At 44.5% G+C, this 144,179-nt stretch overlaps 1 protein-coding gene across 1 annotated transcript; it reads left to right on the forward strand.

Annotated features, from left to right (window-relative positions):
- The first annotated feature begins 12,109 nt into the window (after window positions 1-12,109).
- LOC147668894 (tektin-4-like) lies at window positions 12,110-83,671 on the forward strand. Its single transcript, XM_086948373.1, has 6 exons — window positions 12,110-12,757; window positions 26,701-26,771; window positions 43,895-44,038; window positions 69,737-69,959; window positions 76,659-76,813; window positions 83,202-83,671. The coding sequence occupies exons 1-6, from the start codon at window positions 12,188-12,190 to the stop codon at window positions 83,416-83,418; spliced, it is 1,380 nt and encodes a 459-aa protein (XP_086804499.1). The 5' UTR covers window positions 12,110-12,187; the 3' UTR covers window positions 83,419-83,671.
- The last annotated feature ends 60,508 nt before the right edge of the window (window positions 83,672-144,179 follow it).

The raw sequence follows: 144,179 nt of genomic DNA on the forward strand, positions 1-144,179 counted from the left end.
CAAAAACATTTAAATGCGTCCGGTTTTTCATTTTGTGAAAGTGTAGTCCATCCTCATCTGATGCTTCTAAATTAGGTCGGGTGTGTGTCAGACTCACTGGTTTGTCACGTCTCTCTAAGCTTCGTGGTGTCTCTGCAGTCTGTACAGCCCCTACGTCTATTGCTTCCGGTTCAGTGGGGGACAAGTTAGGATTTTTACTTATCATAAAAGGTAAGAAAAGTGTTAGTCCTATCCACATCACTATTAGCATAGCTATACTACATAAGGATATTTTACAGCAGGTTTTGCAACACCCAAATCTGGACCTTCCAGTGACATTCGAATCAGACATTTTAGCTTACAGGTGGCTTTTGCTACCCCTCTCCGCTTCTTTGTACCAAAGGCTCACTTCTGGGCTTTCTCAAGGAGGGTCTTCGTCAGAACTCCGATCAGTGACGGACTCTTCGTCACTTTTGCCACTGTGGTCCAACACCAAGTAAGTCCATTCAGGGCTCCGATACAGTCGGTTCTGCTTCTTTACTCTGTCGCTCTTTCTCAGAGACTTGCCTCGGGCTGCTTTTCTTTCACTTTCAGCCCTTTTTCGGTCTTTCAGTTTTTCTTCGACTGTCTTTAATCTGAGCCTCAGCCTTTTGACGTATCGGGGTGCACTTCCGTCTCTGTGCCTTCCAGTAGTTGAGGAAACTTGGCCTTCCTCGTGCACTCTTTTTATTTCACTTCGTTGTGGCACCTCTGTTTCCCTACCTGTCTGACTAGTTCCAGGTCTTTCATCTATTTCTTCTGCCTGGTCCCTAATCTGATTCTGTTCAGGTTCGAATCGCACTTGCCTTTTGTTTTCGGGTGACTTTATTTCTGTTGCCTGAACACGTTGGTCTATTTCTATCTGTTCCTGTTCATGCTCTTCGATCTCTTTGTTCTCTTCCGCATGAACGTCAGCTTTAATCACTATCTGTCCCTTTCCAGACTCCGGAGTTTCAGGAGGAGTCTCGATGCCTTGATCTGACCCTACTTGGCCTATTTCCTGATCAGGTGTGATGTGAGTCTCGCCGCCCTGACCTTCTTCTTCTATTTCTAGCTCTCCTGGACTATCCCACTCACTGTCTAGGTAGGAATATTTTCTGGTTCGTATTGGATCATGAACCTGATCGTCGGCGGGGAACCAATCAACGTCTCGACTTGTGCTCGGCAGTTCGATGTCAGCTAGCTCCGGGCTCTCCTCCTCGGGGGCCTCTTCAGCTGCGCTGCCTTCAGCTCCAGTCGCGTTTTCTCCAGTTACCCGCTTCGTGTGACTGGCGTGGATCCACTTCGGTACACCAGCACACTTTACAGCAGTTGTAGTGACGAGGATCACTTGTCTCGGCTTTCCCCACTTCGGTTTCAGGCAACTCTTCCGGGTGTGTTTCTTTAGCACCACCCAATCTCCTGGTTGTAGTTTATGTGCTGGAGTCTTTGGCCATTCGTCAGTTGTCTCTCCAATCTGGTGAGAGAGAGAACGCACTTGGTCACCCAGCTGCTTGCAGTATTCTAATACCATATCATCAGAAATGCTTAGCAGTTTGTGTCCGGGTACCCATGCCTGCCGCATCACTCTTCCCATTAACACTTCATGGGGGCTCAGGCCAGTTTTTCGGTTCGGGATACTTCTCAAACTCATCAGCACAAGGGGTAAAGCTTCTATCCAGTTTATCCTTGTGGAATCACACATTTTTGCCAATCTGGACTTCAGGGTGCCATTTATTTGCTCCACTACCCCAGAAGCCTCTGGACGGTAGGCACAATGCAGTCTTTGCTTCATTTTAAATGCTGCACAGAGTTCCTCTAGGACATCGTTGGCAAAATGCCCACCTTGGTCTGTTTCGATTGTCTCAGGAATTCCGTATCTAGGTATCAACTCCCTGAGCAATAATTTGGCTGTAGTTAGGGCATCATTTTTCTTTGCTGGATAGGCCTCCACCCACCGGGAGAATAGGCAGACTATGACTAAGATGTACCTATACCCTTTGCACATGGGCATTTTTATAAAGTCTGCCTGCATTCTGACAAAGGGACCTACTGCCTTTCCAATAGTACTCTGTTCTACTACAGTCCTTTTTCCTGCATTGAATTGCTGACACACTAGGCACCTCTGGCAAAGCCTTTCCGCTTGGTTCCTGAATTTTGAATTACAGAACACCTTGTCAAACACTCGACACATTGCGTCCCTTCCCATATGTGTTGGTTCATGTATCATCCTGATCATGGGGTCTATCAAGCTGTCAGGCAGCACAGGCACCCCAGCCGAGTTTACCACTACACCATCATCTCTCAATTTGCATCCATCTACTGACCACCTGCCTTTTTCTTGCCTGTCTGTTGCCTGTTGCAAATCTTTTAATTCTTCCCAAGTTGACACATTCTCAAACAACATAAGTTGGCAGCTGGTTCCACCCCACAACCCAATTTGGAGGGACATTTGGTATCGGGCACAAAATTGGGCAATTTGGTCAGCGTATCTATTAACGGCTGTCACATCATCATTTCCTGATCTGTGAGCCGCACACTTGACCACAGCCAATTCTTTGGGCAATTGGATAGCTTCCAGTAAGTTATGTACCACCTTTCCATTTCTGATAGGGGTACCTGAGGAAGTCATGAATTCTCTTTGCAACCACAATTGGCCGAAGTCATGAACAACCCCGTAACAATACTGGCTGTCGGTGTAAACAGTTATTCTTTTGTTCTTACCCCTATTACATGCTCTGGTTAGCGCAATGAGTTCTGCCACTTGTGCAGACTTCACTTCACATAGGTAAGATGCTTCTATGGTGTGCGTCAATGTGACCACAGCATATGCAGCACACAGTCCTCCACTTTCATGTCTTAAACACGAGCCATCTACAAAGATGGTAAGATCTCCATCAAGTAAAGCTATCTCGTGGATGTCAGGACGGGGCTTAGTACTGAATTCGGTTAAATCGATGCAATTATGTTCCCCTTCCTCTTCAATTTCTATATCCAGAGGAACAGGTAACAGTGTCGCAGGGTTTAGGACGTTGCACCGGGAAATGGTTACATTTTCAGCACCAATCAAAATTCTCTCATACTTAGTCAGCCGACTAGGTGTGAGGTACTGGGTCTTAGTTCTAGTCAGTAGGATTACAACAGAATGAGGAACATATACAGTGACATGATGTCCCATGACAATGTTCTCACTCTGTTCCAGACGGACGCAAGTAGCAGCCACTGCTTTCAGGCATCCGGGTAATCCAGCAGCCACCGGATCTAGGGTGGCCGAAAAATAGGCCACCGGACGTCTGACCAGTCCATGCTCCTGGGTCAGGACTGAAAGAGCACAATTTTCCCTAGTGTCACAGAATAGTTCAAAGGACTTGGAATAATCAGGCATACCCAATGCAGGAGCGGTACATAGACAGTTTCGCAATGTTACCCAAGCGTTCATGCTCTCACTGTCCCAACTGACGGGGTCTTCCACTCCTTTCTTGGTCATTTTTATTAAAGGTTTTGCTAGAGCTGCAAATCCTACAATCCATTGCCTGCAGTAACCCACAACTCCTAGGAACATTCTCACCTCTTTCTGAGTTCTGGGTAATTCCATTGCTTTAATTATTTTGATCCTCTCTGTAGTGACTTTCCTGATTCCTTTTTCTATCTGGTGCCCCAGATACTTCACTGAGTTCTTACAAAACTGTAATTTGTCAGGCGACACTTTATGTCCTCCCTTTCCTAGGTGATTCAGCAAGGCAATTGTGTCGGTGACACAGTCCGTCTGGGTTTTAGATGCCACTAATAGGTCATCTATGTATTGCACCAAAACAGACTCTCTCGGCAGCACTAGAGTTTCAAGGCATTTCTTTAGTATCTGGTTGAAAATCGAGGGACTTTCGGTGTACCCCTGAGGGACACGATTCCAGACATAGATATGGCTGTCAAATTCAAAACTAAAAAGGAACTTGCTTTCTGGATGCAATGGGATGGAAAAGAATGCATGGCACAGGTCGATGACAGTGAACCATTCTGCATTCCATGGAATCTGATATAGTATCACTGCAGGGTTGGGCACAACAGGACAGCAAGGCACAACAATTTGGTTTACCTTGCGCAAATCTTGCACTACCCGGTACTTTCCACTAGGCTTTTTGATCCCAATGATAGGTGAATTACAGGGACTGCTCATCACTTCCTCTATTATTTCCGCTTCGAGCAGCCTGGTGATCTCAATTGCGACGCCTGCTTTCACTTCTGCACTCATTCTGTACTGTCTAGTTCTGGGGTATACAGCATTCGTTTTTATGGTTATTTTAATTGGGTCCACATTTGCCATTAAGCCTACATCCTTTCCTGTGAAATCCCACACTTCTGGTACTACTCTTAACTGGAGCTCTTCAGGTAAATCCTCAACTGACAAGGTTTAATATCAGAATCTTGTCTGACCAACATCAGTTTGTACAAACCATCTTCATCAGGGGTCTGAATTTCGACGCCTTTTGGTGTGCAATAGATGGTACAGTTCATCTTACACAACAAATCACGCCCTAACAAGTTCACAGGACTGGAATCACAGACCACAAATCTGTGCATTTCTTTGAAATTTCCTATAGAGATTTCCATTGGTTCAGTTACTGGAGTACTTATTATTTGATTGGAGACACCCACTACTTGGATCGCTTCTCCCGAGAGGGGTAGGTTAGGAACATCCACGGTTCTTACAGTGGATCTGGTTGCACCAGTGTCCAACAGAAAGGTGACGTCTTTTCCTTCAACCTTTCCTTCAATGTATGGTCCAGTCTGGTCTACCGGTAAGGAGGCGCCAAGCACGCACTCCTGGTCCTCCCCTCTCAGGCCCCGTCAATCTTGATCTTCACAGAGGAAGGAATCATTTAACAAATACTGTGGAATGGCTGCATTTCTCTCATTCTCGACTTCCCATACTTCCGCCCTCTCATTCTGCTGACCCTGATTCTTAAAATTTTGTCTAGGAGCGCGAGGTACTGGAGGTAATTTTACCTGTTGTTGGTTCTTCCTTGTCCCCTCTTTCTGCACCTGTGGATTTAAACCATTTACAGGGGCATTACCGGCCTGCAGGTGTGGACACTCGTCTCTCCAATGCCCTATCTGGCCGCACCCGTGGCAAGGAAACTTCTTCATAGCCTCTTCCCGACTCAATTTTGCTCGGGGCTTCCCTCCTCCCCCAGCATTGGTACTTTGGGTATTATTATTAGAATTCAATTTACTTAACTGTTTTTCTTGCTGTTCGGCCAACTTCACTTGTGCCCACATTACTTTCTCCTTGAGAGCTTTCTTTTTATTTTCAATTTCGTCTTCGCAATACTTGGCATATTTTAAGACATCGTCTATAGGTTTTCCCTGCCAACTAATTTTATTGTCTCGAATCCATTGGGATATTTCAGGCCTTAATCCTAGCACAAATCTGTAACTGAAATGGGTCATGTCCTTCATGTCCACATTATCGATTCCACTGTAAGTCTTAAACACTTGCAGCAACCTCTCATAAAAGGAGTGGACAGATTCATCACGCTCTTGGGTAGTTCTATCTATCCGGGTCCAATCTGTTTCCTTTGCGGGTACCTTTTTCTTGAGGTATTGTATGACTTGCTCATACTTCCTCATTACTTCAGGTGCGGGAGCTCCTGTTTTCTCATCTCTCGCAAATTCCTCACTAGGCCAATCAATCTCAATTTTGCAATCGGTCCATAAATCTACAGGAACTACAATGTCGAAAAACCCATCCAGGTCTTTCAGGAGACATTTCTGAACCTTGATGAAGCGCTCAACCTGTCGGTACCAATCGACTGGTTTCTCTCGGAGTTTAGGGAAATCATTGGTAAAGGACACAATATCCTGTCGGGACCAGGGGACATGGACATATTTCCCCCCGGGGACCTCTCTCATGGGACACAATTTTTCTGTGGGTGTTACTTCTTTTAGCACATATTCTGAAACCTGAGACTTAGCTCTACTGTCTTCCTTTTTCTTTGCCCACCGGGTCTTCCATTTTCCTACATCCCCCCATTTCTGTAAGAGTTTCAGTAATTCCTTTATCTGGATCTGTTTTCCCATCACATTCAAGCTTTCTAAGTCTTTGTCTGAAAAGTCTAGGGTTTCTGAAGAATTTTGGAGCGACTGATATCTATCCCCATTTCTGTGGCAGTGTCCATTAATCTCTCATGGAGCAATCTAGCGTTTCGGGTAAGATTTTTACTGATGAACAGTAACTCTTCTTCACTGAAGGAGTTCAGGCGTTCCACTCCCACATTTCCAGCCATCATCTCTTCTATTTCTATTCTCAATTTATATATTTCTAATGCTTTGGGTTGAGGAGTGGTCTCTTTCTCCAGCTCTTTGGTCCATCTGTCTAATTCTTCTGGGGATACTACTGTGGCACTTCTAACCCCAGACATGCTTTCAATCAGAACCTCCTTTGTCTTATTCTGACTTCTGGATCCTGACATGCTAGTTCTGGTTTCCCTGATGGGCATATCCATCAGGACCACTGATTCGCATTCACTTTCTTGATCATCATCTATGAGCATTTCTTTTCTCAGGAGTGGAATGCTAGGAGTTGGCATAATTGGGGTGATAACAGGAGGACGAGGACTAGCCAGGCCATCCCTATACAGGGGAATAGCAGGACCAATAGTTACTGGAATAGTCAGGGAATCTGGATGGGGATGAATCTGGGCTATGGTTCGAACTAAATCATCTCGCTGTCTAGCCAGGGCTTCTTTCTCTTTTTCTCGTAAAGCCTTTTCTGCGGAATTGTCATGCAATACTTGAGGAACTAAAGGAGGGTAAATACTTGGGGCAGTCGGAGTAAACAATCGAGGAGGGCCTTCCCCAAACGGCTGATAGTTCGGGACCGTGGTCTTAGGTCTGCAAAACCCATCCCCTTCACTGGTTTTACTATCTGTACCCGTTCCATCTGTATCACTATCCCTCCGACATCTGGGATACTTTGAAAAGGGGTTTGGTGATTGCACAGGTTCTGATTCTGCAACATAGGGAGGTGGGTTTTTCATTAACAAATCTTCTAGGTGCTCATCTTCTGAGTCCCCTACAGGCATTAGGTGATGGGTCTTTTCTTTACTTTTTCCTTTCTTTTCTTCTAATACCCCCATCATTGGAAACAATCCCTCTGTCATCATGTTTTGTCTCCACTGTTTCATCTTCTGCTCTTTGGTTTGCGCTTGCACCCTCGGATACCATTTACTTAATCCCTTGTCCATCCGGGGTCTATCTCTTTCTAGAGCCTCAATCTCCCATTCTTCCAGGGCTTCGTACTGGGTCAATCTAGGTCTGGGGTGTAATTCATTCATGCGGGTCCTCAAGTTAAACAGGATCCGACCATTAAATGTACCTTCAATAGGGAATGCTAGGACTCCGTCATCTGCAGTATACTTTGCCCAGTTTTCTAACCATACACAGGTATGATACCCTTTGTCAAACATCATGAAAGAGGCAGGAGTATTTGGTGGGGGAATGAGCACGCCTTCCCTCGTTCTAATGGGCTTGTCTGTTTTAAAAAAATTCTTTACTTTGTCAGTAAATGACATTTTCCTTTTTATTCCATACATCATGTGCGGTCTACCTCGTAAAATCTGATCCTTATGAAATCCTAGGTACTTTGGATTCGGTATAAAATCGGGATACCACATACAACTTTCCAGACTCGCTTCTAACTCGGCCTGATTAATTTTGTTTACCTTTGTGCTTCCAATGCTAGCGCGACTTCTATTTCGTAGTAACCAATCAACTCAGTGAATACAAAAAATCCTTAACCAATGGGTGCGCGGCCTTTTCGCAAGACAGAGTCTCACGCTTCGGCACTCACCCCTCCTTCACAAATTCGGCTTCACTATACACCCGCGGTCTTGACCAATGCCAGCGCGGTGCGGAGTGACGTCAGAGCAGTCTTCCGACCGACTCCCTCCTTCACAAGGTAACGGAAACTTTTTACTTTCCCTAAAGTGCGAATGCAAATCTTAGTCAACAACACGCAACGTCTGCCACTGTGCCTGAGTGTTCTAAACAGATAGAAAAATTGTCTTTCGCTACTAGTAAACCACTTCTGTCTACTTTTCATTCACTCGGGGTAGACTTCTTTGCCTAACCTCTCATACGCGTAAAATAGAACCTGTTATTCCCCTGACTCATCCACTTCTTCCTGGGATATATACTAAGTCAGGCTTTCACCAGCGAACTAATTTACTTACCATTCAAGCCTCGGAGACCCTACTACTCCTTCCGTATGCGACCCTTACTAGGTGATATCGCAATGAAAGTTTTATAAAGGGACTCGTAGCTATCATTTACTCAGATACAAAAAGATCCTAATTAGTGCTTCCAGTTATTCCTAACCCTGCACTAATGACTCAAGCAAGTGACTTCAGCAGCTAACCGGATTCTGCTCACCGTTAGCTATAATACCTCCCCGGGGATTCGGACTACACTGAACACTTACAAACAATTCTTTTGTTAATATTGCATACAACACTTATAGCAGCAATGCAAATTCATATACATAGACACATATATATCCTTAAAACATTTCAAAATCTTTGAATCAACGTAATAAAAAAATCAGCAGCATAGAAATTTTAGCAGCACATTTTATTTTCACGGTTCATTTATCAGCTATCCTGTCTACCTAATTTAAATAGTCCTAACCATCCTCTGGTTACCAGAAAATTACTGATAGAGCGCGCAGTTCACCCGGGTCACCGAGGTTACCAATTTCTTACACGCACTGGGCCCTGGCGTGCATCCGTACAAACAATGACTTGCGTGAACCGGGTGAAATCCTACACGCTGCTATGAGCAATTAAAGTTTAACTTCACGCCTCTGCTGACCATGTACCTGACTTACCACAGGCACATTACTCTTGACAGACCAGGAGCTAGCAGGGAATAGGTGACAAGGGATCTAGAAAAATGCACTTTATAATCAGAACATACTTATCCACGACTTTTTGTAAAATGACCACAGACACCTGATGAGTTTAAACTTTTATATAAAGATTTCAAAGAAAATATGCCAAAGCAAAAAGCGATATGCAAAGAAATACATCAATCATTAAGATCAGAACCACAATATAGCTGTGAATTAGAGCAAGTACCATTTGAGTATATGGGAACACTAAAGGTAAAATATTAAAAACAGAACTAGTTCACCGCAACTTTATACTAGAACATGGGATATGGATGGGACCTAAAACATGTACTTAACCTAGACTATTTAGGCTATTCTTGCTAAGTTCACTGCAATCATACTAAAGGAAAGGGAAAAATAGGAACATACTAATAAATTCGATAGTTCAACAATGTTCTAAAGGAAGGGAGAGATGTGGAACAAGTCTAATAAGCAATTGCAGATATGATCGGCATTTCAGGAAACAATATCACAGGCAAGACTGCTATATTTAAGAAAGGAGAGTAAGGAATGAGAATGAGAGAGAAGAGCTAGAACTTTTGGGAAAACGCAAACCCACAGCTTATATTTACCTAGATAGGAGTGAGGACTAACCCTGGCCACGGGTCAGTTAGGAAAGACGGGGACAAGGACCCTCAAGGATTGGAATACCAGAATGCGAGCAGGCACAGCTCAAGGACAGTTCAGGACAGGATACCCCTCAGGTTTGGGTCAAGACTGGGCCTCCCAGGGTACGACCAACACCTACAGCTTCGGATGCAACGCCTGCGTTACCCCTCTCCTGCAAGTAATCCGCCAGCAACCCCGATTGGGTTTTCAAATTTCCCCAGCAAAGTGCTTCGCCAGCACTTAGGATTATTTCCACCCCTTAGGAGTTTGTGGAAAGTATGGACAGAGTGCTCCGCAGCACTCTCAGATTGAGCACCTATAGAGTTCGTAGGGTCAGTGACAGGTCTGCTACTCGGACAAGTCGGACAATTTCTCTATGGAATACCCGGTCAATTATACTATTTGGGGTCCCTCAGACCACCCACTAATGTTGCAAGTGATAGTTTCCCACATTGTGATTGGTCAGGAGAGGTGACCTGGTCTTTGTCACCTCCTAGAATTCAGTGTTCCCATCATGAATATGAAAATTTGCACATCCGCCCCTTGAGTTCACGTTCCCATCATAGGAATACAGAAAAACAATACAAGTGCATGGCAAATAGCAACAGTGTCTCTTCGCTCAAGGTAGGATTCGATCTCCTGGAGAGAGTTCCCAGGCGCATTAGGCTTCATGAGCCAGCTGGCTTGCTTCAGCTTCTGCGCAGTAGAGTTTCTCCCCGGTCACATGTTGGTGCCCAGCAGAGCCTCAAGTATGGCTCCGCTCCCGATTTTCCCAGCCCCAGAGACGCGGTACATGAAAAGTAAGCGAGAACAAATTAGAATCATACATAAAACTGATCACACTGTATACCAGGGTAGAGTTTACTACATCCCTTACTTTATAATATCTATAGCATTACAGTTTAGTGCGAAAAGGCGGATAGGCTGAAGCAGCTGTAGCAAGCACAGTGCGTGGTGAAAGACAAGCGGCCATGTTTGCAACAGTGCGCATGAGCAACTTATTCCCTCCAGAATGCGAGTGCGTCATATCACATGGGTATGACCGACGCATGCGCAGACTGAATTTCAGCGAAGCGGCCATTTCTTTAGTGCAAGCTTTGTTAGTATGAAAAGACACACAAGCAAGCATCCTGGGGACATCCGCGTATTGGGGAAAACGCTGAACAACTGACGAACAACTGGATTAATATGATTATACATTAGACAAGGCTCTTGAATGAGAGCAAGTCGCTTTACGTGCGAATCCTTGCTCCATCAGTACTACTTAGCGGCCCACCTAGAATAATAAATCTATTAAAAGTGATCGTTTTTAAAGATGAATTTAGAAACGTTCAAGCCCCCCCCCCCCCACTCCACGAGGACAATACTGTAGTAAATTAAGGAGCAAGTCAATTGTCATATGCACCCAATATAGGCCTATATGTGGCCTATATTGCTATTATACGTGGAGCTGCATTATATTTTATTTAATGAATCAGGAGGGGTGTTTGTACAGAAAACATCCTGAAAGTCACATCCCTGAAGATACAGTCATATGTGATAATGACGAAACAGTAAGCTCGGCGAAATAACATAATTGACTAGAATCACACAATTTAGTCAGCAAGGCAGCCCGGGTTTGATCCCGGATTTTCTGGTTTCACATTGTGCAATTCAGACACTAGGGGGCAGCTCTTTCTCTCTCCCACATCATATAAATGTGTATTGCTTGCTTTGCCTATACATTTTGGTGAATGGGGTTAGAGCGTGAGAGGCAGCCAGAAGCCACATGAAAGCTTGGCTCGTTTTGGGCTCGAGAGCACAAGAGGACTTCGAGCTGAGGCAAAGCCAAGCATCTGGCTCGATTTTTCAGTGGCTCATCCACTATTACCTGAATGAAGTACAGACCACAGAGCATACTTTCAATGGCACAGCTGACTCCCTTTCGGCGACCTAATTAGGTGCACAATACTCCTTCAAGAGTGCATTGTGCCCAGTGTGCCCATAACATTAATTTAAACATAATGACACATGTTCACTGCTTGTTAATTATTATCCAAAACAGATGAGTTTAAAGTTGAGTTTATTCCTCAATAGAACACACGCAACTAAGCCCTGGGAGGCAAAGTTTGCTCCTCTCCCTTCACGCAGCCCACTGACTTCTCAGAGCTCCTCAAAGCTAAACAATCCAGACACTGAGAAAAGTCTTAAAGAAAAACAACTAAACAGAACAAGTGTGCCTGCAACCATATGAAAAGCATAACACTGTTTTGTTTAAACAGTGAAGACACATACATCGTTTTCATTTTGGCAGCAAAGTCCGTTTTCATTTGAGATGCAAAATGTATGCTCAGAAAACTAACATTTTTTTCATACAATTTCCAGACTATTTTTTTCTGTTTTCAGTGATACTCATATTTTACAAATTACTTTGACGGTGTAGATTCTTCTATTGAAGTTTCACCAATCCGCTTCCTCGCTGGAGAGTCCTCTGCGGCTCAGCCATTGGCTGCTGCCTAGCAACGCGCCCGGACGCTCACTCCGGTGTCTTAGACAGCCGTCTCCTTGACGCCCAGAGACGCTTTCTCCCGGCTCCGAGCTGTGGGCGCGCTCGTTTCTCGCCGCCGCGTCCAGAGCCGGTCTTTCCCCGAAGCCATGTCGGTGTGCTGTGTGCCGCCCCCTAGCGCTCCGTGCCCCGTGCCTCCGCGGCCGGTGCTCATCTCCCGCCCTCCGATCCCCCAGAGTGTCCCGCCATGCTCCATCCCGCCCCCGGGACCCACCGAGCCCGCCCTGCCCCTGCCCTCCTCCGGCCTGGCCACCGCCGGCTTCCGCACTGCTAAGTACCTTCCGAGCGAGTGGGCGGTGCGGTGCCAGGCCGGCTTCGCCCAGGCCTACTCTGACCGGGACACCTCGGAGCGCGGGCGGCATGACTCCAAGCGGATGGCGGCGGAGACCGAGGCGCGGTCCCAGCGCAGCCAGGCCGGGGTGACCAAGGCCCTGGGCGAGCGGCTGCAGGACCTGCACTTCTGGCGCTCCGAGCTGTGCAGAGAGATCGGGGATCTGAGGTCCGAGACCGACCTGCTGTTGGCCCAGAAGAGGCGGCTGGAGAGGGCCCTGGACGCCACCGAGACCCCGGCCAGCATCGCCAGCGACAACCTGCAGTGCCGGGAGCGCCGGCTGGGGCCCGACCTGGTGCGGGACGAGGTGGAGGTGGAGCTGATTAAGGTAGGTGGATTGAGGCGATAGAACGAGGCAGAAGCAGGATCTACGCTGCTAATCGAACATATCCAGTTCAAGCACGACACTGCTCTGATGTATGCCCGTTCAAGAAATGTTTTTAACTTTTTAAGATAAACTCGGTCACTGACCAAGGAAACTGGAAGTTCCCCCACAAACTAAACCAAGATTGGAGAAGTCCACCAGCCACTCGCCACATAGTGGTTTAAAGATTTTCAAACAGCTGGCATAAGGAAAGCTGGGGTGGTATCACTGACAAATAAGGAAGAGAAGAGGCCTTCTGTCACAGTTCCCCCTTTATATTAAAAAGGAAGACCGGTAACCCATCTCCTGCAGCCAGGACCAGAATCAATACACCACACCATTATTGGTGCCCTGCCTTAAACCCTCACGAAAGGGTGTCAAGCAATATTCTTTGAAGCCGGTGACCCCAAAGAAACTGCAGTCCTGAGGAAGGTGCTACAGTATTTTGTGTTCCTTGCACCGAAACGCGTCAACGCATTTTTTTGATATAGAATCCAAGAAAGGTCTAGTGAGCAACTGATATGCACATATAAGTTGTACTCTTGCCGTCACTCCTTGATCAATTTATGACCTCTGGATCCAGTAATTAATGGTGGTAAAGACATCAGCTAACCACATTCTGTTGGGGGTTGTGTATGTTCCTTATTGTGACTAACTGTAATTTTTATCTGTAAATTTCCTTTTACCTTGGATGACTAGGATGTGTAATACTTCATTTCAATTTTAGAATGTATGTGATGAACTGTAATGAACTGTTATGATTACTTGCTTTTTGTTTTACAAACATTTCTTTCAAAGATTTTTCTTTGAAATTTTAATTTGTCAATTGGTGTAAATTCTTCTATGTTTTAATTAAAAAGACTGTGAACGTTCGAATTTTAGTGCGGAAATTTAAATCCCTTTTTTATTCTTTACTAGTTGAGTTCTCTAAATTAGAAGATTGTATGCTTAGACAGATAGGTACGGAAGTATAGTAGTCCATACTTGAGTGTGCACCCAGGGATTTCCCTTTGACGGATTGACTACCGTAGACAGGGTAGACACGTCATTGATGGATACCTAGGTGTGGGTAACTCTTTGCAAGGACTCGAGACATCTGTACCGGGCATACCGTGCAGAAAGGAGGCCCACTAAAAAAAGCACATCGATTTTCAATGGTGTCAAAGCAATTTTACTGACATATAGCTCACTAAAGCCGTTTGAACGATGCTATTCTATGTTGGTTGCATGCTAGTTATATTATGGTGGGTATAGGACGGCAAGTATACAGTTGACTACTTCATCAGTGATGCCTGAAAGAAGGAGGCTGCCTGTCATATTTACTTGGTTAGATGCAAATTCGTCTCTAAGCTTTCTCGGTTTTCAGTCCTATTATCAGTCGGTACTGATTTCTCGAAAAAGCTTTAATTATTAAAATGCGAGGCTTCCATAATCATTTGGCACAATAATTCCAATTAATATTGAATTCACAATTTCTGTGGTGACATCATCAACCTCACGCTCGCGATTTTTGTCAAATTCCCATCACTCTCTAATTACTGTTCAAATCTTGTCCTTCTTCAATCTTTTCTGACACTAAAATCGGTCTCTGGCAGTGCAGCTCCTATTGAACACTTAAACACATATTTACATCCAAGCGCTCCACTAACCGCAGTAGCACAATCAATCACGTCATCCCTCCTAGGTTAGACATCGACCTTTCCTTCTGTACGAAAATAACAACATCACAATCAGCACCTTAGAGCAAAATATGGATAAAACGTATGAAGAAACCATGACATGATACTTTATCACACCTGCATGGAGGACGATGCCTCTTCTGTGTGTGAAGGCTGACTACTGGCGCAGTTGATTGACACCTTGAAAGTTAGTATGACGTAATAACCATCTCTTATCAACGTCATAAAACACCTGCACAGAAACCGTCCTTGCAGTGGAAAACCTGCCCACTCTTTTTCCACAGTGACGTCATAACCGTCAATTCCACCATATAAGCAGGATTTGTTATCCCGTTTTTAAAGTCTGCGTTATTAGTAACCTTTTGATTTTACAAAAATTATACATAGGATATCATTGCTTATAGGGCTTTCAGCCAGCCTGCTTCATCTATTCTTCCGTTGTTGCGTTAATCACATTTTTCTACTGCCCACTATAGCATACAGTATGTGTCAAGAGTCAGTCCACTTCTGCCACTGGCTAGCTTCATTGTGAGTCACTGGCATTCTGTTTTTAGGTCGAGCATTCAAGACCTCTTGTCTTGTATATACTTTTGTATATACTTATTATATACGTATATGTGTATATACTTTGTGGGCTCTGGGGATTAGCCCTATCCCATGTCTGCCTCTGCTTAGGGACTTTTTTCTGTTCAACTGCCTCTATTTAACTGTCTTGATAGAAAACGACCAGCAGAGGTCAGTAAAATACCAGAATCACTTTAGCATTCACTAGATTCCATTCCATCGAAATTGTCTTCCACGAGCATCCGTAGACAATAATGTTTTTTTCAAATCTTATATTTTCAGTGATATGACCACGAAGGCCCTGATTTTATATTAAAAAGAGAGCTTTGGACTATACCATTTCCCGCTGAAAGGCAATATTTCCCTCCATGTGTTCCCATACCTGGTGTATCACGCAGTTTGGTGCTAACTTTCCCTCCATGTTAACCGCTTCGCTGCGGCGCAAATTCCGCCAAGGTGTGGCGGAATTTGACGCATGCGCAGATTGGAATGCCTCTGGCCATCCGACGCACACGCCCACCGCGACGTCGGACGGCCGGGGGGCGTCCGACGCATCGTAGAGGTTAAAGGACAGTAGATGTTTCAGCACCCAGGCTAATGTGCTGCACAGCTAAATATATATAAAGTCCCAAAGGCGAGATCGATTGCATGCAAATGCTTGTTTCACAAGCGGCACATCCACACGCAACGTAGTTCTCGTCTATCTAGGGACTTCTATAGCAAAGCATGCTTTTTGTGCCCCAAAAATGTTTTTGCTCTCTCCCATTGTTAATCTTTGTATATATATATATCCTGTCTGACATCTCGCACCAACTTTAATAAAAGTCACTGCAGCCAGCAGTGAGCAAGTTAATTTTGGAGTCCGTGTTTTTCTCCGTTTGGTGGTTTCAATCGCCGGAGCGGCAATTGAATATATATATATATATATATATATATATATATATATATATATATATATATATATATACTGGCAGCCCGCCCCAGCGTTGCCCAGGACAGAAGGGGGCTGGGGGCAGCATTTCAGGCTTGCGTGCACTCCCGCCCCAGCCCCCGCCCGCCACAACATTGTCCATGTCCCGGAGCCTGAGCCTTACCTTAGCCGCCGGTCCCGCTCCAGGCGCTTTTCCTCCTGTAATTCACAGTTTGCTACCTCCCGCTTCCCGCGCATGAAGCTGCGCCAGTCACTCCAGGACTCACCCCCGTCCGCGCACTAAGGGATTGTCCGGTCCCGCTCCAGGCACCCTGCCCGCACAGGCCGCCACTTCGCCCAGCAGCAAGCAGGGCCGCGGCAGTCCTCCCAGCAGGTCGGATCTTCCGTCAATGGGCACGATCCGCAGAGCTGCACAGCCTCGGACACCCCGGGCAGCACGATTCGCCGCCATTTTAGGAAGTGTTGCCAGGGAGTGCAAATGATATCAGCACGCACGTGGGCACGATCCGCAGAGCTGCACAGCCTCGGACACCCGGGGCAGCACGATTCGCCGCCATTTCAGGAAGTGTTGCCAGGGAGCGCAAATTATGTCATCACGCAGACGTCACGGCCGGCGCTACTTGCAAGGGACTGCTTTATTTTTTATTTCTAAATTTTTTAAACAACGTATATTTTTTTATTTTAATAGCCTATGTCCTTCTGCCTGCCCTGAGGTTTTCAAATATGTCTTGGGTGTTTGGATTGGTGGTGTACTTTTCGAGTTTACCTGGCTCAAAGTACACAGTTCTCTCTTTATAATAGTAGTATAGATATAGATGAAAATCAATGAAATTATTATTGTCTCTTATTTTAATTACATTTTTTAGAGATTTTAGTATTTATCGTTTTAATTGTATAATATCAAAGTGTCAATATATATTCAACTGATGGACAGCCAAACTTAATACCAGTAATTGTATTATCATCCAAACTTAATCCTCAAACTTGAACCATCTACTTGATGTATTATGAAGAAAATAATATAGCTGGTTAGAACCACCCTATTGTTGTTATCATTACCAAGCACAGGAAATCAAGAATGATCAGCATGAATAAATGTATGAGACTGTATTCAAAATAAGGAAGTAACTAGTGAACAAGAATGATCTATATATGGTCTTCCATTTTCTACCTCTGGTTAATAATCAATTTCAACATTCATAACTGTATTGAGGCCCAACAGGGAACCTTAAGGGCATAATATGAACACAATGCAGAGGGAGAGGCAACTATAAGCAGCAACTAAGTAAAATGATTGAAAGGTCTGGGCTCAGTCCTATTCAGTCATATTAAGTCACACATATTTTTACCAGCACAAAATGCACTTTTTTTGCACATTTACACATTTTGTCTTAGCTTAGTTGGATGGGTAAGGGTCATCATGTCACAGAATGGAATTGTAATAGGATTTAACCCATCATTTGAACATACTCAATGATAAAAGCCATATCGGGATTTAACCTGTTATATCTTTTTAAATCATGAAAAGGTGTTTTAAGCATGATTTTAATGCAAATATAAATATATATGCATGTAATTGTATTTTGCATTGATTCCGGTTACTGAAATGCTCAGAATTATTGTGAGTCTTTCTTCAATATTCATGTAAATGATGAACCAATCAGGAAGTAGCACTGTGCACTTTAAATATTCACTGTATATGTTGATGCACTGTCATGTGATCAAGGCTTTGTGCCGAAACGTTATGGCGACAGCTGAATAAAAAAGAACAGCATCCAAATTACCTGGTCCGTGTCTGAAAGGCGTTGTCGTGGGAGGACGATCGCGCAAAGGAGGCGGAGGTCGTTTATATATATATATATATTCGTGCCCGACGTGAGGAGCGCGGGGAGGAGCGCGTCCAGGAGCGCGAGCTGGACCGGCAGACATGGCGCGGGGAGGAGCGGCGGACAGGCGGTGAGGAGCGACGGACAGGCGGGGAAGAGCGGCGGACAGGCGGGGAGGATCGGTGAGCGGCGGATGAGGTAGGTTATTTATTTGTTTATTTCGGAGCGGTGAGCGGCGGAAAAATGAAGCAAAAATGAAAATCGGGAGCAAGAGGAAGCAAACGGAGCATTACAAAAGTGAGCCAAATGGTGCATTACAGGAGGAAAAAGTTACGTGTGTAGGTTACAAAAGCGTACATCGTGAGCAAGAGGAAGCAAACGGAGCATTACAAAAGTGAGCCAAACGGTGCATTACAGGAGGAAAAAGTTACCTGTGCAGGTTACAAAAGCGTAGAAAGTAAATATAGAGTTATAGGAGGAATAAGTGACGTGTGCAGGTAGCAAGAGGAAGCAAACGGAGCATTAAAAAAGTGAGCCAAACGGTGCATTACAGGAGGAAAAAGTTACATGTGCAGGTTACAAAAGTGTACAAAGTAAACATAGAGGTATAATACTGCAATATATGGAGGAAGGCTCCGGTGGACCCACGGACAACCTCGGGGCGGGCGGGGGCCCTGAAGCCTAATTGCTCCCGGACAACGTCGGGACGGGCTGCTAGTATATATATATATATATATCTTCAAATCCTGCACAGCCGCCACGTCTTGATTCACGCGATGCAGGCAAAGTAGGACACGGACCCAGATTTCGTGCTTGTTAGATTTTTATTTACCCAAGTGTCAGAGACGCGTTTCGCAGCGCGAACGCCGCTTGTTCACTCGACAGTTTGTTAATACTCAGGAAGCATTTTTAAAGTGACAGTGCATGAATTGGTGAATCACGTGTGTTCATTTCACTATAGAAATAGACAAAACACTCTCTCTGTATTTCACAACTACGCTTTGTGCAAATTAGGCTTTCAGTTGATATACAAATATAAGTAAAATACATTTTTGTATATAAATCAACCATTTTTGTAATCACTAAATATTCATTATTCGATTAAAAATATATGTATGTATATATCTCCAAACCGGTTCCAAACACCGCTACGGCAGCGATCAGACTGGGTGCGGTCCCCTGCAGCTGAACCACGGTGCTGTTAATTTCTCCACAATCCCTCAAAACAGAAGGACAAACGGGTCGCACTCCTGTGGTCGCTTTTAGCAGTTATTTCATAACGCAGCAAAGGGCAAATCAGGATCCTGATTTGCCCTTTGCTGCATTATGAAATGTAAAGAAAAATAAAAACTGCTAAAAGCAACCCCTGACACTATGTCAGGGGTTGCTTTTTTCATTTCAGGTTGGCTTGAGTTGGTATTTGACCAAATCAAAGCTGTATTACTGTGACTGGAGTGGTTAATGGCTTTTGTCATTTTACAGCTCGGCAAGGACAGCACTGTGCTAGTCCTATGCTTAAAGACTTTTCTGTAGAAATGGCAAAAGACTTTGTCCTTTTCTATCTCAGCGTGGATAGCACTTTGCTAATCCTATGCTTAAAGACTTTAATAGAAAAACAGACATTTGAGGTGAGCAGATCTAGAGTGTCGCTGGTGTTGAGAGTGCTTTCCACCTAAACTTGAGAACTACCCAGAGTCTCTCCTTCTTTTTTACACACACACACACACACACATATAGGAAGGGTATGGATAATAACAAACACCAGGCGCTGGTACTCCTCGATCTCTCCGCCGCCTTTGACACGGTGGACCATACCATCTTACTGTCCCGTGTCAAGGCGGCTGGAATTGAGGGTTCAGCCCTGATTTGGCTTTCCTCCTTCCTGAGGGACCGCACCCAGGCGGTCCGGCTAGGAGACTTCACAACCACCCCACTCCCTGTCACCTGCGGTGTCCCCCAGGGCTCCTCTCTTTCCCCCTTGCTATTCAATCTGTATATCTTTCCTCTTATTTTCGCTCTTCAGCAGCTGGAGGTCACCGTGTACAATTATGCGGATGACCTCCAGCTCATCTTTGATCTATCCTCTTCCCCCCTTTCCGTCTCTAATTTTCAATTCACCATGACATTCATCAGGGACTGGATGAACCACAACCATCTTAAATTGAACGCGGATAAAACCGAGTTGGTTCTCTCCGGTGGTTCCTTCAGTCCCTGGAACTCTCTCTTCTGGCCCCCACTCTTGGTCCCTCCCCCACTCCTTCAACCACGGTTAAAACACTGGGTGTTAAAATGAACAACCAGCTCACCCTCCATTCACAAATTAGCTCGGTAGTCTCCTCCTGCTTCCTCACCCTCCGAACCATCCGCACTGTCTCCCGTTTCTTTTCTCCCCAGGCACTTAAGGTGATCATGGCCGCACTGGTGATATCACGGCTGGACTATGCCAATGCCCTCTACAACGTTTTAACAAAATGGGGTGACCCTGTGTCCCTCAGAACCTGGGTATACGTAATTCACAAACAAGTGGTTCTGTTGGGTATAGACAATTTCTTTGGGGTGGGCTGTGAGCAGCTCCAAAGCACACAAACAAGCAAGAAGAAGTTGAATGATGTGCATTGAGTCCCGCACATAGGATTTAGTTTCAGGTATAAGTGGTTGTAGAAAGTGATCAATAAATTGATTTACTGGTTCTAACACTGAACCACAGCCAGATATTATGGGGACTCAATGCACATCATTCAACTTCTGGAAGGACAACCATATGACGAAGCCACGCAGTTCATGGTTACACTTGACGTCTCTTCGCTGTATACATCGATACCACAAGACCAAGCGATCAAAGGCATCCATGACATATTGGAGAAACGTCCTGCTCCCCACTGGATACCTACATCCTTCCTGATTGACCTCCTTGAAATTACCATGAAGCGTAACTACTTCGTGTTCCAGCAACAATTCTATCTACAATGCAAAGGGGTAGCGATGGGAGCGACTTATGCCCCGAGCCTGGCAAACTTATACATGGATCAATACGAGGAACGTCACTTATATACAGAAGCAAATCCATTCATTGATTCCATTGCGATATGGAAACGTTACATCGATGATGTAATAATGATTTGGACTGGATCAGAAACTTACCTACAAGATTTTTACCTCTGGCTCAATGCGAGAAGTACAGACATACAATTCACTATGAACTATGACAAAAAAAGCATTGCTTTTCTGGATCTTGTCTTCAAGTCAGAAGAAGGTGTAATAATCTGTGATCTTTACAGGAAACCCCAGGAGAAAAACACTCTGCTGAAATATGACTCCCATCACCCACGCAATCTACGAGATAATTTGCCGTTTGGTCAGTACCTGCGGATTAGACGCAATTGTACTAAGAAAACAGACTTCTTCAATGAATGCGAGACTCTCACGGCACGCCTACGTGAACGTGGCTATCCGGTGGGACTCCTAAAACGGGCGAAGAAAAGAGCTTGGTACTGCCCGAGAGAAGAACTTTTGACCCCAAAAAACAAAAGTCCAGATTCTGTTGGCTTGGTTTGTGTCACAACTTTCCATTCAAAGAGCAATGTGGTAAAAAAGACAATAAAGAAATATTGGAATTTGGTGGCATCTGAACTAAACACTGAAACGACTCCACTTTTTGCATTCAAAAGAGGGAGAAATATAAAGGACAATGTAGTCAAAGCCTTCTTGGAACCACCGAGACCATTGACTCTCAGAGACCATTTAGGCTTACCACCTATAAAAGGACACGTCAGATGTGGAAACTGTAAGGCGTGTTCAATGTCTATGGATGGACCGTCGTTTGTCTACAATAACAAAACCTATAATTTGCCCATCCTGACAAACTGCAACACCTCTAACGTCGTGTATATCATCCTCTGTCCCTGCAACAAACCCTATGTAGGGCAAACGACACAAAAAGTAAAAACACGCATATTGCAACATATGAGCAGGATTCGTTGCAAAGTACAGGGCGCACCAATGGTAGATCACTTCCTTACCAGTAATCATGACCCCACAAGCTTGCGCTGGCGCATCTTAGAAAAAATCATTGAGAATCCGAGGGGTGGTTCTCTGACCACCACACTGAGCAGAAAAGAATGTAAATGGATCCACATTTTGAATTCTGTAAGCCAGGGACTGAATGAACATGAGGAAATCTCGAAACAGATGGCGCTACTTTAACCTGTAAATGTCTAAACTAGCCCCGTTTTGCTGTAACATACATGTTTCCATGCGATAACTCACAAATGTTGATACCTTACTCCAAATATGTAATCAATATGTAAAACCATGAACCGTGTGTTGGTTTGTATGTAATAGCCTAACTAATCAGCTTTCCCGCAATTTACCCTGACATAAAGACTACGCCCCCTTCACACCAAGCGTAGGCCTTTTTGTTGCATAGCAACCAGACGCACCCTGCGTCCTCGAGGAGATAGACTTCACGTTGTCTCAGGCTACGCCTCCGCTCTGATTGGCCACGCTGACTCCAGTCTAACTTCCGGTTTTTGGGTTGCCTGATACGAGTATACTTAATGTTCCAGTTTTAGCTCCTCAGTACGAGCCTTTCCCACGAACAGCTCGGTTGGCGTTCAGATCCAGACCGCCTTTGGCTGCATCGCGGAGTTTGATCGCTGATGTTGCTAAATCAAGGGTAAGCCCACGTTACTGGATACCGAGCCACATCCCATGTTACAGGACTCCGTCTGCAATCCATTTGTTCGGAATTGCGGCGTTTTTTTAAGAATCACTTAGGCACGTCCATAGGTTAACGCTTGTCACCTAGGCACTATAATGACCTAATTTTGTTTGTTTGGATCGGATAACACTTGATCCTAAACAAGCCTTTTAAAATAATTCTTTTAGGTTGACCAACGGGCTACCCTTTGGAAGAAATCACCTCCTGACCGATCCCTTTGTAAGTAACCTTGAGCGACTCTCGTCAATAATTGACGTTTTGTACAAACATCTCTCTGATACCTATTCCTTTCCTTTCAGCCCCCCCCCCTGTCTTGATAAAGACCCGCCGCGACTACCAACTGGGGCGCAACCTGGGTCGAAACGTCGACGCTCTCACTTTTGGCCAAGTTAACTCCAGGAATATGGACACTAACCACTTATTTTCCTTGGAACATTTACTTATATAAGACTGGCCGCATAAACGATAGAAATCACATCGTTTCAAACCTCCCCCGGTCCTCTTTTTCTTTGTGATTTTATTGTACATAAATGTTTTTGTAAATAAGTGTCACCAATATATGTTTCACTTGTCACTTGAATCACCACAGTCACTACTCACGTAATTGCCTAAGTAATTGTCAGTAATGTAGTGGAATGAAGTAATTCCAATTATATACTTTCCTTTTTCTGGTTTTAAAAAAATATAAAAACTTTGACTATCAGAGAGTTTTGCTTGTTTGTGTGCTTTGGAGCTGCTCACAGCCCACCCCAAAGAAATTGTCTATACCCAACAGAACCACTTGTTTGTGAATGCCCTCTACAACGGCATCCCAGCATACAGCCTGCGAAGGCTTCAGATGGTCCAGAACCAGGCGGCCCGGTTGGTCTATGGTCTTCCACGTTATCATCACTCCACACCGCTCCTCAGGGAGCTTCACTGGCTTCCTGTTAAGGAACGCTCCCTGTTTAAGATCGGCTGCATGGTCTTCCAGGCTCGTCAAGGCACTGCCCCCGCCTTCATTTCTTCGCTAATAAAAAATTACGCCCCCACGAGAGAGCTTCGTTCTTCCTCCAAGTCTCTCCTTCAAATCCCGCGATTCAAACGGAAAAAGTGGGGTGGCACCACCTTTTCCACCTTGGCGCCCACCTTCTGGAATTCCCTCCCCGATCACCTTCGCTCTGCCACTCATTATCTTTCTTTTCGGAAAGACCTTAAAACGTTTCTTTTCAGTCAGGCCTTCCCCGTGTAACTTCCCTTCTCCTCTACGACAGTTTTTTTTTCTTTGACTCAGTTGCCTAACTCTCTACAAGCGCCAAGAAACCGTACGGTGCACGCTGCGCTCTATAAATGTTTTAAATTGGAAATTGGAATATATATATATATATATATATATATATATATATATATATATATATATATATATATATATACGTGTGTGAGTGCCCATCAGCTCCCCCATCAATAGAGTCAGTAAATAACATGAAAAATAAGAAACAATGACAAAGCCAAAAGGCTGGCATCCAACACCTGCAGTTATTTTACTATCTCTCTCATCATAATCCTGCTCTTCCTGAGCCTTATGCCCTTTTCCCCAGACCCTGTTTGCCGAACAGAGATGCACGCGGGCAGTCTCCTGAGTTACCCGCAACACCCCGGCCCACTGCTGCCCAGGACAGTGTTAGCCCCCACGTAGCAGGGGCGTAGCTTCCATTTGTGCAGCAGGTGCAGTGACACACAGGTCGGGGTGCTTGAGGGGTCTACGAAGCTTGGAATATTGGTGTAATTCACAGCTCAATCAGCAGGCAGGAGGGATGTTTCCTTCCTTGTGCTAGGGCCTATGACCTACTGTCGCTGACCGGCAGATATAGGGCCAGCAAAAGTAATTCTCTACCATAACAGAAAAAGTCCGGCAGGCATCGTCTTTCTAAGTACCCCTCTGCACTAGTTGAACACCTGCACAGTGTAGTATGAGTGCAGTATCTGCTTGACCTGCAAGTGTGGAAGTGGTTATATGGCATGAGTTCAACCGTGTTTCAGTGCCTTAAATTCAGGACACAAGTCCTAAATGAAGAAGTGGCAGGACTAACCAAGGTATGAAATTGACATCATGGTATGTAATAGCGCAGCGCATAATGTCAGGACACGTGACAACACACATGGCATCACAGGAAGTGACCTCACAAGAAGTGACATCAGATAATAAGACTTCATAGATAGTTTTAGCAGGTTTTTCATGAGTATTTTTAGGTGCATTTCGAGATTTAACAAATGAGATTTTGTGTTAGGATTATGCTAAAAAAGTGGCACAACCCTGATGAAAAATCTGGGCCTCAACTAATATATAAAAAAAAAAATTCTGCCACAAAGTAATTAGCAGCAATGAGAGACGACGCAGTAGATTTGTTCTACTTAATTGGTTGCAATGTCTTCATTTTAAAATATTGTATTGGGTTAAGGCACCTGCTGCAGAGATCCTTGTGTGCCCATTAAGTTTCAGGGAATAATACTAATGGTAAGATAACTCTGAAGGTTAATGCATTTGTTGGAGGGATCTGTGTTTTGTTTAATCCCCGTTTTGAGGCAAGTAGCATAGAGAGTTAATGTGCCACCTACTAAGCACAGAATGTAACATGCAGCTGACAGCTTTTTATTTTATGTTGTAGGTCAGTGTGTTACTGGTTTTAACACAGAGATCTTGTTGTTACTTGCAGTTCATAAATTGTAGTCCCTCTAATACAGCACAGTGAGCTTTGAAGAACGTGTGACTCCTACACCTTGTAACCCTCACTGTTGTATATAACACATCTTGCACATTGATTTACACACTTACATGATTTATTGTTAATGTATAATGTTTGCGTGTGGTGTAAAGCGCTCAGACACCCTGCGCTGGGGTGAGTAGCGCTATAAAAGAAATAAAATAGGGGTATTTTAATTCTTATTTGTGTAAATACTGGGAGAGGTCCAGACATCTGACATTCTTACAGTGCATGCTTATCTCATGGATGTATGACGGAACCACACATGGAATTACAATGCATGCAAGTACAACACGTCCATTACAGAGCAAATGCCTTTATCAGGCATGCCTTTACCACGCAAATCTTTACCACGTATGTGCCTTTACAATGTGTTATATATATTATAACTTGTTGTAAACGCATGCATTATAAAGGCATGTGTGGTAAAGGCATTTGCATGGTAATGGATGCGCGGTAAAGGTATTGCAGGGTTCTGACCGTTTGATAAATGATGTTTCCCATATCTCTTATATACAGGGATTGAAGAAAGTCAAAACCATGCCTCCCTTAAGTACTTGTGAAGTGATGAGCTGTGTGCCTTTGTTTCCTCTCCATTGCATTTGAATCACAGTGTGGGCACCAGGCCGCGCCCAGCCCGGCTACAGGAACAAAGAAGGCCTGATGGCCCACTTACCTTTGGCCTTTAACTATGGCCCAGCTGGAGGTGAAAATAACAAGCCCCCTCGCCTGCAGTTTGCTGCTCGGAACAAAGCAGACAACTTGCAGGCATTGCTGAACGTGTCCCAGTGTTTGAAAATTACATTGGGACAAGTATAGCATATTTCAGTGGGGCCCAACTTCTTGGCTGGGTGGACGGGGTCTACCCTGTGAAAATATTGGGTAGACGCTGTGTACCGCATGTACCCCGTGTACCCCGACTTGTGCCCTGCTTAAATGTATTGCTATAAAACTCAATGAGGCTTTCAACAGCCCTTTTTATAGATGTAATGTAATGTAATGATGTTTTGCAAAGCGCATGAATCACCCTACATGGGGTATCCCCGCGCTGTAGACCGCTGGGGAACCCGTCCTGGCTTTCCCTGTGAGATGGACCCTACTGGGTATCTCCAGGGTGAAACCAGGCATCCCCGGCGGATGTGGGGGGCCGTTGTGGAGATGAGGCAAGCTAATGCCCATAGTTGCCGAGTGTGATCCCTTGTTTAGAGTTGGCACCGAGGCGAGAATTATCAAGTCCGCTGACCCTGGTCCACGACCCTGCCGCGTCAGGAATTGAACCCTGGTCCCGGGCTGTCCTCTGCTTCCGGGTCTGCCGCCTCTAACCAGTGAGCCACACCACTCCACCACAGTTAAACTTGTTTCCTACTTTAATCCTACAACTAAAAACATGAAATTACTCAAACAGTTTGCTTTTAGCTTAATAGGAAATTGTGCTTTTGTCTGCAGGAAATGGAACTGATTCGAAACGTGCAGGAACTTCTGAAGCGAACTTTAGAGCAGACCGTCATGCAGATACGGTAAGGCACTCTGGGAGGGATCTTTTGTCCTCCACATGCATTGTTTAACATGTTTATCTGTTCCATGGTTACAAGAGCTCAGTTACCAAGGACTGCTCACTGTCAACCTTGGAGACCGGTTTGTACATTACAGTTTCAGGAGAGTGATGGGGTTAATTAAATGACTGCATGCACACAGTGGATTCCTTGCATATTTGTGGCACCTGTCATCTAACAACAAGCTAGTTTGCATTCATTCTAATATGGGAAAATAGGTGAAAAACAACCCTTGGGTATAAAGTTGAATCCTAGCCTCTGTACTTCACTGGCCCAGCCATTGGAGGAGCAGAATTTGGTCCATGCGCTTTAAGACCACCCAAATCTTCATCTTCATCAACCTCTACATCACCTCCTCCCCCCCTTCCCACGGTATGTGGTGGGAGCCCATGGTCCTCCTTTACAGAGGCTTCAATCTCCAGAGAGCGGAGCTGAAGTTAAGAGCACTGTGGCTGGCCTGCATTTTCACCCAACACACAAACCATAAATTCAGTCAATGTCTGTGGCCGCTTTATCTCAGCTGGGGCTACAGCATTTTACTCAGTCAGCCAGAAGGCAACTCTGACCTGATCCATCAACCCAAGGAGGATTCTGTGAACCTAACCAAATATGTATCATTAATATTACATAACTACATTATTTGGTAAGCTATAGCTCAGAAGCATTTGAGAAATCGTGAAAAAATGACCAGTAGAATGTTACATTGAAAAGGACATTTACAGACCCGCCTTCGACTCACCTACTTTTCACACAAACAGCCCTTTCCTAATGTTTTTCTAAGAAACAGTTAGCCACATTTTTTAAATTGAAGGTCCAGAGTTGTTTCTCTCTTAGCACATTATTCATCAGGTGTAGCACCTGTTTTGTTACTGTCCATAGGATGTCACAGTTGCTGATTCCCTAATCTATGTGACTGTCTAAGGTACTGTGCATAGCAACCATGTTCCAAGATGGCCGCCTTGGTATAGTAGTCCATTGGCATCATGCATATATCTGAGCCTCCCCCTCACTCAGTCATTTAACCCCTTCACTGCGGCGGCAATTCCGCCGCAGTGCTAGGGGGTGGGGGGGGGGGGGGCGCGGCTCACCTGCGCTTGTGACAGAACCGCTCTGTCACGCGCCTCGGGTGAGCTGTGCTAGTGACGGAACGTTTCCGTCATGAACACGCCCGCTCAATAGAACGCGCCGCGCAGGCGCGAAATCAGGCGCGGCGAGCGGGCCATGACGGAACTGTTCCGTCACTAGCACAGCTCACCCGAGGCGCGTGACGGAACGGTTCCGTCATAAGCGCCGAACGTGTCAAAAACTAATTTGAGGTGCCACCTCATGTGATTAGAAACAAAATAGTGATTCCACTCATCAGACCAAACAGTAAATATGTTCATTGTTCAACTCCATTACGTATCAACCGTCTGTATTTTCTGTTCCCATGACACACAGCACCACCTTAGTTTAATGCCGCAGCCATTCATTTGGCGTAGGTTGTCCAGTAATTTTTCCCATCATAATGTGTAATAACACTGCCATAATGTGCAACATTTCTGTCAGAAATGATATTGCTGTTACTCAAGAATTAAGTAAATAAACAAATAGGTATGTGGAAGTCTCATTCCATATTGTGTGCCAAATAGCCACTTAATGTTGGTTGTTTAGGGGTCAGACAAACGTTATTGTTACCCTGTGCAGAGTATGGGGCGCCACTTAAACCTGTACTTTCTATTATGTATAAAGCCCATCTCCAGTTTTTACATCACTTGTTAGATAAGATGATCAGCGGACAGGGAAACAGTGTAATAGTGGCAGTGTGAGTAGGAAGAATGCAGAATTCATGCTTGGCAGATGTGTGGTAGAGTCAGGCACATGCATCAATGTTGGCTTTTGCAATTCCTTAATTGCGATTTTTAAGGAATCGCAATTAAGGAATCGCAAAAGCCTATACATGTAGAAACCGCTTAAAAAATAGTGATTTCTAAACCTTCCTTAATTGCGAGTCGCAAATTGCGAGTCGCAATTAAGGAATACCTCCCCATTCATTCCTATGGGCCAAGAGGCCCGTAGGAATGAATGGGAAGACATTCTCAAATTGCGATTCTCAATTCGAGAATCACAAATTGAGAATGCAATTTCAAGGGTGCCAGGGTGTCAAAACGACACCCTGTTACACCCCTGAAATTGATCTGTGCACATATGTTGTGCACACACATGAAGTGCATTTTACAAAGTTTTTGCAAATTACCATGAAGTTCAACTTTATGGTAATTTGCTCCCCCTATAGCAAAATCATTGATTTTTTAACTTGAATGCATTGCATGTAAGGAATCACAAAATGCGATTCCTTAAATACAATCGCAATTTGAGAACTCGCAATTCATTGCGAATTCTCAAATTGCGAGGGCCTTGTCCCTTGATGCATCGCAAAAGATAATTTTGCGATCACAAATGGCTGATTTTTGCGAATCGCACTGTTTGCGATCTCAAAAGGCTATGATGCATGTGCCTGTGTATGTGTGTGTGTGTGTGTGTATAGGCATTTATATAGCGCACTACTTACCCGGAGGGTCCCAAGGCGCTTCGACCGCTGCGAAACCCTTCCTGGCTTCCCTGAGAGATGGTCCCTTAATGGGTATCTCCAGGGTGAGACCAGGCATCCCCGGCGGTCTGGTGGGGCCGTTAGTGAAGATGAGGCAAGCTAATGCCCAGAGTTGCCGAGTGTGATCGCTGATCAGAGTGGGCACCGAGGCGAGAGAATTATCGAGTCCGCTGACCCTGGTCCAGAAACCTGCAGCGCCGGGAATCGAACCCTGGTCCCGGGCCGTCCTCTGCTCTCGGGTCTGCCGCCTCTAACCAGTGAGCAACACTACTTAGCACACATTCTCTCGTGAAAATGACACAGAAATGTCCTACTGGTGGAAGGCTATATTTTATGAATTTAGAAATAGGAATTCATTTATAAAGAAATATTAAGGAAGAATTGAATGTATTTTATAATGAGTAGATACAAAATAGCTAATATTCATACAATATCCCCAAACATTAATGGATTAAACGCAGGGACATGACAACTGTTTACAGTAAGTTGACTAGAGAGAAGGGTTTTGAGCCTACGAGAAACTGACATACCCTACTGCAACCTGGAAGGTCTGATGACACTGCACTTGATGTGGAATTTTTATGCACCCACTCAAGAAGGTGACACAGACATTTTTGTAGTTTCAAATGATTTCTTGTTAGTCAGTTAATACCAACTATAATTCCAATACACAAATCTGAACAGAATTGGGACAGAATTTTAAAAAAAATCTTGTGAATAAAAATTGGCTAGTATTCTACAAATCAGTCAGTCAGAATTACTTTATTTCGCCGGCATGATGAGGGCATAAAAGTATACTACATGTATAAAAGGATAAAAGATAAAAACATTCCACATCCTTACAGTACGATAATTATCCTACAATTCTTAATACAATTTATATGTATATTTGTATGTGACTTAATAAGTCACCCTGTGCTCACCAACTAACTCTCGACCACAGACTTAGTGGAAAAATAGTTACAGTGGTCTGCGTATCCGTAGCCCCACATTCATTTATATTTAATTGAGATAAACATTTTTGACAAAATCCACGATGGCCTTATCAAAGCCAAATGTTAAGCATATGAGCTCTAATCCATTTTGCACTTCTAAAACACTACAGCGCCGGAGCTACATAAGAACAATTTGAGCACTGGACGGCTCTGTTCTTGAAAGTAATATGATATATGTAATTTTAGATCAAACCATTACATTTGAGATTTCGTGATACAGTGGGAGGTTACATATTTTAAATTCCAAATATTGATGGCAAAGGTATATCACTTGGCTTGTCTGTCGCTATATGTCATTCTCATAATTTCCATCATTTCAAGACTGGAGGCCCAACCAGTTTTCGATGGGAGTCTGTTTCTCAGATTAGGGCAACTGTTGCCGCCCTGTCTTTGTATATTCACTCACAATACAGGCAACAGTGTCCAATACCTTGTAGCCTACCTATTTGACTTCTGCGGTTCAAAGTGTCTTCCATGACTTTTTTAGGCGAAGTATGTCCTTGCTTGAAAATATGATGAAGTTAAATGACTTTTCCTGCTTTACTGTAATTTCACGTAATAGTTGTGTAGCTTGAAAAAAATGTGATTTTGTCCTTCTAGAGGTCTTCTGGCACCCACACAACCTTGGGTAGCTGCACGCTCTAGAAATCCCTAAATCAATCAATCAACCAATCAATAAATCAATCAATCAATCAATCAGTCCTAGAGGTTTTAACTTCAGTACACAACACTACACAATTCCAACTTAATAGGTGCACTCACAATAGGTACATTTACAAAACGTCAAAGTGTAGCTAACTTTAAAAACAGGATGTTTTCTCTGTTGATCTGGGATTGGTGCCTTTTTTTAGGTCTTGCCTACAGACAGCTTTTCGCTGTCTGTTGTCAACGACCTCCTATGAACAATACCCATACTTAAAGTGTGCTTTGAGACAGTTTATACGACAGCCCATAGCTTACCATTGGTTCACTTTCATATCAAACTCTCGTTTGCTTCATATTTGATATCTTGCCTTACTCTTTTTGTGTTTGTCCCTTCCCCGGAGCATACATTCTTTATCATCTTTTGGATGGGATGTCTTGTATTCTTCAATAGCTTCACATTGGGCATCAACATATTTTTTATTTCCGTGCTGTATGATTGAACATGTGTTTTCTTGTTCTCTCACCTGTGTGTTGTTTCTTTCTTGACATACCCAACACCTCACGTTCCTTATCTTGCTTCCTCTTCACAAGTGTGCCTATTTCTCTCCCCAAAACCCCATCATGCTTTGCTCTTTTTATACCTTTTTTTCTGCAGCATGGGTTAAAAGCATTGACAAAACCAAAAAGCCAAACCCCTACGTTTGTAAATGCTTGTTCTCACTTTAGGACTCATGAAGGTCATTTCTTTGAGGTGAAATTGGGCACATACTGATCTGGAAGTGCAACAAAGAGGAGTCCATTGATTACATGAAATATGTTAGGAACACATCTACGATAAATGTGGAATCATACCCCTACAAAATCAATTCTGCATTTTCATGTTTCTTTATTACAGTTTTATTCTGGCAGTCCATCCCGGAAATAGAACAGCTCTTCTTCCGGGCAGAATGTCCTCAGTCCAGAAGCGTTGGTATCAGAGTTCTGGTACTTATACCCATTTTAGTTTTTGGAGTAGGGAGACTTCAAAGAAAGATCTTTACAATGCACAAGACCCTGCCCTTCCTGGCCCTGGCTCCAGACACACTCCAGGGGATATGCAGCTCTTTGTGTGGGGACAGGCACAACCCTATTCAGGTGCAAGTGCCAACTCCTCCCAACGCTCTAGCTCAGGAAGACCCCTCAGCCTGGTGATGTGCCATCAGGATATGCAGGACACACCTCAGCTTCCTTTGTGTGTGACTGTCTAGATTGAATTCACAAAGCCCTACTGTCTCTCTGACCCAGATGTGCATTTTAGGCACAGACAGAGACACAGACTGGCTAAAGTATGAAAACACCAACTTTCTGAAAGTGTCATTTTCAGACCTGCAATTTAAAAACCACCTTCACTAAATGATGTGGTTATAAATTGTTAGTCCACAGACACCAAACTCTAATTTTCTATCTGCTTCCAATTGGAAGGCTTTGCTGTAGTGAAAAACGAATTTAGTAGTTTTTCACAACCAGGACATGTAAAACTCAAAAGCACACCTCAAACCTTTTAAATACACTGCACTCTGCCCATGGGGCTACCTAGAGTCTACCTTAGGGGTGCCTTACATGTAACATAATGGAGAGTTTTGGCTTGGCAAGTAGGTAAACTTGCCAGGTCAGCATGGCAGTTTAAAACTGTGCACACAGGCTCTGCAGTGGTAGGCCTGAGACATGTTTGAAAAGCTACTCATGTGGGTGTCAGAATCAGTGCTGCAGGCCTACTAGTAGCATTTGCCCCCTCCACACGTAGTATACTGTACCAGGGACTTACCAGTAAATCAAATATGCTAATCATGGAGAAACTAAATGCAAATATATTTGAGACACAGAGCACATGCACTTTAGCACTGGCCAGCAGTGCTAAAGTTCCCATAGTCCTAAAACAAGCAAAAACAAATTCAAAAACAGAAAACAGAGGCTGAAGAAGGCAAAACGTTTGGGGTAACCCTTCAAAAAGAGCCATTTCTAACCCAAATAATTATTTTGAATTAAAACTGAAAGGGCTGTGACACTTCCCTGTGCATCAAAGGTAAGGTTAATATCCTCTAGAAAAAAAACTGGACATTTATATATGTTTGAAATCCTAGAGCAGCTAGGAGCTAGGACTTTTGTATGGTTTTACGTAAAATCCTCTATACTTATTCTTACCTTTAGTTCTGCTTTTGTTTACATTACTGATCATTCGCAATTACTGCAAACATAGCTAGAATACTTTTAAAGCGGTTCTGTCTCACATTGTATATGTTTATATTTCAAAGCAAAAAATACCACTTTTTGAGGATTTTTCCCATTTTTGTTTAAAGGGCCTTAACATAGAAATGATGGCCAACAAGTTAAAATACCAGCCCGGTGGAACCTAACAAGAGATAGCTGCTCTGGATGAACAGTGGACGAGCTTGTGCTGCCTCTCATGACCTTCTAGTACACAATAACTTTATTTCTCCATTCTTATGCAGTGAAGAGATTGGGTGAAATATACACAGGGTGCAGTGAGGCTTCGTGCGGAAGGATGCAGACTCAGCACAGCACAAAATGTGTCTAATGGGCACATACATACTTTCGAAGATTTTATTAAGTATTACTTTTAGTTCTTGAAAATCCATCTAGCCCCCCTGGAAAGTCTTAGGTACTCTGCTTTGCTCACTTACTCAGCGACACCGGTTTACTAACTCCTATGGCATTTATGTGGTGTCACCAAAGGCCAGCATTCCCATGTGGAAAATTGTTCCTTTTCCACTGTTCCAAGGTGTAGTTTACCTTGGAAGTTTCTCCAGCTCTGATCCAACCTTTTCCACCCTAGAAATTGTCGTAAAGTTACTCCCATCAAGAGAACCCCTTCAGAAGATGGAATGGGATTTTGTACAGGGGGCTCCATTCCCTTGTGCGGAATTGTATCCTGTGTATAATTCCAAACAGAGGGGACAGAACCCCCACACTTCCATGTTTAGCCTGTAAACCTGAATCTGGCTCAGCTTTCCAGATGCACGTCTGTGATTCTACGTGAATACCTGAGTTGGGGACCATCAGAGGGAACTCAAGGAGAGATTCTGTTCTCTGGCCATAGTTGTAAATTTCATGATTATGACCCCATATTTGCTGCTTTCCGTAGTCTCTCTTCATGTCTGCCCCATCTACATGTCTGACCCACACTTCCTGGCATTGGAAGTTTAGCGTCTGCACTGACGGGCCATTGGCATGCCACCATGACTGTACTACTACTGCACCACTCATAATCAATTCTCCAAATTATTGTTCCTATTATTTTCACATCCTCCCCAGCCTGTTAACATGCACATGACCACGCCACACACGTAGCACTGTAGTGCCCGTCTTCGCTCTTCAGAGTGCAACTGTTAATTGCATGCACTGCACCACACCTAGACACACCCAACCGATTACGCCATTCAGTGGAGAAGTGTGGCTCAGGGGTTAGAGGCGGCAGACCCGGAAGCTGAGATCGGCCCTGGACCAGGGTTCAATTCCCCGCCTCGGCGGGTCTTAGGCTCAAAAATTCCACGGACTCGATAATTCTCGCTCCGGTGCCTTCTCGATTCACGGGTTCACACTCTGCGACTCTGGGCAATAGCTTGCTTAATCTCCACAACGGCCCCTCGCGGCGGGATGCCTGACTTTCACCTTGTGGATACCCTGCCGGGGTTATCTCACAGGGGAATACCAGGACGGGTTCCCTAAGCAAGCGCCGGGAAACCCTTTGTGGGTAGCTGTACGCTATATAAGCTCAAATACATTTACATTTACATTTACATTCTCCTACAGGGTCCATTAAGGACCAGTAGGGTCCCTCGTTTCATATTCACAAGACACTACATCTCCCCCTTTGTTAAATAAAAAGTACAAATATTACATATAAACATTATAGTTCCTCAATGAGTCGTCAAGGTGTTCGATCCACTCTTCCTGATCTTGGGTACAGGTGATGCAGAGGCAGGTGTATAAGTGTGGCTGTCCGGACTCTCAGATGGAAATTTCCCACTTCTAACATCTGGAGCCAATGAACATCGAAGAAGGTGCTTGAAATGTGAAGTGTCTATTGTGATAGACTTTCCGGGATGTTGAGCTGTCACCATATTTCCTTTGCTTGTCAGAACCCTCAGTAGCCAAGATCAAAAGGAGCCTCAGACTTACATTTCCATTTATGTTTGACCAGGACCCGGTCTCCTTCCTTAACCCCTTCCATGCTGATGACGAACCCCAGCCGTCATGCACTACGGTGCTCGTGTGCTGATGACGGCTGGGGTTCGTAACGGCCCGCCCCTGTTCGTGTTGTTTACAGCACACCAGGGGAATCGCGGCCACATGGAAAGGGTTAAAAAACGTGCACCAAGCACAATGGTGTTGTCCACATTGGTCTTCATTCTGGACTTGTGAAAGGAATACGTTGTCCAGATCTCGCCAGCATCTGTCGCACTATTAGTGGTCCATTGTGGCAATTTTGTTCACATGGCTCTCCCAAACATTAAGGTGGTGGAATGTGAAATTGACCTGTAAACATGAAGAGTTGAACATAAAGCTGACTTGAGGTCACTTCCTTCTAGCGCAGCATGCTGTACTGCTCTCCAGGGTGCCCATGAATCATTCAACAATGCCTTTCGGCTGTGGCCAGAGAGGTGTACGTTTCGGATGTTTAACATTTATATCAGTGAGAAAGTACCTTCAACTCCAGGCTATTGAAAGGTGGGCCATTGTCAGACGTAAGAAGGAAGGGAACGCCCAATGTTGCAAAAATTTAATTTACTGTCCCAATGACTTTGTCATGTGTGGTTGATGATAATTCTTCCACGAGGGGAATCGAGAGTACTCATCAATGACTACCATGAGATGATGTCCATTGTTGAGAGGTCCAAAGAAATCCACTGCAATCATCTCCCACACTTTCTTTGGAAGATCAGACATAACTTGTGTGTGACGTGTTGTTTTGGGAGATAAGCAGCAACACAAATGACAGGCCTTTAATTCTCTTTCAACTCTTTCATCAAGGCAAGAAAACCACACTCGGTCTCGGCGAGCTCTCTTAGTGTCGACAATCCCATGATGACCCTTGTGTCTAGTTCAATTACTAGTTGTGCCAAACTCTCGGAAATGATAATTCTCATAACATAATTCATAATATAATGCCTTATTGAGTATCAGAAAGTTCCTCTCTCACATTTTTGACCTTTTGATATTCAAAGTAATCCATAAGAGGTTGATTATGTTTCCCCCAGGATTCCTGTGCAATAATGTCCTTGAGAGCAAGCATATCTCATCGGTGTTTGTAGCAGCAAGAATTTGTTCAGCAGATATGGCTGCAGGTGTGCTTCACTTCAATATGGAGTTAAGATATGCATCAGCTGTTTTAGACGTTGTACTGTGACACTGCAGAGGTACACGTGAACAATAGTCAGCTAGATTCTGATCTCTCCCTGGCCTATGCACAATAGTGTAATCATACTCTTGCAGTTGCAATTACCACCTCTCGATGCAAGGAGGCCTCTTGGCTTTCGGATTTTCAAAGATTGTGAGCAACTCCTGGTGATCAGTGACGCAGGGGAAGTGCTTTCCACAAAGAAGTGTTCACAAGCCCACACTACAGCTGGGCCTTCTTTCTCAGGTTCTGAACAAGCATGTTCGATCTGCAACAGACTCATGCTCACATAAGCCAAAAATGTGTCTGTTGCATTGTGTCCATTTTCCATTGTGCAGGGCAAGGATCGCACCCAACCACACTGGACTTGCATCTACAACAATCTCAGCATCTCATTTTGAATCAAAATAGCCTATTTCAGTTGTGTTTTCAATTTCATGTCTAATTTTCGTAAAGCTCTGATCACATTCATGTGACTACTTCAACAGAGTGTTCAGTTTTGTTAAATCTCTCAATGGGACACTGATTGTGGCAAAGTCACAAATGTACCTGGTATAGTAACTGGCCATGCCAAGGAAAGATCGGAGCATGGCCACATCCTGTAGAGGACAAGTGGATGATAAGGCTTGCACTATAACTGTATCTTGTGTCATCCTTTTTTCAGAGAAAATATGCCCAAAGAATTTGAGTTTTATTTTGTGAAACTCACACTTTCTGCATTCGAAGTGAGACCTGCGTCTGCAAGTAAATGGCATACTTGTGCAAGGAGTTGTCATGTCCCTTTCGAGTCACCCCAAATAGCGGTATATCATCACTGTAATTAAAATAGTATGTGGCAGGCTGTAATATGCTGCAAATTACATCCTGAAAAAGCTCAGCAGCTGACGATACCCCAAAACATAGGGCATGATTTAGATCTTGGCAGACGGGCTACTCCGTCACAACAGAGATGGATATCCTGTTTGCCGAAATATAAATACCATAATATCCTATGGGATTTACATTTCGGCGGATGGGATACCATCACTATTGTGACGGAGTAACCTATCCGTGAAGATGTAAATGAGGCCATTAGTCTTTTATATCTGAACAAAGCAACATGGGTCGAAAAGGTAGTAATGTACCTGCAGTTTTTTTCTAGTTAGAGTTGATAATACCTCTTGTGAAGATCAAAGCGGGAAAAAACCTTGGTGCCATTGAGTTCTGTAATTATGTATGAAGTGTTGGGACCTGGATGCTGTTCTCTCTCAATTTCTTTGTTATCTTGATGCATATCAGCACAAATGCACACATCCCCTCCACTGTCCTTCTGTGGCACTACCACTATTTGCGAAACCCATGGCATGGGACCAGTAGAGTGTTCAATGACATCATGCTTCAACATCGTTTCGAGTTCTTTCTCAACCACTCCCTGTAGATATAAAGCAATTCAACGATGTCTTTGAGTAACAGGATGAATGTTCTCATTAATGTGAAGGTGCTCTTTCATTGCCTTAAGCTTTCCTACTCCATGAAACAATGACTGGAACTGAATCACTCTTTCAGCATGTGCTTTCAGGTTACAATTGATAGAGATCAGCACAATGTCAGCATCAGTACTGAAAGTGAGTAAACATGCACTTGATGAAGTACCTTGAAGAACATGAATTGGTGCTTGTTCTTCAGTCTACTTTGGTCGGATGGTTGCTGCAAATGATCCTTAACTTTGCAATGGCTATTCCAGCTTCCATATCAGCAGCTTGTCGATCTGCACTTTCCTCTGCTCTCATAGCCATCAGCATCTTCTCTAGACTGAGCGTCTCTCTCAGCATAAATCGTCTGAATGATTCAGAGAGGCAACCATCAATGACTCTGAGATGTATGGATTCTTCATAAATGACTTAGTTGACCCTGCAATGCTTGATGAGGGCATCAAGTCTTTTGAAAATGTCATCCATTGTTTCACCAGCTGGCTGTCTTGCCTGTTTGAAAATATACTTTTCATAGTCGACATTCGGCATTGTATTAAAATGTGTTTCTAATGCCTCCTTAATTTGACGGTAAGATATTCCATAAGCTTGTGGTATTTTCTTTACCACTTCTTTCACTCCGTCACCTGCAAGGTTCTTTAAGTATTTGATTAACTTTTTGTCACCTGACTTTTCTACCACATCGATGAAATCATCATATGTTTCGATCCCGGCAGTCCGTCTGTCACCAGTATTCTGCTTTTGGCGGTATTGAATGGAAGCAGTAGTTCCAGAAAGGCGGTGGTGCCATATTTGGCATTCGTCTCTGCAGACATTGGGACCCTTCAAAATCTTGAAGACTTTTTGAGTTGTGCTGAGCGCAACCAGCGACCTCGATTGTTGCCGCTTCAAGTACCACTGGCTCTGTATGCACAACCCTGTGCGTTCACTTGGATCATTGTGGATGCTACTTTCCACTTTGCACGCACTGTCCTCCGACCAGGGCTCGTCTCAATGTTGGACAACTCTTTCTTCTTTCTTGCCGGTAAGTGCAGTTGTGTTCTTCACACTTGGTAGCGTTTCTTTGTGCCTGGATGCTTCTGCTTTTTCCACTCATCTGCACCTGGCTGTTGCTGCCTTCAGTGCTGCTCTGTACCCGGTTGTCGCTGCCTTTAGCGCTATCGTTCTGTACATATGATGGCTCAGTGGTATAGTGTGGTGCCGTACCTCTTTATTTGCCTTACCCGCAGGTTCCTGGCTGACTGTTAATACGCTTCTCTGTAGGGCCTTAGCCAACTTTGAAAATCTTGCAATGCCTGGAGTGATCTTTGATTTCGCATACACCAACTGTAGGCTGCTTCACCTCAACTGAGGCGCATGTTTGCTTAACCATGCCAAACTCTCCGGGAGAGCAGTCTTGCTTCTTTGGGGCACGCATCCCATACTCGTCGCCAGGTGTCCCTTCCTCCCCAGCCTGGTAGCATGCAAATGACCACGCCACACACACACCCAGGGCTCGAGTCGGGGTACCACGCGGTTGGACAGCATCCCCCCACTTATTTTAACAGGAGCTCGATTACAGGAGCAAATGGAGCCACACATTCACTCTTTGGCCTCTCTGGGGCGAGTTCGGAGCTCATTCAAAACGCTGGTCACGCGCTGGCTTCTCCGATGCAATCGCATCTAAGGGGTGAGTGAGGGGAGGCAATGAGTCTGATGGTGCAAGCCACCTTTCGTGACATCAGCGTCCCCCCCACTTATTTTTTTAGGACTTGTGCCCTGGACACACCAACCCGATTGTCATTCTCTTATGTGGTGCATCAAGGACCAGAAGGTTCCTGCTGTTCATATTTGCAAGACACTACAGTTATTATGCGATTGCAAATTTCATTCTCATAGGCGTGACAATTTGTAACATTCCTTATGTTATGCTGCCTCCCAGTGGCAAAATACGATCGCAGCAATCTCACTTTAGACTGCGCTTATTCTGAACTGTACTTACTGGCTCTTTGTAGTCAGTCGTTCTGCGTTCTGTCCTTATTAACTGGTTGCATTTGTTTCTCCTTCAGTCTGTTTTCGTTTCCATTATGTTCTCAGAAGTAACACAGGCCTTAAATGGCACATCGGTGTGAACAATGACATATTCTATAACTGCAGATAATGGGCCAGGCGCACATAAGTTTGTAAATGTATAAAAGCTCATGAAGTCAGAACAATTTGTATGAGAAGATACAGCTTTCGCATCAAGACGATGTGGTTAAAGCAGCACACCTCAGACGAAAAATTAAAGCAATTTTAACCAAGCGGTGAGGAAAGCCCTCTTTCAAGCCCTGAAACCTCCGTTAGTTAATTCGGGCATTATTATAGTCACGTATTACATATGGTATGAGACGGGCTGCCGCAAAATGTGTAAAGAGTTTTCAAGATAAAATAGGTGCTTTCAAAATATATATTTTAGTAATACCCAGTCAGACTGTACACAGTGCGAACATTTATACAGCTGTCTGTAAAAAGGACACACGCCAGCGCTCATCTAGTAGCAACTTACATGAATGTATGACTTTCCAATGCATGCAGTCCCTTTAATTGTTTATTTTCTGAGGGACCCCCCCAAACATCTGTTTTTAAATGACTCTTTACCGCCCTTTACCACTAGTCACCTCTAAATCCTAAAGTTACACTTACCTCCCTTTCCTGCTACTCACCCCAATCCCTAAAACTATCCTTACCTCCTTTTAGCACTGCCCACCCCTAAACTCTAAAATTACCCTTTCCGGCTTTACCTCTACCCACCCCTTAATCCTAAAATTACCCATACCTCCCGTTAAACCCTAATATTACCCTTACCTCCATCTACCACAACCCTACCTCAAAACATAAAATGACCCTTATTTTCCTTTACCACTCTCCACACTTAAATCTTTTATTTTTAAACAGCGTAATAATTGTTAATACAATCAATATTTGCCTGGTTGTTAAAGGTATGCACGAAAAAGGGTACAAATACTTACCTGTGTGCTATTTAGTAAAGACTACTTTGTAAAGGCTGTTTCTTCCCACATATTTCCTATAAAAGAGTGAATCTTTGTATCCATGAGGCTCCAAGTGACTCCATCACTTATTTAGAGCCTCTGCTAGTTCCCCAAGAACCTTTGCATTGCTGATTAACCAGCTGAACACATTTACATATCTGTGAGGTAGCAGGCACCCTGACAAGAAGGATTATTGTTTCTTCCTCAGCTCACTGTCCCTCCCTTGATGTCACAGCACAGACGAGTCCCCCTACTGTCACTGTCATCCAGAGACACCTCTGGTTCAGCATTAACCATCCACCAAAGGTTGCTTCTTTACAAAAAAGTATGGGGACCATTTTCATAAAATTAACAAAAGCTTGGGACACCATTCCGTATAGATCCCACTCACTTCGACCTCTCTGAAACAAAAGAAAAAAGTTTTTAGCTATTCCTAGGCAGGAAATTGCTTTAATCCTGTAGAGATTCCTCTCTGTAGAGAAACATTGCTTCAAAAAGTGACTAATAGTAATAGTGCTGAAGGTGTAACTTGATAGATTTCTTTATGGAAAGTTAATAAAAATCATTACATTTTATAAACAGCATCTGTACCTATGAAATAACACCTACGGCTCTTGTTAAGTTGCGCCTATTTACTTCTCTTATTGACAGGCGTAGTTTGTGTCTGACTCCAGGGATGTTCCAACAAGTTTACAATTCAATAGTCCTTTTTTTAACTCAACACAGCCCCCTCCCCTTTGAGTACCGGGGTAATTTGTTCCCTTTCAACACTTTCTGCAGCAGTTCGTCTGAATCGTTCACAATTAACTTCAGTGTGCAGTTAAGTGTGAACAATGTAATAAAACAATGTAAATTAAAAAATGTTTCACATGGGGGGGAGGGCGCCTCCTTTGGGATTTCCCTAACACCGGTCCCGACTCACGCCTAGATATTTTTAAAAGTGACTCTTAAGACAAAACTTCAAATTACATCAGCTTCTCAGGCTTAATTTATTAACTTACATTGGTTTATGAATATTTGCACAAAATACAATCACTGGTACAATAAGCTACTCTACAAAATGTACTAAGCAACATGAATTCAAATTATGAAAATTATTATTCTAAGGTGAAAATAAAGATTTCACATAAATGCCCAAAGTGCTTATTGTTGAACATAGGAATGACATGTATATCTTTTTACATAAACAAGGGGAATCCTACTTACAGTAAGTAGGATTCCCCTTGTTTATGTATCTATGCCTGTGGAGTAAGAATCCTACCTCTTTACTCTACCTCCCTCCTTTGTTAATTTCATGTATATCTTTTTAGCCACAAACATGACTGTATTTATTCGATGGAGAGAATAAGCTGTCTGTCATTGGCCGATCATATGGAACCATGCTTGACCTTAATATCTTTGCATACAATAAAACACAGCCTCCCACCCATTTCATGAAGACAAGCACATGTTTCTAGCTAGTGATAAAAATGTTTATCGTTTTTTTTTAACGGAGTTTTATATAGTGCGAACTTGACCCGAAGGTATTCGAGTCCTTTACATAGCACCAGTTGTATTACATGAGAGAGCAAAAGAACCAACTTGTACTTCAAACAACTTTGCACATCACGTCAGCATAAATAATGAACAACTACCACCTTCCAATTGGAAAATTCTGCTCCTTTCAGTTACATTTTGTGCATGTTGCATACAGAGTCTGGGATTCCATTCCTGGTCCAGTATATTTGACCAAACTGGAGATTTTCCAAACTGGAGATTCTCCAGCCTACGGTAACTGGCCCATCCCTAGCCCAGTATATGTTATTAAACTAGAGATTCTCCAGCTTTTGGAAACTGGACTAGTGTTTTCTAATTTGGATTTTCGTGGAAAGTGGAAAAATGTAATGCCCTTTTGTCAAACAATGACAAAAAATAACTAAGGAAATTAATATTGTAGTGATATGTTCAAGAAATAAATGTAATTGTTCTTTCATTCAAAAAGTGTAAATATGTTTTTCTTTTTTGGACTCTCCACCAAATTGTAACATTTATTGTTAGAGTGCCTCCGTAAGATTTGATACTAGGGTTGTTTTCCTAGGGTTTTGACACTCTCTGGGTTGAGTTCAGCGGGGCCATTATTACCATAACACCCTTGGTTTTTGTATTTTAAAAAATTATTTATGAAGACCGAGGCAAAATGGGGGCTGATTCTCATATTGATTTTTCGAATTATTAAGTGTTTGAAAGTAGTTTCTTTCGAATATTTTCATAACCAAATATTAATGAACGAATAGTAATGAACAGTTCATTGAACATAATGTCTCTTCCTTTTGGAAAAAGAGGACAACACTCATTTAATTTGAATTATTCTAACAATATGTAAGTTAGGTGTGTTTTTTGTTACAACTCCAGAATTCCAGTTTTTTAAAATAACGCAGGTACTTTTATTTAAAAAAAAATTGTCAGCTGAAGATGCTTGAATATACAAGTTCTAAATAAATAGGTGAACAATAATAGGGTAAACACTTCTAAAACAAATATTACAAATGCATTGTTCTCGAATGCTGTATTTTGCACTGAATAGCAACCTGAAGAGATAATAAAAAAAAGTTTCACAATGAATTATGAAGAATGTGAATTTGCATTATTGAGTTCATTTTTCCTTTTGTAGTCTAGTAAGGAATTTAAAGAGAATGAAACCAGATGACCTTGATTTAAATTCCAGCCTCCCAACTTTATTAGTTTGTGTGATCCTTATGCTCTTTAGGGCACACCTGATGCTTCAGTGATCATACTCATTAATTTAATGTGATATTTTAGGTTTTCCCCATTTTTACTCTAATTAAATCACTGTCAATATCATTTAGTTCTTTGTATTTTTACCTCTCTATTCTGACCATCTCGAAGCTACCAATGGTGGCATTAGATGCTTTTTAACTTCATAAAACATGTCTCAAAACAAATTATTACCATTGAATCTACAATTATTTTGTTTTTCAGGTTGAACCGGGATGCCAAGGAAACTCTTGAAATGGACTGGTCGGATAAGGTTGAAGCCTATGACATCGATGACAAGTGTGGAAGATACAACAACCAAAGCACTAACATCCAGTTTCATCCAAACTCTTCAAAGTTTGAGGACTAGTAAGATATATATGTTGTCTTTTGCATGTTCACAGTGAGTGACAGAGTGTGCTTGAATAATCTTAGGGTTTACAACCTTTCCTTCTTAAACTCTAGAATGACCGGATGCAAGCTTTCTATCGTGTATCTAATGGTTTCTCAGAAATGGGTTGAATGGGATTCATCAAGTTTTCTTTACAGTTGTCCCTTTCAGGCTGTGCCTGAGGTTATAACTTTTGTAGCAGGCAATGAATATTGTGGTCTTTATTTCTCTAGGGGAATTTGTTTTTCCCAAGAAGCCCATTCTTTCGAAATTCCTACCTTAACCCCTTGCATGCTGCCGCGATTCTGCGCCTGAGCGGCAAAATCGCGAGTGGGCGGGTTTATGACGGCCCCCAGCCGTCATCAGCACACGAGCGCCGTAGTGCATGACGGATGGGGGCCGTCATCAGCATGCAAGGGGTTAAAACTGTGTCAATGTCTAAAATTTAAAAAGTATTCATATTGATTCTTAATCAATTTAGAATGTACACATTGGAGCGTGCTTTTTAAAAATCATTGTTATTTTTTTTAAAGTTTAAATTTTTCTAGTTTTCTAAATTGAAGAGTTACTTTTCCAAAATTTAAAGCATTTTATTCCCCATCATTATACAACAAAAGATCCCAGAGCGCTTTTGGAGCGATGCTTTGATGTTTACAAGGATGTTAGAGTTGAATCACTGCAAGTAGTTCACTCGTGCCAGCCTTTCCATGAATATTCATCGTATTATCAATAAACTCCAACTATGAATACGTTTTCATTTTTTATTTTGTTTCCCTATATGGCATGAAGTTTCCAAATCCTCCTAATGCTTGGCAGGCAGTGGGGGTATGCCTTCCCAGAGTGGGTCAAACCTTTTTGTCGCCCTGTGCCAAGAGGGTTGTTCCATTAATTTATTATGCTTGGCTCCACTGGAAATCACTTCTGCTAGGACATTGCAATAGGACTGCCAGTTCTGAGTAGAAATCCTTTTCGAATAGAAATTGGGGAGGTTGATTTCCCAGCCTTTTTCCAATATCTGGATCTTGGTATTTTATGGTCCAATATTTGACATAGATTTTTCGAATCTCACCTCTTTCCTAGATGGAAGGATTAATCTTATACTTTAATATAATTTTTTCCTAAAATTTGTTCTCTCATTGTTATCAATCCCTCTGTACGTTTTTTCTCTTTAGCTCTTTGATCATATAAGCAGTCAAAAAAAAAGAAAGCTAAACCATCACTAAACATTATATAAAGTACCACGTGGGTGACTGGAGAACTATGAGAATTCTATGGGATTGATTTGGTCAGGAAAAGGGAATGAGGCAGAGACAGTACACAAAAATGTCAACAACTTGAAACCAAATACATTATCAGACTAAGGACAAGGACTTCATATAGACTTACCAATGTTGAGGAGCTTTACGAGCATTTATAATTCAACATAGATCAAATTGTATTCTTCATTATAATTAGGGTGACACTTGAAACTCTATGAATAATCTACATTATTTAATTTAACTATTATGTTTTGAAAAATTAGTAAAATGGGCAGCCACTGAGGCCAATCTCTTAGGGACTATCAGGCACATGCATCAATATTGCTTTTTGCGATTCCTTAATTGCGAAAAATAAGGAATCGCAATTAAGGAATCGCAAAATGCAATGCATCAAGAAAACGCTAAAACAAATCGCGATTTCTTAATGTTCCTTAATTGCGACTCGCAAATTGCAACTCGCAATTAAGGAATACCTCCCCATTCATTCCTATGGGCCCATAGGAATGAATAGGAAAGACATTCTCAATTTGCGATTCGCAAATTGAGAATGCGATTTCCAGGGTGCAGGGGTGTCCAAAGGACACCCTGTTGCACCCCTGAAATCCATTTGTGCACATATGTTGTGCACACACATGCCCTAAGGGCATGTGTGTGCACAACATGAAACTTTGAAAAATGCACAAAAGTGCATTTTTCAAAGTTTTCGCAAATTACCATGCGGTTCAACCTCATGGTAATTTGCTCCCCCTAATTGCGAAATCGCATTTTTTAAAAGTTCCATGCATTGAATTTAAGAAATCGCAAAATGCGATTCCTTAATTGCAATCGCAATTTGAGAATTCGCAAATATTTCGAATTCTCAAATCGCGAGGGCCTTCACCCTTCATGCATTCCAAACGCAGATTTTGCGATCCCAAACGGCCGATTTTTGCGATTTGCACTGTTTGCGATCGCAAAATCCTTTGATGCATGTGCCTGTATGATCTTTCCAAAAACGTTATAAAATACAACACTGACGCCGTTTATGATTTGAGGGATGGGTAAAATCATGATGTTAGAACTAATAATGAGTGGACTTATTATTAGAACAAAATGTAATTCCTTATTAAATGGGCATATGACTTTGGAGAACATAGAACTAAACCACAGAGGTTGAATGACTGGTCGTAAAAACAAATGGTTTTATGGTAAGTTTTGTTGAATTTTGTTAATACATATGTTAAAAACTATAAATCCCAGAACGCACCAGAACATGCTGGATGGACATGGGTATACAATTGACAGTGAGAAAGGAGTTACAGATCGTAAAAAAAACTGGGACGGCCAAGACGCTTTGGTTTTTTATTGGTAGTTCCATTAAAGATTTCTAATTTGTCTAAGTCTTGAAGTGCAACATTTACTTTGTATACTGAATGTGTGTATGTATATGTATATACACACACACACACACACACACACACACACACACACACACACACACACACACACACACACACACACACACACACACACACACACACACACACACACACACACACACACACACACACACACACACACACACACACACACACACACACACACACACACACACACACACACACACACACACACACACACATATATATATATAGCGAGAGAGAGAGACAGAGAGAGAGAGAGAGACAGAGGGAGTTAGAGAGAGAGTTAGATATAGATATATAGGCTTTAAGGCAATTTTGGCCTAATCCAGTATTCGGCCTCTTAGGAATCAGGCAATGTCAGAATGCAATAGAAATATGTTTGAGTGGGACTAACGTTTAGTCAACATCGAGAGTTTTGAAATTCCTGAAAGAGGCTTATAAAGTCATGCATAGTAATGCTCTGCCTGTACTGAATTCATTTCAAATCCAGTCCTTCGTATGTTTAAATACAGTATTATATCCCTACTCTATTTTTCTGCGGTATAATTACTGGTGTGTCATTAAAGGGGTTTAATTCAGTCAATGTTTGACCCTCACTTTATGTAAACATACCACTAAATCCTCCTGGTTTTCCATGTGGCACATTGCACTTTACACATCGACCTCCAGTAGTACCCGGTAAGCGACCAGGGCCACAGGATGGGTTATATTACGGCATATGTAGAATGAGAAAGCCCAGTTAAGCACTATGTACCTTATGCACTAACAAAAGAGCAGCTATTTGACTACCTTGCACACTGTTTCATGACTACAGTGTTGGAATGAACAGCTTTTAAGCGGGAAAAGTTTTAATTATGCCTCCCTTTAAGAATGAAGTTTGTGCCATGTTGAATAGTTTATATTGTTTTTAATATGTTAAATTATTACGGTTTTAAATAACTAAAAACAATAACATTCATTACATATATATATATATATATATATATATATATATAGTCCCCTGCTATTCGCGAAGGATGACGAAGTGAAGTGAGCCAACCACCACAGGTGCAGTGAGTTATTCACCATGAGGCAAGGCGGAGCTAAAATTTAAATAGAGTGTGAGAAAGGATGCTGGACTGAAAGCATTTAAAAAAGGCGTTCAGCCGAAACCGGTCATGCAAACCAGTTTTAATAAAGTTCAGAGAAACGAAGCCCCTCTGTGTCCTGCTTATTCAAATCCGCATGGAGGAGATGTTTTGAGTGGATGTTATTTGCGTTCCCTATGACGCAAATGCAGGACCCTTTCAGAGAAGCGGCCAGTAAATCATGGGAATGAACTGAAATTAACCGTCAAACCGGTATTATTTCCTGGCTCTCCACCGTATCCTCCCAGAGTCGGAACCTGACCTGAAACAGCTAACTTGCACCAAGAACGGAAGCGCTGTGATCGAAAAGCGGCGCTTTTACAGACTGTGTAAAACGGAGGTTGGTGGATGAAAGCATGGGGCATTTAAATTTCTTGAACGGATTACATCTAATCTCCCACCCCACGGCACAGAAACATCACTCTGCGGCATTATGGGACTGGTCCCCTGCTATTCGCGAAGGATGACTAAGTGAAGTGAGCCAACCACCACAGGTGCAGTGAGTTATTCACCACGAGGCAAGGCGGAGCTAAAATTTAAATAGAGTGTGAGAAAGGATGCTGGACTGAAAGCATTTGAAAAAGGCGTTCAGCCGAAACCGGTCATGCAAACCAGTTTAATAAAGTTCAGAGAAACGAAGCCCGCTGTGTCCTGCTTATTCAAATCCGCATGGAGGAGATGTTTTGAGTGGATATATATATATATATATATATATATATATATATATATATATATATATATATATATATATATATATATATTCTTCCGAACCTTCTCACACCGAGAAGAATGGAGACGCACTCACGGACATGTTCAATTCAGTATTCTTTTATTCAGTAATCCACATGGGTCATCGTTATTCAAACCAACGCGTTTCAGTGTCCTCCGACACCTTGATCACGGTCCGTGGAATGCTGCTGAGCTGGGGGATGATTTCGTTGATGGGGACGTGCTCAACGAAATTCGTTTTGCTTTGTTTATTTCAAAGCACACGCAGGTCTCCATCAACGAAATCAGCCCCCACCGCAGTGAAATCAGCCCCCAGCTCGGCAGCATTCCAAAATGCCCGGTAGTCAGTCCGGCCCTGGCTCCCAGTGCGGAAAAGGGTGATTTTTAAGGCCTTGGTACTCGTTTTCCAAGTCTTACATAATGTTGGAGCCCCCTACATTAGGAGGAGAAGCCAGCCATATTCTCCTATTAGAACCTTGCGATACTCAACTCAGAAGCTGACGGTCATGCCAAAATTTGCCCCTCTCGGCTGGGCAGTCGCTTGTTTCAGGTGACCACTACTAAGCTGTGGAATAGTTTACCACCGCTTCTGAGAAAGGAACATGTTCTTCTCAGTTTCAGAAGAAAGTTAAAAACCTGGCTGTTTCAATGAGAGTGGAGTCAACTGTAGTCTCTCCTTTTGTTCTGTCAGCTTGGTTAGTTAGCGCCGGGACACTCCTAGGAGTAGCTGTGCGCTTTACAAATACCCCTATAACATAACTATAACATATATCTCTCTATATATCTATCTCGATAAGTATATCTATCTCGATATCTCTATCTATCTATCTCTATATATATATATATATCTATATCTATCTCTTGCTCAATCTTTTTCTATATCTATATCTATCTATATATCTATCTCTATATCTATCTATCTCTCTGTCTTATCACTCTATATATCTATCTATTTATCTATCTATCTCTCTTTCTCTATCTCTATCTCTCTATATCTCTATCTCCATCTATTTTTCTATCTATATCTATCTCTGTCTCTCTCTCTATCTCTATATATATCTATCTCTATCTCTATATCTATCTTTATCTCTATCTCTCTATATATCTATCTCTAAACTAAAAACAGCACTGAAATTCGCCAGATATAGTTATTTCTGTCTCTAGTAGCGATAGCTTGTTCCCTAAGGTACCTATACTTCTCTCCCCTGTCATGCACGTTCTCATCAATGATTCCATTCCAAATGTTGCAGTGATGTTATCAATGTTGTTATAGAGCATGTCATGAGTGATTTAATATGTGGGATGATTAGATGTGCATGGCAACAAGTTATAGTTACCTCAGGGTACAAGTTACAGTTTCTAGAAATAACTATAACTGGTGAATCTCTGTTTTTTTTTAGTTTAAAACATTGCGTTGTTGCAGAAATTTTAACCTAGCTATAGTATCACTTTAATCGTTGTTTGTTTTTTTCAGTAAATTTCTAGGGTTTTTATGTCAAGAAATATTTTATCACCATACATAAAGTAAACCCAGTCCTCACATGGTCCAGGCCCTGCGCTCAATGCCCTTCATGGGCAGCCAACCCCACCGCACGGCCAACTGCCAGGAGCCAACCCTCTGTGCACAGCGTGGGCTTAGCCTGGCCTCTGAGCAGTAAACCCTTCACCATGCACAACCTTCTCCTAAACCATAATATGAAAAGTGAGCGTATTCTCAAGGGGTGAGCATATCAATATATATAAAGCAGATCTATCATCTTCCTTCAAAATTTACCAATAATTCTAATCAAATATATGTTTCAATAATTTACACAATGAAATATTTATTAATGTTATTATTAACACTCAATATGTTTATTAATATTGATTATATTTTTTTATTAAGGTTGTAATAAAAAATGTCTGTGACTTTGTTTTTGCATAGTTTTTATTATTACATTTCGTGGGTGAAATTTTTTAAAACTAGATTATCAGAGACATATATATATATTTTTCTTAACAAAAAACAGTTGTCACTAATTCTTTCTTCTTTTAACATTTATCTAACCAGAAAATTCAATCGTAAAAGCAACCACAAGAGGGCCTTGCACTCCAGCTGAAGAATATAAAGCGCCAGCTACAAGTGCATTAAATAAATATGGTACGTTCTCTTGGGGTCAGGGATTTAATGACCCAGGAGACTTACTGTTTTTTGTTGGTGCTGGGGGGCTACTAGACACCCGTCAGTCTCTAACAACATTACAAAAGGGCTAGGTGGTGCCACTACCTATTCTAGGGGCACCACCAAGCTAAATAAAATGTAAAAATTAAAGCCCTTGCAGGGCATTATGGTGCCTTCCTTCATAGGACCAGTGAATCATATATGAGCGGCTCCTCATTATTATTTTTTAAATAATTCACTGTGGATCTGTGGATGTCCCGGTGCCCATCCGGGACACTCATATATTATTTTTATAAGGGGAGCGGCATGCAACCCCGCACCCTGAGACTTTCCAGGCCCTGGGGGCTCATCCCCTGGAATGTACTTTTTCAATAAGGAAAGAAGGTAAGCGACCCCCTCCAGAAACTACTAGTGGCCTGAGGACCCCATCCCCCGGGGCCATTGGTGCCAATGGTGGGAGCCCCAGTGCCCACTTGGGGCACCCACAAAACATTACATTGGGTGTCTCAAAAAAAGGACAAGGATATGGAGGAAGTGGAACGCCTACTGGGGACACATATGAGAACCCCCACAGGATAGGTCTGAGTCAGACATTAGTGACTAAATACATTTCAACATATAAAGATTGCAGGATGTGTTGTGGTTCATCTTTGGTCCCCACTGCTCTAGATGGACTAATGTCTGAAGTTGTCAAACAGTACAAAAGTTTATGTACACTATGTCACCTTTGTGTAAGCACTGTGAAAGATTATTGTATTATGAGAAATTGCTATGATAAACAAAATGCCAATAAAAATTGTATTAATTAAAATAAAAAATAAATAAAAAAAGGGGTGTTCAAGTTCAAGTTTAACATTTGTATAGCGCACTACTCACCCAGAGGGTCTCAAGGCGCTTGAGGGAGGGGGGTACTTATTTATCGAATATCCAAGTTTTTAGTTGCTTTCTGAAGGAGAGGTGGTTCTGTGTGAGGCGGAGGTGGGTGGGGAGAGAATTCCAGGTTTTGGCCGCTAAGTAGGAGAAGGATCTTCCCCCCCATGGTGGATCTATGGATGCGTGGAATTGCGGCGAGGGCTTGATTGGACGATCGTATTTGGCGTCGGAAGCTGTGGCTATAACTTTTGTTGTGAGGGGATTCTCTCTCTCCCTTCACTTCATCCACATGCAATCCCTCGTGCACAATCCCCCAGCCCCCGAATGCTTTCTATCGCCCGGTGCCCCACCAGCTCTACCAGAAGCCCTGGGAGTTCTTTGTTACTTGCCTTGAACCACCACTTGTTTCCTGGGCAGTGGCGTGGGCAGCAGTGTTGTTTGTCTTGTCCCTCACTATGGGGTCGATTAGGATGGCGGACGCCGTCCGCCATCCGCCATCCTGTCTGGGGCAGGGACCGTCAGCCACAAGGCGGAGGTACCGTGCCCCGAATTAGGATGCACCCGCCACAGTGGTGGGTGCATCCCGCATTTTTAACATTGCGTCCGCCGCAATGTCAAAAATGCATGTTGTGCGTTTCACAGCACAGCATGACAGGCACTGCATAGGTACCCCCCATGTGCACCCCCCACCTCCCTTTCACGGGCCCCCAAAGCAAGGACTGTATGCCTTTTCGTGGCGCCATTGCCGCCACGGAAAGGCATTTCCCTCAGACCATCCTAATATGGCTGGCGGTGTCTGATTGACACCGCCACCATATTAGACCTTTTCCGCTGAGGTCGCAAGGTAACCGCGGCTGAAAAGCGGCAGACGGTCTTCCCGTCCGCCACGGTCCCCCCGCCATTGTAATATGGCGGGGGGGAAATAGGTGGCGGACGGGCAAGGATGGCGGACAGATCGCCACCGCCTGCATGGCAGTGGCGATACGTCTGCCATCCTAATCAGCCCTAGAATCGGGGCTGTATCCAGTGTAACACAGTCGTCCATCTTTGGCCTCCTCCGTCCTTTCGTCTTCGGTACTCATGTACTCTCCCGTAGCACCATGGACTGTGGCAGGTGAGCCTTCAGAAACCTCAGTCTTCTCTTGTGGTCTTCCATTGTACGCCTCCTCTCCGTCTTCCGCACTCTTCTTGTTGCTCCTCATTTCCTGATCCTCGCACTCTTTGTTTTGTCCCTCCCAGGGGAGTGGCTGCCCTCCCAAGCCCGACTTCGAGAAGGCTGGAATGTTCTCAGTGGGTGAGACCCGGTATAGGTTGTCAGCCAACGCTGGAATTCCGCATCTACTCACCGAAATATTGTGAAGTTTTTTTCTGAAGGTTTTTTTTTAGTTTTTAACAATCTTGGAGACGACGTCGTGATCATCGCAAATACATCCCGAAAATGGAAAACAAAAGCAGACACTCAATGTCAAAAAACACTTCCAAAAATAATATGTAAACAAATCCATTCTGAACATTGCACTACACATATTTCTATATGGATGTATGACGTTACAATGCATACTTTTACCACGCATACCTTTACAACGCGGTATTTACAACGAATACCGTTACAACGCATAGCGCTTAGAGGTGCTGGATAGTGGTAAGTATAATTTTCTATTCCAACTCCAGTCCCCGTGGACACTAGGGAAGGTGTTGGATAGAAAATTAAAGTTATTCCCTATCCTAGAGCGCCCCCCAGCGCAATGCGTTGTAATGGTATGCGTTGTAATGCCTGCGTTGTAATGGTAGTGCGTTGTAAAAAAATGCGTGCTAAAGGTTGTATACCTTTCTTTATACATACTTCTTTCAAAGCATGTTTAAACTCATATTTTGTACTCTTTCTTTAAAAACCATCTTTCAGACCTATTTTCAGTTTTTGCAGTTATTCGGGACATCGCGATGACATTGTTAAACGCAATGATCACGTCTTTTCCATGAAGTCTAAAACACCTATAACCACACATATTAAAGTATTTTACACACTAGTGGTTTCTTACAGTATTCTCTAAAGTCATGTTTTTCTAGTTAGTTTCTATAAAAACCATCTCTAAAACTTAATTTCTGTTTTCGCGGAGACTCCAGAGATCGCTATGACATTGGTAATCGCGATCCCTGCAGATACGTAGCGGTAATGCAAAGCAAAAGCAGGGATTCAATAGCTGCCACTACATTCAGCAATTATAACTATCTTACTAATTATAACCATCACACTAGATAAATCACTATCTAATTTACTCTATAAACAATTATCAATATCTCAATATCTCTATAACAGTCTGTAATAATGATTCACTTGGTTATGTGAATTCATGCATAAGTCTGTGAGTGGGTCTGTCACTGCATATATAAGTCTATGAGTGGCTATCAGAGTAGACTCAAGAATCATTCAATTAGTGTGTCACTGGCTGCATAAGTCTCTGAGGGCATCTCTATCAGTGAATGTATGCATGTAAGTATAAGTTTCTCAGTGGCTCTGTGAGTAAGTACGTTATTGTCAGACTGGATCTGTGACTGAGTCAATCAATGCGTGTTTCTGTGAAATTATAAGTCTCACAGTGGGTCTGTTAGTCGATGCACGAAGGTCTGAGTGAGGCTCTCCCTGGGTGTGTGAGTATTTTAGTGGGTCTCTCAGTGGATGCATGAGTGTGTGACTAGGTCTGTGAGTGGGTGTATGAGTTTCAGACTATGTATGTGAATGTGTACATGAGCCGGTGACTGGATCTATGAGTTGGTGCATGAGTGTCTGAGTGGGTCTCATTATCAGTGGGTGTGTCTGTGGTAGCAAACGTCTCACACTGGGTCTGTAAGTGGGTTTATGAGCGTCTGAATGGGTCTGTACATGGGTGGGTCACTCTCAGGTGTGTCTGTAAGTCCGTGCATGAGTACCTGAATGAGTATGACAGTGGGTACATCAGTATCTGAATGGGTATGTGACTAGATACATGTGTGTGAGTGTATATGTGAGTGTATAGGTGTAGAAGTGTCTTAGTTTGTGAGTGTGTACATGAGTGTGTGACAGTGACCGGCGAGGGTTGTATGATGTTACAACGCATTCCGTTGCAACGCATGCCTTTACCACGCTTAACCTTTAACATGAATATTCCTTTACCACGCATACATTTACAATTTTTGTTGTAAATTCATGCATGATAAGGGCATATTTTTGCTAAAGGTTATCTCAGTCCCCTTGTCCTTTTTATTTTTGAACATGGAGTGCCCACACAAGCTCTGCGTTGTGACCGGTTACCAACTGTCCATGTTGAAGCTTTATTTGTAACACGCTTGAAGTGATTTGCATTTTTTCAGCACACTACCGTAAAACGCCTCCAGTCGCAAGACTGCGGCACGTAGTGACGGCCGCACCAGTTGGTTTGCAGGCAAGACGCGCTTTATAACGTTGCAGAGCAGCATGTGAGATGTGAAAACGTCACAGAAGAACACAGTGCTAATGCAGACATGTTCAACACGTGGGGAATCCGATATGGACGTAAGAAACTGCACGCGGCTATCATAGAGAACAAAGGTAGGCGCGTGCGTTCCATTGCTCGAGAATCTTCTAATTTTAAATTCCGATAAAATGCAGACACTTTCTACGTTGTGCCCACATCTGTAAATTAAAACCCTTGTGCATTTAAAACATGGCGAGTTTTTTTGGGGGTGGAGACCCACCAGGCCCCCTTTTATTTTCGCATGCATTTTTTTGTTATTGTTGGGGGAGAGACCCCCCAAATCCCCTTTTTAATTTTAGCCTTTACCACACATGCCTTTACTACGTATCTCTTAGTAAAGGTATGCGTGGTAAAGGCTATTCCTGTTAATCGCGTATGTTTTGTAATGCATGCATGGTTAAGGTTATGCGTGGAAATGGCTGCATTTTAGTGTCCGTTTCCCACCGGCGAGTGGGTTCAAATATATATATATATTTTTATATTTTCACCAATGTTTGCGCTGTCTATGCAATATTCACAATGTCTCCATAACGGTACACGGGGTGCTACGCTGGTGGTCGCGGCATCGTCACGAATATCGTGCTGGATGAAAAAAATCTATTTGGACAAATAACTTGTGCCACTAACACCTGCATTCCTCAAGCATGGGGTCAGAGTACTTCCACTCTGACCCCTTATGTTAGCTTTTTCAGACATTTTCAGCCCTGGGATATGTTCCTGATCAATAAAATGACAGGCACAACTTTCTGTTCAGGTTCCGTCCAGCCAATCCGAGCATTCCCGTTGGCGCGAGTATGCGTGATTAATCACAGAATCTTTGCAAAATATCTGTGGCCAGAGATATCACTATAAATTTTGGCTTGAATTTCTCAAAAACGACTGAACAGATTTACACCAAATAGGCAAAAGGCACTTCCTTGAACCAACATCTACCTCACTGCCAAATTTGGTGTAAGTCCATTCAGCCGTTCGGGCTGTAGGTATGGATAAAGGTTCCTATGGGAATTACAATTACTAACGCACCCTTATTTCGTGCACCAAATTCTTGGACCCCACTGCACGGATCACCCCCAAACTTTCCAGGAGAACCAGACTATTTCATGACGATTGGTCAAACAACGCCAAAGTTATAGGCTAGTCAAAAAATGCTTTTCCTATGGAAACTAGTTCCTAACTATAACTACCTACTGGCAATCGCCAGTAGGTAATAAATATATATATTCATTCTGTTAGGCCAGTAAGTGCTGCAAATAAAGCCTACATGCAGTTCCTTGGATATTCAGTAGGTGGCAGAATAATACTGCATACACCCGTTGCTTTCACATTCAAGACTATGCGGAGACTCAGCTGTACGGAGAAGAAGCACGGACAGAACACTTACCACAAAATGCATGTGATTATCTCCCCTCTCATCCTGAAAAGGAAACGTATCCAATTTGAAACACTTTATGTATTAAAATGTGCACGTACAAAGCAGCGCCTGAAAGCTACGAGTAATTTATAGTTATTCTGAGGAATGAAAACATATGCAGCATTACTGTGGTTCAAACTCTGCTAGCTTCAGCACGTAAACTGCTCATTAAAAAGAAAAAGAAAAAAAAATAAGCAAGTAATGATCAATTTTCCCTCAGATTACTGACAAATCTAGTTAGTGTTTCCAATAATCTAAATATCCCTCTGTGTATGCAAAGAAGTATTGTTTTGCGCTAGTGAGATGGCGGAAGTCACGCAATGCCCATTGGGTCAAAAGAGTTTCAGTGCAAAAAACACAGTTGATGGACAGAATGTAGAACAATGTCATACATTCACCCCAGTACAAGGATCTGGGCCTAAATCCATCGTTTTTTTGCACTCCACACCACCCTGGGTTAGACACTGGCTATATGCAAATCAGCTCTGACCCTGTGCCTCATGGGAACAGTCCAGTCCGAACTACAAAAGCCATGTCCTTCCCAGAACGGAATCAAGCATCCAAGGACCGGTTTCAAAAGAGTTTCAGCCCCCCGCCTTTGCCCCATTGTGTGTTGTAGCCTAGGCTGCAGCTTCATGGGCACTTGTCTCAGGGAGTGCCTAGGCAGAGTACTGTTTGGGAAACATTTTCTTTTCTTTAGAAAGACATATTCAGCTTGTGTGCTGCTGGAAAACACCTTCAAAGAATAGGTGGAGGTTACTGGGGGTCTTGCTATGCTGGGCTAAGTGTTTTGGCATTCCTCATTGTTTGAAAGGCGAGGCAACGATTGCATAACTGATGCAGAACCTACAATTGAAAAGCGATCTCTGCCCTGTTCTCAACCCACTGTTAGCCTGAGTCCATCCTAGAAAAAAAGGTACAAATCACAAATTATATTGTATGTAATTGCATTAATAAAACGCTGACTACCCATGACAAGGGGTAGCAAGCGCTATATGAATGCCAAAAATGGGGAAACTTTTTTTCTTTTTAAAATGGTGTTGCATTGAAAGGATTCAGTTTCCATCAGGCAGTCCAGAATTACTTACCAACAGCATTTTACATTCTGGGGGGTGCAGAAATGGGCCATATTTACAAAGATATGGTGTATTTCTGCTGTCTCCTAGCGCTGGAGCAGTTGTGGCTGCCTAGCACCAACACAGTCACTCCTGTGCTAGGGTGTAGAGTACCTGCATTACAGACCAGATTGTTTTTGTGCAAGAAAGATTACCTCACTGCACAAAAACAATCCTTGGTTTAAAGGCATTTCCCCTTTGTAGGTGTGCTGCAACACACCTACAAAGAGGAAGTACCGAGGAAAAATGAAGATATTTCTCCTCGTTAGGCCTAGGTCAGGAAGGCGCACCACTTTTGCGCAATCCCGGTTTACAGACCTTTGTAAATCTGGCGTTGTGTCGAAATCCATGGGCGATGCGTGGGAATGCCCACATGCCACCCATGGAATGTGTTACTTTGGATTTACTAAACCACACAGAGCCGCGCAAGGTGGCTTTGTGTGGCTTAGTGAATCCCACTAAAGGACATGCGTCACGCATGGCAACGCAAGTCCTTAGTAAATCTGGTGTTTGGAGTGTGAAAGTGTGTAGTAACGAAGTCCAGGTAGACGTGATGAGTTTCAGGAGGATTTATTCAGGAAAGTTACAGGATACAAAGATGCGTAGTACAAACCCCGCCTGGAGCAGCCAGCATGCTGCTGAGCCCACTCAACTGTGACTTCTCTGACAGATTCCCAACATTCTGACCAGCATCATCACAGCAGCATTCTACTGGTGGTAAAATAGCTTTGCATTTACAAGAGCAGGATATAACAAAGTGATATTGGCAAATAGGGGTCTGGGCAGCAGTTGCTGTGTCTCGTTGATTGATGGTAGGTGGCACCAGATGGGAAACAGCCACTACAACGCGGCCGTTTCCATGAATGCAGTAACCATGCATGCTTTACAACGCATGCGTGGTTACCACTATTACCTTTACCATGCATTCCTTTACTACGAAATACGTAATAATGGAATGTGAGTTAAAGGTCCAATAAAAAAGAGGGGGCTTGGGGGGGGGGCTGAGGGGGTCTCCCCCCCCCCCCAAAAAACGAGCAGAAATAAAAAAAGAAGAAAACTTACAAAAAAAGGTCTTCTGTGCTCCTGTCATCAATGAAAGAGCCTCCACAACGTCGTAGCGTAGCGTGTCCGTCATTATAGAAGTCCTTTTTTAATTTTCTTAGACGTGTGTTGACACTTGTTTCTGTGGTTGGTGGAAGTAAGGGCTGCTGATGAAAGGCGTGCAGGTGTCAGGTAAGAAAACAAAATGTTGTTCTTAAAAATTACCCTGACTTAAAAGTATGAAGTGTTTCTCTCCTTTCCTTCTGTAGACTGACCCCTCTCCATGCCTCATTTCCCTGGATATAGCCTACTAACGCTAATAATAATATACACATATATTTTAGCCTATCACTATCATTATGTACAATGAAATGACATATGTGCCTAAGGGACGTAAAATGTTTCGTAGATGTTTTTTTCCGTAGAATAATCCTGCGTTCAAAAATGCTGCGTGCTAAAGCCACTTGCGAAGTAAAATTCACGTGGTAATGCCATGCGTGGTACTGGTTAGCGTTGTATAATCATATAACCGCACCAGATCTGTGCAGGCATGGGCTTTTAGAAGATGGCCCCTCAGGCAGTGTATAATGTTCCTAGTGCCTGTTCTATCCAAGAAGGAAGGCCTGCCATAGCCTATCAGGCAGTATTTGCGTCGGAGTGATGGCTTAACAATAACGTCATGTCACACAGTTACTTTCACAGTCATGCATTTTACTCTAATAGTCGGTACAAAGGCAGCGGAGGAGAGCCGCCCGTCATTGTGCTCCTCTACCTCATTTTAGGTAGAGTAGGACATGTGCACCACATTAAGGACACACATGGGGTGTAATATTCCACTGTGCAATGCCTCAGATTGATAGGTGCTGATGTCTCACAAGCCACCTCGCGTGTGCGCCCTGCCCTTCTTATTTGGTAGCAGAACATGTAATAGACTGACAGAGAGGATCAGCATGTCCCTGTGCATCAACAGCAGTGGGCACAGCACCCACCAAAGCTTTCTGTTGCAGCAGCATGGTGGGCCCCAGACAACACTGCCCGTGTGCGGTTTACTTATTCAGCCTACAGTCTACAAGTGGAAGTTGGTGGCTGGAAAACATGGTGATAGGGCGGCCAACTCTAGATCCAACACACAGACACATTTCAAAGGCTCAATTGAAACATTTCCTAGGTGTGCAATCTCTGGACCTTGCTGTCTCTCAAGTTCACCCACTTGTGCAGTCAGCAGGTGCTGCCCCGGCATTCTACTATCCTATGCCAATTACAAACCGGCAAATGTATTAGTGTCTTTTAATGCACCTTCTTCTTCTGAGTCACAGTCCAATTGCCTCCCCTCTTTTGAATGTCTGCCTGAAGAGGGGAATTTAAAGCTCAAGATTAGTACCAGAGACAAGAGTTTACATTTGACATTGGTGAGGGATCATAGAGATTGAGTGGGGATGACATATGTGTGAACATACTAAAACAACCACATTCCCCACCCCAGCATCAAAGCAATGATGTAGCCTGACCACCAAACTCAGTTTTGAGAATTAAACATTCTTGTGCCTAATTTATTTTCCAAAAGACACATAAATAATATTGTCTGTCTGAAATCTCTCAAAATCATGCTTACCAACTTCCTGGCCCTTAAAGTACCAACCCCTTGAAAATGTGATTTTACCCCCCCCCCCCCCCCCCCTGAATTTAACTAGGGTCCCTACTTAGTACTTGACTAGGAGAGCTCACCTAAGGCATGGTGTATCTAGAGTGTTGCTGCGTAACATAGCGATCAAAGGTTCGGGCTGCCTGGAATCGAGAACCACATTTCGGTGCTTGCTTGATTAAGTGGAGAAACTCAAAGCTGAATTTGTTTGCTCTTCTAGATATACCCTGAATACCTAGAAGACATACATGAGTTCCCTCACAGATAACATTTGTTCCTCTGCATGCAGAGAGAGTGGGACTCTGTCATGAACGGATCCCTCTTGTAGAACAGAGCTCATTTACAGATTAAGCTGATTTTCTTTTCACAGTTAGATGGTATCCTTTTCTCAAACTCTCCTCTATTGTCCCTCTAACCTGGTCTGATCATTTTGCTGTGGTGGAACTAGGAGCAGAGGCGGGATCTCCCTCTCCATTCGCAGTTGTCAAACGTTCTTGGCATACAAATTACTCCTGAATGCCTTACGCAACATTTGAACCTCTCTAGACCAGGTCTGCCCTCAGACTTGGATGAGGCCACAAAAACGTATCATAATTGGATCACAAAAAATCTTGACTCCATAGTGCCCTTTAAATCTGTAACCATTAAAAGGAAATCCCCCTCCGGTTTGACAAAAGCCTGAGACAACAGAAGCAAGTATGTCGAAGGCTGGAAAGGAAGTGGCGCTCACACTACGAAATAAACGACAAGCTCATATATAAAAAAGCCCTTGTAGGTTATAAAATCTTGGAGTTAGATGGGACTCCAACCTCACTTTTCATCATCAAGTTCATACAGTCTCCGCTGCATGTCTAGCCAAGATCAGAATGATAAAAAAGTTCATTCATTTTCTGCCCAGTAACACCAGGAAGATCATAGTGCAGGCGTTAATTACTTCGCACCTGGACTACGCCAATGGCCTTTATTCTGGTCTGTCTGTAGGGCTCTGTCATCGCCTCCAGACGGTACAGAATGCGGCGGTGCGACTCGTTGCCGGTATCCCCTTACGTGAGCACATTGCTCCCCACGGTCGTGAACTTCACTGGTTACCACTGCACAAAAGGGCAGAATTCAAAGCTCTGGTATTAGCTCATCGGGCCATGCAAGGCAAAGGCTCTGCCTATCTGTCCACTTGCTTGATTCCTTATAATAACATCAGGACTCCTCATCAAAAAACCTCCTTACTGTTCCCAGATTTAGGAAAACCCGCCCAGGTGGGAAAACTTTCCTAGTGTTGACTGCGGCCCTCTGGAATAAACTTCCTAACGCCATCCGGTTGATCAAGGATGAACAACCTTTCCGGAGAGCCCTTAAAACTTACCTGTTCTGCTGATCGACCTCTGCCTCAAATAACCATCTTAGGCCGCATGTAGTCACACAGGAGCGCTGGGACACCCCGTTGGGGTAGCTGCGCGTGATACCAAAATACACTAAATAAATAAATAAATAAAGTAAAAAATGTTAACTAATAAGAAACAATATTTATTTTCCAAAATAAGAGCTTCTCTCAACTCCTCCAAAGAACTCTTTTCAACGGTACAGAAATTAAGTAAACTTCCTGCCCAGAAAAATACTGGAGTAAATCAAGATTACTGTAATCAGTTAGCATCTTTCTTTCAGGCAAAAATTAAAGCAGTTGCAGACTCTGTTGCCTCAGCTCAGGGAGCAGGAGGAGTGCTATCTTACAGTCCCTTAATTTTCAAGACTGAGATCTTTTGTGAGGTTGGCCTCTCAGGTGACACAATCATAACTTCAGTAGCATCTCGGTAATGCAGGATATAAATATGCTTGGTCAGATGAGATCAGGATCACCCTGGAACCCTTGCACCCCAAAATCCTCCACCTGGCCACAGAGCCTATGGCCCTTTTCCTTACTGGGATCTTCATTCAAATATTTTCTGCTGGGTACTTCCCTACTGCTTAAAAGAAGGCATCCATTCTTCCGTTGATGGAAAAAATATAAACTTGGATTTTTAAGATGCGAACAGCTAGAAGCCTATTTCTCGTCTTCCCCTGCCTACTAAGATTGTTGAGCAGGCCATGAATACAGAACTCACCAAGTTTCTGGAGGACAACAAGCTATTAGACTGTGCGCAATACGGCTTTAGAAGTCAACCCAGCACCGAGTTGGCCCTAATCAATGTGTCTGAAGGAATCAGAGAGATTCTGGATAAACACTGGAAGTCAGCGCTGATCCTATTGGACCTCTCGGCGGCCTTCGACACAGTTGACCATAACCGGCTTGTCCATCGCCTTTTCTCCATGGGGGTCAGGGACAAGACTCTGGCCCTTCTAAAGTCTTTTCTCACTGACAGAGAACAACAGGTGGAGCTTGAAGGCCACAGCTCATCCTGGTTCACCCTGTCTTGTAGGGTGCCACAGGGCTCCACATTGAGCCCAACACTCTTCAACTTATATGTTATGGGGGGTAACATATAAGTTGAAGAGTGTTGGGCTCAATGTGGAGCCCTGTGGCACCCTACAAGACAAGGTGAACCAGGATGAGCTGTGCCCGTCAAGCTCCACCCGATGTTCTCTGTCAGTGAGAAAAGACTTTAGAAGGGCCAGAGTCTGTCCCTGACCCCCATGGAGAAAAGGCGATTGACAAGCCGGTTATGGTCAACCGTGTCGAAGGCCGCCGAGAGGTCTAATAGGATCAGCGCTGACTTCCCGCCTTTATCCAGAATCTCTCTGATTCCTTCAGACACATTGATTAGGGCCAACTCGGTTCTGTGTTGACTTCTAAAGCCGTATTGCGCACAGTCTAATAGCCTGCTCATAAAATCCTTTGGCTTCAAAACAGTGTCGTATACCCATATGACACAAAAATCGTGGCATCCTTTTCTGGAGACCACACGGACACTACATTAAGATTTCACGAGTGTCTGCGCAAAGTCGGACAGTGCATGGCCCAAAACTGACTCAAACTGAACGCAGGGAAAACCGAGGTGCTTCTTTCTGGAAAGGATACCTCTTTCTGGCAACCAAACTGATGGCCACAGGAAATGGGCGAAGCTCCCACTCCTGTCAATAAAGTGAAAAACCTTGGAGTTCTTTTTGAGTCTAAACTATCCTTTGAGGGGCAAATTAATGCAATTGCCTCCTTTTTATGATTCAACCACCTGAAAGAGCCTTCCTCTTATTCCACGAGAGCTCCAGAAAGCGGTGGTGACTGCGCTCATATTGTCCAGACTGGACTATTGCAACGGGCTGTTCCTCAAAATACGCTCACACTTTCTCAATAAAATGCAGGTCCTACAAAATGCAGAAGCCCGTCTGCTACTTGATATCCCGAAACATCAGTAGGTAGCATATTCCTTACCCTCCTTGCACTGGATACTGGTAAAAAAAAGGATAGAATTCAAGACCCTCGGTATTGCCTTTAAGGGACTCCATGGACTGGGCCCGGATTTCCTGGCAAACAAATTTAAATGGTATCTTCCTGGTAGTTTTAAAACAAAAGCCCAGGTGGACCACAATTTAGTACATAGGGAAATGATACATTCAATCTATTGTAATTTACCGAATCTGTAGTTTAAGGAATCGGTAAATTACCGAATTCTTAAATACCGATTCGGTAAATTACCGAATTCCTAATGTAGGGAGCACTTAAATTAGTGCTTATCCCATGTTATGATTCGTTATTTACCACCAACTACAAGTTGGTGGTAAATAACGAAAACCCTCAAAAAAGCAATTTTATGCAAATTGCTTCAGTGCCAAGTTGCCGACATACATGCCCTTAGGGCATGTATGTGTGCCACATGTGCACCCATACACAATTGAGGGGTGCAACAGGGTGTCAAAGTGACTCCCTGCCACCCTTCAATGTTTTCCCCCTTTTACCAAATCGGTATTTACCGATTCGGTAATTGCCATTCATTCCTATGGGCCTCCAGGCCCAAAGGAATGACTGGCAATTACCGAATCGGTAAATACCGATTCGGTAAATACCGAATCTTAATGATTCAGTAATTTTTACCGAATAATTAGCTACATAGCATTTACCGATTCGAAAATACAGAATCGGTAAAATTTGGTATTTTCGAATCGGTAAATGCTATTTACCTACATCTGGCACTGAACGAGAGCAGAATCCCTGTATACATCGAGCTCCGCCCACGCACTGCATGAGTCGTCTTGATTCATAGATTGTTTTGAGCCAGTTCAAAAAGCATAGTTTAGCTCTTTCAATGTTCATAACTACAATGTAAAATCTGAAATTGTGTGGGGACTGAGATACCAATTACCCGCTTCTTAGCTGTGGGAGTTCACCAGGCCTCTCACCCAGGTTTGTCTCTGACATAACCTGTCTCTGACAGGGAGTATGGAGGAAAAGGTGGGGGAGAGGATGAGAGTGAGAAAGGACTAAGGAAATACATTGGGGAGAAAGAGAGACAGAGAGAGGAGACAGAGAGAGGAGATAGAGAATAGTGACAGAAGAGAGAGAACTTGTGAGGGAACATGAAAGGAAGAAAGAGGAAACCTAAATGAGAGGTGAATGTGACTAAGATGGGAAACAGGTAACTTAGTGTGCGAAACGAGAGATGGCAGAGTGAGCGATGTGTGAACAAGCAGCTAGCAGTGATACTACGACTAACTTTTCTGCACATTTTGCCTATTACTTTTGCTCTGTTCTTCACCAGATGTCTCACTGTCACCTTGTGGATAGTCGAATCCACTGCTGGTTGTGGATTGTGCGATTACAAAGAAATATTTTTGAAAACATTACTTACGTTTATTTTTTTTTAACAAACCAAGCAATGGGTGGTGGTGAAGTGTTGCACACATAACATAGCCACTTGGCAGCCATGGTTTGGAACTGTAGAAGGTGGTATAATCACTTTTAAATCTCTGTTTTACATGGGACATCAAGCATTTCGTATCTTTTGTTTAGTTCAGTCTTTTATTAAGATCATGTCTAAAAATAAACACTGACAAATCAATTTTCTTTAGCTTCTGTAAAGGTAAATTATTTCTCAAAGGGATCACTGAAGCATACCACAGGCCCATCATGACATTGGCAGCATCCCTAGCACAAATATAAGGTAGTGTGCACGTGGCAGCAGAAGGTGCTGTCAAACAGGGGAGAAATAAAAATAACAACAATTGTGAAAGGTTCCAGGCAGAACAGGTGGAAGACGAGCAACAGTGGACACGTGTCCCTCTCTCACAGGCCAGCAACAACCGATGAGACATCAGCAGTGCACGCTTTGCTTTCTTATAAAACATGTATGTGCTGGGCAGCCGCAATGTAAGCTTTACTACATATCGGCCCCTACAGGGCAAGCTTTCTTTCCTCACAGAACAGGTACTCCTCGACAGCACCAAACATTCATCTTTTGCTCGCAGGAGGTAGTAGCAGTGCAATCTCAACATACATTTAGAACAGATACAACATGCCAGCTGTAGTGCAAACCTTTATCGCAGACAGAAGCTGTAGGGCAGAGGATGTAGTTTACACACAGTTCTTTGGAGCAGGTGCTAAATCCAATAAAACTGGTATATTTTTGAGAATATGTGATGTTACAACGCAAACAAAATGATCGCGGTATGTAACATTGCAGTTTTTATATAACAAGTCGTTACAACGACTTGCGCAGGAGGCCACCAGACTTAGGAGTAGTAAGATTTACTATTCCAACACCAGTCTACGTACAGTATGGAAGGTTGTAATGCCAGCGTTCTAAATGCATCGCGGTGTAATCCCCGCAATATAAACACAGTGATGCAAAGGATGTTTCCCTATTGTTGAAGGTGTGAGTGCTACTGCCACTCTCCCTGCAGTGGTAGTCTGACAGTAGTTGTGTAGTCACACTCATGTACTTAAGATGCTGTTGGAGATGTGTCTGACTTCTGAAGCTGTCACATTGACCCTGCTGTTTCGAAAAAAAAATTGTAATAACCTGGAGCCTTGCTGCTGTTACCGGGTCTTCCTTTTAGTGTCTGCAGGTCTTATTGGTGCAACGCCCTGCAACTCACACTCTTGCCATTGCAAGCAAGTGCTGCTACTATCATATACTGTCAGCTCCTGCTGCTGTCACTCTGAATACTGCAGTTAGTGGATATAACTCATACCAATGCCCTGCGTCCTCAGGACATCATGCACAATGCTGTCATTCACTGCTGATCCAGCTGCCAGTCCTTCTGCTATAACCTCTCCCGGCATGATGGCTGCAGGCACACCCTAAATTGAGTGGATGGATCTGTGTTGAGTTTAAATTTATTTATTTATTTCATGCGTTTTTATATAGCATGGACATTACCCGAAGGTGTCAGAGCGCTTCACAATAAGAACAGTAACGTTACATAAGGAGAAAATTACAAGTGGGCATGTTACAAAAGCAGGCGTTACGTTACATGAGGAAAAAGTGACAATTGTGCATGAAACAAAAGCAAACAAGATACAGTAAAAGGTACCAAACAATACGTTACAAGAGGAAAAAGTGACAAGTGTGCATGTTACATAAGCATACAAGATACAAGTAGAGATGCAAAACTGCAATAAGTGGCAGTCACTCAAGAACACACTAGGAAGGCACTTCTATAGGCATGGAGTACAGAATTTCCTATAGGTAAAGTTATAGTTAAAGGTATAGTTATAGTTTCCTATAATTTCCAGTGGGAGCAGGTTAATCTCAAGGGTCCAGGCGGGGGGGATTTCCTTCAGCAGCCTCTGGCTCCAATCATGGTTCCCTCAGCAGACAAAAGGCCTAGCACTACCCAAGACTGCTAGCTATACCTTCGATCTTCCAGTGAGAGATCAGTGGGCATCTGCTCAGGTGTAGAAACAGGAGTTCCTCGCTGGCTGGTGGTGCTGGTGTCTTCCACCAGCTGGAGCTACCGGATCTCAGTGCACGGGGGCAACCGGCTCCTGGGCTTTCTCGCACATTCCCACATACATGGTCTATGCCCAGGCCTCCCTCTGGTTATCCCAACATCTCTCAATAAAATCCTGCAGCAGTGTCTTGTGCTGTTGACGCTCACCATAAAAAGATATAATCAATTTTTTTCCACAGCTTCAGCCCCTTAATAAGCATAACTGGCAATATTATTAACCATAATGAACTTCTGGTGCAGCATGCACACATTTAAAAGTTGGCACCTTTGCCAACCCTCTTTCATTAGGACAAAAAGATAATGTGTGATAAGTTCAAGTTTAGCCTAGGCATGTGTCTCAATTTTGTTTAAAGATATTTAACCTGCAGATCACAAACAGAAACTGGCTTTGCTAGTTGTAATTTGCAATATTGGCACTTTTCTATCACAGCAGGGCATAGCCATTTCAAGACAGCAGGATTAAAGGGCCAATGACTGAAAAGAAGATTCAGCAACCCTTTGTATACTCTTTTATAGCAATACCACAGTACAAAAGAGATGCACACATCATCTGGACCATGACATGCATGTTTTATAAGTAGGGCTCTCTGTTCCACCCTGATGGGGACACTGGAGATAGGTCACTATTAATAAATCATTACATTGTGGAGAAAAACTATATTTATGTTATATACCATGTTACACTTTAGTCCATAGTTCATATGCAAATAGACAACCCTGAACCTTAAGAGACAGCCAATGTAATTAAGGTTCGACCCCTGTATAATACCTACATACCACAATAATTTGCACTCAGTCTACTCACCAGACAGCACGGGAAACAGAGCATAATGCCTATGACAAAATTGCAAAAGAATATGTGTTCACAAGGATTTGTGAAGGTGAACGTTTGGAGCATTTTCAATGCTTAACCTTATTTTGAATGTTTGATTAGACCAACTAAGGAAGAAGATTTGGTGTGGTGACTGAGTCAACCTGGGGTTCTGGCTTTGATTCCAGCTTGGAATCTGACTGAAAATTGTGAAGTTCTGAGCAAACACTCCATCTGTGATGACGGTGTAATTGTGTGTAACTGTGGGCCAGATGTACGACCGTTTATCGAGTTGGCCATGTACTATTATCATTTTGCGAGTCGCTAATTATTTGCAACTCGTAAAATAGGAATAGCGAGTCGCTATTAGGAAGGGGCGTCCATTCCTAATAGTGGGTCCTCCAGGTATGTATGACTCTTTTGTGACCGCAATTGCGGTCGCAACACAGTCACAGTTTACTCCTTCCCCTTTGGGAATGCAGGGGAAAATATTTCTTAATACTACCTGCCCTTAAAACATTAAACGAAAACGTTAAATTTTTTCTTTTTTAAATGCATCCCGTTTTCCTTTTAGGAAAACGGGCTGCATTTAAAAAAAGAAACAGCTCTATTGAAAAGCAGTCACAGACATGGTGGTCTGCTGACCCCAGCAGACCACCATCCTTGTGAGGATGGCCATTCCCAATGGGGTCGCAAATTACGAGTGGCACATGAATATTGATGAGCCTCGCTTTTTGCGACCCCATTGGGAATTGCTAACAGTGTCTCTGACACTGTTGTACATTACATTTAGCGCCTTGCCATTTGCGACTCTCAATTTGTCGCAAATTGCAAGGCGCTAAATCCAATGGTCGTACATCTGGCCCTACGTGTGATTCAAAGATTTAGGCCCCTACTTGATGTATGCATTCTTGCTTCGTCTCCATCAATACCCATAATCAAGGCTCTCGGTTTTATGGTATATATTTTTTACCATTTCTATCTGTATTAATCCATATTTATTTTTTAACCCTTCTATTTGTTTATATCCACATATATATATAATAATGTGTTATAATAACCTTTTTTTTTTGCTTCTCGTCTAATTTGCATCATTTTGGTCGGTCAAGATAAAAGATGAATGATTGCTGAGACCGTACTTGTGTTGTTTAAAAAAAAACTTCAAACTGTTTGTTTCTTGACTGATCTACAAGCAGAAATATACTCCCTGGTTGGAACAGTCTGGTGGCACACTCTTGCCACGCACAATCTTTGCCCCCTTTTAGGAATGTCTTTGGGAGGCACAGACCAATATTTTCAGTGAACCTTTTCTAAGAGGTCAGAATTTCTACACACTTTAAAAACACATGCATGAAAAATCCATTTGATACAGTTCCATACAGATGTTTTCAAAATGTATGGGGGATCCTAGCCCCTAGAGCAGGCTATTACATTTAAATACAGGGAAAGGCTGGAGGGGAGACATCGTGTATCCAAACAAAGAGGGTGGAGGAAACGAACTCTACAAGGAAGAATCCAGGCTGATTTGTTTTAACTAAGATCTCTACTTTTCAACCAGATAATGGTATTAGAGTTTTTCTTAAACAAATGGAGCCTAGGTTCACCCCTCTTGGCAGCCTACAACTCATACAAGGGAGGAGATATGTTCTCATGGTGAAACCGGATATAGATGGTAAACACCAGTCCACAGCCACACAAGGTTGTAAATTGCTCTGCCTTCTTCCTTTCATCCAGTGCCTCTACTCCAGAATCCTGGGCTGATTTTACTCACAACAACATCTGCAGGGCAGAGCATGAGAGGATGGCCTCCATTAATCTCCGGACCCTAATCGACAACATTCTCCAAGACATAGCGGAAGACCTGCGACAGCAGTGCGCCGCCGTGGACAGGGCCTTTGCCAAGCGTGTTGAGGAGCTGGAAGATGCCAGGCACAAATTTGTAAACCAGTTGACAAAGGCAAGTGTTATCTTAAATTTCAGTGGCTGGAGGACCGGGGAGTTATTAGCATTAGAACAATAGATCGATGACTCAGACTAAACTACCATTAGAAACTAGTTGATGCACAAGTTCCCAAATTCAGGTGATCAGGTTTAGGGTGCTGCACATTTGTGACTTTTAGGGCCTGGAAGTGGCCTAGAGCCAGAAACTCTGATCTCCATCTTCAAACTTCAGGTAAGCAAACACTCATCAACACAGTCAATATCTACTGCCACCTCTAAATGCTATCGATCACTGGTGCTGACCCTAAAATACACTCACTTGGTTAATATATCCAATATAGAGCTGCAGGTGACTATCACACCTAACCACTATGCCCAACTTGGCTATCATTACACAAACAACAACTAATCGGAAAATTAGCACGCGAGCAGCCCACATCCAATTCCAGATGGAGAAAATAACTCCCAGGCCACTATCTCACCATTCTGTTACCAGCAGCAACTGCATGTACCAACTGGCAGCTCCACAAGACCCCAGATCTTATAACCAACACTCGCGCAAGGACTTAAAGAACTCAATCCAGTACCCATGCCTCGCATAGTTTCATCTTCAATGAAGCCAACCACCCACATTTAAACTACTCAACCTATTAATCCATTTATCGTGGCAACAATTCCGCCGCGGTGCGGGTGTTCGATGGAGTGGGCGGGGCTGCGTCGGCCAACGGCAGTGCGCAGCACCCAGCAGGTAGTGCTTGCACCGGCCGACGCGAGCACAGACGGGGTTAAAAACAGTACACTAACTGAAAGACAACAACCCAAACGACTGACACACACAAGGTCACATGGCAGGCGTAAATTAAAAATAAAGGGAAGTTGCAACCAAATGATCTCTAGCATACCCGATCGTGCTTACTCTCAGATCCCTCCGCACCACATTTAAACCACCGTATAAGGCTGCAGCTACAGCACCTCCACAAAAAATCCTAACAACACCCACCTCTCAAACCTCAGAATTCTCTAACCCAAACCTACCCCCTTTTTCTCCTCTGGCTAAAAAACAAATTCTTTCCATAACCGACCTCACCGTTTTTCCTGTGCCTTTGCTGCTCCTTCTTTACTGGATTACACCTCCGCAAAGCACCATCACATCAAGAGGAAAGAGATGCAACAACTAAAATGCCTAATCTTCACTGAAAGATTCATTTGCAAAAACTGCTTAAACATATTTGATTGACTCTCAGTAACCATCCTGTGCCTCACCCTCATTGCAGAAAAATGGCCTAGTGAAAGTTCCACATTCAAATACCACAAAGCCATACCACCTGACTTTGGCATTATCAACAAAAATCATATTGTCGAATTTGAAGGAGAGCTGGCAGGCACCATTATACAATCACTAAAAATAACATACGTCAAAACCTCACCATGAACACATGTGAATACTTGCTGATAAGACGTTACCCCACTCCAACTCTCACCTGTTCCTTTTTCTTAATATATAGACCACCACCCAGCAATGCAAAATGTAAAGAAGTCTTACTAGATACAGTGTCCAAAATTTATCTAAACCTCCCCAAGCCATACATTCTAGGGACCCTCTCTATATGGTTTGAAAGGAAGACTTTAACTTCACAACCAAACTTGAGGCCGTAAACCTCTAACAAATTGTTTTGGGCCTAGCCCGCTCCACTGGGCACACTCCGGGCATCTTATTTGCCCCCATGGGACTGGCTACAGTGACAAACAACTACCTGGTAATATGGACCAATCACTGCATCATTAACTTTAGGATTAACATGCCTATCAAGAATAACACTTCAAAGAGAGCAACAACCACTACCAACAGATGCACACACAGGAAATACAATAATATAGACCTCAAAATACTCAACTCCCACCTATGAAGAATGGCAATAAATGTGGGACCTAAAGACGTATATTTCTTCTACAACGAGGCACCTGATTTACTAAGAGTTTGCATTGCCCTTGCTTGACACATTTAATCGCAAGGCAACTCAAGTCCTTAAGTGGGATTTACTAACGTGTGGTTTATTAAATGTAAACTAAAGCAAGGCAGTGCACATTGCTACCTTGCTTGACCTTGTGGCAGGGAGGCGTTAAATGGATGGAGGATGGGAATTCTGAGCCATCCATTCACAATTTTTGACACAATCCCATATCTTCAAAGGTCTGTAAACCTAGGATTGTGCCAAAATGCTGTATTCTGCAGCATGCATTCTATGAGGAAAATTGCTCTAAATATTATTTTTGTGCAGGAAAGTGTCCCTTCCTGTGCCAATAATATACTGCTCGTAACGTAGGCCTGCTTGCACCATGGCACATGCGTGCCTACATTTGTGCTAGGCAGCCACAAGTGAGCCAGCGCTAAGAGACAGCAGTTTATATTTGTAAATAAGGCACAGTTCTGCTCTCTCCCTTTGACGAAATGCAATACAGCAATTTGTCTTGCTGCGCATTGTTGCGTGAAAGAAAAGTAAATCTGCTCCTGGGTCTCCACTCCATTGGACAATGAGATACTGATAAAGACCCTATCAAGGGTAAATCACAAAGGAAAACCACATGAACCAAGGACAACATCAGAACAATGAAAACACACCTCTCAATACAAGTGGAGAAAATCAAGACATAAAAAAGAGAAAATTATACTAGGACTATAACAGAGCCTATAGAAGAGCCATCAGAACCCAAAAACGACAGCACATATGCATAATTGAAGTCAACTGACCATCTAATGAACTATACACAATTCTAGTAGAATTCCACAACACAGAGTGCCAAAACATCGAAACACCACAATCATAAACCTTCTGTGACAAAATACGTGTGGTACTGATCTAAAAAACATAGAAAATTATCTTAAACTAAAACCCCTGGTGCATGGCTCGTCCCCATAGAAAGAAACAAAAGCAATCTCCCACCACTTAATACTTTCAATGCCCTCTCAGAAAAAAGATCTCCTCAACATTGTCATTGGAATTGCAAGCAGACTCTCTGGATCAGCTTCAGACAAGAACTCCTAAAAGTCTTTAAAGATATTCTTCATACAATCTGCCCTGGGGTGGTAGCCAGAAAATTACTGACGTCCTAGGTGGATTATTTCCCCAAGTTGAACACCACCTACATTAGACCATTTAAAGAGAAAAACCTAGATCCATCTGACCCAGCAAATTACAGACCAATATCTAATGACCTATTCCTAGGAAAAGTGTTTAAAGATTTTTTTTAACTTTTCAAGTTTATGGAGAAAAATGGCGATGGAATCCCACCAATCATGACTCAGACCAGTTATGGGAACAGAGTCAACTATCATATTAATTTAGGATGACTTAAAATGTATAGTGGACAAGACTGGAGTGACTGGTCAATTGCTTCAGGACCGATCAGCAGTATTTGACATTGTCCACCATCCAACACCTGCAAAGGAACTTGAGGCCCATCTTACGACACCTGGAAAAGTCAGAAACCTAGTTATAGCCATTGACTCAGAACTATCCCTGATACTATGTCAACAAGGTCACAAAAAGCATCTTCTACACAATGAAAACACAATGATGCATCCTCGCTTACTGTGTATGCCAACAAAAGCTGCAAGCTATCCCAACACTTATAATTTGCAAGATTTCCTCCACTGACATCTTTTACATTGGCATCCTCAGTTTCAGCATTCACAAAATACAGCTAATTAAAGACACATCTGAAATACTCCTGCAAGAATCCTTCTCCGCTTCCAGCCAAGGCAGCACATAACTCCAGTCCTGCAGTCACAACGTTGCCTACTGGTAGCTGGAAGAGCAATGTTCAAGGCACTCTGCATCATGGCGAAAAGACTGAACTGCTGGTGGTAGGGAAAGCAGTATCAGCATGGTCTCATATGTGGTGGCCCACTGAATTAGGCAGTCCTCCCATTCCTGTGGATTCGGTAAGAAACCTTGGCGTAATGCTGGACTCAGACCTCTCTTACAAGGCCCATGTCAGCAAGGTTACTGGTAGATGCTTCAGCATATTGAGGGTTCTTCGGAAAGTACTAGATCTCCTCCCTATGGGCGCCAGAAAAACTATTGTTCATGCCCTAGTGACTCTGCACCTTGATTATGGGAACGTTCTGCTGATAGGGCTGAGTAAGAAAGGCCTCCATCAACTTCAGTGTGTTCAGAATGCCACCGCACGCCTTGTACTCGGACTTTCGCGAAGAGCTTCTGGGAAGACCGCTCTGGCCAAGCTCCACTGGCTCCCTGTAAGGGAGCGGATCAAATTTAAAGCTCTTTGTTTTGCACACCGCATTGCCCAGGGCAAGGGCCCAGATTACTTAAAGAATCTCCTCACTGTACATCGCCCCATTCGGAATTTATGATCGTCCGGTGCGATGTTGCTTAAACTCCCCCGTGTCATCAGGGCCAGAATGGGTGGCCGTTCTTTTAGGTACCTAGCATCTAAACAGTGGAACGAACTCCCGCTCCATCTCCGAATGGAACCCTCCGAATCTAGATTCCGGGGGAAACTCAAAACATTTCTGTTTCCTATCACGTAATCCTTTTCTTCCCCTCGGCTTGTTTAACATCTGCCTACTGAAATCTAGCAGCAGTTAGCGCGGGGACACACAGTTTTGTGTAGCCAGGCGCTCTACAAATGGCTTATTATTATTATTATTATTATTATTATTATTATTATCCACAGAGCCATCAAGGAAAGAGACTACTCCACCTACTAGGTACATTTAAGCAATGCAAACAGAGTAAGACACTGAGCTCATACCACCTTACTATTAGAAATACATAGGGGGCATGACGTTCTCAGTACATACCTCAAAGCTCTGCAACTGCCTACAAACCAAGGTTCAAAGAATTCTCAAGCATTTACACTTCAGAAGAGAGGTGAAACCATGTGGTTATTTCCATAATAACTAATTCAGACTATCACACTGTAATAACAATTGCTCCTCCAAGTACCATCTCCAGTCTACAGTTCACAATTACGAAATAGCCCAACCTGTATACAACTTTCTATGTTTACGTGGGTTAGGAAGGGCTGACATACGTCTATCCGGGGTATTACATAGTAATGTGAATTCATATATAATACTCCTTGCTCACACTAATACGGATGCCATAACATTCAGCAGTCGGGAGGCCAATTGTAGATCAAACAGGCTGCAAATAATTCCCTTATGCTGCTTAATCTTCATCACACAAGGCAGACCCCTTACATGTCATGTTCATCACCCAGCGCTGTGCGAATGCACAGCCATAAACCACCCATCACCAACCCAAAAGGTATGGAATAAATGAAGAAATCTGCCACATACTGTAGGCTAACGGAGGACTCAAATGTTGTCCATCACTACAGTGCCAAAAAGCTGCACACTAAGACCGCTTCATGACATCTCACAATGACAATCATATATGGGATTAAAGTAACAAAATCCATCTCAGCATATCTTCCCACCATCTCCTCCTCCAACTTTCCCTGCTCGGCCCATAAACCTTAAGAGACTCATAGTATGTTACCCAGTGCACTAACTAGCTAAGTGGAGTATGATCAAAAGAAACATTATAAAGGGATCTACAGACCTGTTCAAAGCTGCCCACTTAAAAAACAAAACCTAAACTGCATGCCTAGATCTCATCTATATCGATATCTATATGTCATCCATTGAGTTGCTAAGCACTGCCCCTCATAACATGTTATCGTCATGCACAACATTGATACGCTTCCCAAACAAGACCAAAATAAAAACATCCTCCCAAACATACACCCTACATGGTGTAGCATACTACTCATTTGGGAAAGTGATTCAGTGCCCCATATGATGGCAGAAAGGTCTATATCAAGTATATAATACAGTCTATGATGGACTAGCTCTGTAGTGACTGCACATCAAGATCTGAGGGATAGGAGAACATCGACTCACCTGTGATGTCCATGATGTGCTGGCTCTAGACATGGTGGTGACGGGGCACAAAGGAGTGGAACTTGAGGTAGAGGGAAAGGCTTGGGAGGGCTCACACCATTCATTTGCCTTCTTATACATATTGAAAGAATCCTTCTTACTGCCCCTTTGCAATTTTTTTCCCCTTCACATTTCGTCAGGAAAAACTGGGGCGCCGATTCACAGAACTAATCTGAGATAAAATCCTAAACTTACTACTTTTGGTATTCACAGAAGGCATTTAGTAGTAGCAAAGTTAGGAGTCCTAACTTTACTACTAATAAATGCCTTCTGTGAATACCAAAAGCAGTAAGTTTAGGATTTTATCTCAGATTCGTTCTCTGAATCTGCCCCCTGGTGAATTGTGAATGGGGAGAAATGACTCAAATGAGGTTAAATCTGTGGTGATTGTGAGTGCATACTCATTCTGATCATTGAAAGCCATAATGGGTAAGTAGCACAGCCCCCATGAATGCTGCACTCTGTAGTATTGGTATTACCAGTTGCATTATTACCTCCCCAGACACTGGAACTCTCTTAATGAGGCCCAAGTCTTGCCTAATGGACATGATGAGGATTTCCCGGGGTTATAGCTCATCTGTTATCGCTAGAAATGTGTTTCAGAAAAAGAAACAGATTACATGGGCATCTGATGTCCTTTATCCTGGCCATGCCTGGGTGTACCCTGGAATGCAAATACATTTCTATAACCTGTGCTCACTGCTCGTTGCCAGCCATGGTATTTAACGTGTATTCTTTCTGCAGACCCTTGAAGAGATTGGCAAGCAGGAGATGAACATTGCCTCTCTGAAGCAGGCCATCAAGGACAAGGAGACCCCACTGAAAGTGGCCCAGACCCGGCTGTATGAGAGATCCTTCAGGCCAAACGTGGAGCTCTGCAAGGATGCAGCACAGATCAGGTAAATGCAGTGCAGATCTTCACTCAATATGTGATTCTTGTGTGCTTGGACACTGCTTCACCCTTGATAATCACAGTTGGTAGAGACTTGATGCTATCATAGCTTTGGGCGGTCCGTGAGTTTGCCACCCAGTGATGGACGGTGCAGGTAAGAGCAAATGGGGGGGGAGTCAACAGATGACGACAAGGGAAAATAAAATGAAAAAAAAGAAAACCACTTACAACAGGCCCGGACTGGCTGTTGTGGGCACCGGGCAATCCCAAGGGTGGGGGCCGGTTTTGTTACAAGGCCGTTTTTGCAGCATAGCTGCAAAAGCAGCCATGTAACATAATCGGCCGAAAACCGACCCAACAAAGAGCTCGGTCGCACCCCCAGGGGGCCGGCCGAGCACTTTGCCAGGGCCGGTTTTGGTTCTCAGTCCGGCCCTGCTTGCGCTTGGTGAAATTGCTGATCTGTGCTGCTGTCGCCCAAAAAGGTGCCACCCGGGGTGGACCGCCCGAATCACCCTCCCCTCCCTTTCCCCTCGGCTACTCCACTGCTGCTAATTTATCTGCAGAACTCAGTTTCAGCACAGAACGGACAAGATAAAGAGTTTGTTCACCTTATGTTTGGTACTTTGGAAAAATGCTTCAGTCTCTTCCTTTATCGGGTTGTGGTTGTTCATACATGATAAAAACGCCTCAGAGGTATACAAATTAATGCCAGGTTTATTATTAACACACTCCGTGGCAAGCATTAGCCAGTGTTGATTGACACCGAGCCATATGCAGAGGTTATGCCACACCATTTAATTCCCACTGTCAGCTCCCCTGTAACGATACATTCAACACAACAGACAAGCAGATGGATGGTAGCCAACTCAAAACATACTCTAATATTATGCTTAAAGCTATTGTCCAGGCGAAAAACAAATGTGAGACAAAAAATATCTCATTACAAAAGTCATAACCCACATAAACATATCGCCAATCCACATATAGTCTAAATATGTGAACTATGCCCAGTGCTTAATTTCTGCCAGGGCCCTCATCAGGAGGCCATTGCAGGTTACACCACCTATTGCCCCTGCTATCGCTGCCAATGACAGGGCCAACCCACCTATTAACTATCACATTCCTACAAGTATGCCGATACAGAATATTCTAGAACCCAAATCTATAAGAGTGGGTTGGCCGGCAGGTATTAGTAATTTTCAGTGTATCTTGAGTTAATGAATAACTTTTGTTGCTCTCATCTCCAAATTAGACAAACACTACCACCATATGGCAGACTTAAATAAGTGCTGGTGTTGAAAATGAAGTGCTGTGCCGAGCACTGGAAACCACAGGTTCAAATTAAACCATAACTATGTCCTAAGCAGAGTAAAAAAAGGAGATCACATCAATAAGGCAACCAACTGTACTCATATGGATCCTACCTTTCATCATGTTACAAAATCAACCAATTCTCACAGAATTACAGGTTTTGAAAATACTGCCCTACCCATACAGCATCGTAGCACATTTTAGCATATTTGCCTGGTCTCCTTTGACAACACTTCTCTTTTGCCCCTTTTCCTGTTGCCGTAATAGGACTTAGAGGTTCATTCATGCGCTGACAGTTTGATTAACCAAACCCGTGGAGCCTGGCCACCACATCTGAAGATCCCTGCTGGGTCCGTAAGAATTCAATTGCCAAAAGTACTCCAGCCAGCATGGTGGATGGGTTTTGTAAAAAAGTTCAATGCTGACCACTCCATCGGTATGTCCAGTCGTGGGTCCTGTGCTTTCTTTGCCACCGGAGTCAAGCTAGCCTGGCTGATGAGGGGTGATGTCTCGAAACCGGTCCGAGGATACTTGTTTCCAGTCCAGGGAGGATCTGACCTGGCACCTCGGGTTAGACTGTTCCCATGAGGCACAGGGTCAAGACTGCTTTGCATATGGCTGGGTCTGAACTGTATTGGTACGGGGAGCAAAAAAAACGATGGATTTAGGTCCAGATCCATGTACTGGGGGTGGGTGTTGGACATTGTGCAGCATTCTATCCATTAACTGTTCTTTTTGCATTGACCACTCCACCGTGTCATGGTGGCATGACGGGCTGTTCAGGTTTTTTTTTATTCTCAAGCATCTCCCCTCAAAGCAGCGGTTTGTTTTTGAAAAAAAAATTGTATTTCCTAGATGCATTAGGAGTTTTCTCCTAGTGTCCTTGTCATGCCATATGTGGCAGACCGCGGCAGGAAAAACTGTGTTCGAGACCCTGAAATAAATAGAACCTTTGGTGGTATTCATCTGGGACCTGCAGCAGCTAGCCTGCCCCAAGGGAGTTTCGGCACCAGAGCCATCTGCAAATCTAAGCTGTTCCCACACCAATAAAGTAGATCTGGGAACCAAGAGGTGGGTGCACAAGGCATCCACTAGTTCCTGGGACTTACCCCTTTCTCACCCACATTTACAAGAGGGCCTTCAAGCGTTTCTCCTTGGTCGAGACAAGCAAATCATGACCATCCACATGGCCCCTCCTTCAGTCTGGTATTATGTGAAAATGTATACCCAATAACAAGAAACCCATCATCTCAAACCAATTTTCATTAAAATGATGACCACTGTTTTTTATGAGTGGCTTGTCCAAGATGTGGTCAGCACTGGTATTTGAATGTGCCGCGAGAGGGTGGATTGGGGGCTTTCTTGTGAAATAAAGTGCACAGTGTTAACAAACACAATTAATTCAATGTTGTGATATTATCTTGGTACTGAATATAAGGTAACAGGGTTCTTGGCTCTTGGTCCATCCTCAGAAAATGCCCCTGAGAACCACTCCTCTCCTATGCGTGACTCTAATTAAATGTTCCCACTGGTTGAATGCTTTGTGGTGTTGACACCCAAACAGTATTTAGTTGAATACTACCTGCCAATCCAAACTACAAGCCATCGTTACCTATCACTTTACTTCACCAATCATCTGGCTTAGCCCTGGGGTTATACAGCACAGCGCGGGGTGGCAAGAGGCGCAATGGTCCCTAATGAAGCAAGAACAAAATGGGCCCAGTTAGCATTCCAGGGCAGTATTAAAACTCAGCAATAGTTGTATTTCTTAGGTTGCTGAAATCCTGCCAAAGCACTTCTGCACTAATGGCAGCTATACCTCTGCTTATGTGTTTCTGAGTTTCTTATTCTGCCTGTCTTTTACTCTTTTCTCCTTATCTCGATCAGTCTCGTATCATACCTCATTCTTTGCTTTTACTGTCTCCTCTCTAACCCTGCCACTTTTTCTACATCCTATTCTCTCACGCACCCTAATTTACTTGTATCCTTCCTCACATTTTTGTCCCATCTCTTTGCTCTCCTTTACCTTCCTTTTCCCCTTTCCCTTTCCCTTTCTCCCCACTTCTTCCTCATCCTCTTCTTTCTCTCCTTCCACTACCTCTTACTATTTCCTCAGACTTCCATTTAAACCTCTTTGACCTTTTACTTTTTTTCTCTTTCATTTCATATCCCTATCTATCCAAATATTCTTGACCAATTTCTCCCAACGTCTCGCTCATCTCCTTCCTTCTGTCCTCCATAACACCCTTAATTCCCCCAATCCGTTCTTCTCTCTATCTCTTTTTGCTAGTTCTTAACTACTTTCTCTCTCTCTAGCAGTTACCTCTTTTCTTCTCTCATGTTTCTAACATTCACCCTCTCCTTTATCTCCCCTTCCATGCTGTTCCTCATGTGAGTGCTTTTGCCTGAAAAGTTAAGGACATGACTACCGGGCCCAAAAGGGACCCGTTTCAATGTCCATTGCTTATATCCTTACAAAACGCAAGCAGTCTGGTGAAAAGACCGCATCCGTGAACACAGAGCCGTGGTACATATTTTGTTTTCCAATCTACCCATCAATCAGGCATTGCAGTACCTCCAGGATTGTTGCACTGCCCCACCCGTAAAAAACAATGCTTTTCAAAGAAAAACAAGAAAACAAAAGTAGCTCTTCACTGGCACACTCTGTAAAGTGGTGCTGATGTGTTTAGGTGTGAATAAAATCAATCTGGCCACTTTAATACCACTCTTGCTTTATTTAGTTATGTATTTCTTTTTCATATTTTGAACCTTTTATTTCTTAGGCTGCACTTTGGAATAGAAAAATGTCAGGAAAAAAAGAAATTTCTAGCAAAAGTGTTTTTCTTTTTTGGATCCATTTCACAGGGGAACAAATAAACGAAAGGAGGAAAGAGAGGGTGAGAACCCTTTCTTGAAGTCACGGTAAGTGAGGAGGAGCTGCTAGACAGAAGAGGAAGAAAGAGAGAGGGGGCAGCTGAAGTGGTAGAGCAGGAAGAGTGAACAGTGACTGTCCTTGACTTCTCTAAACAAGAAGGAAAAGAAAGAGACATTTTCTTTCTCTGCCCACCCGCCCATTCCCGAACGGCCGCGAAATGCTGATCCCGCCCACTTCAACCACTGTTCATACATATCACTATGAACTGGAATTTTGGAAGGTACATCCCAAACATGCCCCTTCCAAATACCAAATCAGCATTTGGTCGCAAACCCAAATTGTAATTCGGTAATGAGTTCCCAAATCACAATTTGGTGTTTGTACATTTAAAAGTTCATTTTTTAAGTCACAAATGGTCCTATTCTGTGAATTGTGCTGTTAGGGACTTGAAAAATGCTTTATACATCTGGCACAGAGTTCTGAATTTCCATATCCATTCGCTGCCACCAATACCAATAATAATAAACCAGACACTCATGAACAAGTGCAGTGGCCTCAGTTCTCATATCTGTCAGTGTTATCACTTGCTCTCGCCTTAGAAAGCCCAAGGGATGTTCTTCCTTCACATTCACAATGCCCCTCATGGTCTGGTGCATGAGTTTGGATCTCATTCTGTGCACTAATGGAGAGGTGAGTAGGAAGTGTGTAGAAGAACACTGCAGTAATCAAAAACTCCACCCGGTAAGCCAACCAGCAGGAAACTGAAAGTAAAAGACAGTACCCAAGTATGTTCCACCTCAACATCCAATTCCTAAACATCTCCTACATCATGCTACTGTAGAGTAGTCACCACAGCAAATAACTTGTACTGTCAGGCTGGGGTAAATCTATGCACTTCTACAACAGTGATTCGAAAAGCCGCGAACTGCTAGTCCTCGAGTGCTGGGACCACCAGCGCCGGGACCCTCCCTGGAGTAGCCGCGCGCTCTACAAATACCTCACAACATAACCACATGGACAAATCTTTGGAATTCTTGAAAGATTAACTTGATTATGGATTTCTGAGTTGGATCAGAAAACAAAAAGAAAACAAAGGTACAACAAGTGGATTTGTGAAATCAAAAGGGTGCAGCAAAGCAATACAGAAGTGGGTGGTTCGAATCAAGTAGGGCAGGGGTGGGGACGATACAGGACGGGGAAGCACTACAAGGGCGGGGAGAAGCAATACGGTAGTGTAGGAGGGATCACAACATGAAGGTGGGAAGCAAACAGAGAGCAATGTGGAGCGGGAAAAGCAAACAGAAGAGAGAGGACAGTGTGGTGCTGGAGGGAGAAGCACACGGGTGAGAAAGCAATGTGGGGAAAAGCACACCAGGGCATCATAGAGGGCGGGTGGGAAGAAGTCATGGTCAGAGTAAGAGCAACATGAGTGCGGCGGAGGGGAAGAGTACACAAGGGAGACAGCCGAAGAACACAAATACTCTTGTGGAGTGCTTAAACAAAAAGAAAAAAGTAGTGGCTGAAAGGGAGCAGGGGAAGGAAACAAGCAATGCTCCATGCTCAAGGAGAGAGGCAAATGCACATACAGGAAGTAAACCCCCACACAAGATAACGAATAAGAAATAAATCAGAGTGACAACAAAGCCAACCAATGATAATCAATAAACGGGATTTAAGCCCTTTGTGTGCTGACAATATATCTTGCAACAGACAGCGCTGTCTAATACACAAAGCTCTAATAGACAAAACAGGAATAGCCAAGTGGGCCGAACAGGCAAAATAGGCAGCTATGGGGCAGGAGTGAGGATACTTACACCCTCTATTAGGAGAGGGCTTTAGGAAAGGTGGTTATAAACAAATGAGGGCTGCCTTTTACTTGACTCACTTTAATGGATGAGAACTGGAACAATGAAGATGGACATATGTTAATACCAAAAAACTCAGCCCTTGTCCCTCTGGCCCTATGCAACCCCACCTAAAATGGCCATAAAGGAAGCCCTATAGGTCTCTGTATTGGGCACTAGCTCACTAGAGGCCACTGGAGGGACATTTCTCGTAGGAGAACTGAAATCTGAGTTGTACATGAGGACTTGGGGTGATGAGGGAGCCTATCCCATCACACTTCACATCCACAAATGAATGCATTGTTCTGCTGTCATGGATTGTTTTGAATCTTTTGCAAATGTGTTTTGTTTGCTTCAAACTTCAGATTGGTCAACGAGGTGGAGGAGCTGACGCAGTCCATCCGCTGCCTGCAGCAGAAGCTGGAGGAGGCGGAGCAGTCGCTGATGAACATGGAGGACACCAGGGTGTCCTTCGTGAAGGAGATAGCCATCAAGGAGAACAGTCTGTTCATTGACCGGGAGAAGTGCATGACCCATCGCACCAGGTATCCAACCCTAGTGAAGATGACGGGCTACCAGTGACATCACTTCCGGGAGAAGAAAGGAAGGGGAAAACTCTACAAAGGTTTTGTGCAATATCTGTATGAAACTACAAACAATTGAATATTAGGATATATTCACAATAAGGCACTGTTTCTCTCTATTTTATTAATGGTATCTTGCACAACAGAAAGTGTGTCACAAAATCCTACGGGTCTTATAAATATAATTTAAAGTCATGCAGCACAGATACCGGAACAAAATAATAAATGTAACGCTAAAATGAGTTGCACAAGTGTGTGGTTTCCTTGTCGTTCCTTTTACACCCCACAGCAGAGGCGTCGCCTATACTTCGACATTAATTCACATTGTTAAACATCTGAACATCTCCACACTAATGTTGGACCCCCTCCAACCACAAACACACGATGCTACTGTCAAGACAACAGCAGATGCACATCTGTGTCTTCACAAATGGCTTCCCTTCCAACCTGGACTAATGGTTCTTCCCAGACGAAAAGGGTTCATTATGTTTTCTGTGTTCTGCAAACTCGTGTGTCCTGGTCAGTATCGAGAATAAAGGCCCTGTGAAGTGGTTCATGTCATCACTAAATCTGGTTAGGGTTGTTTCTTTTTTGGGTTGCCTTAAAAAAACTTTTTTTCCCTGGCTGTTTTTGGTTCAGATTTCAGAAACTGTTGTTGACTATCCACAGGAGGATGCTTGCTAGGAGTACTATGGCCAAAATCGGAACCAGGAATATCATATAAATGCATTCCAGCTGATTTGGAAGCCAGAGTGTATCCAGTATTCATTCATAATGTATTGTAGCTTGGCGACTGTGAACAATTGGTTTATTATGAACTATTCGTATATATATATATTTATATATATATGTCAAACCTCTGTTTCCCTGGCGCTGCCGTCTCTCGCTCAGCCACGAACAGGAACCAGACATGGACCAAAGTCTTAGGATGAAGAAATTACTTTATTGCTGTCGCCATAACTTTTCGGCTCGCATGAGCCTTGATCACATATATATATATATATATATATATATGTGATCAAGGCTCTACGGAGTTGAAACGCGGTATGGCGGATGTACCTTGAGGTCTAATTGAATGCACCTAATTGTTGTCTGTGCTCCTTTCTTCAAGAATTTGAAGCGCCAAGCAGCAGGGGAGTGTTTTAGCTATATATGTATATATATATATATATATATATATATATATATATATATATATATATATAGCAGAGACTATTTCATATATATATATATATATATATGAAATAGTCTCTGCTATATATATGTATATATATATATATATATATATACCTACAGCATTCCACTCCACATGGAAGAGGTAGAGGCCACTCGGGGGAAACGTCGGGAAATCTTTATTTAAAGAGCTCATGCATAATGCATTTCGTCCATTTGAGCCTTCCTCAGATGCCGCTGTATGCAAGGTATTACTCCACCCCCTCAGCAGCAACCCATGGCTTGGCTTGCACTTCATGGCGGGCCGGAGTCATATCAATAACTTGAAGATGAAAAGACTGCAGCAGCAGCAGGTGCCAGTGATATATATTGGATAAATTACCCCCTGCTGTGCATTGTAAGGATATTGCAAGTCACTGAGGAGTTCCATGAATATAGAGAGGAACGAGACCGAAGGCCTGTTAATCTCATCTGCTTAGCAAGTTTTATTCCATACTTCATATCATTTTCTTTGAACACTTATATAATGGGACGTGGCTGTCCATCTGATTACATTTCGATCATGCTCTTTTGTGCGCTCTTCATGCCTAAGTTGCGTGTTGGTATTTATTCCTGCTTTTGTCTTGGGAGTTCCTCTTCTAGAGCTCTCAATTCTCTAGGTGACCATTGTCTTTTCTGTTTTACCATTCCTTAAGCCCTCCCGCATAAGACCACTTTGTAATCGTCCCACAGTACTAGCGTTGAGTCAACGGATCCCATTTTCTCAATAAAATAATGTTCAGTTGCCTCTCTTGATTGTATGACTATAGCTGAGTCTTTAGTGCCATGGACAACAAGTGATCCTTATTAGAGAATGTGGCATGCACCTCTGAGAAGTACAAGTACTGTGTGTGTGACTATAGTGTCGGAGCCTCAAAGTGTCTCTGGGATCCGATACATTTGCAAATTTCACCTGCTGCTTCCCTCTCCCCCGTCTCTGGACTTATTTCTTGTGTTGTACATAACTGGGTTAAAGTCCCCTCTTAAAACATGCATGAAGTCTAAAGTTTCCTCCAGTAAGACCCTCAATGTTGGAGCAAGTGGCACTAGCCTTTAATATGGAACAGAACTCCACTTGAGGGATGTGTATCTGAGGGCCACAGGGACACAATCTGAATGAATGTTTGTACCGAGAAATGGTACCAAGGGTGCTCTTTGTTCTGTGGGATCGTGGGGGGCCACTGTTGGATGGCTCACTATTGCTGCTAGTGAGATCCCACGTGAAAGTGGGGCAATATTGTCTGGTGGGGGGCCCATGTGGTATCCTGAGTCCTACACAGTTTTGTGGGTTACTGCTATTGTGGAGGCAACCACACAGGAACGTGGAGTATATTCAGCAGGGCGGCCCCTGTGAAATATACTGACCTTGTCCTGGTGTAACATGCAGGCACCAAGGCACATACAGCAGTGACCACACTCCAGAGAAGAAACCTACAGGGCTTAGGGAGGCTTTTATTTCATGTAGAGTTGAGCCCAATGCAAATACAAGGACCATCACCATTCCCTTTGTTCCTCGAGGCTGGAAGCTACCAATAACCTAACATATTGAGGCAAATTCTATGGAGGGAAACACAGACACTCAACTTGTTGGAATTTCAAAACTGCCTAAGAGTCAAACAGTGATTGCAATGCAGGGTTTTGACTTCTCCAACTCTAGTATGTTAGAAATACACATGACTGTAAGAATGTCAGATATGTAGATCTGTATCTATTCACAGCATGTCATAGCACTTCACATGTTATGTTATGCTATGCTATGTTATGTTATTTAAAATTTATAAAGCGCGCATACGCCCAGGGGCTTCTTGGCGCTGGAAAGAGATAAAAAAACATAACAAAGGGTGGATCAACAAAAGTCTCTATTTCAAATATGCCTGTGTGAATAGGTGAGTCTTAAATGCCTTTCTAAAGGCAAGAAGATCCTTGCTCTGTCTAAGGGCTAGCGGCAAAGAGTTCCACAGGGTAGCTGCTAAAAAATGAAAACTGCTGCCTCCCTGTCGTTTCTTCTTAAAGCGAGGTACCTCAAGTAGGTCTTTGTGGGCTGATCTCAAGCTGCGTGAGGGGACGTATCTGCCAATCAACTATTTGATGAATAAAGGGCCCTTACCTTGCAATGCCTTAAAAATGATGCACCCGGCTTTGAATTCGGCTCTTTGGGCCAAAGGTAGCCAGTGCAAGGTCTCTAAGCCAGGTTTGATCGAGACCCATTTGGGAACATTGCAGATCAGTCTGGCAGCTTGGTTCTGTAGGTACTGCAATCTTCTGAGTTGGCCTAGGGGTAAGCCAAGATAGAGACTGTTTGAAAAATCAATGTGGGAGAGGATTAGGGCCATGACCACCTGGATTAGGGCAGTGTGGGTGACTATATTAAGGTCCATGAATCATACAAGTAAGTCAATGTGCAGGAAGTGTTACATAAGACAGAGTTACAAGGTGTATGAGTCGCATACCCTCAATACTGGTCTTCTTTTTTTGCAGTTTTATATAGAGTTTGACCTGAATGTATCAGAGCTCTTTACATGAGCACTGGTTGCATTACAGATGGACGCATTCATTTTTAGGCATGGGGAGATTAGGTGATTCACTCAGATTCCCATGATGTTTGAGCCTCCTGCCAGACTGACTCGCACCTGGCTGTGCCAGCTTCAAGGTCGGACGCTCTAGCCATTAAGCCACATACTCTGGTTGGTTGGCATTGTCTGTTAAGAATGCTTGTTGACGAGAAACACAAAGTCAGGATTAAAAATGTGTGTGGGGTTCACTAGACACAGTGGGTGGAGTTATTTATACTGATGAGTCTTTCTTACTATTCATATAAACCCATTTTCAGCAACTTTTAGGGTAACGAAAGATTGAAAAGACACAGTAACGTTCTAGCAGTTTGCATTCCTTGATGCCGCTTCATAAATGACTTTGCAACAAAACAAGGACTGTAAATTATGACCTGCAGGTAAAACAAGGATCGCTGCAACAAAAGGAATAACGCCTGAATTATCGCCATGAAATACAAATCAGCGACATGCCCGTTAAATATTCTGCTGTGCTGCAGACGCATTAACCCTCCATGTTATTTTATAGTGAGTCAAACCTACGACATAACCACACCAGATCTCTCCAGCAATTGCATTATCCACCAGAGTTTTCTTACTGTTATTATATTCTTGAAAATTCGGGGTACAACAAGATCTCGCCAGTAGTTGCCTTGACCCCATAAGTTATTTTAAAGTGCAACCTGTCTGTTAGCAAAGAAGCCTGGACAGATTTACTGTTACATTTGTCCTTGTTAAAAATTTCTTTGTGGCACAATTTTGAAAAATTAAGGGGCATATTATCAAGACAGGTGATAGAATTATCGCTGTTTTAGCGGCAGAAAGCTGCAGCTAAAACGGAGATAATGGGCTTGATAATATGCTCAATGGAATTCCAATTGAAGCCCATGTTAAATGTGAAGGACATCTAACATGGGCTTCAATTGGAATTGCATAGAGCATATTATCAAGCCCATTATCGCCGTTTTAGCAGCAGTTTTCTGCTGCTAAAACGGCGATAATTATATCGCCTGTCTTGATAATCTGCCCCTAAGTGTTTTTGTTGACTTTCAAAAACTGATACACATGATTCCGCCCTGCGTGACTCCACCCTCTTTCTATTTCCACACCTTGATGTTTTTCCAGCACTGTTCAGGAGCTATGTCTATTGTCCCATTTCTCCCAAGCCCATGTCCATTTATGTGTTCCATGATGTGCGCTCATCCCATATCTGAACAAAACAAACATTTGATGTCTTTCAATTCTTACAACTTATGAAGGGGGTGTTAGACCTGTCAGCCTTAGGGTGGTCTTCTCCTAAATGATTTGCCTTCCTCCTCCATTTTTGCTGTTCTTGATTTTGCTTTTAGGTCTCTGTGCACTTTACTACTGCTAACCGGTGCTAAAGTGCATATACACATTCCTTAAAACATGTTAACATTGGCTTATTCCCAGGGGCCTGCAGCACCTATTCTGCCACCCATGTTGACCTGGCAAAACAAACCTTATGTCAGGCCCAAACCTTCCTTTTTAATGCATATAAGTTACCCTCAGTGGTGGTCCATGCAGGTAAGCGCAGTGGGTGGAGAGATGACACACAAATAGGAAAAAATAAATAAATAATTGCTATTCTTTTGTCTTTCAACACTCCCCTGCTCCGCTGCACTTACCTGCAAGGACCGCTGCTGTCACCCCTAGGTTAGACCCTGGACAACCCTGAGGGCAGGGTACATTTTATTTAACATGTAGGACCTGTACTTTTAAGTTTTACATGTTCTGGTTGTGAAAAACTCTTGAACTCATTTCTTCACTATTGCAAGGCCTGCCTCTCCCATAGGATAACATTTGAGTTACCTTATTGCACTTAATAAACTGTAACTTCTAAATGGTAACAGGTAACCAGTTCATTTTTGGTGTCTTTGGAATTGTGAGGAAACATTCTGTCTTATGGTAATATCAGATTTTAAATTACTCTTTTCAAAATGCCACTTTTAGAAAGTTACATACTCATAAGTATCCAGTAGCTACTGTTAGAACTTATACAAAAACAGAGCCAGTGGAATCAATTCATAGGCTCTTGTGATGTATTTCACAATTTCTTGGATTATTCCATATATTCAATGACATTCAATTAATGTCAAACATTAAGCGCAACACAAACATATAAAATATACATGAACAATTAACACATACAAACAATCTTTAAAAATGTGTATAATTCATCACAAAATCACTGATTATACACATCTGTAAAGATTGTTTGTATGTGTTAATTGTTCATGTATATTTTATATTTAGATCATAGTGCCAGTTCACTTGCTGAACTAATAATAGTTGAGTACCTAATAGCCCAGCACACATTGAAACAGGTGAACAATCCACATTTCAATTCATTGTCCCTCCGCCTACATATGCATACAATCACATAAACTCTTCCACACTCAGGTCCTGATTCACAAACTGCACTTTGTAGTATGTTTTGTAGTACTACAAAACATCGTACAAATTGCAATTAACAAATGAACAAACTATGTGTCGCGTATTATGCCACCACTTTACCTATACTCAAGTGTTCAGAGCCCTTTGCCTCAAATGCGGAGTCTCCTCACAGGTAAGTATAGGTTTTATTAGTAAATGTGGCAGACACACAGGGAAGTGGCTTAATGAAGGGGCAGACTTACTACAAAAAGGGATGGAATTAGCGAGGGGAAAGGGGGATTGAAGGATGGTCAGGGAGAAGTTTAGGGAGGGACATCACCCAGCCACACAAGGGGAAATAAATTGCAAAACTTAGGGGGTGGAGGCATGTAACTTACACTCTTGAAAGTAAATTTAGACAGAGTTTGTGAAAACTGAAAGTAGTAAACTTACTCAAAAGTGTAAACTTCCTAAAAAAATGTAATTGCCTATGTAAATCAGGCCCTCAATCTCTCAATCACTTCTCATTTCCAATTTCACAAACAATTGCAGGGGTGGGAAGTAAGATGAAGTTATTATGTCGGTATTGCAGACAAGATTAAGAAGTACCTTACCATCTTCTTTTCAAATGTTGGTTTTCTGTTGTAGCCACTCATTACATCTCTAAACCTTAAATTAATTTTTAATATGGAATATATATTATAACTCTTACATGTGGTTTGTTTATGCACATTCCACAACATGGATGAGTTATTTTAATTTGCTGAATTATTGTGCTCTGTGATTATTTCATAAAAAGGTAGCAGCCGCTTGTATTCTTTTCACAACAAGGCAGTTTGATTATCTCTTCACACCATATGCTTGGCTTTTTTTTTCTAACTAATCATAAAAAAACATCATGTTTATAAAAACTGAATTACAGTTGGCAACAATTTCTCTATTATCCAGGTAGCCTCTGAGAACCTAAAGGTACTATTCTCTGAGATAATGACTCTATTCAAATGTTAATTAAGAACTACATCTGAAGATTTAGAGTGGATTGCCATATGGCCCGCTCCAGCTGACTTCACTGCAGAGTTTACAATGGGATGCTAATGACTGTATCATGTCCTTGATGGATCTGGGCTCTTAACTCCCGTAAACATATTTATTGAACCAGATGTTTTTATGTCAGACCTGCTGCCAGGTTTACCTCTGGAGGGCACCTGCCTCCTAAAACAGGTGCTTGAAAGCAGCCAGCTATACAGATGTCAGGATACAGTATGCACTGGGACAGGAACGGACTAATTTGCATACAGCCAGGTTCTGAAACTGGGATGGTGCAGTGAGCTAAAAAACGGTGTTGGATCTAGCCCTGATCTCTTGACTGGGTGAGAGTATTCTGCTTAATTCAGAGACTCTGTCCCTCACCACCCCTTGTTGTAAATATTTTTGTCCACCCTAAGCGTGGAAGGGTATACTCAGATGTGAGTCCCTTGCTCGTTGCACCATCAGGATTCAAGCAAACCGGGCCGAAGACGGCTGTAATGCCAGAAACCGGTCCCCGGTAGCTTGTTTCCTTCCCAGTGTAAGAATTGGCTTTTGTAGTTTGGTTTGCCCTGTTCTCATCATGCACTGGGACAGGAACAGACTAATTTGCATACAGCCAGGTTCTGAAACTGGGATGGTGCAGTGAGCTAAAAAACTGTCAGAAACCATACAGATGCACTAACCTGTAGCAAGGTACAGCAGGAGCGATGTCCGACGTTAGGTCTCCCTATCCCCTGCAATGGCACACCTCGGGTGTGATAGATCAACACCTCTAGGCGTAACACCGCCAGGGAAGGGGAAAAAATGGATAAAAGAAACAATAAAGTGCAGCTGTTCAAAATAAAGTAGCAGATAACTTCGGATATCTGTGCGAAGTATTATTCTCTGATCTCTGGTGATAGACCCTGCAGAGGGAGAGACAAGGTATCATTCATACATTCCATACCTCTAAATAGATCAATATATATATGTGTTTGGAATATAACTTACAGTTTAAATAGCCGCCAGAATCTCCTAGTAACCATTCAAAACAGGAAAAGAATAAAGCATAAAAGAAAGAAAAGGTTCTATAGGTAGCAAGGCACTCAATAGACTATGAGTGTAGTCCCAGTAGATCCTTTTGCAACTAGAACAATTTCTTCTTTAGTCTTCTGCAAGCTAATCTTTCCTTTACGTTGCAGAATCTTCTGTTAATTCACAAAAGGATTCTAATCTCCACAATTCTTGGATTTCTTAGTCTCACTCCTTTTAGAACAAGAATGTTTCCCAAAAGTTCATACCAAAACCATATCTGAATTCAGGATTTGTAACAAGGTCAAAAAAGCAAAAAAAATATAAATTCCCCAAGTCCAGGATGAATTTAAAACTGTTCGACCTTTCTGTTGCAGGCAAAATAGAGCAACCGCTCTTCTTCAAACACAGCGCGAATGAACACGCGCTGTGAACAAAAACAAAGGCGCCTACCGTGAAGCCGTTTCTTTCTAGCCAGTAAGCGTCCAACTCAGTTCAGTGGAAAGCGGCGCCTGCCGTGATCCCAGCGCGTTCAGTGCGCGATCTTGGCTAAGCGTTAACGCTCCCCCAGCTTACCGGCTTCGTCTCACGCCAGGAAGTCCAGCAATGGTGCATCAAAACGGGAAACAGGAAAAAACGAAGAAACTCCGTCGAATTACACAAGGCGCTGCCAAGGCTGCAAGCAAACACAGCTTACTCCTAGGATCAGGTGACAAGCACCGGACTGCTGCTAGAGGAGGAGTATAAGTGTAGACTGATAGAAAGTGTGAAAGGACATCCGCCCCCAAGCATTCTGGGCTCTGTAGTTTTCACCATTCAGACCCTACTTTCTCTCATTCAAACAACCCAGGTGCGATGTGACAGAACCCCCTCACTAGGACCGACGTCTCGGCGGTCCACCAGGCTTCAAAGGGAAGCGAGCGTGGAAACGCCGTAACAGGGCAGGGCAATGCACGTTGGCTCGAGGCTCCCAGGACCTATCTTCAGGGCCATACCCTTGCCAGTCAACCAGATACATCACTCGGCCTCTCACATATTTCGAATCTAAAATGGCCCTAACCACATATTCCTCTTCACCCTCCACAAGGATCGGAGATGGCCGCACGGGTAACCTGGTGTGAAGGTGACATGGTTTTAACAGGGACACATGGAACACAGGATGAATGTGCCAGGAAGAGGGAAGTACTAATTCCATAGCCACAGGATTAATGACACGGCTAATAGGATATGGACCCACAAACTTAGGTTTTAACCTAGTGTTTCCCTTGAATTTCAGATGTTTAGTGTCGAGCCATACCTTCTCTCCCACCTTATACACTGGTTCGGGCGTTCTCTTTTTATCAGCCTGACTCTTATCCCTGGCTCTAGATGTTTCTAGATGTAATTTAGCTTCCTGCAAGACTGCCCGAAGATGAGTGTGATGTTCTTGGATGGTAGGATGCAAGGAAGTAACTGGTTGCTCAAAAGGCAACATGTTTGGATGAAAACCGTTAAGACAGTAGAAAGGAGAACAACCCAATGAGGAATGGACAGCATTGTTATAAGCAAATTCTGCTGTCCAGAGAAGGATACTCCATTCCTCATTATGTTGTAACGTGAAACACCTGAGATATTGCTCTAAGGTTTGATTTAACCTTTCTGTTTTACCATCTGTCTGGGGGTGATAGCTAGTAGATAATCTAGCATCTACCTTCATGACTAAGCATAACGCCTTCCAGAACCTCGAGGTGAACTGAGTTCCCCTATCTGTGATCAAAACAGAAGGTATTCCATGCAGTCTCACTACTTGATGAAGAAAGGTGACAGCTAATTCTCCTGAAGTGGGCAATTTGGGCAATGATACAAAATGACCCATCTTAGTTAAATGATCTATTATAACCAAGATGGTATCATTACCTCGACTAAGCGGCATCTCCACTATAAAGTCCATAGAGACTGTATGCCAAGGTGCAGGCGGAACAGGTATAGGTCTCAACAACCCACTAGAAGGCTGATGCCTAGACTTAGATTGAGCACATATAGCACAATGTTTGATGTACTCCTCAGTATCTTTGCGCATTGTGTCCCACCAAAAATATCTAGACAAGGCCTGAAACGTCTTTTGTAACCCCAAATGCCCAGCTAGAGGGGAATCATGAGTCCATGTTAACACCTTTTGTTGTACTGGCACATGAGGTATGTATAGTTTTTTATCATGGAATAGCAAACCCTGTGACCTTGTTCTCTGTAGAGGAGCCTCATCCAACCATTCCTGCACATCCAGTTGTTGGTAGTGTAATTTTACATCTTCCAAGAAATCATCTGCTGTTGTTACCACTGGAATCACAGACTCAAAAGAGGCATTCTGTAGAATGACAGGAGGTTCTTCTGATGACATCTGGGTATCCTCCACACCTGAGGAAGGTCTTGACAGGGCATCTGCTTTGCCGTTTTGTGGGCCAGGTCTGAATTTGATCACAAAATCGAAATCTGCGAAAAAGAGCGACCATCGAAGTTGTCTAGGCGTCAATGCCCTAGCGCTCTTTAGGAACAGCAAATTTCGATGATCTGTAAAGATTTCCACCGTATGCCTAGCCCCCATCAAATGATGCCTCCATTCCTCACTGACCCTCTTGATTGCCAGCAACTCCTTGTCGGTAATGCTATAATTCACCTCACACGGTGTTAGCTTTTTTGAGAAATAAGCGACCGGATGCAGCTGGCCCGTGTCTGGATTTCTCTGAGATAAAATACCTCCAATGGCATAATAGGACGCATCCGTTTCCACAACAAAAGGCTGAGCCGGATCAGGATGTCTCAATATGGGTGCACTAGTAAAACAACTTTTCAAAGTCTGAAAGGCGTTTTCAGCCTCTTCTGTCCAATGAAATTGCACTCCTTTTCGCAGAAGAAATGTCATGGGTTGGATGATCTTTGAGAAATCCTTGATGAATCGGCGATAGAAATTAGAAAAACCAAGAAAACTCTGGAGACTCTTCACACTAGTAGGGGATTTCCAAAGAACAATGGCATCGGTTTTCTTTCTATCCATGCAGATTCCTCCTGGCCCAATCACATATCCCAAAAACTCTACTTCCTCTGTGTGAAAAAGACACTTTTCCAGCTTAGCATACAAGGCATGCCTGCTCAGTCTCTCCAGTACTGCCGATACATGAGGCACATGTTGTTCCCGAGAAGCAGAGTATATTAAAATGTCATCAATGTATACCATACAGCATACATCCAATAAGCCTCTCAGCACATCGTCCATAAAGTACTGGAATGCGGTGGGGGCGTTGCAGAGACCAAAGGGCATTACCTGGTACTCATACAACCCGTACTTTGTGCGGAAGGCTGTCTTCCATTCATCCCCCCGCCGCATTCGCACCAAATGGTAGGCCCCTCTAAGATCCAGTTTCGTAAAGATGGTAGATCCTTTCAATTGATCGAGTAGTACCGGAATTAAAGGTAACGGGTACCTGTTCTTTTTCGTGACCTTATTGATGGCTCTAAAGTCTATGCATGTGCGCAGACCACCTTCCCGTTTAGGGATAAAGAAAAGCGGCGACGACGCAGGGGAGGTAGAAGGACGAATGAATCCAGACTCCAACATCTTCTTCAGATACGATTGTAAGTAGGTATTTTCAGCCTCCGTTAAAGCATAAATCCTACTGCAAGGTATTGATGCTCCTGGTTCCAAATCTATGACACAATCGTATTCCCTATGGGGAGGTAATTTGTTGGCTTCCTGTTCATCAAAAACACCCTTATACTTCTCATATTCTTCTGGAATGGGTCCAAGGAAACATACAGAAGGAGTACTACAACTAGAAGCTAATAGGGATGCAGGTGTTTCTTCCTTCGATGAATCCTTACTCAACTCTCGAGTGCAATGTTCCATACAGTAGGCAGAATTGAGAACTATAGTCCGAGCTGCCCACTTCACCAGAGGATCATGTAAGGTAAGCCAAGGCATTCCCAAGATAAGCTTAAAGTGGGGGGCATCAATCAAATCGAACTGTATCGTTTCAAAATGTGTGGACCCAACCTGCATAGACAACTTCTGGGTATGGTAACATACAGGGCCGGAGGTCAAAGCGGTTCCGTCCACTGCCTTCACAGGTTCAGGTTTTAATTTTTTAATACATTGAATACCCATTTCATATGCATATCTTTGATCCATAAAATTTCCTGTGGCACCAGAATCCAAAAGAGCATGTACTTGAATAATTCCATGACTCTGCATCTCCAATACCACACATACGTTCATGTGAGCAACAGAAGTCTGTACCGTATTAGCCAATGTAGGGAAGACCTCGGAAATCTCCAGCTGCAAACAAGGGGTCTCCTGCTTATTTGCGCTCATTAGTTTTCCGACGTCTCATACTGATTTTCTATTGCAGAAGCCTTTTTTCCTCCGGAAAACTCTTTATATGAGGTTCTGGATCTAGACTTACACTCCTTGATGAAATGACCCGGCTTTCCACAATACATGCATAACTTTAATGTCCGTCTTCTCTGTCTCTCATCAGAATTGAGGGGCCCTCTAATTCCTCCCACTTGCATAGGTTCCACTGCTTCTGAAGACGGAGGACGTTCCTCAGCGCTAGGTTTTGTTCGCATAAACAACATCCTGGAATCGGACCTCTGTTTATCTCCCTTCCTCTCCTGAAGGCGATGATCTAATTGCACGGTCAAGTCTATCAACTCATCACAAGTCGACGGCATGTTCACTACCTGAGCTAACACATCTTTCAGTTCACCTCTCAGGCCCTGGTAGAATAATGAAGTTCTTTTCTCAACTGGCCACTCAGTTTCTACAACCAACCTATTAAAGGAGGTGATATATGTGAGTAGGTCCTGTGCACCCTGTTTCAATGTTATTAGCTCTCTATCTAAGGTCAGTTGATGTGCCTTCCTATCAAAGAGCTTACGCATTTCGTCACAAAAGTTATCAAAATTACGCAGCACTGGATCATTCCTTTCCATCAATGGAAAGGACCAGCTAGCCGCATTACCCCCCAGATATGACATGACGAATGCTGTCTTAGCTTGATCATCTGGGAAGACAGCAGGTTTACACATAAAGTGCAGTTTGCATTGTCCCAAGAAGGTGCCAAATTTCTTCGGGTCTCCAAAATATCGTTCAGGAGGAGCCAAGGGAAGCTGCAATGGTTGGATAACCTGAATGGTAGATGGCCCAGACCCCCCTGGTTGTACCTGCGTAGTGTCATGTGTTTGAGGAGGAGGAAGAGTCCAATTCTTTATATAAGGCGTACCTTGAGTGCTCGTTGGACTAGCTCGGGGAATACCAGCTACCTCTCTACGAAGTGTACCTATCTCATTCCTTAGGTCTATATTTTCTCCCCTAAAGGTATCCACCTCTATCCTCAAGGCAGTCAGAGATTCCAACACTGAAGTCAAAACAGTGTTAGTATCCATCGCTCAGGCTGCACGTAACCTTAGGCTTGTCACTCTGTCAGAAACCATACAGATGCACTAACCTGTAGCAAGGTACAGCAGGAGCGATGTCCGACGTTAGGTCTCCCTATCCCCTGCAATGGCACACCTCGGGTGTGATAGATCAACACCTCTAGGCGTAACACCGCCAGGGAAGGGGAAAAAATGGATAAAAGAAACAATAAAGTGCAGCTGTTCAAAATAAAGTAGCAGATAACTTCGGATATCTGTGCGAAGTATTATTCTCTGATCTCTGGTGATAGACCCTGCAGAGGGAGAGACAAGGTATCATTCATACATTCCATACCTCTAAATAGATCAATATATATATGTGTTTGGAATATAACTTACAGTTTAAATAGCCGCCAGAATCTCCTAGTAACCATTCAAAACAGGAAAAGAATAAAGCATAAAAGAAAGAAAAGGTTCTATAGGTAGCAAGGCACTCAATAGACTATGAGTGTAGTCCCAGTAGATCCTTTTGCAACTAGAACAATTTCTTCTTTAGTTTTCTGCAAGCTAATCTTTCCTTTACGTTGCAGAATCTTCTGTTAATTCACAAAAGGATTCTAATCTCCACAATTCTTGGATTTCTTAGTCTCACTCCTTTTAGAACAAGAATGTTTCCCAAAAGTTCATACCAAAACCATATCTGAATTCAGGATTTGTAACAAGGTCAAAAAAGCAAAAAAAATATAAATTCCCCAAGTCCAGGATGAATTTAAAACTGTTCGACCTTTCTGTTGCAGGCAAAATAGAGCAACCGCTCTTCTTCAAACACAGCGCGAATGAACACGCGCTGTGAACAAAAACAAAGGCGCCTACCGTGAAGCCGTTTCTTTCTAGCCAGTAAGCGTCCAACTCAGTTCAGTGGAAAGCGGCGCCTGCCGTGATCCCAGCGCGTTCAGTGCGCGATCTTGGCTAAGCGTTAACGCTCCCCCAGCTTACCGGCTTCGTCTCACGCCAGGAAGTCCAGCAATGGTGCATCAAAACGGGAAACAGGAAAAAACGAAGAAACTCCGTCGAATTACACAAGGCGCTGCCAAGGCTGCAAGCAAACACAGCTTACTCCTAGGATCAGGTGACAAGCACCGGACTGCTGCTAGAGGAGGAGTATAAGTGTAGACTGATAGAAAGTGTGAAAGGACATCCGCCCCCAAGCATTCTGGGCTCTGTAGTTTTCACCATTCAGACCCTACTTTCTCTCATTCAAACAACCCAGGTGCGATGTGACAAAAACGGTGTTGGATCTAGCCCTGATCTCTTGACTGGGTGAGAGTATTCTGCTTAATTCAGAGACTCTGTCCCTCACCACCCCTTGTTGTAAATAGGATACAGTATGTGTCGCCATTTTGTGTACACAACAAACATTTCGCAATGCTAAAACAGGAATTATTTGAAATGTATTTAATGGTGGCAAAGATCGTTGAAACTCAATTGGTTTAAAAAAAAGGCTAAATTATAAATATTCATTATGCAATGAGAGTGTTGTTAATTTTGCTATCAGAGTTTATTCAGGTTTATTATTGTAGCTGCAGCCTTGTCAGAGATGGTTAAAGGACAGCAAAGAGGAGCGGCTTCAAGCTTAAACTCTATGGAATCACAACATTAACACTGGTGCAAAAAAAGGCAAATCTTTTTTCATTGTTTTTGCTGAGTTCTATTATATTGCTTGGATAGAGTATATCTTATCCACTTCTGCAGGCCAACCCCATAAATGACAGTCTACAAAGGGGAGGTCACTCCTGCAGCATCAGGCCAACCCAATAACAGTCTGCACAAGGGCAGTCATTCCTTCAGATTCTCTGGTTTCTGTCCTTGGCAGGACACCTAACTCACAGTGCAACTTAAAACCTATATTTCAACAAAAATTATATTTAAAAACAAACTCAAAGACAATATTCCCTAAAAATTTAACATTCTAAAATTCAGAGTTTGTAGTGCAGCCAGTTGTCACTGCGGTATTGAGCAAACGCAAGTCCTATCCTCACCGGTGACAACCAATGTTAGAAATGGGGATCTCTGGTTGGCTAAGGCTTGCGCCAAAGCCAGGCAGAGACCACCACTCTATTCAGGGAAAGGGAGTTATACACAGTTAGGCTTATACCGCAGGCGATGTGTAAAGCATTTGCACAACACACACACAGTAACAACATACTAGGCACACCACAAAAGGAACTCCACACAAGGTTATATATAAAACAGCATTTGTATTATCATAAAACATATTAGATGTAATCACACAATATACACTGTGTCAACTGGCACAGGCAATATTTACAGGGGATTATTTACACAAGACAGGGCCACATGGGCCACTGCCAGAATCATCACTTGGTAAAGATTAGTAAAAGTAAGAATATATCAGGAACTTAGAACACAGCCAGAAATCACTGGCAGACACTATACTCAGCGTCAACCTGTAACATAAATCATAACATGCACAGCATCACATAAGGCGAGAACTTTATTCTGCGCCAACCGCATAAGTCTAAATGCAGTAGACCATAATCTCCTAAACATAACTCGCATTAGGAAACAAACTGACTAACATAAACTGCAGTAGGGAATAAATCAAACCTAGACCATAGTAGAGAATCAAATAAAATATAAGACAGTAGGTTAAACCTAATAAGCATAAAAGCACATCTATAGGCATAAATCAAGGTGCATAAAACATACTATAACCATTACATTTCCTAGCACCTATAAAAATCAAAATAGGGCCTTGCTCCCTATGAACCTAATAGTCCGAAGGGCCAACTGGCCATCTCTAAGGGGCTCAAATGCCCTCTGTCTGAAGTCAGGGTGCGCTGCCAATGCAGCGACAGTCAAGGGTGCCCACTTGGCGCAAAGCTAAATATTGCAGCTGCCCACTACTTGCTGTGCAGCTGTGAATCTAAAAGGCAGGGCCTAAACGTAGCAGCTGCACTAAGTGCTGCGCAGCGAAGGATTGCATCTCACTCCTGATTTCAAAACATGTCCCGTAATATGGAAAAGACCTAAACGGTGCAGCTGCCCACTACTTGCTGGGCAGCTGGGATGTAGAAATGCGGCATGGGCTCTCACTGGCCCTTAGAACAAATGTGCCCCCTTCGTTGGAGCCACGGGGCACTGAAAATAATTTATGCCATGCATTGGGGAAAAAGGTGGGGGAACATCCTGGGCCCCTCTGGGCTCTCACTGGGCATCCTAAAACGACCTGCCTGCCCCGTTGGAGCCATCTGGCTCTGAAATAATGAGGCCAACAGTGAAGAAAACACTTGTCCCCAGCGTTGCAGCGATAACCAAATGGTGCCCCCAGGCCCCCCCACAGGGACTTTAAATAAATGGTGGGCATGTTGGAGCCTCCCTCTAGCTAGCGGGCCGCTCAGGGGACCATTGAAATGTTATGGGCCTAGGGGGCGGGCACCGACAATGTGCCCCGACACCACCCCCTATCGTAGCATTTAGCCCGCACTCACCGGGGCTTTGCAGGCTCTCTGCAGGCGCCGTCTCCTCGTTGTGGACTGCGGGCGGGACTCTGCCTCCAGGGCTCCCCTCACTCATGGGAGCCCCGCCACACACAATGCCTCGCTATGGGCGGAGGCGCATTTTCACCCGGTCCCACTTCTTGGGACCGGGACTTGGGCTCGGTGCGGCTTCTCTCCGGCCGGGGGGAAGCGGAAAAGAAGCGCCCTAGGCCCGCCCCCAGTCAGGCAAGGCCGTCTGGCTTACGGGTCTGGCCGGCGCAACACCGGCGGCTTCGGCAAGGATTTAGAACGCAGCTCGGGCCGCAGCGGTTGAACGCGGGGTGGGCTCCCGCTTAAGTTATAAACTTCAGAATGGCACAAGAGGGGTAGGCTCCCTCGATAACAATACCAGGAGAGCGGGGTGGGCACCCGCTCTCTCAATGGAAGCAAAAGACGCAGGGTGGGCACCCGTATTTAAATAGGAAAATAAGCAGCCATAATGCAGGGTGGGCACCTGCAGTTAAATATGAGAATAAGTGGGGTGGGCACCCGCCAGGCAGGCATCACGGGGGAATCCCTATGAGAGGGCTTCCTTCACCAGGGGCTGTAGCTCAGCGCTGCGCAGCCCCCAGGTTCTCCTCCTCTTGGGGGGATCAAATCAAAGCACTCCCGAGGCGCTAGTGGAGGCAAAAAATCCAGGAATAAAGAGCCCTTAGGAATGAAGGGGCAAGGCAGAAGGGTCCCAAATAGAAGTCCTCCAGGCATCCAGGGACAGGGCAGAGCCCAGGGAGGCAAGCCTTCCCCTGAGCGCCCAGCAGCAGCACACCCCTGGTAGATTCAAGTGGACAAACAAGAACATTTTACATGGGGTCACAGCCCCATCTTATACAACAAAATCCTTTGTCTCAAAGGTGCAGGCGAGGGGAGAACCAGATACAACTGGTTCAGGAGCATTTTGTTTTGCCTAGCTCCTCTCTCTATTCACAGGACAGGCCAGGGACATCAGACGCACTACAGGAGGTGGAGCTAGCATTGTGGAGGGAAAGCACAGCCCTACTCAGGTCCCAGGTGCAACTCCTCCCTCCCATCTACATGCAGATCTCCCTATTCACCACCGGGCAGACTCATCCTGGCTCCTGGAACCAACCACACCAGCCAGCCCCTGTCACTCACAAGCCAGACAGGCAATTCACATCTCACAGAACACAGAAATGCCAATTTCTAGAAGTGGCACTTCTCCACTGGTCACAATAAATCTGCGCACACCATTGCGCAGCATTTATTCTCATGAGTGCGCACATACTAAACTCGACCCTGCACTCCCCTCATATCAGGAACTACCATGGACACACATATCCCCCATGCATTCCTATGGGAGGGCAGGCCATCTCACCACACTCACTCAGAGTGCACATGGCCTTCTCACTGGGCCACAGTGCTAAAGTGCACAGAGGTCTAAAATCACTACTACTATGCCAGAGGCTAAAGGCAAAAAGTCTAGGGGTAAACCTTCCAAAAAGGCCCAAGTCCAACAGTCCTCCACCTATGTCACCCCCTCATCCAGGCCAATAAGAATTATGTCATGAATGTGGCCCAAACTCCCCACAGAACAATGGGGACAGGAGCTAGAAAACACTAAGCCTTGCACCAATAGTGATCCAACGGTGGCCAATGACCAATTTAATAATTGGATCGAGAGGACGTTAGACCAGGTTCTCATTAAAAAACTCACCCAACTTAAAGTGGGACCCCAACAGGACACCATGGTATTCCCCAAAGCTCTTTTCACTAAAACAGTTGAACAGTCCCACCCCCCTTCATATGCTAATTGCTTCGAGCTGACGAGCTCTCCGATGTAGCACCTGTGTGCCTTGGAGAGGTACATGAACCTGCGACGACTTGGGCACCTTCACAGCAACCCCCAAAGACTTTTCCATGCTTCTAAATTACAACATGCTCTCTACTGATGACGGGCGTTACCCAGAAACACTAGTGTCTAGAGATATCTGCACTGCCAGAACCAACAATGGTGAGAAACAACAACGATATGAAAGTGCGAATGAACTGCATTTACCAGGATGCAAAGGGGTCAAAACTGCGCTGTGACGAGAGACAGGGTGCTCCCACCCCCCTTCATATGCTAATTGCTTCGAGCTGACGAGCTCTCCGGTGTAGCACCTGTGTGCCTTGGAGAGGTACATGAACCTGCAACGACTTGGGCACCTTCACAGCAACCCCCAAAGACTTTTCCATGCTTCTAAATTACAACATGCTCTCTACTGATGACGGGCGTTACCCAGAAACACTAGTGTCTAGAGATATCTGCACTGCCAGAACCAACAATGGTGAGAAACAACAACGATATGAAAGTGCAAATGAACTGCATTTACCAGGATGCAAAGGGGTCAAAACTGCGCTGTGACGAGAGACAGGGTGCTCCCACCCCCCTTCATATGCTAATTGCTTCGAGCTGACGAGCTCTCCGGTGTAGCACCTGTGTGCCTTGGAGAGGTACATGAACCTGCAACGACTTGGGCACCTTCACAGCAACCCCCAAAGACTTTTCCATGCTTCTAAATTACAACATGCTCTCTACTGATGACGGGCGTTACCCAGAAACACTAGTGTCTAGAGATATCTGCACTGCCAGAACCAACAATGGTGAGAAACAACAACGATATGAAAGTGCAAATGAACTGCATTTACCAGGATGCAAAGGGGTCAAAACTGCGCTGTGACGAGAGACAGGGTGCTCCCACCCCCCTTCATATGCTAATTGCTTCGAGCTGACGAGCTCTCCGGTGTAGCACCTGTGTGCCTTGGAGAGGTACATGAACCTGCGACGACTTGGGCACCTTCACAGCAACCCCCAAAGACTTTTCCATGCTTCTAAATTACAACATGCTCTCTACTGATGACGGGCGTTACCCAGAAACACTAGTGTCTAGAGATATCTGCACTGCCAGAACCAACAATGGTGAGAAACAACAACGATATGAAAGTGCGAATGAACTGCATTTACCAGGATGCAAAGGGGTCAAAACTGCGCTGTGACGAGAGACAGGGTGCTTCCACCCCCCTTCATATGCTAATTGCTTCGAGCTGACGAGCTCTCCGGTGTAGCACCTGTGTGCCTTGGAGAGGTACATGAACCTGCGACGACTTGGGCACCTTCACAGCAACCCCCAAAGACTTTTCCATGCATCTAAATTACAACATGCTCTCTACTGATGACGGGCGTTACCCAGAAACACTAGTGTCTAGAGATATCTGCACTGCCAGAACCAACAATGGTGAGAAACAACAACGATATGAAAGTGCGAATGAACTGCATTTACCAGGATGCAAAGGGGTCAAAACTGCGCTGTGACGAGAGACAGGGTGCTCCCACCCCCCTTCATATGCTAATTGCTTCGAGCTGACAAGCTCTCCGGTGTAGCACCTGTGTGCCTTGGAGAGGTACATGAACCTGCGACGACTTGGGCACCTTCACAGCAACCCCCAAAGACTTTTCCATGCTTCTAAATTACAACATGCTCTCTACTGATGACGGGCGTTACCCAGAAACACTAGTGTCTAGAGATATCTGCACTGCCAGAACCAACAATGGTGAGAAACAACAACGATATGAAAGTGCGAATGAACTGCATTTACCAGGATGCAAAGGGGTCAAAACTGCGCTGTGACGAGAGACAGGGTGCTCCCACCCCCCTTCATATGCTAATTGCTTCGAGCTGACGAGCTCTCCGGTGTATTATCTGTGTGCCTTGGAGAGGTACATGAACCTGCGACGACTTGGGCACCTTCACAGCAACCCCCAAAGACTTTTCCATGCTTCTAAATTACAACATGCTCTCTACTGATGACGGGCGTTACCCAGAAACACTAGTGTCTAGAGATATCTGCACTGCCAGAACCAACAATGGTGAGAAACAACAACAATATGAAAGTGCGAATGAACTGCATTTACCAGGATGCAAAGGGGTCAAAACTGCGCTGTGACGAGAGACAGGGTGCTCCCACCCCCCTTCATATGCTAATTGCTTCGAGCTGACGAGCTCTCCGGTGTAGCACCTGTGTGCCTTGGAGAGGTACATGAACCTGCGACGACTTGGGCACCTTCACAGCAACCCCCAAAGACTTTTCCATGCTTCTAAATTACAACATGCTCTCTACTGATGACGGGCGTTACCCAGAAACACTAGTGTCTAGAGATATCTGCACTGCCAGAACCAACAATGGTGAGAAACAACAACGATATGAAAGTGCGAATGAACTGCATTTACCAGGATGCAAAGGGGTCAAAACTGCGCTGTGACGAGAGACAGGGTGCTCCCACCCCCCTTCATATGCTAATTGCTTCGAGCTGACGAGCTCTCCGGTGTAGCACCTGTGTGCCTTGGAGAGGTACATGAACCTGCGACGACTTGGGCACCTTCACAGCAACCCCCAAAGACTTTTCCATGCTTCTAAATTACAACATGCTCTCTACTGATGACGGGCGTTACCCAGAAACACAAGTGTCTAGAGATATCTGCACTGCCAGAACCAACAATGGTGAGAAACAACAACGATATGAAAGTGCGAATGAACTGCATTTACCAGGATGCAAAGGGGTCAAAACTGCGCTGTGACGAGAGACAGGGTGCTCCCACCCCCCTTCATATGCTAATTGCTTCGAGCTGACAAGCTCTCCGGTGTAGCACCTGTGTGCCTTGGAGAGGTACATGAACCTGCGACGACTTGGGCACCTTCACAGCAACCCCCAAAGACTTTTCCATGCTTCTAAATTACAACATGCTCTCTACTGATGACGGGCGTTACCCAGAAACACTAGTGTCTAGAGATATCTGCACTGCCAGAACCAACAATGGTGAGAAACAACAACGATATGAAAGTGCGAATGAACTGCATTTACCAGGATGCAAAGGGGTCAAAACTGCGCTGTGACGAGAGACAGGGTGCTCCCACCCCCCTTCATACAAGAAATCTTAAAGAGCCTGGAAATAGGACTTCTGGCCAGACAAAAAAACTTAATATAGGGAAGCCATAAGAGAATATAAAGCCGAAATTAAACTTGCCCAGGCCTCTTATTATGACGAAATAATTTCCCGGGCAGCTAAACCCCCTCCCCAAAATCTTTCGCATAGGTAAAACATTATTCAAAGCTCCCTCACCCCCGGGTAAACCCGATACCACCTGCCAACGTTGTAATGAGCTCGCAAACTATTTTCACAATAAGATTCAAACAATCTTTGCCTCATTTTCTCCGGTGGACAGTAAATAATTTCCACTCGGAGGATAAGGATCTACACAAAAGAGACCGCCTCCTTGAGGCTTTCTCCCTGATGGACTGTGATTCCCTGCATACCATCTCGGCACTTGTAAAGAACAGTTCGCAGACAGACCCAGCTCCACTGAATATATTGTGTCAAGTGTCCGAAATAATCATTCTTGACCTTATCAATGCCTCTCTCTCCTCTGGAGTGGTCCCACCCCTTTGGAAAAGCGTGATGGTAAAGCCTCTTCTGAAAAAGCCTTGATCCGGATATATGGGTAACTTTAGCCCCATTTCTCTCTTCCCAGGGATTAGTAAACTAGCTGAGAAATATGTCAATGCTGAATTCTTGTCATTTCTTGAGTCACAAAATCTCCTTCATCCCTCTCAAACGGGCTTTAGCCCATGCGAAGGAACTGAAACGGCATCACTGGCAGTTGTCGAAGAATATAAAAAGATTCTCGATGCTGGAGGATCAACAGCAATTATCCTCTTGGATCTTAGCACTGCCTTTGACACGGTCAACCACCAAATTCTGATCCATCGACTCAGAGGTTTGGGGATGACTGGGGTAGCACTGTCATGGTTGCAATCATTCCTGTACGAAAGATCTTTCCAGGTCTTTGAGGGTGATGTCTCCTCAAAACCTCTGCCTCTCCAATGTGGAGTTCCGCAGGGGTCATCCTTGAGTCCACATCTTTTTAATGTCTTTATGACTCCACTTGCAGATTGTGCTCCCATTTGGGGTTCAGATAGAGACTTACGCAGACAACACCAAACTGGTCGTTGCACTAAACCACGCTGACAAGTCCTCTATCAGCTTCTGTCTCTGCCTAGAAGAGGTAGTCAAATGGATGCATTAATCATACCTAAAGCTAAATGGTGACAAGACCAAGTTGAATCTCCTTGACAACCCTTCCCTCTTGAGGGTAGATGTTCTTTGGCCAGAATGTATGGGCTCGTCCCTATCCCTAAGACCCAGATGAAGAGTCTAGGCTTCTTGCTGGACCAGGATCTTAGCTTCATGGTCCAAGCACGGAAGGTTGCGGTTTCCTGTATCGGCATCCTAAGGATGCTCCATAAGGTTCTCCCTCTTTTCCCTTGTCGACAAGAAGGCTTATGGTACAGGCACTTATTCTTTCCCCCCTGGACTACGGGAATCCCGTTTACCTCGGAGCTTCGGTTACGACCCTCACAAAACTCCAAACGGTGCAAAACTGCGCTGCAAGAATGCTGATGAGGATTCCGAGCCGGTAATCCGCAAAGCCCACCTTGAAGTGGCTCCATTGGCTTCCTGTTCGGGAGAGAGTCAGCTTTAAAGCCATGTGCATTGCCCATGAAACGCTAACCGGGAATGGCACCACGATCAACCACTCCATGATCCAGCCGTATGTGGCAAATAGACAGCTCCACTCTGACGACTTACATCTGGTGGATGTTTCCAAGATTAAGAGGGCTAGGAGTGGTGGATGCCTATTCACGTACAACGCTGTTAAGATGTGGAATACACTTCCCCTCTGCCTACGGAGGGAAACTAGCCATTTAGCCTTCCGGAAATCATTGAAGCCCTGGCTCTTCCCTTAAGGGTGCTGTGCTGTCCCTCTCTGCTTCTGTCCTAGTGCTGGGATGCCCCAGGTTAGCCATGTGCTCAATAAATATTGCTTCATTCATTTATTCATTCATACATTCAATGGTGCTAGGTCATTCATCCACTCTTTTACTATTCATTTAATCTGTACACAACTCATCAAGCATTGCCACCACATCAAAACTGGGGGACCATCTTGAATGGTATTCTCCGTAGTCACTGTTTTACTGATCCAAGCGGACCTGCACATTTAGAGGCAACATATACACCATTTTGGATTGGGATGTTAATTAATCACTATAAACAACACCATCCCAACATGGCCACTCATTGCTACATTTCATTCTTTACTTACTCTTAAATGCAAGCACACATAACCCGCTATGTTTATGCAGTAGCATTTTTTCTACTTTATTCTTTTAATTTATCTTGCATGTGCTTGTTCAGATTGTGTCTATATTTATTGTGAATGAGTGTGTTGGTACAAATAATTTTTAAAATATGAAGTCCAGGTGCTCAAATGTTTGTCAGAAGCCACATCCTCAACTTGCACTGCTGAAATTCAGATGTAATACCCGATCTGAATTTCAGCAAGAGAGCCTTCTGACTTTGAAGCAAATAAGTGAATAACATCTGAGCCTGTACAATTATCTATAAAATGCAAAAAGAAAAATTGATGGACAGAATGCAGAACATAAAGCTATGTCTGAACTGGGGTGGCAAAGTGAGCTAAAGAGTGATGATGGATTCAACCCAGATCTATGACTGGGGGTGAGTGTTTGAAAAGTTTCAGCACTCCAGCCATCATCTCCTTGTGTTTGCTTTATTCGCCTTAAGTTGGAAGGGTATGCCCAAGCATGGGTCCGTTGCTCACTTTGCCACTGGATTCAAGCTAGCGCGTCTGATGAAGGCTGTTAGCCCGAAACCAGTCCTAGGATGCTTGATTCAGGTCCAGGGAAAACATGGCTTGGCAGTTCGGCCTGGACTGTTCCCCTGAGGTGCAGGGTCAAGACTGATTTGCATACAGATATGTCTGAACTGGGGTGGCAAAATGAGCTAAAGAATGATGATGGATTCAACACAGATCTATGACTAGGGGTGAGTGTTTGAAAAGTTTCAGCACTCTGTCCATCATCTCCTTGTGTTTGCCTTATACAATTACCTAGACAATAGCGTGATATTATATGACTGGTTCAAATATTAGAACCATAAAAGGTGATAACTTGTTTTTAAAGTGCTTCCTAACTGTGTGACTTGTCTCTTTAAAGAAATTTAAATACTAGGTGTTACTATTCAGTGGATCTACTTAAAAAGGTTAAATGACTAAGTGTGATGCTTGCAGATTACACACACAAATATATACACCCCACTCGACAGCTAGAGCATATCTCACTGAGTTATCTTCCCACGGTCGCAGTGTCGGTCACAGTTCAGGGGTGTAACTTATGCTTGATTTGTTATACACAGTATCACACCTTGACATACTTTTTGTGAATGGGATGCTGTAGGAAAGAGTGGAGGCGGCCCTCCCACAAGGGCGCAGGGGCAACCTGGTGCCTCAAAATAACTGTAGGACAAGAAGTGTGTGCACTGAGAGCAGGATATCATAGACATTGATAGTGATAGATACTTAGAGTAGTACCTCAGTGGTTTGAACTCTATCTGTAGGACCACCTCTGAACCTCTGCTTATTCAGTCTTTCATCTTTCCAAGAGAAATAACTGAAGCGTCATTGCATTGAATAAATAAATCACCTACTATGCAAGTGCCAAGAGGTGATTAATAATATGGTGTGAGCTGTATAAAGAGACAGCAGCTCATTCAAACTTGCTTATTCCTCTTTTCCCGTTGTAAGTCCTCCATGTGTGACTGGTACCAGAAAGTACATGTTGAGAGATTTCCCATTTGTTTGTGAACTACTTGTAATATTGAATAAATTATGCATTTCTACAGTTTTTTGTGGTATCTCAGATATTTAAATGGTCTCTATTGTCTCAGCAAAACCCACACAATTATAACAACTCATTCAAATCAACAGCAAAACACCAAACATACCATACCATACAATACTATACTATACAATGACAGGCAATACCATACCATTCCATACTATACAATGGCAGGCCATATCATAACCTACAATGACAGGCCATACCATACCATACTATACCATACCATAACAAGCCTTACCATGCCATACGACAGTTCATACCATACGACAAGCCACACCATACCATAATATACTATGCTATACAATGACAGACCATACAATACTGCACAATGAATGACAAGCCATATCATACCATACAAAAAATAAAAAATTAAACACTAACAAAGCCAATTGATCTCGCATAGGCAGGACCTGCTGCTTTGCCAATGCTTGTGTTTTCACTAGTGCTTATGAGTTTCAGGCATCAGGACAGTGGGGCGAGCATGTGACCCGACAGGCTGCCAGCGTGAGAGCCCCTCACATTTGGACATCCTTGTAGGGTGGCGCTGCCTGGTGTACCAGGACCACGGACGAGCTAATGTATGTATGTATGTATGTATGTATGTATGTATGTATGTATGTATGTATGTGTGTTCTTATATAGCGCTCGATTTACCCTAGGGCATCTCGGCGCTTGCATTGGGAACCCGTCCTGGCTTTTCCCTGTGAGGTAACCCGTACTGGGCATCCCCAAGGTGAAGGCCAGACATCCCGCCGCGGGGGGCCGTTGTGGAGATTAAGCAAGCTTATTGCCTAGAGCTGCATAGTGTGAACTCGTGCTTAGAGTGGGCACCGAAGCGAGAATTATCGAGTCCGTGGACAATTGGGCTCATGACCCTGCCGCGTCGGGATTCGAACCCTGGTCCCGGGTCTGACCTCTGCTTCACAAAAGACTGGGAGTCAGTGATTGGCCGATGCCAGTGTTGCGTGCTTGTTATCACTTGAAATCATGGCCTTTAACTTTAAATCATTGCCTTTAAGATGTACTCTGGAAAAGATGTAAAATACACAGTTGAGAAGGCCATTAACTACAGCAACGCTCGTTGAATGCTACAGTTACACAGCACCACAATTAGCTTAATTAGTCTGGGATAAAATGTGCTGCTTGATTTCTGTTTCAATTAAAACGTTGTGCTTTCATGGGAGAGTATAATTAGTCCTAAATAGCAGAATCAGGTTTTAGGGTAATGCCAACACGATCTTCATTTTGTAGCTGACTCTTATGTAAAATTGCCATATAGGACTTCAGGCGTTTCTTACTAGACACTGCTCAAATGGTCTGAACATCAAATGAAACAAATGTGCTATTAAGAAAGATGCATTAGAGTTTCATGCTATGTTATGCTTCCAGATGTGTTTAGCGCCGTTCCATCAGATTGGTGGGTCCTAAGTTTCGCCACTGACAGGCTTTTCCTGTTGAAGCGCCCAGAAGCGGATCCTGCTTCCGGGTTTTCTCAAGGAGGAGTCAAAGGTCATGAGTTGAAGGAGACTTCTAAAGACCATGGGGCAGATTTATGTTAACTGGCGCATCCCCAGGGATGCGCCAGTTAATGTGCGCCACAGTGCGCCACAGCTCCGCCACCCATGGTGTGCCGCATTTACAATGCGGCGCACCATGGTGCAAGGCAGGGAAGATGCGTGACGCATCTTTCGGCGTACGGGCGGCGCATTGCTGGAGTGCGACATGACTCCAGCAATGCACAGGGGCCACCCCTACATTGCATGGTGCATCACCCTTACGCCTGCTTCAAGCAGGCGTAAGGAATTGACGTAGAAAGTGACTCAGTGAAATCTTGTAGATTTCACTGAGTCACTTTCCAGGGGCGTTCCTGCGACGGAACGCCCCCCCCCCCCCTGCACCGGAACGCCTACATGAAACCTGACGCAGGTTTCATGTGGCTCAGGGCCTTACACCGGGACACATCTCCATAAATGCGTCACGTTGTAAATGCCTCGTAGGGATGCGCCACGTTGACGCCGCCTTGCGTGACGCAACAGTGGCGTAAACGTGGTGCAAGGGCCTCATAAATCTGCCCCCAGGTTTTTCCTTGGTGTTTAACGAGCGTTAGTCAGTACTTGAAGCATGAGTCAATATTTGACCCGTTTTTAGCGCCAAGATACCCCATGGAGTGGTAGTTGAGCTCTACAATAAAACAAAACATAAACATAGGGCAAAAACTTAAAAGTGACCACGTGCCTGACTCTCTAGTATCGCTCACAGCTTCCGCTTCTTGTCCTGATCAATCATGACTACCTCTCTCTTGTGCTATGAAGCCCGACGAGAGATTGAAAAGGAGCTTTGCGGTCTGGTCACTGGTATCGATTGAGCTGCTGACGACGCAAGTCATGGGAGGTCGTTAGGGAGCACTTAGGGTAGTCACAGTAGGATGAAGTGTGACACTTTGCAGAACTGTGAGGTGACGTGTGTCCCGCGCTGCACTGCAGGGCTCGGAAAGGACCACGGACGCAGATGAAAGGGTTTACTTAGGACCCTAGTAATTCCGATGAGTCAAGTCAAGTCAAGTCAAAACCACTTTATTCGATTTAGTTAAAAATCATAAAAGCATTCTACAATCATACATCAAAAGGCAGAAAAATTCATGAGCAAATACAAGAGCATCATTCAGTAAACATTTCATAAGAATACATGATTTAAAAAAGCGACACTGATAATTCATTAATATACAAAAAATACATCGTAATGGATAAAATACTCAGTAAAATAGACATTTAAAAATGAGAACAACATCCATTTCAATTGTCTTCACAAGACACTGATATTTATATCTTTCAGTCTTTTCCTCCTGCTCCTAACCGCAGCGACAAGATAATTAGCCACGCTCCACATAACCCGCGTAGAATCCATTAATTGGAGGAACAGGAGAGCAGGTTTTGCCTGAAGGAAAGCTTTTTCCTTCAACAATGGTACAAGGTATTTCTGTCTGGGCTCACTGAAAAAATCACAAAATAGCATAAAGTGCATATTGTTTTGTGCAGAAAAACTATCACATTTACAGACAGGGGCATCCTCCTCCTTAAACCAACCGTGACTGTCACACAAAACTGTATAAATCTGGTTAAACCGAAGTTTAACCAGAAGCCACCTATGAAAGGGGATAGTGACGATGGTAAGGTACGGTTGGATGGTAAGACGCGTAATGGTCAGATAATGGACTCTGACCGTGGGCTTAAGTAATTGGCATTCTTCCCTCACCACATTTTTCCTATTTACAAAATTGGCCTTCACCCAGACTGAGTCTGATTTCTTAAGACCCTGAGGGGAAAAGAAAATATCAGGGCGGCCCAAGTCCAAAGAGCACTTCTTTACATGTGAAAGCCAATTTATACTTTTATAGTTGTCCAGATTTAAACAATCCGCCAGGATTTTATGGTTAAGACCCAGATTTTTATTGGTCCAAAGCCTTATCCATAACAAGATAGGAGCCATAAGAAGGGTATCCGATATATAACCAAACCCCACTTCCTGGTGGACTGAAAACGTAGCTGTGGATTGGGGGAGCCCTAGGGTGGAACGCAGGAATTTATTTTCTTCCCTTTGGATTGGATCGCTATTTACATAGCCCCACAGACCAGCGCCATACCTGGCTATTGCCAAAGATTTTGCCCTGTATAAATTAAGTAAAGCACCTGTTGGCTTCCCTCCCAGTCTCCTTGCAAAACTTAGGATGGCATTGGTTGAGCTTCTAACCGCTTTAGTTTTGGCTACAATTTGCGGGGCCCAACTCCCCTTGTTATCAAAAATTACGCCCAGATATGTGAAGATTTTAACATTTGTGATCACATCGCCATTACAATAAAACTGTCTGGAGTTATTTTTACCAGTCCCTATAGCCATGACATGTGATTTGGAGTTGTTTATCACTAGGTCTAAGGATAACATAAAATCATTAAAAGCATTTAAAAGTTTTTGTAGACCAATGGGGGTCCGTGCTATTAGAGCGGCATCATCCGCGTACAGAAGAACCGGGATACGAGTTTCCCCTGCACGCGGAGTGTCCAAGGTCGCAGATAAAAGAGTTTCCTCAAGTGAGTTAATATACAGGGTAAATAGCATGGGCGCAAGAATGCAGCCCTGCCGCACTCCCCTACTGGATTTGAACCAGGCGGTACGATTACCTTCCTGATCCATTCTGATCGATGCTTTCAGGTCTTTGTGTAATTCTGCCAGGAAATATACAAGGGGGGGGTCCAAACCCAGCTTTAGTAGCATAGTCCACAGTCTAGCTCTATTGACCAAATCGAAAGCTGTGGATAGGTCCATGAATGCAACATAAATTGACCCTTTTTTGACGGTTGTGTATTTCGAGATTAATAAATGAAGATTTAGGCATTGGTCCTCAGTCCCCCTCCCAGCACGAAACCCATATTGGGCATCTACTAGAATGTTATTTTCTGTGGACCAGGTGTTAATTCTAGCAAGCAGGACTTTGCCCAAAATCTTCATTGATGAGTCCAATAATGAAATTGGCCGAAAACACTTTGGGTCATTTCTTGAACCCTTTTTAAAAATAGGTACTATAATTGCACATGACCATGATTTTGGCAACCCCCCCTCATAGACACAATTAAAAACATTGGCTAAAATTTCAGCCCACAATTCAGAATTTAATTTGTATAGGTCCGGCGGCACCCCATCCGGGCCCGGGGCTTTGTTTGCAGCTGAACCTAAAATTGCCAGCTCTACTTCTGATTTGGTGAAATCAAGAGTCACGGGAGAAACAGGGGAGTAAGGTATTTTAAACACCTCCGGAGTTTCATTGGAACCATATATGTTGGAAAAGTGATTAATCCAATCAGCTTCCGGTATATTGATTTCAAGGTCCTGATTAGATGTGTGAGAGAACAAGGGATTATTAATTATAGCCCAAAATTTAGAGCTATGATTAAGGGTTATGGGGTCCATCAAAGAGTCCCAGGCTTCATCTTTAATGGCCTTTTTTCGCAGTTTAACTGCCAAAGTATATTGTCTTCTTAGGTCTGCAACCAAAGATCTATCTCTGGGCAATTGTTTGAGACCTTTCAATAAAGCTGCGTGTGCCTGTGAGCAGGAGTGGTCAAACCACCTACACACAGGGAGCGAGCCCCTCCCTGGTTTGGCTCTAAGGTCTTTCTCCACTCTAGCACAAATGTCTTCAAAGGCACTCACTACTTCCACTCCCCTCAACTCTCTATTCAAACAAATCCCAAATTCAACTCCCATATCCTGCACAATACGACCGTGAAATTCCTCTGGGCAGATTTTGCACCATTTAAGGCGTCTGCCTTGGTCTTTACTCCTCACATCTCTTATAGAGGTAGTCCTTACTACTCCTTTGTGCAAACCAGAGAGAGTATCTAGAACCAGTAACACAGGGTTGTGGTCACTAAACCCACTGACAATTGCATTATAAAATAATACAAAACGAAGGAGCCCTGGGGTCATAAAAAAATAATCTATAATCGTTTCACTGCCCCTTGCGTTATACGTAACCACCCGGGTTGATATATCTGAAAACCCTGGTTCATATAAATCATTTGATGAAAGCATGCTTTCCATTGCCACACCCTTTGGACTATGTTCAAAGTGTGGCGGTGAGGTGTAATCAGGAGCGTTTTCATCAATAATCTGGCAATGGGACTCACACAAATGAACATTAAAATCACCCATCATTATACACTGTACAAAAGTGGTTTGTTTTGACATGTATTTAGTTAAAAAGTCTGATAGACTATCTAAAACAAAATTAGGGGGTCCACCCTGCATGGAGTTATAACAGTTGATCAATACAATCTTGTTCTTGTCTGCCAAACAAATTTCCACCATCTGGAAATAGTGGGAGAAGCTAGGGATTTCTCTGACATTACCAGCAATTTTAACTGAAACAAGAAATAGCAAACCTCCTCTGTCCCTACCCGATGTAGAACCCAGGGCCTCAACAAAAAAGGAAGTATATCCTTCTACCCAGAAACCTTTATCTTTCGTCCAAGTTTCTTGTAGTGCTACAATATCATGGTTCTTCACTACTTGTAGCCAGATAAAGTCATCTTGTTTCGCCCGTAGGCCCGCAATGTTCCAAGATAGTAACCGTAAATGCCCTTCCCCTAGCTGAAATGGGTCATTAATTACAGAATCGGATCTAACAACAGGTAGGGTCACATCAGTATTAGCTTGAAGTTGACAAATCGAGTTATCCTGTTTGGGTGCAGATGCTAGTCATTCAATATCTACGCTATCAGCTAGAGCTGAAAACATGTTTGACAAAGGTAGATTGTTAGATGGTATATTCCTTGCAACATTTACTGCACCATTAACTTTAGTTGGCTTAGTTGTCCATACATTAAAAGGCATGGGTGAGATGAGGTTATCCTCTGCCCAGGTGTTTGCACTAGACCGTAACTTAGTATTCTCATTCACGGCTAACCTATGTGGACGAGGATAAAAGAAACCCAGAGGCATCGCCCGTACCCCTTTACTTACGGGATCAAGAGGAGAGTCATCCCAGAAAAGTCGACTTGCGACGTTCTTAGATTTAAAATTTACAATGACACAATCTCCAGAGACCTCTTTCTTACTTTTACCCACCCAGTTTACCCGTCTGCTTGTTACAATGTGATCTGCGATGTTACTTTCTCCCGTGCAGTTGGCATTACACCATTTTTTAACATGCCTGAGCAGAGACTCATGTTGTTCTATCACTCCATCTTCAAGTTTAGGTACATTAACCAGGATAGCAACAAAGGGTGTTGCATCCGGAGGTAAATTTATTGGCGGTACCCTTTTTTCCGGGGCCCCCCACTGGCCTCTAGGCCTTGTGGAGCAACTTTCACCAGGAACAACCTCTGTCATGGGAATGTATATACCATTGTCAACTTTTCCTTTTAGTGGCACAGGTAAAAGAGGGGTATTAACTTGTCTAGTTACAGGTGGGTCACCAACTTTAGGGGTGGTGGCTTTAACAATTGAGGGACAGGGAGCCAAAGGCATAGACAAAACAGGGGCCCGAGCATTAAGAACGTCATTTATACGATCACATTTTGATATAAGGTTCTTAACACAGTCCTTCAAGGTTTCATTTATGTCCGAGGCTATCTGGATTAAGGCAGTCTCAAGCCTATTTGTAAACAGTTTTTCCAATAAAGCCATAATGACTTCCTCCGTCAACAGGGCTGGCTGGGAAGGAACAGCCATCAAAGGTGCCGACCCTTCGGCAGTCCCGGAGTTCATAGGGGGGTTAGGTACCACAATTTCAGGTATGGCCGGGCATGGAAGAACTGTAGCCGGGAGTGACACAGTGGATCTACAAGCCTCAATGATCACCCGAGGCTCCAAAGGTATACAGTTTATGGGTGAGGCATGAGACGTTTCACCAGTCCCGGGACTAGGAGCAAGGCCCAGTTCACGCTCGGACTCAGCAATCTGAGATGATAGTTCCCCCACCTTGGTAGTGAGATATGTGAGTATACTTGTAGTATACTTAGGCACCTTAGCTTTCGCTTCATCCGCCACTGGTGTTGCCAATTTGCGCTTACCCATTGTGAAAGATGTTAAGGACCTGGCCCGTCCCGTCCCTGGTCGTCCTTGGACGGCCTTAGACGGCCCGCCCTCTGCCCGGGCTCCGCCCGGCGTCGCCCGCGCGCGTCCCGCGACGCGGAGGGGTGGGCTGTGCTTTCTAGCGCCTCCGGGCGCGAAGCCGGTGTCAGGCAGGAAGTCCACGCAAAGCCCGCTGGGAGCTGTAGTCTCCAGCCGCTCCAAGGTGGACGATGGCGGCGAGACCAACAGCGTTACCAACCCAGGGGCAGGAGCTGCGTGCTGGCGTGCAGGTCCGGTGAGTGCGCAGGCTGGAATGAGACCCCCGCTCCACCGAGGGGTGGGCTGTGCTTTCTAGCGCCTCCGGGCGCGAAGCCGGTGTCAGGCAGGAAGTCCACGCAAAGCCCGCTGGGAGCTGTAGTCTCCAGCCGCTCCAAGGTGGACGATGGCGGCGAGACCAACAGCGTTACCAACCCAGGGGCAGGAGCTGCGTGCTGGCGTGCAGGTCCGGTGAGTGCGCAGGCTGGAATGAGACCCCCCGATGAGTCAGGGCCTGCCGCCCGCCCCCTACCCCACCACAATCCCCAAAAAAAATCAGCGTTGGTTTTTTGGGCAACTTGGAATTAGGCAAAGCCAGGGCCGTCGAGGCAATGATTATGATGGCATATTGGCAATTTGGCATCGTTAGTTGCAGTGTTTAGCAGCGCTGCCCTAGGTAAGTTTATTAGTACTAAACTTGTCTTACCATTACCTGCCGGGGGCGGTCGGCAGGGACTCGACGACGCACAACAGCATGCAGTGCGCTGCCTTTCTAATAACTGATTAGGCAGTACACAGCAGACAGACAATACTACTGGCCACCGATCGATACCCTCAACATGTCACGGATGTCGGATGCGGTCGACTTGGAGATGACTTGTCACTCGTCATGGTGGCAGGTGGTGTCGTCGTGCTGCACGCTGCAGTGGTTTTGCTGGGGCGTGGCAAAGTGAAAAAAAATCTGCGCATTTTGCCGCCCGCAACCCGGCAGCCGCACAGCCCTATCCCATCATAACCAAAAATCCAGCCCAAATCTCGGACCGCCCACCCACCCACAGGCAAGTTAGTGGCATCGCGTAATAACCACTCCACGCATGACTTTAGCGTAAAAGGCTATTTATTAGGACAGGTATGACAACCAAATTTCAACATAACCTCAATAACCGTTAACAATTCCCCCAACATCCTGACCTCCAAACATCATCCTTTCATATACTCCACTACTCACTCCAATTCACACCACGACCTCTTCAGGCATACCATTCACTTTCCCCTTTCACCTTCATACTCCTCCAGCATCTCCCGCCATCTTCCCTCCATGTACCACACCCCCATCCTGCCCCTGTAACCCCCTCCCAGTAAGGGCGATTCTGCCCGTCATGGACTCCCCACCCCTCCCAAGTCCTGCAGGCACCCTCCCTGTGTCAACCCATCCTAAACTGGCACGCCAAACAGTTTTTTAACAAACCAACAAGCAGCCCATACCCCACTCCCGAAAATCTGTAGGGTGGGAGGGCGGACAACTAACTTTTCCCTGCGGCACCGGGGACAGGAAAGAGGTAGGACTTCCTCCCCTGTCCCCTTAAGTACCCTCCCTATCTCCCCACCCCTAAGCCCACCCCCAGCCTATCCCAGCCTGCCTGTCCCTGGCCTCGCGCGAACACCCCAGGGGAAGACTGGTCTGTCGACCTCACTTCCCCTGGGGGCCGCATCGCGCAATAACCACTCCACGCATGACTTTAGCGTAAAAGGCCATTTATTAGGACAAGTATGACAACCAAATTTCAACATAACCTCAATAACCGTTAACAATCCCCCCAACATCCTGACCTCCAAACATCATCCTTTCATATACTCCACTACTCACTCCAATTCACACCACGACTTCTTCAGGCATACCATTCACTTTCCCCTTTCACCTTCATACTCCTCCAGCATCTCCCGCCATCTCACCTCCGTCTACCATCCTGCCCCTGCAACCCCCTCCCCGGAAGGGTGATTCTGCCCGTCATGGACTCCCCACCCCTCCCAAGTCCTGGCACCCAGGGAATCCCCGGAGGGCGGTTACCTGCCCCACCAATCGTGCACCGTTCGCACTCAATCTCGCCTACACCAGATAGACTCGTTCCACAACAGGCTGATGGTATCCCGCATCTCCATTAGATAGTAAGCATTTCCCATGTGCGAAAGGTGCACACCGTCGTCGCGGAAGATAAGGGGCTCCTCCAGCCGGAGCCCTACGTGCGCCAGCACTTTGATTCCATGGGCATCACAAAAAAGTCTCATCGCTCTGTTCAATTTCCGCCTCGCCCTATCAATGGCCGCAGGCTTAAGTGCCCCCCTCCAGATTCTTCATGGTACAAACTCTGTCCAAACAATACAGGCGCCTGCCAGATTGCTCCTCATTGCCTCCAGATCCCTCTGCATCAAATGTAACAAGGACACTCCTGATAGTTTAACCAAGTCATTTTCTCCCAGGTGTATAACCAGCATGTGCGGGCAACCCAGCTGAGACACCTTCTTCGTCAGCCAGGGCAACAGATCGCCCCAGCGCATCCCGCTCTTACCCCACCAATGGACCTCGTGATGACTGCTCCGCAGGCCCAGGCTACGACCGTACACCTGCCTGTCTGCATATTTTGATGCCCAGTGTACAAAGGAGTGTCTACCAATCCAGTTGACCGTCTTGGCCCCTGGCCCCTGAACGCAACCTACGAAGAGAAAGAGATTAACACCAGTGCCACAGCAAAATACATATCTTCACCTAACCGCAGCAGCCCCCTTTCCTACCCTTACTCTGACCCCCATCATTTGCGCACATAGCGTTCGCAGCAGCGGGACCTCCAGCGCCCAATTCTTCGAATCTCCTCCCATGACCAACCCAAACCGGCCGCTGCTGTAGCCGCTGCAATCCGAAAGGAGTGAGTGCCAAAACGCGCTGGATCCCTGCCAATCCTCCGCAATGCCATTCGCAAGACCGCCAACAACTGAAAGGATGTCAAGCGCCTCAAAGAAATATGCACAAAAATCTCTCCATCCGACTTCTGCACTCGTCCCAAAAAGGCCATCCACTCACGCACCGGACACACGCCCACACACCCACTCTCCCTCAGCCACACCCATTTGCCTCGACCCGTCCGGTCCGTCTTCGAACGACCCAGCCATATACCCAGCCGGGCCCCATCCACCCTCACATCCTCAAACAATCGTCCCGGAGCACCACGCACTTCTAACAATTCCAACACCCGAAATGCTCCGAAGAACATCCAGACCATGCACAGTCGGAACAACGCCACCTCCCCTTCGTCATAACAGCAATGAGGCAATTCCCCCAGCACTCTAGTCAACAACTCAAATGTGATCGCCTCACGCGGCAACTCCCCCCTCCCCCTTCTGACCTCATCCGACCCCAACCTTTCAACATTCGACCCAACAAATCCGCCCTGGCCGGATCAAAACCCAAGTAAACCATGCTGTAAAACGAGATGCCAGCCAGCTTGCAAGCTATCGTAGTCTGCGACAAACCTCTGTCCATGCAGTCCAGAACAAAACGCACCACCCCCGTTCACAGTCACTCTGGTGCACCCCCCACGCAGCCTTGCTCCAACCCAAAAAGGCACCAAACTCAGACCACACCAACCTGTACGATCGCCTCGTGGATTCAGCTATAGATCTCTCGACCAAACCCACCACTCTCACTCCCCTCAGGCCCAGATACCCTCCAGCACCTTGGTCTTGCACGCCTCTGCTCCTGGTGCCAGCCTCCTGAAACGCTGCCACTGCGAACGAGATAACGCGTCCGCAATTTCATTACTCGCCCCAGGCACATGCGCGGAAAAGCACATTAAAATGCAAGCAGAGCAGCAAGAAACTTTGCAGCAGGCGTAGCAGTCGCAGGTCCTTCGCTTTCTGATTGTTCACCAGGTCCACCACCGTCATGTTGTTCACATGGAACAAAACCGCCCTGTTCCGGAACTCCGGCCCTCACACCAACAATGCCACCAACAAGGGGAAGAACTCAAGAAAAGCAATGCTCCTTCCCTGTCGCAACCAATGAGACGGCCACTGCTCTACACACCAACGCCCGTCCCAGAAAACTCCGAAACCTGCTGCACCCGCTGTGTCAGAGTAAAGTTGCACCTGCCAGACCATCTTGTCATGTGCAAAATCCAGGGACACTCCATTGAATTCTTCCAGGAACACCAGCCACACACGCAAGTCTGACTGGACTCCCAACGTGACCCTGACCCTGTGGTGAGGGAGCACCGCCCCCGACATGGCCATGCCGAGGCGCCTACAGAAAGTTCTCCCTGCCCTCACCACCCGGCACGCAAAAGTCAGCAAACCGAGAAGGCGCTGCACAGACCTCAAATCAATCTTGCGGACACCGATTACCTGCGTAAGAACAGCCTGCATCTCTGCCACCTTCTGCGCCAGCAACCGCGCCTGCCAAGCCACCAAATCCAACTCAATGCCCAAAAACGTCAAACAACAACTAGGTCCCACCGTCTTCTCTGGTGACAATGGAACCCCAAACTCCTGCGCCAACAACTGGAACTGCCCAGAGCCACACCACACTCTCTTGTCAGCCCTTTCCCGACAAACAAGAAATCATCCAGGTAGTGCGACACCAGCTGGTGCCCACTCCTTTCCACGAAAGCCCACTGCAAAAAGGAACTGAAGGTCTCAAAAAGCGCACAAGAAATCGCACAGCCCATCGGCAGCACCATATCCACAAAGATGGCCCCTTCGAACTGCATGCCCAACAAGGAAAAATTCGCCGGGTGAAGGGGGAGGAGGCGAAAGGCCGACTTGATATCCAATTTGGCCAACTCTGCCCCTCTCCCGCAAGCCCTCACCAAACCAATGGCATCATTCACTGACGCATACAACACCCTGGAATCCTCCTCCGCGATGAAGCCATTCACCGAGCTCCCTTCAGGCAACAACAAATGGTGAATCAGTCTGAACTCCCCTTGCTCCTTTTTGGGAACCACCCCCAGTGGTGAGATGATAAGGTCCAACATCGGCCACTTGTCAAACGGGCCAGCAATCCTACCCTCCAACACCTCCTTCCGCAACTTGCTCGCCACCAGCTCTAGCAATTCCTTCGCCGAACGCAGGTTCTCTGCCCAACGCCTCTCCCGGGGACCCTGATAGCCAATCCGAAATCCTTCCACAAACCCCCAATGAATTTTCAAAGTAGCCTCTCTATCAAGGTACCTAGAGAGCCATGGACCCATGGCCTCCACCTTAACCGGATGAGGGGCCCTTTGGCCCAGATTGACCCCTTCCTTTAGTAATTTTCCACTGTTCTGATGGTGTTGCAAGTGTAAGGCATTGTGTGACCGGGTGATGTCCCCCGCACTTGAAACACTCGTGTTTAAACTTACATGGGTGTCACGTGCAGAAACCTTTATTAAAGTTCCAGCAGGCCACAGTGTTTCCAGGTTTGTACTGCTGTCCAGCTGCACCCGTCCACGTTCCCTGACTCCCTGACCCCCGGACACTCCCTGACCCCCGCCCCGGACTGGCCGGGACGAGGCTGAAAAGGCCGGTACGCAATCGGGAGACCACTCGCCGTATGAGTAGATGCCGTCTCCTGCGTAGAAGACATCCATTGCACCCAAAGCTCCTGATCGATGTCACCCCAAGGCTTATCCAGGTTTACACTAATCCTGGCCCTGAACTCCTCATCGTAGCTCAACCAGGCGAAACCCCCAAAGTGCATTTGGGCCTTCCGTATCACATCCATGTACTTAAACAAAGCTATTGCCCTGTCCGCATGCTTTTCGCAATAGATACTCGCGTAGATCAAGAACGCAGAGGTCCAGTTTTCCATTGTTACGGGCACCCTTGGCTGCCTGGTCAATTCCCACTCTTCCTCCTTTGACCCCTCCTTCGCCTGAATCTCTCTATGTAAAAGTTTGAAAACATCCACATACTCATGCTTCCATATCCTGGCCTTTGTCTTGTCCGACAAATGCGACCCAAGTGGCATAGCCAAGCCCATGTAAGGCAACTTCTTCCTCAACCTGTCCGCTCCGTCCTCCTTCCCACCCTGGTCCTCCGTTGCGTCTGTCTGCGCGCTGGCTGTCACGACCTGCTTCTTACCATCCTTTGGAACAGGCCCCGTCCAACCAAGGGCCCCCCCATCCCGCACGATCCATCCCCCAAACCCACCGACCGGCAGGCCTTCTTGCGCCCCCTTATGGGACCATCGTCCCAAGCATCCCACCATGCGCCCTCACCTGCCAAAGTCGCTGGAGCTCCCCGCTCCGTCCTCCGGGCATCCGCCGGCTTCTGACTCCCTCTGGTCGGCTGACCAGCTCCGTCCTGTGCCACCTGGAAAACACCAAAACTGCCTGTTGCCGCACCGCCCTTCCCCCAACTCTCATCGTCACGCACCTCCCCTTCTTCCAAATCCTCATCCTCATCCTCATAGTCCAAACGTTCCTCATCCACTTCCACAGGTGCCACTCTCCGCACCTCACTCACTACTCTTTTCGCACCTTTCCCTCTCACTACAGGCACAAACTCACACTCCAACATTGCAGTTGCGCGCTCCCTCTGTGGAGGGAAGGCCACCGCGTACCCCCCTGCTGCTTTGTCCCGGCGTTTGGAGGCCATTTTGCGCCCCACCGGCCCACCCTTGCCTCTGCCAGCGCTTACAGCTGCCCTGCTCCCGCCCCCCCGAGCCGTCTGCGCCCGGGGAGGCCTCAGTGCCAACAGGTCTCTGTGCCGCCAAAGCAGTCCCTGACTTCTCTACCCAAACCCACTCGCCACGTGACCCGGGGTCCCCCCGCCACAGCCCCTACTAGATCCTGCCCCACGTGCAGGTGCCGGGCCCCTTTGCCCCCGTGCACCCCACCCGCCTGCGCCTCCCTGGCAGCGCACATCCGCTGCCACACCTGCTCTGACTCCTCAATGATACGACGCTGGTCGCGAATCCTCTCCTCCTCCGACATGTGCGCCCACCTGGCAAACCATGCTTCCTGCCCAGGTGGCTCCCCTACAATCGCCTTCCCCCGAGGCGGGGCTGGAGGGCCCCCCATTGGGTGGTGTCCCCCTTTCTGGCGATGCTGCGCTTTAGCCGGGCCCTTCCCCTTGGAACAAGGCGCCCTGACTACCCCATTTCTGCCACTGGACAAATCCACTTGCTGCTCCCCAGACGGGCCACCCCCCTCTTCGAGCCCAGACTCCCCGTCCGACAGCACCAGGGTAAACTCCTCCCCCGCCGACACCTCGGAGCCCACCTCCCCGTCCTCCTCACTGGCCTCACTGTCCTCTACTAAGGCCTCTCCGCTGGCCCCTTGATCCGGCTCATCTCCTTCCAGCTCCGAGTGCACTGGGCTACCCACGTGCTGGTGGCAACCGGCCCGTGGCCCCTCCCCCGGCGCAATCTCAAGGCCCCCCCTGGCCCTACAGACACCTCTACAAACTGCGCGGGGAGGCTTTGATGCCGTCCTCCACGCTTCTGTGCCTCCGGCTGCCTCTTGCCCCTGCCCCTCCCAGATACACCAGAACGGGACGGCAGCAGCTCGTCCATGCAAGCCGCCACTACCGCAGCCACACCCGCCGGCGCGGACCTCGCCGTCCGGGTCATGCCGACCCACGCCTGTTCCAGGACACCTGGCTGCAAGAGGTCTGCCCTACCAGCCCTCCCCAACACTATCAGCGCCTCACGCACTACCTCAGAATCCGGTGTCGCCATGGCCCCCCCTTCTTGGAGCACCTCACACCCTGCAAGCACCCCAGGAGCCAAACCAGCCCGCGAGATGCGTGTAATTCGGCCACCCGGTCGCGCCCATGAGATGCGTGAGGTTTAGCAGCCTAAACACGCCCGTGAGATGCGTGTACTCTGGGCGCCTGTACGTGCCCGCCGGCACTCCGAGGCCTCGCGAAGGAAACAACACAGCCGCGGCCCGCTGCTCCCACCCGCTCACTCTGACCAGGACCACACCGGGGCACCAGTGCGTCCAGCCCCAAACCCCAGCCCCACAAACCCACGCTATGACCACTGCCAAAACTAACCTGCTACAACTAACTTTTCCCTGCGGCACCGGGGACAGGAAAGAGGAAGGACTTCCTCCCCTGTCCCTTTAAGTACCCTCCCTATCTCCCCACCTCTAAGCCCACCCCCCAGCCTATCCCAGCCTGCCTGTCCCTGGCCTCGCGCGAACACCCCAGGGGAAGACTGGTCTGTCGACCTCCCTTCCTCTCAGGGCCGCATTGGCAACACTGAAGCCCTAAGGCAGTGCCGCGGTGCGTAACGCAGTGCGTACGCAGCCATTATTATATTTAAATGTATTTAGATATTTTCATGAAATGAATAATGCAGGAATCTCTTCCTCTTGGGCTCAGGGCATACAAAGTGTCTAAGTCCCACCAGTGTCACAGCAAGTCAGCAACACTTTTTACTTTTAACCGCCGGTGGATTACTGGCTCGTTCTATCGAATTGGGATACCATTGGTTCCTTTTGTGGAAATACTTAAGGTATTATTTTCTGCTTATTCGAACATTTTTCTTTGCGTGTTATATAATTCAGTGGAGATGATAGCTATACATTCTCTTGTCACTGCTTAGGTTCTGTTTTTGATTCACGTTTTCATGGAATTTTGAAAAAGCCCGGCGTTTGAATCCTTTCTGAGGAACAGGTCTTTCAGGGTTTTTGACGGCGACTCAGCTTCCTCCAGTAGACCCCTCAATTGTGGAGTTCCTCAGGGCTCCTCTCTGAGCCCGGCCTTGTTCAACCTATATATGAGGCCACTGGCCAGTGTCGTCCGCCCTTTTGGAGTTAAAATCATCTCATATGCGGACGACACACAGCTAGTGGTCTCACTGGCGCAAGAGTCATCCCGAACAGCGCCAGGTGGGCTCAGAGAATGCCTAGAGGAAGTGAGGAGCTGGATGACGGCATCAGCCCTGAAACTGAACGGAGACAAAACCGAGCTGATGCTCCTAGGACCCTCAGAATCGGCACTCTCCCCCTCCCTTTGGCCCCCCAGCCTAGGGCCGCCGCCAACCCCAAAAAACGCAATTAAAAGCCTTGGGGTATGGCTGGACAGCTCACTCTCCTTCAATACCCAAGCCACTAAACTTTCAGCTACATGTTTTGCCATTTTGAGGGTACTAAACAAAATCTTCCCCATCCTCCCCCTGGAAGCCAAACAGGCAGCCATCCAAGGACTCATCCACTCCCGGCTCGATTTTAACAATGCACTTTACCTGGGTGCACCTGAATATACCCTTCGTAGGCTGCAAACTGTCCAGAACAGCGCTGCTCGTCTCCTACTTAAAATCCCTCACAGACACTCAGTTAGGACCAGTTTAATAAGCCTCCACTGGTTACCGGTCCGACAGAGGGTTCTGTTCAAGGCGCTATGTATAGCCCACCAAGCCTTCTGGAACAGGGGTCCTATCATCACCCGTAACCTGATCTGTCAGTATATTCCGAAGCGGAATCTCCGCTCTAGCCAGACCCTCTTGGCAGTCGTCCCAAGAATAAAGAGATCCAGAACAGGCGGGAGAACCTTCATGTACAACGCAGCGAAGGCCTGGAATGCCCTACCACTTCATCTTAGAGCCACCCAGAACCTTAACTTATTCCGCAAACAACTGAAGACCCATCTCTTCACATCTGTTTGCTAAACCCCGCTATCTTCTCTCCCCTCCATGTGCACTGTAGGTTTGCGATTTCCCTAGCGCTTGGACGCCCACGGGCAACAACTGCGCTCTACAAATCCCCAAGTTTACAAGTTTACAAGTTTACAAGTTGACTTCGGACTCACTCGAGTCGGGAGATCAAAACACGCTGGCCTGCAGCTGCCCCTGCACAAACGTAAATTAAAAAATGTGATGTGTGTCACTGCGTGCGCAGCACATGGTGTAGACTGTAGACCCGGCCCCGTCAATTAAGTGCTGGTGCTAAGCACCAGCACAAATTAAGCCCTGTGTGGTTGGATGAATAGACACAAGTGCAAGGATGAGTGACAGAGTGCATGTCTGATGAAGCAATCAGTTCCCAAACTCACCAGTAACTGAAGAGGCACTTTCAAATCTATTGCCAATGCTTGTTTTCTGTCACGTACCTAGATGATCATTGGCAACACACTTCCTTTCCCCATGCGTCACTCAATTAAATTACCTGTCCAAACTGCAAGATCTCAGCAGAGGGGCAGACGTTTTCATCCCAACATTCTCTGACTCCTGGCCTATTGTCAGATTAATGAAGCTCTATTTCTTTGTTCCTCCAATCCGAGTTTTACTTTCGTTTATTCAATATGATTCATCCTGCCCAACACAGTTCTTTAATAAAACAGTTAATTCATATCGCTGGCTGAGTACTTGCATTGAACGACGCATTCAGCTCTTCCGGAATTGAATTGAATTTGCTTCCTTAATTCTAAGTCATTACCGCTTTAAGGTCATCTTTATACTTGCCCGAGTAAATCAAGACTGATTGTCGCTTCAGCCTTCCTAAACTGAAGTTCATGCGTCAGACTGTGCGTGGAGAGGATCAATCTTCGCGCCCGCCTGTGCTCTTGCTACCTTAGATAATGTGATTGACCATATCCCTCCGCTAGAGGCGCCAGAGCCCAGACCATGGCTGCATCATTGTACCATACTATGAAAAGAGGTTTACTTGGCAACATTCTGTGAGTGAAAAGATGCAGGAAGTTTCATGTTTTAAAACAACTAGTTATCAGGGCCACTGGAATTATGCGGCAGGGGAGGGCCAAATTATGGGGCAGGGTTGACTTAATTATGGGCAAGAAAATGCAAATTATGCGGCGTAATACAGCACATTTTTTGATAGTTTAACTGCACTATTTTGCCATTTTTACACTTGTTAGCACTGCCTGGCCATAGGCTACATCTCATTAGTTTCAGTTTAACATTCAAACATAGTAATAAGTAACAGAAAGGTGACCAGTCAAACTTAGCAAATGGCCTTCCACTGCGCTCATTTTAGTAACTTTTGAACCGTTTGAGCTAGAAGCAAAATTATATTTTCATTAAAAATCTTCAAATTATGCAGTTGATGAAGAATTATGCGGTAAATATGGCAGATCCATAATTTTGCGAAAAACGGCCGTCCAGTCGCATAATTCCAGTGGCTCTGTTGCTTATTCATGATGGTGGTATTATAGCAATAACATCACATGACCTTTGGTCTGATGATGACATCAGAGGAAGTCACATGTCATAGAACCGAGATACAGGAAGTGGCGCAGCATCATTATGAGAAATGAATGAAAAACTATTTAGAAGTGAGCACTATGGTCAGCCTTAAACTTAAAAGTACATCAGTGCATCAGCAAACATACATGTGAAGTGCAGTGCGGACAGTTAGTAACTCCATCAGCCACTGCAAGGCATGGATTCCAAAACTCTTCCGTGAGCATATGGAAAATCTGCTGCTCTGGAGGGAACTGCAGTGCTTAATTTGAGCCGGGGCTTTCCGGTGCTCAACACCTACACTTAATTGCCAGCACCGGCACTTGGAAGAGCTGCTCATTTAAAGAAGAGCAGGAAAAGAGTTATTTATTAATTCAACACATGTTTAAAACAACTAATACCAGCCCCCCAAACTATTTTCCAAGCGTGGGGGCCTTGAACAGTCTGAATTCTCACACTTGTAGCAGTGTGATGGTTAGTAGTTGCGTACGTTCCGTTATTGGCAGCGCTGGAAGGGGAAATGTGTGGTGCACACTGAGGTGGCCTTATCCCAAAGGCCCCAGCACTTATTTGTTTACAAATTAAGCACTGGGGAACTGCCATTAAAATCCCAGCTGGCCCAATCCGCAGCCTCCTCAAAAGCAGCGTGAGGACTCAAATAAATATAAAGGCTGTAGTGTTACTGCGAAAGCAGCAGTGAAACTGCCAAAATCAGTAGGGTTCAGTGGTGGAAACAGAATAAAAATATTCATATAATTCATAAATTGAGTAAAGCAGAGTGCTGAGGGCCAGGACAATGAGGGGCAGAGCTGCGGACGTGGGTGTGGCCCCAACACGTTTGAGGGTATAACTCTGGTAATATTACTCTGGTGGTTAATCCTTTTCCTCCCTGGCTGCACAAAAGTATCTAGCTTTGGGTTTTGCCAAACATACAAAAATTCAGTTTTTAACCCCTTCGCTGCGGCGGGAATTCTGCCGCAGCGCTAAGGGGGCGGGGGGGTCGAGCAGCGCTTGCATGCTCGTGACGGAGCCGCTCCGTCACGAGCCGCGGTTGAGCTGTGCTCGTGACGGAGCGGGTCTGTCACGAACGCGCCCCCTCAATGGAACGAGCCGCGCAGGCGCGCCGAGCGGGCCATGACGGAACCGCTCCGTCATGAGCACAGCTCAACCGAGGCTCATGACGGAGCGGCTCCGTCATGAGCACAGAAGGGGTTAAAGTACACATTAGACTTGTTGCCATTCACAAAGCACTTTCCATATTGGCTGAATAACCAATCTGATCCCAATTGTCGATTATGTGGTACACGGCAAGAAGATATGCTGCATCCCCTCTGCAGATGCAAGGAACTAACAAAGGAAAGGAGACGGCTTTTAAAACCACTTTTTAACCAGAGAGGTATTCGCACATGGAGACAGGCTGTGCTGGCATGTTTTGCACACGAGGACACACAGCTTAACTGCCGCTTTGTAAAATTCTTACTACAAGTGTAGAAGAAAATGCCTAGTCAGAACAGCAATACAGCTGACAAGGAAAAGTTGTACGCTGCTAAATAACTGCTTATTCCTTTAATGTACTGTAAACACATTTGATTATAATGTCTTTTAATTGTTTTTTAATATTTTTAATAACTGATGACACTTAATGAGATATTTAATAGCAATGGTTTTAAGTAACTGCTAAATAAAATAAACTTGTAACTCTGGTGGTTAATGCATTTACTGGAAATATCTGTGTGCACTCTCTGGTCACAAGAGTGAGTCATCATAAAATAGCCCGAGGGTTGGTGTGTCTCCTGCAAAGCATAACATGTAAGTGTAGGTCACACATTTGTATTTTAATTAAGACCTGAGTGTGTTGACGATTTTGTTGCTGAGTTCTTGTGTTACCTGTAGGTTGTAAGATACAATCCTATCTATGTAGCATCATAAATTTTGTGCAAGATCCAAATGGCCCTATTAATGCTTCAAGGCACAAGGTTGCAGCCATGCATATTTTAACTCAATCCTGTGTTATTCTAAGGTGGATAAAGTGGGTTCCAAAAGACAGTGAGAGATGCTTGTTATTGAATACTAAAAAAATCAATTTGTATTCTGTGATTTATAAGTGATTATAATGGGGTTACTAACACCTCCAAAGAAAGACATTCTAGGTATTTCTAAAAAGCATGCATAGATCTACATATCTAACAGACCCAGAGCATGAGAAAATAAATACAATCTCTGTTTATCTCTTAGCTACTTTTGAAGTTACTGTGCATGGGGTGTCTTTGTAGGTCCTTGTGGATTGCAGGGTGTGGGCTATGTGGAATGGTCCATCCCAGATACCATAGTCTTAAAAATATCCTCAGTCAGGATAGCACCTGGGTCAAAGGAGGTAGAGCTTTCATGAAATGTGGCATATCATGATGCATATCTGCCAACTTGAACAACAATCTCACTGTGTGAAGAAGGGGCGGGTCCTTAAAGGGGGGGGGGGCTAGTGCCCAGGACTACCCACAAGGCACTTTTGAGCCCCCCAACACAAAGCCTGCTGAGGGTGGTGCGGATGTTCTGAAGTGTTTTCAGTCTTAATGGATGTCTGCATTTCAAAGCCTCAGAAAACGAGCTAGAAAGCCTCTATTTACAGTGATTTTCAGCTTGTTTTCCCTGCCACCATGCGATATCAGCAACTCACCATGTGATCGTGTGTTGGGAACCGATATTGTGTGTCTCATTGTGGCACAGTGTTGTGCCACATTGTGGCACCCTGTGAGTTGGCAGGTATGTTGAGGGAACCTACATAAGTGATTATAATTGGTTTAGTTTTATCCAAGGGCACTGAATGTGTAGGTGGCACTCCATGGATCCTAGTGGGAATGCACTGCACCTGGACATTGGCTTGATGAGCCACACAGGCCTGTTTCCAGCTCAGAAATCGCTGCCGGATCCCTGGTGTGGCCCGTTTCCACTCTACGCTACCCCTAGAGTCAGTAGTGGCCCATCCTCTGCCAAAGTGGCGGAGTGGGCAGGAGGAGGGAGGGAGGTGTGGAGGGAGGGTTTGGAGATAAAAAATAAAAATTACCTCAACGCTGCCGCCAACGCCGCCGTCTCACCGCGGTCTTCCGGCTTCTGGGCACAAGCTCCCAGACTGCACCGCTGGATTGGCCTGAGCGCTGGCAACTTGCAGACTGGGAGCCTGGGCCTGCTCTCTCTAGCTTCAGCAACGCAGCTGGGGCTGGAGATAACTTCACTGCGCATGAGAGTTTGGCTGGCCTGAGGCAGCCGACCAAACACTAATGCGCAGTGAAGGGAGTGTGCTACCACTCCCCCACCAGCAGTGTCATCCCCTGGGCCCGCCCCCAAGACTTGTCAGAGTCCTGGGGGCGTCCGTCCCTGTCCCTCACCCCTCCTCCCCCATCTGTCACCCCCTCTTTTGACTTTTGAAAGCTGCCACTACTGCACCCTTAACGAACCTAAACTCAACTTAAAAAAAGAATGGCATCTGAACTGCTTAGTGTCAGTAGGCATTAGAGTACATGAGGACTGATAGTCTTCAAAGCAGCCAACGCTGTAGGGGCTCTTTGGTGTCAAAAGATCAGCCTTAACATTGACGCACACAAAATCTTTAAAGGCCTGTCAGTTATTGCTGCTGCGCTCCATACAATTTCCAAAAGATATATGAGGAATTGGATCTGATCTAATCCAGTTCTAGGAGATTGGATGGAGGCCAAAACCAATAAGAAAGTGTTAAAGACACTCAGGAAGCACACTTCCAACCTACCAAAGCTAGCTGCTTCCTCTAGGACATTTCCACACTGGAAGGGAGAAGGAGCAACAAATTGGTAGAGAAACCATTTGTTGCTTGAAGGCCCACCGCTTCCGGCATGGTTATGATCTGGACTGTCAATTCTGAGTGATATTTTGTCTTGCGCCGCCTCTTCCATTCTTTCCACTTTGAATCATTTTAACTGCTTCCATGCTCATGACGGAGCCGCTCCGTCATGAGCCTCGGTTGAGCTGTGCTCATGACGGAGCGGTTCCGTCAAGGCCCGCTCGGCGCGCCTGCGCGGCGCGAATTCCGCGCCAGCGCTGGACGTTCCATTGAGCGGGCGGGGCCATGATGGAACCGCTCCGTCATGAGCAGAGCTCAACCGCGGCTCGTGACGGAGCAGCTCCGTCACGAGCATGCGAGCGCCGCTCGGCCTCCCCTCCCCCCTAGCGCTGCGGCGGAATTGCCGCCGCAGCGAAGGGGTTAAGCATCCTTCTGGTTTATTTATTTATTTATTTGAAGAGTTTTATATTGCGCTGGCTAGACCCGGAGATATCAGAGCGAGTTACAGGTTACATAGTTACATCACTTAAATCAAAGAGTCACAGGGGGAGGAGGAGGGGGAAGGGAGGGAATACACCACGGGAAAAACGAGAAAAGCAAAGCCATGCTTCTTCATATTAAAAAAACAAGAACTAAACTAAAATAAAAATAGGATGTGCATTTGAGACCAGAGAGCACACATTCTAAGCAAAGTGTTTGTTGTTACCGAACAGATCCCAGCTCTACACAAAGGTGTGGGGTACACATGGCACATCCGTGCATAATGGCCAGTTATGGGAAAGGGATTTTAAACCTCGACATGAGGTAGAAAATTGCATTGGAAATCTATACCGCAATAGAATAGTCCGCCACCCAAACTAGATTTGATTCACTCTTCGTTTCAACAACAGATCTCCAGGGCCAGCTTGACGTGGATGTAGATTGCCCAAATCTCAAAGAGCGGCTACAGGTTTTCCAGAGAAAGGAAAATATAAGTTGGCACCTACATCAGGGCTACACCAGCACCCACAGGAACCTCCACCTTGTGCTGTAATCATTGTTTCTCGCAGAGCACAACATTCACCCATCACAATGACACCACATGGGCGCTAAAACATGGCCACTACATACTCATTATAAACGTCACAAGATCCAACCCACAGCATACACTCATGACAACATGAAATATATCTTTTTAAGGGAGTAAGTATATTCTAAAGAGGGGTCAGATAAATAGGACTGTTTCTCTGCACCAATAAGCCATAGCCATATGAGGAGGCAAGAGACATGGATTTACTTTGGAATTGGAAAGGACTTGTGCTCTGAAGATAACACAAAGCGAGACTTTGGAACCCTCTAAGTGGTCCTGACGTTTTCAAGTTCTTTGGGGGAAAATCAGTGTATCCCTCGAGGGGGGCAGTGCCCTAGCTCCATTTGTCCTGCACTTCCCTCGAAGGTGATACAGGAAAAAACGGACACTTCGCCTTGCTAAACACATACACACATTTTTGTTATTTAAATGTGTGAGGAAATTGGAACCCTTCCTCGACCTGATAACTAAACCCTTTGATCACGCACTATACCTAAAACTGCGATATGGGACGCTTCCGGTGCATGACTTTATGGTGAGGTGGTCAAACTCTGGTGCCCCCCTGCGTTCATGCCCTGGCTGTGTAGCACCAACAGAGTCTGTGGCCCATCTATTTTTTGCCTGCCCAGCTTATAAAGGGGCGCGGAAATGTTGGCTGAGATCTGTCTGCAGGGAACTGGGGTTGAGGTGCCATAGACAGGCTCTTCGTGTACTCTCCACGGACTCATCATCTTCCTTTATGATTTGTGGGGTAGCAAAGTTCTTGGGAAGTGCATGGATGACGCGATCCCGCTTACTGAAACTGCAGTCGGGGGGCCCAACGGTCTGATGCCATATCTGCTGGTAGCAAATTGGTGATTGTGTTGCACCTTATTCTTTTACTGTATTTTAATATTTTATTGTGTATTGGAAATGTATTTTATATGTATTCTTTTATGGTGATCAAGTTGCCGAATAAAGATATTCAATTCAATTCACATACACACACACTCACACGTGCACACACACACATTACTTTCTCAAATTACCTTTCATTGCAACATAGCATATCTCTATATTTAGATATATACACACACGTGCAAAGTCAGATTAAACATTTGGGGCCAGATGTAGGTAATCCCAGATTATCGATTCCTAAATACCGAATCATACCGATTCGGTATTTAAGAACAGGCAAATGGGATGTAGGTAATTTTACCGAAAAAATTACAGAATCGGTAAGTTACAGTAATTACCGAATCGGTGTTTACCGATTCGGTAATTGCCATTCATTCCTATGGGCTTGGAGGCCCATAGGAATGAATGTCAATTATCGAATCGGTAAATACCGATTCGGTAATTGGGTGAAACATTGAAGGGTGGCAGGGTGTCACTTTGACACCCTGTTGCACCCCTCAATTGTGTATGGGTGCACATGTTGCAGACATACATGCCCTAAGGGCACTGAAGCAATTTGCATAAAATTGCTTTTTGGGGGGGTTTCTTTATTTACCACCAACTTGTAGTTGGTGGTAAATAACGAATCCCAAAAAGGGGAAAGCACTCATTTGAGTGCTCCCTACATTGCTAATTTGGTAATTTACCAATTCCTTAAAATACCGAATCAGTAAAGTAGCGAATTTGCAATTTAGGCCACCTACATTCCAAATGCCCAATACCGGTTGGTAACGGCCGAAATTCGGTAATCTCGGTTGTTACCGACCGGTATTGGGCCACCTACATCTGGCCCTAGATCATTTATGTATATGTATGTATACACACACGCACACACCTTAAAATCCACATCTAGAGACGCCACTGAGAAAAAGAAGAAAAGGCAGAGATTATTGTCTGTTAACGCTATCTATTAAATTGATGCCTTACAGCCCTAGGTAAAGTGGTGTTCCTCCAGCAGCTAACAAGTTCTGCTTGCTGATGCGGTATAGCCGCCTCTCAATCTCGAATTCTGATTAAGGGTCTTTTCATCAGTGCTCAAGCCTCCCAACTCACTCCTCGGGGCTGCTGATACCTACTGTGGTGTCTCATTCCTAGGTAAGGTTCATCTGTTTCCTTAAAGGAAAACGGGATGCATTTAAAAAAGAAAAATGATACTTTTCAGTTTTATTTTTTAAGGGCAGGTAGTGGTCCCAGGGACCACTGCCTGCTCATAAAAAATATTTTCACACACACTCACAAAGGATAAGTGATCCCCCGGGGAGACCTTCCTGTTTGCTAGTGGTTTACCACCTACTTGAAGTAGGTGGTAAACGGCAAGTGTTTTGCAACAGTAAATGCGGTCGCAAAACAATTGTACATGCCATTTGGACTTGACATTAGGAAGGGGCCCCTTGGCATGCCCCTTCCTCTTAGCAAGTCGCAAACCCTATTTTTGTGAGTCAGTGATTGGCAAACAGCATTTGTACATATTACCACCGCGTTTTGAAGTCCCAAACGGGTTTATTTCCTTTTTGCGACCACAAAAAACGGTTGTACATCTGGCCCTGGATCCTTTTTTCATCTTTAGAGTGCGATCTATAGCAAAACAGAGAAAGGCAAACAACAGAGAAAGAAGACGACAGTCATACATTAAAACAATGACAAGAAAAGAAAGTAGCGATTAGGAGAACCTGCAAGAGAGACATATAGAGAGACAGGAAGTGTAGGGTGAAGGAAGAAAGATGCTTGAGGTTAAATAAAGACTAGAGACCTTAATGGTTCCTTATGAGAGCAACATAAACCAATCAGCTTTATGGGGCGGATGCAGTAGCAAGGGGACATACAGTATCCTGTAATTGTAGTTATATGGCGCTTACTACCACTGAAGAGGCATCGAAGCACTTTTCGGTGAGTAGCACCCTACTCTGGAACCCAAAGCGGATTAGTGGTGAGTTAGTATATGGAAATATAAGTTATTAATTGGAGTGGTGGAAATGTGAGAATGTTAGTTGGATTGAATAGGATAGAGGAGGGAAGAATCTAGAAAGTGTTATTTTGGAGATAATAGTAGTAAAATTAGTTTTGGGGTGAGTCAAAGTGAGATAGAGGAGGGAAGAGTCTTAAAGGGTTATTTGGGAGATCTTAGTTGTAAAATGAAGTTTGGGAGGAGTCAAAGGATGGATACAGGAAGGGAGAGTCTAAAAAGAGTTATTTGGGCAATGAGAACAGAAGACTTGGACAACAGGTAGTTAGGCAAGCGCTGTACTGTTTCAACCCTAAAAAGTGCCCGAACCTGCTGCTGCCTACCTTCACCTTCCACATTGCTTTTCCTGAAGCCCAGCGTGCATACCTCTCTAACTCACATGAAATGCTGCAAAATATGGAATTCTTTTTGCATATATACCACTGCAGCATGCAAAGAATTCATACTGAGTGGCATTATAAAACAGCCCTATTAGCATACAAACCAAATAACTTTTTCACAGCTTCTTTTTATTTATGGCATTGCTAATGAGACAGTAGAATTATAAGGGGTAGGGGATTATATCCATGCCATATTTATAGAGCCATTTGCTTGTGGCACTTCGAATACATGAATTTAATACCAGATTGCAGCCATGATGAGGGAATGTGTGGTGATAAAGGGTCGCCTCTGGCTCTTTCATTAAAGAACAACCCTTGCATTTGTATGAGACTCATTAATAGGGATGGGACGCGACTCCCTTGAAGCTGGCCCCGGGCGGCCCTGCTACAGGTAGCTACAGGTACGCCATGCTGTTTTGAATATTTTAAAGACTTTTGCAATATCCATGTGCAACATACTGATGCTGTGGACAATCATGGGCTTGATAAGCTGAAAGTGCAACGTGCTCAGTGCCTCTCAATGTTCCCTCTGTGATCCTAATCAGCACTGCAAAACAAACATCTTTGGTTTAGAGCAGTGACTCCCATACTGTGGGCCGGGGACCCCTGGGGTTCCGCACCGACTCCTCAGGTGGTCTGTGACTACTTAGATAATTACATAATACTAACAAATTATTAAGCACTTCCATTCGTCGGACGGCCCCCATCGGTTCAATATCACGGTATGAGCCAGGGGCCGTCGGATCTGATCACGCTTCAAATTCGCCCGCAACGTGGTGGAATGTGCGCTGTGGCGAAGCAGTTAAAGTGCATATAAATAAAGAATCTAAATGTACAATTGAACATTTTAAAAGTATTATAAATGCAAAGGAATTTGAAATTGGAGGCTAAAAATTAGATAAGTATCTCAGATTGATTCGTGGGACCAGTGCGGGGTCATCATACAGAATATAGTATGGACGATGAGTGGCTGAATTGAATTTAGAAAAGCTCCAACTTTTCTATTAAAATTGAATGTTTTCAATGTGATTAATATGTATTTGCAAATTAAATAAAATGTGTCAACATTTGTGTATTTGTTTGATGAATGCTTTTTTCTGTATTTTTTGTGTATTGTTTTATGGTTCAAATCATTGACAATGCTTAGGCCGGGGTCCCCAGCTACCGGTAATGACTCATAGAGGGAGGGTCCCCGGATTCCAATAATGATTCAGTGGAGGTCCCCGGGTTCCAATAATGATTCAGTGAAGGTCCCCGGGTTCCAATAATGATTAAGTGGGGGTCCCCAGAAGTCAAAAGTTTGGGAACCACTGGTCTATATGTGTAGTGGTAAGAGGCCATAGGAGCTGTAGAGAGCTGGTAACAAGACAAAATATTGAATTCAAAATATAGAATTACAAAAATATCGAAGTCAAAATATAGAATGGACAAAATATCGAATGGACAGAATATAGTGGTTAAAAATATCGAATTCAAGGTATGTAATTTAATATCGAATAGTCATTTTTACCCCTACGCTATCCAACGCTTTCCCTACTGTTGCACTCTCTGGAGTGGGAATAGTAATTTTTACCTCTGCGCTATCCAACGCTTTCCCTACTGTTGCACTTCCTGGAGTGGTAATAGTAGGTGCTATATTTATTATTTCATTAATTTTAAATTACTTTTAAGACATGTAAAAAAATTCGATATTTTGACTAACTATATATTTTAAAACTATATTTTTAATTCGATATTTTTGTACTTACCTGTTTGTAGATAGGAATTCGATATTTTTGCATTCTATATTTTTTCTTCGATATTTTGGTAATTCTATATTTGTGAATTCGATATTATGACAGTGATCCTCTTTCATGGGGAGGCGCAGTGGGCAAACAGCCCAAAGAATGACACATCTACCCAGATTTGAGTGCTGACACTCACCACACATCTAAGTACCTGCAGATAATACTTCTCCAGCAGACTGTAAGCAAAAGATACAAAGGTCATCTCGCAAGACATTGATGTCCTAAATGTGTATGAAGTCCTCAGTACTGCATTTTTCAAGGATGGTCCTTCGACCACCAAACTAGAGACTGATCAATATAACTCTGCAATGTTTCATACTGGATACCCAGGGATTCGTTTGTAGAAAAATAAGTGCCAGGGTCCAGGGTATATCTCAGGAGTCCACTTCTGCCTTCAGTGCTGAAGAATGCCACCACTCCACCACACTCCTTTTAATGGGATCAGTTAAGCTCCTTATGGTGGCCTAAAGTTGTGTGTGTGTATATATATATATATATATATATATATATATATATATATATATATATATATATATATATATATATATATATATATATATATACATATGCACATGCATACACACACACACATACACCCTGCATTTTCAATTGATAAATGTTCCGCTGTTGTCCTGTTCTCAATTATAGTAAAACAGCGCCAACATGCAGTGGACAGTCATGAACAAGTGCCGGTGTTGAGAATTAATTATCCCAGCACCAGCAAACACCTCTATTAATTAAGCCCTTCAGAGTCCACAGCTGTGACATTTTATATTGCTGTAAACAGCAGTTGCTAATTTACCCAGCTCATTGGCGCTCATGTTACCTACCCCAGAATAAATAGGGGTTAACTCAGCAGTGCCAGTGGCTGTACGCCACAATATCACCTTCAGGAATATTGCCTCATATAAATATTGTGCCCAAAAACAATTTCAAATATATCGTCCAATTGGGCATAGATTATCTAGTATTAACTCACTTGGAGTAGTATTTTTGTAAACGATATTTAGAACACCATATTTATGTCAGACAATATTCTGATACTACACCTGGTGGGGTGTTCAAGCCAGGGCCGGGCGTCTAGTGTGGAGCAGCCGCAAACACCCTGGGACAGAAGGTATCCAGATGGGTGAGATACAACTATTGTTTGCCAAGTGTAAAAGCACAGCACCAGTCTGAGTCAAGCCAAAACAAAAGGGCATTTGTACAAGGCCCTATCGCCATGGGAACATCACTTTTTGTGACCTTTCCGTGGCAACAGGGGCTTCGCCTTTTTTTACAAGGCAGCGTTAAGCCATTTAACGTGGCTTAACTCTGCCTTGTAAATGAGGCCCCCTTACGGGGTGGGCAGTGGGTGTTGCAGGGGGTGTTTCACCGCAACACCCATTCATTTTGTCCCCTATTTACAAGGGCAGTGTAGTAGGAGGGAAAAACTGGTCTTAACTTGGCAAAACGAGGATAAATGCTTTATTACTCCTCGTTTTTGCTTCTTCCATGTGTGCTACCTTGTGCAGCACAAGTGGAAAAAACAAAATGCCTTGGATTGTTTACATGTAGGAAGGTGTCCCTTCCTGCGCATAAACAATCCTTTAAAAAATGGCATTTTGTAACTTCCATGTGTGCTGCATTAAGCAGCACACATAGAAGTGACAAAATCTCATTTCAGGATTGTTTATGTGTGTTCCTACACATAAACAATCCTCCCTTGCACGCAGACATCCTTGCTCAGTGGTGCAAGGGTGCCTGCGTTGGTGTTACGCTGCCAAGTGTAGCGCCAGCGCAGGCGAAAACGCAGTGCTCCATCATATCCTTGTAAATATGGAGCAGCCTTGCGTTTCTGAAGTAGCGGAGTGAGGCATTAAGCCATGACGGCTAACACCCCATCCCGCCACTTCTTTGTAAATATCCCATTAAGTGTGTCTGATTGGCCTTTGATAGAGAATTTTCTAAAGGGTACACAATGAAACAAAGCAGCTGTTATCGCAGCTAGAAGTGGATGTAACAATAGACCGCTCTACCTCATTGAGAAAATGTGTTCAGGTAAGTAGTACATTCAAGGCAGAAATCAAACTGATTTGTATGGCCAACTAAAACTGGTTGATCGGCTTGTCATCGTTTACATCACAAGTCACCAGTGCACTTCAAATTTTCACGTAAATTAGTGTCGAGATCTCAGGGCATGTCTTACTACAAATGTTTGTGTCGTTTTTCAAACTCCGAACTTATCTTTTCAGTTTCCAAACGTAGGTATAAAGTGCTAACATTTTTATGTACTGTCTAGGGAGTGTATTGACTGTCTCACTTCCCTCTGTTTTATCTCCAAAGATTGGAGTTTAGAGCCACGGAATCAGAAGTGTAAGCCTCCTTTTAAAATTCCCAGGAGTAGTAGTAAAAATAACATGTATTGATCACAGTAAATGTAGGTCAGTGGTGTCCAATATTGGTCCACAAAGGGCAGACCTGCTGGGTTTCACTAAACTGGTCAGTGCCTTCTGGAGGTTTTAGCTTGCTCCTGTGCGCTCGCACTATTTTTTGCAGCGAACGTCACGTAATTACACTGTGTAATTTTGGGCATTCTGTGTAATGACTGTAATTCAAAATAACCAAAATTGCACAAAATGTTGCAAGATAATTGAAAATTCCTCCGGGTCTACAGGATAGCTTTCTTTATGACAGGGGGGGGGGGGCTAATTCACGAATAAATCCCCAAAGTCTCCATGGTTACTCAAGAAGCGTTTGATGGTCTATTTGCAACATAAACGTTGAGCTCTTTTTTAATTTCAGCTTTATACATTTTCGTCCCCTAACCCTTTTTTCGGATTTAGAATCCTTTCCCCAAACCTTTTTATTCATTTTTAACAAGCTTAGCTAAGATTTTTTTCCAACCAATATTATACCAGGGTTCTTCAGGCCTTAATGGGAGAATTTTAATAGCTTTCACCGGGGCCATAGAATCTGAGGCAGAATAAATACAATGATTAAAGTTGCTTACTTCAGGGTCCATCTTTCTCCCTAAAATAGGGTTTGTTCGATAACTCCTCCAGCAAGGCATGGGTTGAAATTTTAGGCTATGGTCTGTCTAAAGGATGTTTATCACTGTAGCCTAGAAACATCAAGGTCCCACCCTCCTCATTGAAAATGAATTCTGACACAAAACTCTTTCTGTATGTGCTTGCATCAGGTTCTATAGGTACATTACCCAGCAGTCTGAGTCGGCTGTAGAATACTGTACATTGCATGCAATCTATGGCTCAGTTGTCAGAGGGCTCTCTCAAGTGTATGAAATCTGTACAGGTGCCGCTGTCAAACATGTTCTTACAGTGTCCTGTGGCCATACAACATCAGTAGCAAGTGGGAAACTCGACATCGGCCCATATCTGCATGCAAACTTGGAACAGGATACAATCCTAATCCTGCTATGAGGAATCAGGCGTTCATCCTTCTGATGTTGATAAAAAAAATTTAAGCGGGGTAGCTCCTAATAATAAAATGCCAGGAGGCTTTTCAGTTTGTGTTGTTCCCTGTATGCATAATTTACATAATTTGTGCATATGAGACATGGCCAATGTAGATCGAGGAAGGCTGATCCATTGCCCGATTTTCAGAACATACATCCAAACAAAATGTATTTTCACGTTATTAATGTAAATGCAGTTCGTTTAGGTTCATTTAGTATCCGAAAGCTTAGGTATAAGTTATACAAAGCAGTAATGTAGCTAACCATTATGTGCCCAGTAAAGGCACCTGGACGTTCCTGGCATGAATACAGTTGTCCTGGGAGGAGGGCAAAAACTGAAAATTGTTTGTCTCTCAAAAACTTGAATTTTTGGTGGACCCATTAGTGCCTATGGCACCGCCTGTGCAATCTATTTAACCTATGCTTTAGCGAGAGCCCTCATTACATATAGCGCACAGGGCCAGCCTCTGATTAATGACTATGCTCATAACAGACGGCACTAGGCACACATTAGCTATTCTGCGCATGTGGAGGTTTCTGCCTGGGCTTTTGTAAATGATTGTTTTGACACTTGCCCATGTGCCTGGACATATTATGTTTGTGCCAAGGCCAATGATGTTTCTGCTCAGCAAACGGTGGTTGTGCATGTGATGCTGTTGTGAGTACTTCAGGATTTATTTTGCAGTATGGTTACTGTCACTGGCCTAGAGTAGCTGTGTGTTATATACTACGTTTCTTTCCCCCCCTCCCTGTATTTCCTGTTGCCATCTCAAGTATAGATTACCCTTTACGTTTTATAGATTTTCCCTTCCCCCCTCCCCCTACCACTGTTGGTACTTTCCTACAGTTTGCCCAGAGTGTACCTTAGAATGTTAGAATTTTGAAATGTGAAAAGAAGCTGCAGTAGTATGTTGAGGCAGGCTGTGTGAAGGTAGGAATGGAGGTTGTAGAGTGGACAGAGGAGATCTAATAAATACTGGAACTTTCCTGCAAAGAGTTTCTTCATTACAACACTGGCGATGAGGGTGGGATGCCTTTACTTTTTCAAAAAGTTAAGATTCACTCCTTCAGCCATGACAGACTCTTATTCAAATTAGCCATAACACTTCTCAGGACTGCTCTATACTGTCCTACGGCCAATGGCCTTGTAGAAAGAATCAATAGGATGGTTAAAGAAAACATTCAACTTGCATGTGTCAATCATTTACCAGTGGAACAGGTGTTATAAGAAATGTTGTGGGGGGACCATACTACCCCTAACCAGGTCAAAGGACTCTCCCCATTCTCTTCTTTCAAAAGAAGGAAACCTAGTCCCAAATTCTTCCCCAATTGGATCGACGGAGGAGAAAGAGTGGAACATGATTTAAACATGGTAAAAGACAAGATTGCCTCTCACCAAACCAAATGCAAGTCTTACTATGACCAGAAACATGGTGTCAAGACTCAGAAATGGGCAATAGGGGATTGGGTATTCATGAAGAAAGCCATTGGAGTAAGTGTAAGTGATTCCAAACTTTATGAACCCAAAAAGGTTGTAAAGGTCAAACATAACGTAGTTGTTTTGGAGAATGGACAAAGGTGGAGTATGGATAGACTAGCTAAATGTCCACCTCCAGTTGACAACGCAACTGGAAGCACCCTCACCACACCAGTTACCCAACGAGACCAGGTCAAAAGACATATCGTGGCACCAAAGTGGCACAAAGACTATGCAATGAAATCATAATTTCTTGGGTATGTGTCAAGTATATCTTCTTCTGTACAAGCTCGTAGTGTAATTTCTTGTGTTCGAGATTCAAATCAGCTGAAGTGAAAAAAATATATATGGCGGGACGCACAATGTGTGCATTTTGACGTGCTACGTTTGTCGTCCAGGCTGTAACGTCAAACACTTGCCTGGATTCCGCATTCCAAAGCAGTGACAGGCTTTCAAGTAATGCTCGCCTGTAATTGATAGAGCAGTCCCTACAGCCCCTCCCAACTTCACTATCAGCAAAATTTAGCCAGAAAGCCAGCTGAAATCTGAAAAACGGCTGTCCTATATGCTGGAATGGATGTCTTCCGCTCAGGATTTCCACAAGGTCCACAGTGAACACGGCTCACCGAAGACTCACAGATGGGCTCCAGATGCCTTAAAAAACACCACAAATCCCATTCTGCTGCTAAAATGTAGTGGGTAAGTGTTGGACTTGGCGCGTTTTGCAGGGTCATCCCTGAACTTTTTGCCTCCTTCCTGTATTGTTTCTGACCTGTTTTTGTTGGTTTTATGACTCTGGGCATAAAACCACTGCCCAATGCTAAAGTGCATATGCTCTCTTTCTAAATTGATGTAATGGATTAGTGATTCCATGATTGATTATTTCATTTACCTGTCAGACCCTAGTACAGTGCACCACGTGTGCCCAGGGCCTGTAAATCAAATGCTGCGGGTGGATTTGCAGCACTGATTGTGCCACCCACAGAAGCAGCTTATAAAATGTGGCTCAGGGCTGCCATTGCAGAGCCTGTGTGCAGTCTGGGACTGCCATGTTGACTTGGCAAGTGCACCCACTTACCAGTCCCTAAACCTTCCCTTTAATACATGTTAGTCAGCCCTAAGGTAGACCCAAGGTACCCCTGTGGGCAGTGTGCATTGTATGTGGAAGGTAGGACATGCCCTGAT

Source organism: Lissotriton vulgaris, unplaced genomic scaffold, assembly GCF_964263255.1.
Source record: "Lissotriton vulgaris unplaced genomic scaffold, aLisVul1.2 SCAFFOLD_1641, whole genome shotgun sequence".
Classification (NCBI taxonomy): Eukaryota; Metazoa; Chordata; class Amphibia; order Caudata; family Salamandridae; genus Lissotriton; species Lissotriton vulgaris.

Coding starts and splice junctions, on each gene's coding strand:
- LOC147668894 (XM_086948373.1), top strand. CDS start 12,188: ATGTCGGTGTGCTGTGTGCCGCCCCCTAGCGCTCCGTGCCCCGTGCCT. Junction 12,758..26,700: donor TGGAGGTGGAGCTGATTAAG/GTAGGTGGATTG, acceptor TTTTGTCTGCAG/GAAATGGAACTGATTCGAAA. Junction 69,960..76,658: donor TTGTAAACCAGTTGACAAAG/GCAAGTGTTATC, acceptor TTCTTTCTGCAG/ACCCTTGAAGAGATTGGCAA.